The following is a 144179-nucleotide window of genomic DNA, read 5'->3' on the forward strand; positions in this document are numbered from 1 at the left end:
CAGGCTTGTCGTAGCACCGCTTCTTTCACTGTGTAGTCCAGAAATCTCACAATGATGGAGCGCGGAGGTGCGGTGTTGTCTGGTTTTAGCCCCAAAGATCTGTGCGCTCTTTCAATGTGTACGTTAATTTCAGGCGGTAGCTGCAAATCCAGCCATATCTCCTTTCTCACTACCTTCAGGGACTTGATAGATTCTCAGATTGTTGCGGCGCATTCGGTTCTGCAGGTCGTCACATAGGTCCGTGAGGGCCGCCTCGCGTCTCACCAGGTGCCGGAGCACCCGCTCATGCCGCTGACTCGTGTCTTCCTCTGCGCCGACTCTGGTCTTCATCTCCTCCGCCCTCTGTTCGAGTTTCTCCATCCGTTGTTTTAGGTCTGTTACCAAAATTTCCAGTCTAGACAGCGAGGCTTTGGCGTCGGTAAACGACTCCTGATTTACTTTCCTTGATTCTGTCAGTTCTCGAAGTATCTCCGCCATGTTCATTGTTCCTTTTTCTCCGCTAGCTTTTTTACCTTTTGCCTCTTCTTGGGATTTTTGCTGCTTCCCTGCGTTTCTTGTATCTCTAGAGATGGGCACGACCAGATCTGGTCGTGCTCATGTCTTCCCCTAGGACTAAACTTCACCCATTAATCGTCCGAATATTATTATCGTCTTGCAAACAGCCAAGCCACACCGAATTTTGAGGGAGCTAACACTCCTTGCGACTTTCTCAGAACATGGCGTCACCGGAAGTCCCATGTATACTTTTATGATGTCAAGTTTTATTGTGGAAGGAGTAAAGGAAAATATTAAGCCTATTTGAGTATATTTTGGGCATGTTCGATTAGTGTATAGCTAATTTGCATATTCAAATTCATTTTCAAAGAAACTTGTTACACGAAAAATATTACTTTTCATGGGTACTTTCATTGTGTAAAGTTTCATTTTGATAGGAGTAAAGGAAAAAAATAGCCCCATTGTGGTGTATTGTTGCCTGGCCTTATTGGCACACATCTCGGATTGTTGAGAATTTAACATATTTCCTCAACTAGGATTTCTTAGGACTTTTAGTATGTTGTTCTGGAAACCTCATAGAAATTATCTATGCTGAAAAAAAATATTTTAGAATTAGTCTGTCGTAAAACGCTACTTTGCCTGGACTGTTATGTTAACACAGCTGAAAACGGTTTAGCTGGTGAGAGAACCTATAAAAACTGGCCTCCCTTTGAGCTAGTTGAGTATCTTGAGCATCACATTTGTGGGTTCGATTATACTCTCAAAATGGCCAGAAAAAGAGAACTTTCATGTGAAACTCGCCAGTCTATTCTTGTTCTTAGGTATGAAGGCTATTCCAATGCGAGAAATTGCGAAGAAACTGAAAATATCCTACAATGGTGTATACATACTCCCTTCAGAGAACAGCACAAACAGGCTCTAACCAGAGTAGAAAGAGAAGTGGGAGGCCCCGGGGCAAAACTCAGCAAGAAGAAGTATATTAGAGTCTCTAGTTTGAGAAATAGAAGACTCACAGGTCCTTAACTGGCAGCCTCTTTAAATGGTACCCGCAAAACGCCAGTGTCAACATCTACAGTTAAGAGACGACTCCGGGAATCTGACCTTTTGTGCAGAGTGGCAAAGAAAAAGCCATATCTGAGACTGGCCAATAAAAAGAAAAGATTGATAAGGGCAAAAGGTAAAAAGGATTTTAAATAAGGAAGGCTATCCCTCCATAACTATCGCTATCAATTTTGCAACGCCATACCATACCCTGTGGACAGCGCTTGATTGGAGCCATTTTCCTCCTTCAACAGGACAATGACCCAAAGCACACCTCCAAATTATGCAAGAACTATTTAGGGAAGAAGCAGGCAGCTGGTATGCTGTCTGTAATGGAGTGGCCAGCGCAGCCACCAGATCTCAACCCCATTGAGCTGTTGTGGGAGCAGCGTGACCGTATGGTACGCAAGAAGTGCCCATCAAGCCAATCCAACTTCTGGGAGTTGCTTCAGGAAGCGTGGGGTGAAATTTCCACAGATTACCTCAATAAATGACCAGCTAGAATACCAAAGGTCTGCAATGCTGTAATTGCTGCAAAATTAATATTTCAAATAGAAATCATTATTTCTAACCTTGTCAATGTCTTGACAATATTTTCTATTCATTTTGCAACTCATTTGATGAATAAAAGTGTGAGTTTTCATGGAAAACACGAAATTGTCTTGGTGACCCCAAACTTTTGAATAGGTAGTTTATATAAAGTCACTAAAGCTCTGCCATAATATACAGTTCCCTCTGAATAGCGTGTTCGTTTATCCCAAATAACAGAAGAGCCGGACTGGTCTAATTCAAGTATTTATTAAGAACCAATGAAACGTTGAACAATATAGATATGGGCACTTATGCACAGTCTCCTCTCAATCAGTAGCACAGGGTGGTCAATAGACACATCGAACAGAAGGCGTTTGTAATATTTATAACAGTCGGTATTGTTTCGCCGAGTGGACACAAAGGCTTTTAAACGGAGCCTGCAGAACATTCTTAAACCAGTTCAAGAGTTTTTCACTCCAGCCTGGAGTCCTCTCCCAGCGGGGGAGGTGTCCCCAGTGTCCTTCAGGGACCCCCACTGTGTTCCGGGTTGCTCCCTGAGAGTTGAATCCTGACATTCCATTGGCTGAGAGCCAACAGAGCCCGGGCAGGCACCTCTCAGGTAAATAAAAGTAACTGAGCTCCCCAAATATCTGCCTTTTCCCTGCACTGCTGACTTCTCCAAGTCTTTCCAGATGATTTAGTTGCTTAAGGGGGCAACAATTACACAGACGTTTGTTTTATTTCATCTTTCTTTTGTTTTTATCTTATCTTATCTTAAGCCTGGTTCGGCTGCGGTGGTGCAGGGCCCCGTTCGGCTGCGGTGGTGCCGGTGGCTGCGGTGCGCGGTTCGGCGGCGGTGGGGCCTGTGGCTGCGGCGGTTCCGGTGGATGCCGGGCCGGGTGCGGTCGGTCCAGGGGGTGCCGGGTCAGCGGCGGCGGTTCCGGCAGTCGCCGGGCCCTCTGCGGCAGTTCCAGCGGCTGCCGGTCTGGGGGCTGGGGTTCCCGCTTCTGCGACGGGCGCAGAGGTTTCTGCTGCTGCGCCTATTTCTGAGGCCGGTCTTGGGGGGACTGAGTCCTTGGTGAGGGTGCAGAGGAGAAGTGAGAAACAGGAAGTAATAGGAAAGGTGTTTGTTGCCAACGTGGAGCAGGAGATGCAGTGTGGTCCTGCACAGCAGGCAGAACCGATACAGGCTGAAATAGACAGCAGTCAGGTTAGTGAGATGGACGTGGAGGAAGATTATGAATCTGATGTTTCTGTAGCTAACAGCATCTCACTAAGCACGGATTTATATTCATTCAAAGAGGTCATGAGTTTCTAGATGAATCCTTTGGCAGAGCAGTGGAGGTAGCTGAGTACTTCCCGGACATACAAAAGTTTATCCAGACAGTGAGTACCCTCCAGAAAGTGGTAGGGACGGATGTCCTGAATGAGAAAAGAAGGTATATGCTCAGGAAGCATGTGACTGTGGCAAGGAAAGGTCTCCCATGTAAGATACGATCCAAGAGAAGGAAAAGTTGTAAATAAAATTGACCATGACCATTCAACACTGGGTGTTTTCTTTCTGCTGTGTATACCTGTTTGTATTTTTAGGTAGAAGTACTCACAAAAGGTTTTTAGTATCAGAACTTTTTAAAGGAAAAAAGCTGGATGTCCACTTTTTACAGGAGACTCACAGTGATTGCCTGAATGAGACAGACTGGGGAGTATGGTGGAGGGGGCAGCACGTACTCAGCCATGGCTCTAACCTGAGCGCTGGAGTCGCTGTTTCATTTTCTCCCTCATTAAACATTACAATTCTATCCAGCACAGAGATCGTGGCAGGCAGGTATAAGTGTATAAGAGTGGAAATACGCAGTATTATTTGTTATTTAATCAACGTATATGCACAAAACCAAGGTCCTGAACGGGTTACTCTTTTTAAATTATTAAAAAACAAGTTGGGTAGTGTTGGTCAAGGGGAATGTATAATAATGAGGGGGGGGGGGGATTGGAACCGCTGCACAGACGTCACTATAGACCGAACAGGACAGGAGCTCCATCCTCAGTCCCCTTTTCTGCGCCAGACAGTCAAAGAGGCAGATCTAGTGGACGCGTGGAGGAGGGAACATCCTTCAACCAGGCAGTATACCTGGATAAAAATAACAGACGGCAGGGTCAGTGGTGCCCGGCTTGACAGATTTTACACATCCGCTCCTTTTATCACCCGTGTGACAAACTTTCAAATCCAAAGGGTTGGTTTCACAGACCATCATTTAGTTTTAGTAGAGCTGCTTTTATCTCCTGCTAGAAAGCCTGGATCCTTCTGGCATTTTAATGTTAAGCTTTTAAATGATTTAAATTTCTGTGGGAATTTCAAACTGTTCTGAGCCAACTGGAGATCCAAGAAAGAGTCGTTTCCCTCCCTGAGTCAGTGGTGGGAGGTTGGCAAGGGTCAAATCAGGGTGTTCTGCCAGCAGTACACTGCCTACTCTACAGGAAACATTAAAAGAGCAATGGAGCAGCTAGAGGCAGATATAAAGGAGCTGGAGAGTGTAGCTACCAACACGGAGAAAGTTATTATTAGTTAAAAGACAACAACTGAACTCCTTTCTCCAGGAGAAGGCCAAAGGAGCTCTGGTTCGAGCTCTTTTCCAGAAATTAAAAGACATAGCATCTACCACTTTCTTTTTTAACCTAGAGATCTCAGGGGAAGCAGATGGTGTGACTCTGGCTGCCGGATGGGAATCTTACATTTCTGGAATATTATGGGACAGGACCTGCTGGATGTATTGAAGGAGTCGTTCGGGAAGGACTTTTGATTTGTGTACAACGTATAATATTAATATTGTCATTATTTCCATTGACTAGGAAAAAGCATTTGATCGTGTCGATCCTTCATTCCTGTTTGCCACACTGCAGGCTTTTGGTGTCGGGGAGCACTTTCTGTCCTGGGTGAAATTATTATAAAATTATACCTGTTGTGTTGTGAAGGTGGGGGGAGGGCTGAGCAGACCTGTACCAGTCAAAAGAGGGATCAGGCAAGGATGCCCCATGTCAGGCCAACTCTACAGTGTGGCCATCGAACCTCTCCTGTGTCGGCTCAGGACTCGGCTGAAAGGCCTGCGTCTGCCTGAGCTGGCTTAGCTTATGCTGACGACGTAAACGTCCTTGTCCAAGATCAGGGGGACATCAAAGATTTAGAGAGCAGTCTGGCATTATATGAGAAGGCTACGACAGCCAAAGTGAACTGGGAAAAGAGTGAGGCCTCTGTGATTGGTCAGTGGGATGCAGGGGGAGTATCCAGTCTCCCTGGGAACCTGACATGGGGAATAAGAGGGTTAAAAGTCCTCAGATTGCATCTAGTTAAGGAATAGAGAGGCAGAACTGGGAGGGAGTGCTGGGGAAGGTGCAGGCAAAGTTGTCTAAGTGGAAATGGTTGCTACCCCAGCTGTCCTACAGGGGAAGAACTCTGATTGTCAATAACCTGGTTGCAGCATCCCTGTGGCACAGACTCCATGTGCTTACTACTCTACCGGGCTGCTGGTAGACTTCTTTTGGTCAGGTCATCACTGGGTGCGTTTTGTACCTCCCTATAGCAGAGGGGGGCCATGGACTAACGGACATCATCTCCAGGACTGCTGCTTTTAGACTGCAGGCAGCCCAGAGGCTGCTGTACGGCTCCCCACTGTGCTGGTCGGCTGTGGCACACCTGCTGCTCTGGAGAGCCCGGGGCCTCGGGTATGACAACAGCTGTTCCTGTTGAACTCTCCTCATCACAAACTGACTGGACTCACTTTTTATTATACCTCCGTGATAGATGCCTGGAGGACTCTCAGCTTCACTAGGCCTCCCGACCCCACGCCTGGGATGTGGCTCTTTGAGGAGCCACTGTTCGACAATGGGTTCCTGGCACTAGACAAAAAGCAGAATTACTGTCACAGGAAATCTCTTGGGACACACCTAATCCCCTGCATTTATCTACGGTTTCCATGACGTGACATCCGCTTTCGCCAGCGACAATAACCTAAGGGGAGCGGCGTAAACGGACCGTGTGGGGGGATATGGAGAACAAAGCGGAGAGCCGCGCGGAGCGACGTGTGATCTAATTAGCATATGAATCGGAGTCAAGCCGCCGGCAAGAGCCTCTCTCGATTGACCATTAGAGGAAACCACAGACCCTAAAAAAAAAAAAATCACTGCGATTGGCTGGTAGAAGTGTCGCCAGGGGCGTTTCTAGGATTGAAAGAAAGGGGGGGCTTAGACCCTAAAGATGCTGAATGTTTGCGCGCTCCAATTTTTTTTGGGCTCATTTGGGGCTGCGGATATCCATTGTTTCAGACAGTTCATAGATTGATTTCACTCAGAAAGAGTGTGATTTTTCTCTGTATCTTTGCTTGCATTCATTCAGTATAAGATAACAGAAGAGACAGAATTTCAGGGTCATTGTGACATTTGACAACACAAATATGAACTTTTCTCAAATAGAGAGAAATAATTTTCCTGCTTGTAAAGGAAAGACGGATATATAAGTTTTCATATCCGCGTCACTCCCAAATCCTCATTCTTAAAGGGACCACACTAGGGGTGTCACGATACCAAAAATTCAGTAGTCGGTGCCAATACCATTAAAATAACACGATTCTCAATGCCAATTTCGATACCACGGTAAAAAAAAAGTGCATTCTTTGGATGTTGTTAATGTCATATACGGTAGTTCAATGAGGTTGCGCATAAACTGAGGGTTATACGGTAGTTGAGACGCATGTGAGTGACGCTTTGTTGTGAGACACGTTATGCGTTAAATGATAATGCCACGGTTATCTGCCTCACGCCGGGTTTACACCGGACGCTGAAGCGACGCCAAAGCGACGCGTCAGCGCAGCGCCTAGCCTTAAATAACAGCTGGCTCCCATCCACTCCCATGTTAAACCTTTGTGCGGGTTCCAAGCGCCGCTTCAGCTTCCGGTGTAAACAACCAAACACCGGCGCACTAGTGATTAACGCGGTGCGGCGGCGTTGCTTTCGTGTCCGGTGTAAACCCGGCGTCAAACGCAAAGTACTCCCATACACGACTCTTTGTGCCTTTTTAATAAACAAGTCGAGGTGGGGCGAACGCTGCAGCCGCAGTTGCCGTCTTGGTTTTCTGAATGTAAACGTCGACTGGCGCAGCACCGATGCTAATGCTAAGTTGCTAACAGCTGGCATCGAAGCTCACGGTGCTTCAAAAAATGGGCATCATCTGTGTTTTGTTATATTAAGGCCGATTTATACTCGGCTTTTTACGGACGGACGCACGCGAGCGACGCGACACGCCCCTCGCGTACTTGCGGGGGGCGTGTTGCGGCTTGCGCGCGCCAGCCAATTTTTCTGACTATACGACAAAGCGACGCGAGCCTCACGCGGCCCGCAAGGCTTGTGATTGGTCTGCTTATACATCCCGTCCGGAGTCGCATTTCCGGTTTCAAACCCGGAAACTGCGGAAGCCACGGAAGATTTAGAAGAACGAATATGGACCAAATAGAAGAGCACTTGGCAGAAAAGATCCGAAACCATGTCCACTAGTATAACCCGTCACTAACCGGCGGATTTTTTCCGCCAGAAAAAGGCTCTGAGGAGCCGCTGTGGCGATGTCAATAAACGTGTGCCACACACAAAGAAGAGCCGACTTCAACAACAAAAATTACTCCGCCTAGTAGTCTGGCGGTGAATTGCGTTGCAACACGCGCAACTCTGGGGGAACTATAAACCAAAACGAGTCCGTAGAAGCTGCGTGCGTGCGTGCGTGCGTAAAAAACGACTATAAATCGGCCTTTAGTATCGACAGGTATCGTAAGTATCGGTTCTCGTGACATCCCTACACCACACACAATGGATGGAGAATGGATCTGCCAGTGTCAACTTCTGAGTTGTTTATTTGTTGTATTATGAGCAGAAGGGAATAAGATACACATTCACTTTACAGTTACACTTACAGTTTAGTGCAGTGTTATTGTTTGCCGTGATAATTAAATACCAGTGTGATAATAAATGACAATTTAAAACCAAACAAACCGTCATGTTGGACTGTATTTAATAGAGGTTTTCTTTAAAAAATATGATCTGCCACACAAAAGCTGTCAGTCATGGCTGTCTCCAAGGGGACCGTGCCCCACCCTGTTGAAAGGAACTAGTCCATCAGGTGACGAGAGCGAGTGACGTGAGGTTTTCACAGTAAATCTTCACAAATGTCCTTTTCATCTTAAAGCAGCGGTTAAAACAGCTTTTAAGTTGCACCTTCATATGGGATGAGTATGTGACTGAGGCCCAGTTTATTCTTTCTGGTGTTAAGTAAATGTACATACATGATTCTCGCTGTTCTGTGTTTGAATCCTCATAGTTGAATGCACCCTTTTGTAAGTCGCTTTGGATAAAAGTGTTGAGTGTTTTAATGGAATACTGAGAAAGTTTAATAACAACAATAAGACAATTGAAGTTCAAATTATGAAGAAATTTCAGCTCTATATTGTGTCTTCTATATATTTAAAATAATAATCAAACTGAGCAGAGATGTATGTTGAAGCCAAACAGGCGGCTGCTGTGTTTTGTCACTGTGCAGTCCATGGGGGATTAAATATTACACTGAAAAAATAAATCAGTAAATCCATGAATGTTTCGTAGCAATTTTGAAAGTAGTGGTGAAAACGAAGCAGTTATAATTCATGGAAAACAGCTTAGTTTGCCATTGACATGTGAATATGGTGCTATATTTGCCAGTATTTTGGGAGGACAGATATTTTTATGGAAAGCCGGTAGAAGTTTGGAGCTTACAGGGCACAGACACATCATACCCAGCATCATTTCTTCCTGTTGAGCGGATTTCTGGTAGATGTGTGGTTATCACATCCTCTGTGCATTTAACCAGCACAATTGAAAGAGTGACTTATCATGCCACTCTGTACAGTGGTTGAGATTTAGGATTGTGTTTTGGATAACAATAAAATTTTGAAATGAAGTGCATTGTTTCATTTCTTTTGACAGCATTGACCTTTGTTCATGGTATACGATGTAAAATAAAATAATTATAGCACACTTACTTACTTAAGAACGATTTACAATTTTATATTGATTTTAAGCCTGGTGTACTCAGCCAGATAGTGTAGTTGGGGCCTCTTAGAAAAAGGTGTTATTTGCTCTGAGGGAAACTCTCCTGACTTGCATTTGTGAAGCTCAGAGCATTGTCATTTGCATCTGAAAGCCTCCCCTAGGCGTGTAGGTGCAGGGGGGTCACCTCCCAACATTCTCAGGCTCGAAAACTGCAGGAAACTTGTAAACCTGCTTCAATTCCTGAGAGTTTCCTTTGCTGCCGGCAGATTCCTGTGAAAAAGCCGTAAACTGAAAAATGCGCCAATAATTTCCTGCGACACATAATGACACAAACTCTTCTTTTCATGCAGTGTGGCCGACTCAGTCCTAACATCAATATCAACATCAGCAACGGTAAAGAACAAGTTGACGAGGGAGGTATATTGAAGCTGGGCCACCTGACACGGAAGCCACCTGACACGGAAGTCTCTTGCAGCCAGCCAATTCGGATCGAAGAGGACTACAGCCCTGACGTTGTCACCCAGCGAGCGGAGTACAGAGACCTGATGACTGAACTTTATAATCCCGGTCTGCAGCCTGCTCTGCTCTTCCCCGCCCAGCTCCGGCTGACGCTGCCCAGCAGAGCCAGAAAGTGGATCAGCTTTGCGGACGAGGCGCGCGAGTACGTCAGGTCTCTCCCCAAATCCTCGAAAACTTCGTGATGGGACTGTTTAACAACTAACCCAGTAGAGGAAAGGTGGCTCCAATTTGGGTCCTGCCTTTCTTCATGGTTAGTTACAAGCTGGACGGCGCGACTTGTTTATATATATGGTGAATATGATCAGTCCAGTGGTTCATACGTGAGTATTTTAACGCTGTTCCTTTTGCTTCCACAGACTATTACTAATATTACAAGCAAATCTCACGGTGTTTGGTCACTGCATAAATAATGTATCTAAAACAGAATTTACTTATTCTCTCTGTTTTCATATGAGGGCCGGTCCTGATATTAATGTTATTAATATAGAGTTTAGCTCTGCATTACGACCCTTGACAATGCACTTTTCCACCTGTGAGCGTTTGTTTATATTGACATACACACACTTTAACGTGTGGTCAGATACACATCATGTTCACACACACACACAAAAGGCCAACATCTGAGGGAGGTGAGGCAGATAATGAGCAGACAAGGCCAAAACCCTCCCTCACACACACACAGCTGACAGATTAGACTTAGAGGAGGTTTTATGCCTTTTCTCACAGTGTTCCATGAATCACTTCATTACATTAATTTCTAAGACGTCCTCTCTCCTGTGCATGGTACGTTCCATCAGTACACACACAATGAGATCATCAGTCTTAGAATGCTTTGAGGCCGGAACGCTATGACCTCTGGTAACCGCGACTTGGCGTGCACGCCAGTGTCGGCGCTATGGGGGGGCATTCGCGGGCCACGCCCCCCCGACAGCCTTACTGTGCCCCCCCCAAGTCATGCCCTGTGTTGTATTAATTAATTATTTTTATTATAGTAAAAGTCAGACGTTTTCCTTTATAAATAGGCTATTATTAAACAAAATCAAACAAAAATAATCTTAAAAGAAGTGTGTGTGTGTGTGATTGTTGATTGGTGTGTTTGAATTTATTATTACAATTGCGTCACGGTTGAGTTGACGGCTGTAGTCAGAGCGGAAGTTAGAGCGATAAGCATAAGCAACGAGGGTCAGGGACGTTAAAACACAAAATGGACATAAGAATTGGAATGTTCTTTTGTTGATTTTCTTTTATTTTTAATCAACTCTGTTAATTTTATTTTGTCCTTCTGCATGTTTATGTAATATGTATGTGTTGAATCAGCTTTGGCAATAGTGTTAAAAAACATTCATGCTAATAAAGCTTCTTTGAATTGAATTGAATTGAATTGAATTGAGAACTTGTGTGCGCGCACGTTTTGTTTTGAGATCGGGGCCGGCGTGTTTGTGTAGGCGCTATTAGAAACATGGCTGCATTGACTGTGATCATATATTTATTGATGCTTGATAGTTGTACTTTAACATTACCTACTTAATTATTCGTAGGCTTGTCACTTGTAGTTTCGGCGATGCTCTGATGCGCACGGTGCACAGTAGGCTACTCAGTGTGTGGTTGTGTGAGAGAGAGAGAGACTGTCTTACGTGCACTCATGTTTTGAGATTGGAGGTTAGAGTGTTTTGTGTGTTGGTTTGCGGAAAATTTGTTTTATGTCACTGTCAATTGAATGGGAATTTATGCCCCTCCGCTGTGAGCCTATGCCCCCCCATTAGATTGGTTCTGACGCCGACTCTGGTGCACGCCAAGATCATCATCATCAACACGCGACGCCAGGAGGAGGACCCAACGAGCCAGGAGGGAAGGACTGCCTTGTGAACCAGCCAACGAGGCACTGCCCCGCGTATATGCAGTAATTTCCGTCTAGTCTCGACCAATCAAAGAACCTCTGTCACGCCCAGTATATCAATACATTAGCTATGTGCGCACTTGTCTAAGTGCCTTTTTTCCTGTGCAGCCTACTGCGTAGAACTAGAGGCCCATGCATGATCATTTGCTAGACATCGCAGTTTCCTGACCTATGACCTCTGAATAAACTTGCTTAATTTTAACTTGAGAACGACGACTCCTGCCTTTGATTTCCACCCACAACATTTACGTTGGGAGACAATTTTAACTCTACGTTACCTGGAACTAGACGCTTTATGTTATCTGTATTCATATCTTAGAGCTCACATTTGTTTATTTTTTATTCTTTCTATTTTGTTTGTAAAGACCCCCTAGATTAGGTCTACACATCTTTCTTGGTGCTGACTCCCCTTATGTGTATGACACGGGAGCAATACTTAGATGTGTGTGAGACAGGAAGAGGTGTTGTTGAATGATGTTTGTTTTTTTTTCTAGCAGCTGTCTTGGTTGGGGAGGGTGGGTTAGGGTTAGATGTCACTGCCTGTAATTTTGTAATATTTTCTAATCCAGCAAAATGCACTGGTCACACCTTATCTCAAATTAATATTAATATTTTGCTTAGGTCACTGCGCTCATGTTTTAACTTTATTTATCAAGCGCTATGAACAGACATCCAGGTCTACTGAGTTGGAATGGTAAGGGTGTGAACCATCCTGTAAAAAGAAGAAAGGTCTTCTCACATTTGATACAACTTAAAGCAGAAATAGCTTTCACTCCTCTTTCCAAGCAAAAGCCCGGGGAGTTTCAATTCTCATCAGTCAAGATATTCCCTTTGTGCAACATGATGTGATCTCTGATAGGTTCGGTCGGTATGTGATCGTCTCAGGTAAACTATGATACACACTTGTAGTCAGTGGCACAGCCCAACCAGATGGAGCTGTTGTGCACAAAGCTAAATACTGCATATCTGAACTTTGTGGCAAAAATATATTTTATTTTACATGCAAATTAGCGTGAATGTGTGTGTGAATAAACTTGACTCACAAGCATTATAGTCTTGTTTTGAAGTAATTTGATTCGTGTGTGTTTCTGTCTGTGTGCTCGCTATGTCAAACGCTTTTCTCTCGCCGTACGTCTCTGCTCTGGGCTTTGTGAAACGCTTCCCTCTTGCCGTATGTCTCTGCTTTCGGCACAACGGGGCAAGCGTCAGACCTGTGCCATGGGAGCACCAATCAGCGTGAACGACACAGGCCACTGATAACATTGGAAGAGTGGGGATTATTCAGATGGGCCCTACGACTTCTCCCAGCCTATGCTCCCAGCAAGCTACTCGACTCCAGCGTCAGCGTCAGCCGGAAACAGGCTAACGCTCCGGTTCGGAGTCACCTGAGCTAACAGGCTACCTCGTCAGTGGACACCAACCGAGTCTGTGGAGAGGTTCACTCACATCGGATGAATTATAAGTTTTGAAGTTCTGCTTGTTCTCCTGGCAGAGAGGCTAAAGACGTGAGCTCCCGTTTCTGAGGTTTGTCAAGTTTAGTATTGTATTTATCTGTAAGTAGTGCTTTGCAGCTACCTGTACCTGGTTGTTAGCTTAGCTCGGCTAGCAGGCATGCTAGCAGCAGTAATAGTGATGCTAACAGGAACGTAGCCTACAGAGTTATTGACCCGACATGAAGCGACATGATCCGGGCCACCCAGCAGAGAGAAGCGTTAGTTTATGAGGATGAGTGTGTTTGGAGAATAAGCTCCCCCACGTAAGATATCTAATTGAATGTAAAGTTATTTCACTTGCCAATCCATTTGACTTGACTACGTTACACAGATTATTTGTCTGCAGAAACAGATTTACTGTGATCAACTGAAACGTGAGTATTTATAGTAGTACTTTTATGTTTCCTATAATTTTAATAGGTAAGGACGAGCCTGAAGGACACAGCTGTGCTGACCGTGTTCTGTCTCTTATGGCAAATGTGGCCGAATGCCACTAGGACCGCGGTACCTGCATGCGTCCTCCCCGCCAATAGGGGCGCTAGCACCCCTATTTAAGGTTGCAGCACATTCTCACTCTCTCTCTCTCCCCGGCCCTTTGCCTGTTTCCTGGACTTCGGTTGGCGAGCGGAGGTTAGCGTGGTTTTAGTGTGCACATCAGCTTGCTCACCTCATCCACTGCGGTAATTCCTACACCTCCGACGAACGGCACGGAATCGCTCCGCCGGGAGAGACGAGCACAGTAGCGCGCCAGCGGGGTAAGTGACGTTGTCTGCCGTCCTCGCGGTTCCTGTATTGTAACTGACACATACTTAATCTTACAGCTGTACAACTTAACTCGGTTAAACGCCGAGGATATCCCCCCTCCGGGCCACGGAGACGCACCCTTGGCTTGACACGGTGGGTGAGGCCCTTCCCCCTCATCGACGCCAGTAGCCACGTGCCTCATCTCCGACGAACCTGCTGTTCTGGTGAAACCTGGAATTTGGGACTCCTCTTCAGGATTTCGGTTTTAATATTGTGTTTTAATATTACCAATAAAGAACAGAATACAAGACAATATACTCCACCCCACACCTTCACGGTGTGCGGAGAGCAACACGTCCAGGGGAACGCCCGCATCTTATTATCATCCTTTAACCTTTGACTACTGTGTTTTAGATAGTTTTGTATGTGTTATTTTGTTTGTTTGTTTTGTTTGTTTATATCGTTTTTAAACCTTGACTTGTTTTAATCATTGTTTTGTTGTGGCCAGGTGCTGTGGCCCGAAGGCGGCGACCCAATTCCTGGTGGAGGGAGTTTCTTCACAACCCGTTTTGTTTGGTGTGCTGTGTCACGGGTGGTTTGTTTTTTTAATCCTTTTTCCCCTTTTGTTTGGTCTTCGTCGTCGCGGTGAGTCACAGCCCTGTCCAAAGACTATATATCTTTTTACTCAAGTGTTTAGTTTATTTTGTGTGTTTATTGTGTTTTGTTTATATGCTTTTTGTTTATTAAAGTAGTTTTATATTGATTTAAACACGTCTCTTGCCCAGTGATTTAACCGAACCTGTGCTGTTGCACGCACACCACATTTTAATAATATTCCTGAGGTGAGACTCCTCAGGTGGCGTTGTAGGCAACAAAATATTACCCATAGCCACCAGAATCGCTACACAAAGAAGAAAAATAAAACACTGGGTTCTTATCTAAAGTGTATCAAATCAGAAAGCAAACGATAAACATTGTTCTAATAAGTGTTCATTTGAATATATAATATATAATGAATATAGAAATTAACTCTATTATCCATGACACTTAGCAATTACTCTAAACAGTTGCAGGCCGTCTTTAGTTAAGGAGGAAAACACAAAGTGTTGTGCAGATGAAGCTGGTGCATGTCGTCCTCATGTTGATAATAATAAATTAATAAATTATGCAAGTTATTTGAGCTATGTGTCTGTCTAATCTTTTTACTTTGTTGCATCATTTTACTTTAATGCTGTATTATAGGCAACATCTTTGTTTCGGGCTGAGCGCTAAAGCATGTGAAATGTATTTGAAATAGGATTTCTGCTCCCTGCTGGCACTCAAAATGCAGCCCATAGTATATCTTACTGGTCTATATAGGCCTACTGCTTATAATAATCAGCTACCTCTATTTTTGCGACAATGACATGACGTCTAACAAAATTGCCCCGCCAGAAATTTCAGGCTAAAATCGCCACTGCTTGTAGTATTTCTAAACATTTATGCTCCTAATGTGGATGACGTAGGTTTTTTTGAACAACTGTTTTCATTGCTCCCAGATCTTGATACATATTCTCTTATCCTCTGAGGTGATTTTAACTGTTGGTTAGACCCGGTTTTGGACCGATCTTCTACTAAACCCAGAACAGCGAGTAGGTCAGCCCGTTCTATTCAAGATTTTCTCTCTAACTATGGTGCTTGTGATATATGGCGTTCTTTGCATCCATACAACAGTACATGTACTCAAGGATCGATTATTTCTTTATCGATAACGAACTTATTCCACTGGTTCATTCGTGCGCTTATCAAAGTATTGTCATCTCGGATCACGCACCTATTGTCCTGACCATGTCTTTCCCTGGCCTCCCTCAGAGGAACAGACAGTGGCGATTCAATTCAACTTTGCTCTCGGATGATAACTTCGTCAAATTCATGCAGGAGGAAATAGCCTTTTTTCTTACTACAAATATGTCTCTTCTTGTTTAATTGTGTGGGATGCTCTTAAGGCCTACTTTCGGGGGCAGATTATAGCCTACAAGTGAAGTGAAAATCTCACCAAGAACAATCAGACCTTGCTCACCAAATCAGAGAGATGACAAACAATATGCCCAGACTAAGTGTCCAGATTTGTATAAAAAACGGTTGGATCTTAAGACCAGATTCGATCTGCTCACCGCCTACTCAATTGAACATCACTTTTAAAGAGTGAAACCATGTTTTACATATATGGAGACAAATCTGACAAATTATTAGCCAATCAACTCAAAGGTCACAAAGCAAAACAAAATATTTTTAAGATCTGGTTACCAAATGGCCTTATAACTACAGATCGCCTACAGATTAATGAAGCATTCAGGGACTTTTACACCCAGCTTTATACCTCAGTTTGTCAGAGTGATTCTAATGCAATGTCTGACTTTCTAAGTGGTCTCAACATCCCTAGTCTTTCATCAGACATAACGAAAAGATTGGAAGAACCTTTATCCCAGACAGAAATAGCTTCAGCCATTTCTTTAATGCAGTCAGGCAAGTGCCCAGGTCCCGATAGCTTCCTGGCAGAATTTTTTAAGAAATTCTCTCTGCTGCTTTCCCCACTGTTATGCTCAGTCCTCTCTGAATCTTGCAGGCAAGGTACACTTCCTCCATCATTTATTGAGGCCTGTATTACCCTTACTGCAAAGACGGGTAAAGATCCGACTGAATGTGCCTCCTACAGGCCTATTTCCCTCCTTAACACGGATGCTAAAATTGTAGCCAAGGTCCTAGCCCATAGATTGGAGACTGCCCTCCCTACAATCATATCCAAAGACCAAACTGGCTTTGTTAAAGGCAGGCAATCCTATTTTAATATTAGACGACTGCTTGACATTATCTACTCTCCCTCTGAAGATATCCCAGAATGCGTTGTCACTCTCGATGCAGAGAAGGCATTCGACCGGGTTGAGTGGGGGTACTTATTTGCTGTGCTTGACAAATTTGGCTTTAGCCCAAAATGTACTTCATTGTTAAGTTACTTTATTCACACCCCACAGATAATCAAGTGGGAGATTTCAGAAGGCGTGGGGTCCTTTTCTTAATGCATTCCAGACTTTGTGAAAACCTGGCCATTAGGTGCAGCTTAACAACACTCTTTGCTTATGCTTATTTTTAGCGCAGGCTCTAGATGTGACAATGTGCTCATATTATTGTAGTGTATTGGCAGTGACTGGGAAGGGATGTTTTTTTATTTGATATATTCTTTCTTTTCTGTATAACGTTGCATTTTTTTTTTTTTTTCTGTTTTTCTTTTTCTGTTACCTTGTGTTTTTTTTTTCCTGAAGTTATATTGCCCAATTCATGTCTGTCTGGACACATTGGTGTTGATTGTTGTACTCATGTTTACCTCCTGTCTCTGTAATGTACATTCAGCATTGCACTTATATATATTGAAAATCCTTCAATAAACAGATTTTGATTTTAAAAAAAAATACAAGAGTACAGGTTTCCTATCCTGAATGTGAGTCTTGATGTGGGGGAGTGGAGAGAAGAGAGCGGCCGACTGCTAACCCTCAGGACTCAAGCACTGGGCACCTTCAACCCCTCTGGAGGGAAACAGCTGTACTGTAGCTGTGTGAAGGTCCTGAACCGCCGCTCTCTTGCAGGAGTTGAGTGGAGATGGACTGAGTTTTTTGGCTCAGACTCTTCCCCTAGTGGCAGCTGGCGGGTCCTGTGGAGAAACGGATGGCAGACATCCAATGGATGATTATACATGGAGCTCTGTCTACAAACAGATACAGAGTTCACCTGGACCGAGGGGGGGGGGGGGTGTCTTTTCTGCTCACTGCCAGAGACCCTAGAACACCTAGTAGTGTCCTCTCCCTGATAACCAACACTTTTAAACAACTGCAAGAGTGGGTGGGGGGTTTAGGAGAGGTGTTCTCTATGCCATGCTTTAAACCCCATGTCATTCTTAGCCGGGCTAAAGTGTTCATTGCCCCAGATAGATGAGAAACAGGACAACACTGGGAGATCTCCAAGATATTTATGCACTTTATGCCAGACAGCAATGGTGTATTTCACAAAGGGATTATCTGTGTTTTTTCTTAGTTTCTTAAGGGGAGCAGAGTATAAAAAACTATCCAGTGTCAAACCCTTTGAAGAAAACATTTCAATTTGTAACCAGGGCTGAGCATCCTCTTTAGAACACCAAAACATGGCAGCCCTCAATTGTGCAGACCAGTGGTACCACTGTAAATTTCATACGGCAAGTATAGAAGAGAGAGTCTAAGTCTTGGCATCCTGTTGTTCCAAATAAAGTCTGACAGCAGCTTTCTCACTTTAGAGAAAAAAGAAGGTGAAGGAGCTAATGGGATTTATTGAAAAATGTATAAGTATTTAGGCAATATATTCATTTTAATTATATGTATTCTTCCCCGTAGAGACAGAGGCAATGTTGTCCATCTTCTGACAGGTTAGCTAACATGGGCTCATAATTAGTTGCACTAAGGGTGTTTAATCTTAGGTGTTATTCTAATACCCAGATATTTAAAACCGTCTCTAGCATTTACAAATGGGTGAGATACCGTTGGATTCCTTCTCTCCTGTTCATTTAAGAACATAATAGAAGATTTATCTTTGTTCACCTTAAAACCAGAGAAGCTACCAAACTGGCTGATCAACTTTAAGAGGGATGGTATTGATTTAACAAGATCTGATAGAAATACAATGGTATCATCTGCATACAATGCTATATGATGTTCCAGATCTCCTGTCTTAATACCACAAATTGAAGGGTGTGATCTTATTGCTATTGCCAGTGGTTCGATGGCTATTACAAAAAGTAAAGGTGAAATTGGTGAGCCTTGTCTCGTGCCTCGAAAGAGTTTAAACGGTTGTGAAATCAAATTATTTGTAGATACTACTGCAGATGAATCAACAAACAGAATTTCAACCCATCTACGAAAGTAATCACCGAACCCAAAACGTCTAAGCACCTCCATGAGAAAGGGCCATTCGACTCTGTCAAATGCCTTCTCCGCGTCAAGTGACAGGATGGCAGTGTCAGGGGCCCCCTCCCATACATGAACTATGTTGAGAACTCTCCTCACATTGTGGAACCCCTGACGATTATTAACAAAGCCGTTTTGGTCTGTGTGTATCATGGGTGGTAGAGCGGTCTCAAGTCTCATAGCCAAGGCTTTAGCAATGATCTTTGCGTCAGAGTTCAAAAGTAAGATTGGTCTGTGGGAGCCACATTCTGTTGGCGGTTTACCTGGCTTCAGAATAGGCGTGATCAAGGCACTTCTTAGCGAAGGGGGAAGGTAACCCTGTTTAAGAGATTCTGCATACATATCTAACAAAGGGGCTATTCATTTTTCTTTAAATAATTTATAAATATCTATTGGGAGCCCATCGGGGCCTGATGCCTTACCGCCCTTCATGTTAAGAATGGCGTTAGAAACATCTTCTAAATTCAAATCTTTATCCAGCTCAAGTTTTTTATTTTCAGAGATACATGGAATTTCTAGCTTATCTAGGAAACTGTTCTGATTTCCTGAATTTATTGGATATTCAGATTGATACATGGTCTTATAGAACGAGACAAAAGTATTGTTAATTTCCTAAGGATCTGTAGTCATTACCCCCTGTTCATTCCTAGTGGCATTTATGGCTCTTTCTGAGTTAAGTTTTTTAATTTGCCAGGCTAGCACTTTCCCGGGTTTTTTACCCTGGGCTGAGGGGTAGAGTGGTTGTCCTCCAACCTGAAGGTCGGCAGTTCAATCCCCAGTCTGACCCATCTGCATGCTGAAGTGTCCTTGGGCAAGATGCTGAACCCTGAATGGCCCCTCATAGAATAACAAAGTGCTGTGAATAGATGCACTGTATGAATGTGTGTGTGAATGGGTGAAAGTAAAACTGTACTGTAAAGCGCTTTGAGTGGTCATCTAGACTAGAAAAGCGCTATATAAAAATAAAACCATTTACCATTTACTTTAATAATGGAGCAGACTGGTACAGAGAGTGGGAAGGGGAAGCCATCTTAAGTCATAACCCCACACTGAGTACAGGGGTGGGCTTCCTCACTCAAACATCATTGGAGGTTGAACATATACAAGGGAGGTGTCTTTTAGTCAAAGCTTGTTTCGACCATTTTCTATAGTTTTTATGTTTATTCAGGAATATGGTTATTCATGGAAAAAAGTAAGGATAAATTAAATGGTTACGGGTCAGTTGATTATTTATTTTTAGGAAGGGATTTTAATTGTACTAAAAAGGAGTTTTTAGACCAGGATCATACAGAGCCTCAGTCCAGTTTTATGTAGTATTTGTATTAGAAATATTGTACCGAAAAGTCTCCCTGGTTCACCTGGAGGTTCTCTGAGCCACATACACAAACAACAATATCATCAGCAAAGGCGGATAAAACCACATTTATATTACAACCGGGTAAAAACAAACCTTGAACACCTGAACGGACTTTGTGAAGGAGGGGTTCCAGGGACCCCTCCTTCACAAAGTGAACACTGCCTACTGTTGTTTCTTCTTATAGATCCCACTCACACATCCCCTCTACATTCCTCTATAAGGTTAAGTCTAGTGCTGAGGTGTTCGCTCTGTGTACATCTAACCTAGACCCTCTACCATCATTTAGACTAACCATACCTTTTCCTAATCATTCAACCTATTTGATTATACATAATAATTATTCACCAATGCTCTGATCAGACCCTCTTTATTGTCCACTTTGTATCTAAGGAAGTTGGTAAAAAAAATAGCTGTATGTTTTGGGGTCCTTCTTACTGGAATAATTACCTTTAAATAACCGCACCTTCAAAAATGTTTTGTTTTCTCATCTTAAACCAAATTGCTAATGTTTTCAGTAATAGTGTTATTTTTCAATGATTTATTTTATTTCCTTCATTCCTGAGTAACTCATCGATTTATCTATTTCTCTCTCTTATGTTTGTGTCTGGTATAAGGTGTTTTTTTGTCCTTACTTTGCTCTTGTTGTTTTTTTATATTACTGTCTGCTGTACCTTTCTGATTATATGTGTATGGGACCCTCTAAAAAACTAAATGATACATCTCAAGGAGCTTATCACATAACAATACATTTCTTTTTAACTCTGAGAATTCCACATTTCTTAAAATTCAGATGAATCCCCAGGGCAATGGTAAACTAAAACTAATAGAAGTGTCTGTAATGCTTTCCAGGATGGATAGCATAAGCCATATACAAGGCTTTCAAATGTGTCATATTTAGTTATAGGTTTGGGATTAATTTATATGCTCTACTTATCCTAGAGCCTCAAGGAATGTGAGTATTTATATTACTAAGGGGAGTAAATATATTCTTTAGGATGCAGCCAGGTCTCAGTGAGAGACAATAACGCAACGTTGTGATCTGACATTAATCATTTAGTAAGACTGACAGATGGCACTAAGCGCATGTTTAAGAGTCCACATTCAGTGTGTAAGTACACCAGGAGTAAAACCCTGGACACTGAGCCAAACATGGAGCCCCACCCTTATCAGCTGTAACCAGACTCAGAGGAAGTTTTACAACCAACATCGCCCAGTCATAAGCACAGGGGTGTCACATATCTGACAAGCAGACCTGGTGGTCAACAACATGTGGAGTGAAGAGATATAAAATTTATAAAATGTTTTGAAGCCTGCCTCCTCTCCTCAGATCTCTACAGTTTCACACCAAAGCAGACCACCTCTGAAGTCTGAAGTCTAACGAAACCTCAGGTAAGACAAAAGTAATATATAATTAATACGAATTCCTAATTAAATTAGAAATTAATTAATAATTAATTCCTTAGTAAATAAATTGATCATTGTTTATCATATATAAAAATCACTTTTCACAAATTTGTACGAATTTCATTGTTCTAATTGAAGTAATTGACTTTTTTTTGGGCTGTAGAAATAAAAATTGTGAGTTTGTTGCATGGAATGATGGCCGAATCAAGAGATCATGGTGAGTGTTGCTGTCTTATTCCTCCAAATGATTGTGTTCTCGACAGCAGATATACATTCTGTGGGTGCATTCCTATGGAATATCATTATATGGTAAACATGCTTCCAGATTTGAACATAGATGTGTCCGTCACTGCCACTGGGTATAAGGTTATTGCAAGTAGATTTTTCTAATAGCAGGTCCTTTACACCTAAATTTAAACAATCTGTTTCATTGAGATTTGGAGACATGTTCAAACTGTTTAACTAGACAGTATCTGCTGTTTTTAACATTTTTAATGTATTTAATGCGTACCACAGTGAAGTGTGCATTGCTCAAGTAAAAATACTACTTGTAACATATTTCTGATTGTTAATGTCTCTAATTGAAGCAATATCAAACCCCAACAAGACAATTCACCTCTAAATGTATTTGTAGTGGAGTCTTTCCTGGAGGAGTTCAGGGAGCAGCTCACTGCTGGTGTGACATCACCTGGAGCCACCACAGAGGCATGGATGTCACAGCAGCACAGGCCCATTCCTGAAGATGTGACACCAGAGGAACAGAGGGGGGTGCTGTTTCACACTGGGCAGGAAGAAACGTCACAGTCCAAGGATAGTGTCTTCCAGATACTCACACAGGAGGAACATGAGCTTTCAGCTGATTTAGGTAAGGTCTTACATATTTGAAACATCAGCATAGTGCTACTAAGATATAACAAAGAAAAAGTATTGTGACGGTGGATGAGAAGCCTGTTTGTCACTCCAAAAAGTTCAATGGCAGTATCTTTGCAAACATTGTACATTACTGCACGAAAATTGTATGAAAAATTTTAAACAACACACAAGTTTATGACTGAATGAAAGTTTCTCTACAATATCTTCATAACTCTAAATACAGCATGACTTTTTGTATGTTTATAAAAGGTTTAGCATCTCAAAACTCTTAAGGTTATAGGGGCCTTTACTATGGTTCAGGTATTGACAGGTAAAGACAGCCGAGCCACCTGGACAGTGAGTAAATACTTTACTCAAGTACTCTTGTTATCTACATTTGAACAATTTTGGGCTATACTTTCATTTTAGAGTAATAAGTCCTAAGTTATATCAAATTAAATAAACCAGAAATAAAACGTCATTAATTTGACAGGAAACCTAAGACTCTGTAAAGACACCACATGAGATGCAGATTAGATGTTCAGCAATGGTCTGATGTGTTCGTAACAAGAGACATACTGTCCTTTTCTTGACCATTAGAGCAAAGACACAACAGCTCAAACATCAAGCAATTAGAAGACAAATCAACACAAGTCAACATGAAAACCAATTGGGAGACCATTCAAAGGCAAAGACCACTGACCAGTCAACTGATGGACGAGATTGAGCAGCACTGGGAAAGAGAAAGAAACGAAATAAGATGCCTTAAGACAAAAACAGAACAACAACAGAAGGACATTGACAAACTGACGGCTGAAAAACGCAATCAGTACTTGGTGATAAAGGCACTGGGAGTAAAGGTGGTAAATGTTATCGAGAAACTTCAAAAGAAGAAAAATGAAGCCACTCAAGAAAAAATGCAGGTTCTGACATTGCAAGCCGAGATCTACCAAGAGAGGACAACTCTGGACAGAAGACATAATGAGATCATTAATGAGCAATGCAAGTTTGAAATGATCAAGTATGAGAGGTCAAAAATGGAGAGTAAGGAAGTCCAGGAGATAATGGACAGTCTGCTGAGTGCAATGAACAAAAACAAGAAAATAATTTTTACAGCAAAACAGGCAAAGAAACAAATTGAGAAAAAGTTAGAGGATGTAAAGGAAGAGTTAGAAAGAAACAAAAAGGTTACATCACAACAAAGATATCAAATTGAGCAAATCAAACATAGTTTGAGTATAAATATAAACAAGGTGAAGCAAAGTTGGATTGAGTTTCAAAGACATACTGAAATACAGAGAGTGACAGTTGCAGAGACAGGAAGGAGAGACGGAAAGCAGGAAGGAACAGACACTTTTGAAAGTGTGAAGGAAAAACTCAGCAGAATCCGACAAGAGATTGAGAAAGTTTGGGACGTGCTGGAAGACAGTCAACAACAACTGGATGTGACTGTGAGAGAGAAGCAGGAGGTACATACACAGAGCATTCAAATGGAAAACATGAAATCAAATTCTCAACAGCTAAGACAAGACACCGATACACACATGAAAGTAACACACTGCGAAACTGTGATTAAGACTGATATTCAGATGCAAAAACAAGACATAGAGAACAAGCTGAGACAGATTCAGAGGGAAAAACATGAAATAGAAAGAATCAACACTATATTCCAGGCAGAGAGGAAAAATATTGAGAGAGAGAGGCAGTCGGCTAAAGCAGAAATGGATGCACTGAATTGTATGAGGGAGAGTAACGAAAGGCAAAGACAGGAACTGGACGACAAGTTACAAAGGACAAAAAGAGAAATTAGAGAATTGGAAGTGATGAATTCTGAGATTGAAATGCAGAAAAAGGACCTGGTAAAAACGATAAGAATGAGCAGAAGAAAAAAACAGATACGTGAGATGAAGAAAAAAACTGAGCATGCAAGCCAAGACTTGGAGGACGGACAGAATGTGATGGTGGGACACAGGTCAGAGCAGGGGCTGGAGGTGAACATGGAGAACACACTTAATGAGAATATTCAACAGGTAGATGTCATGAAACATAAAGGAAATCAGGTTGAAGACATTGGAGACAACATGGAGATGAGCATAAAAAACAAAGAGAATGGCATGGAGGAAATTATTTTTGAAGTACAAGAAACAAAGAAGATGCTGTGTATGATGAGAGAATATCCAGAGAAAGGGAAAAAAATCTTTACAGAGGAAATCAAATGGAGGAATTTTCAAGAGAAAAAAAAGAGGAGGAAGATGGACCAATGGCTGGAGAAGATCATAAAAGAGAGGGATGAGTTAGAAATCATCAAGCTACAGATACAGCGACAAAGAGAAGAGGTTGAACGAAAACTTCAAGATACAATAACTACAATTCTGGCTGTGGGTGAGATGAAAGCTAATATAGAAAAAGCTTTGACAGAGATTTCCACCATTCAACTGGAAATGCTCAAAACCCAAAGACAGATGGAAAAGGACAAGGAAGATGTCCGAAAATGCATGGTAAGTGCCTTGTTCTTTGTAATCTTGCCTCAGATTGTTATATGGATTTTCCCAGCAGACATTTTGTCATAGAATAAACTGAGACATGCTGCTTTCTTTTGTACTTTACCAGTTACAAGGTTCAGTTATGTGATGTTTAAATGGACCTGAATTGACATTTTTATCAGTGACACCAGTGCTCTGCTATGTGTGTTTGATGTGAAAAAGGCCTACTTCATAGCTTACCATAAAACTCATCTAGTATTTACTCTGCTTTATTAGCAGATTGTGTAATGATAATAATAATAATCTTTATTTCTTGAGCACTTTTCCAAACATATGTCATTTGTGTCACAAAGTGCTTTACAAAGGCAGCAAGTTACTAACAGACAGGTCATAAAACATCAAGTTTAGAAGAAAGCAGGTAAATAGTGGGTTACTGTGTATAGGCAATTTGTCATTTTCATTTAAAATTGATGTAAAAGTTTTGTTTTCACTTCTAAGTTGTTTGCAAGGGTCTATAGAACAATTTTGGTCCGAGGGCCAGACATGGCGGTCAAAACATTGCCCTCTAGGGTGCGTTGTTGACTCCCAACCTACCACCAGCCTTAATAAAATATGGTAGCTGTTATAACTCTTGATCAGATTATCTGATCTGAACATAATAAGTATGTATTGATTCAGGATCAGGAGTAGCAACTGATATCTTTATAATATGACCGATATAACCCATATTTTGTCCAGTATCACTTCAAAAACAGACAGAAAATAGGCCTGGTGATGTAAAACAGGTGTTTCTTTTTAATAAAGCTTTTCAGTTACGTCCTGGAAATTACTCTGTTCCAGGTATTACACACACTTACACTTGCACAGACGTGTACACTTCAGCTTCTCTTTAATGCACTTGCACCGAGAGCTACTTGAACAAGTGCTTTTACAACTGCACTTCACATCTAGATTCAACATATCTTTGGCCAGGGGCAGTGTGGCCCAAATGGGAAGTAGCTTGCCGTCCTCTTCCTTCCATCCATGATCAGTAGGGTTCGGAATAGGAATCATGGACCTGAATTAAAAATGCAATTAATTAATTAATTAATAATGTATAAATTCATTAGAAATGTTAATACAATATATCTATACAATACACAAATACAGATACAGTACATACCGATGTGCTGTCGTCCAGATGCTTGCTTGGAAGACACTCATTTTGAGATGTTGATCCAAAGCATCACTCGTTGGGGGAATTCTCTCCACATACCTAGTCTTCTGTGAAAATAGCCTCATTCGGAGAAGATTAACATCAATCTCGTCATTGGAATACAGCCAACAGACACATTTTGCCGCCACTTCTTTCCTCCTTGGTGATGTTTGGAATGGAGTGTCAACGATGGTTGCAAATTCCTCCATGAGAAATGGCACTTTGTGCATCAACTTGCAGCAGGATCGCTTGCCCTTGAACTTAAAAGAAGATCTACTGTCTGATCCAGTGAAAGCATGGAAGAGAGCCAAGGCTTTGCATGTAGTCATGCCCAGGTTTGTGGTGATTGTGTTCAAGGATATCATTCTGGTTGTCTTTCCAGCTTTAAAGGAGATCCAGATTTCTGCAGCCGTATTCACAGTCTTGATGCAGTGTTTCCCCTAGGTTTACAGCTTTGGGGGGGGCGACGGTGGCGGCAGAGCGTCGCGGGGGGGGGGCGACGGTGGCGGCGAGACAGGGCCACAAAAACTTAAAGGAATCATGATGTTAATGTGTTTCTTTTAATGATTTTGAACTTTACATTGGATTTCTGACCGGCGCTGACAGGCTATTCTGTTATTCTGTGATGCTCAGACATCATGTGTTTGTCCAGTTTGTCCTTTCTGTAGGACTGGCAGGGAGACTCTTTAAATGGCCGGGTCTGGTTTCCTCTCACAACTGCCTGTTTATGCTGTCTACGTATTCGACAGAACATTCCTAAAACCAAAAAGAAAACTGAAATAATCCCCTATTCATTCTCTATGAACTGTAATTTATCTATCTATCTATCTATTTATTTATGCATGCATGTATACATGTATGTATGTAATGTATGTATTCACTGACTTCCATACGTAACCTGGATTGCCGGAATCCGTAAAAATGTTTGGATTCGGAACTTATGATTATCGCGTCTACACGAAGCCCTATCACGAAAACACGGAAACGCTGGAGCGGATTGGTTGAAATCACTGTAAAGACGTTATGGAGCATGCGCATAAAGTGAAAGAAGACTAAAGTCGAGATTAGTAGCAATCTTCCCATAACGACTTCTCTACCACCTGAAATCACTGTTACCACAGCAATCAAACAGGACTAGTTAGAATAGAGCACTTCGCCATGACCCTCGTTTGTGTTAAGTTACCGTTTTGAAACTTCCGTCTGTAATAAAAATATTTTCACGTCAGATTTGCCGGTTAAACAGTGATAGAAGGAAGTGACGCAGCGGGATTAATTATGGTTCAGGCTGAAGTTGCGAGGCGAGGTGCGTTCATGGTTAAATACAACAAGCGGAGAAAGCAGAATTGACCGAGAAATGCGCGTCCCGTGTTAACAGACAGGCGCCTGCGCGCTGGAGAATTGCGTCCGGTGTAATACTTAGGTACCAAGATCAGTCTTGTACAACCAGGGGGAGTATTTCCCCTCTGAAAGCCAAGCTGGGTCAGAACCGGTCATCCGGTGGTGACTGAACCGATGCTTGTCTGGGGCAGGGCGTGCAACACTCGGGCTCTTCTCTGAACTCGGACCCGGAGCAGGAGAGCTGCTCCTCGCAGGAGAGTGGCTGTTGCCATCATCCACCTGGGAGCGCGGATATTTTGAACTGCTTCTCAGGTGGTTCATGTGACATGTTTTCAGATGGATGCTCTCTGTCCGCTGGTGGGAGGCTGCTCACCTGTGTGTGCGCGCACGTGTCTGTGTGTGCGCGCATTTGGATGGAACTCCTCCGTGCGCGATACAGAGAGCAGAGGAGAACTCTAACCGCACGACCATGTCGAGACAGAAATGCAAGCTATATACCTGTCTTATAGGAAATGTAACCTTAAAATGATTTATGTAGAGATCTGGCGCTATATTAAAAAATAAAAAATAAAATAAATAATTAACTTGACCTTCCAGGGGGGGTGGGAGGTCCCGTTGGGGGGGCGCAGCGCTCCCCTAATAGAATGGTAGGGGAAACACTGTGATGTGATGGAAATTACTCAGAAAGATTACAATCACATCTGTTTCTCCAGTATGCACCAACCCAAGTGATGATTTTTGGAGGGCATGGAGAAGATGTACTAAGACACGAGTGTCAGCTTCCTCATGGTTGCATTGACCCATTGGTGGACCGTTGCCAACATGGTGGACTTGATCATCTGCAGTGATGTAGCCATCCTTGCCATCTGAGAACTGTCCATCTGTTAACAACTTATTTGAAAGGAATGAGAACAACTCCTTCTTGATGTCAACGTGTGCCAGAAATATATGCCAATCTCCTGGGATTTTGGCCAAACCAGATACTCGTTGTCGGGTGCCTGTCCCCTTGTGCCTCCTTTGATTGTTAGCTCACGGTACTGGTCCAAGATGATATCTACTCTTGTTGATCGTTTTAAGTCATGGTGAATTCTTGGGCAGAATACCTTGTCGAAATATGAGTCAAAGGTCTTCCCTTGGACAGTTGTACCAGGAAGAGAATGTATCAGCACACCACCATCAATGACAATGAAGTCATAAACACCTGGCGCAACTAACTCCTCATCGATAGAGATGTTGCTACTCTTACCAGCTTCCATGATGTATACCAACAAATCTGACTTGGTGCAAGAGTTAAGTGCTCCTTCAGATAACAATGCTGGTTGTTGTGGGGAAGATTTGTGAAAAAAGAACCCTTCCAAATCCCCCCCACGGCTGTCTAGCACAATAAAAGCTTTCCCATAAAGCTCAGTATGATGCTTGAAGTGCTGGATTCTCAGTTTATTTACGGTCTTCTCCTGTGTTTTCTTCTCATGGAACAACAATACATTGTTACGCTTGATTGGTGCTGTCAAAAGTGTCTCATTTGATTCAAGTACACTCTTCCTGAAGTTGGTGTACTGCTTTTCTCCCGTAGACTCAAGTTGGTGGACAGATACAGCAGCAGCTGCAGACTCACACACCTTGTTGTCCAATGTAACCAGGTCTTTACCAACCTCCTCAAAGGGATTTCCGTTGCTCAGCAGCATCTCCATCAGGTTTTTCACATGCCGTTGAAATCGAAGCTGAGATGCAGATCCTTCCTCGTGATGAGGACGTTCTTCGCAATATTCGTTTTCATCTACTGTGATAAACTGCTCAATAACACGGCTGATTTCTGGGCCAATCACAACCCAACGCGCCAACATCTCAGTGTTCTCTGTCAGACCAGTTATGCCAACCACTCCTTTCACCCTTTTGTTGGCCTGCTCGTGTGCTTGATCAATCAGTATGGATGAGAAACGCAGATTGCTTCGAGTTTTTGCCCAGTGTCTCTCTTTAAACTCTGCCTGGATGGTAACTGGGAGCCCTCCCATGTCTCTAAGAAAGACTGGAATCCACCTGACATAATTTTGGTGATCCAGATCAAAGAACAGAGGCACAAGCTTCTGCGGGGTAAGGACCATGAGCTCAAACTTCCCTTCCCGATGTGCCCGGATAAACATCAATATGATCTGTTGGTACTTGTGTACAAGCACCCAAAACTTGAATGTTGGGCTCTCTTTGGAAACTTCCATAATCCAGTCCTTAAAGGCCATCTTGGTTCCACTGTCCCAGTGTGCTCTCTTCAGAAGGCTGTCAAGAACTACAACAGTAACTTGATGGGCATATCTCAATCTCATTACATTGGAGGCTTTCAGAAGTGATATGCCAGCTGCTTCTGACTTCACCAGCCCAGCTTCCTTCAATGCTTCAGGCCACCCAGACCCATGCAGGAGATCTCCAATGGTGCTCCACAGAGCCATTTCAATGTGAAGCCCACCTAGCATCACCACAAACTTGTCGTCTCCAAATATTTCAGGGAAGGTCCACTGAATTTTCTTTGCGATGGTGTAGAGTCGCTGGTCCACAACCGACAGAGGGACTTGATGGGGGTTGAGGTGCTTTGTTGTCCTTTTCACAAGTCCCATCCCATGCCTAATCATTTCTGGGGTGGCTGCTTTCTCATGGAAAAGTGGAAGGAGGGCTTCAATGTTTTTTTCTGGTTGTCCAACAGTATCTGATTGAGCAGCATGAAATGAAGACCACATTGCTGGAGTGCCATTTTCTGTACCATAATCCACATATAGGGTATCATGAACCGCAGCCATCCATTCCTGTTCACGCTGGTACAACCAACCTGAGGTTGGGAGACTGGATTTTGGCCCACAGGAGGTACAAATGTATACGAGTGAGGCAGGATTGGTCCACTGCTACCTGCTTCTGTATGTGAGTTTATGCGTAGACATTCTTGGTCCAATCCAGGCTTCTGTGTTGTAGGAAACTGAAAAAGTGAAATCCCAGTTCCATGGAAGGATAAGGTAGCAGTACGTGATGAGGGATTATGATCCAGGTTATCCAGGGCTGCAACTGTGAATATGCACTGACGCAAATTTGAAGGACAAACTATATCTGCGCTGTTCCTTGTTCGATTTTCAATAGCCTTTGCAAAGCTAGCTTCAATGCTGAGGACCTTATTATATGACATGCTCAGATTATATTTGTGTAAGAGTTCGACCAACTTCTTGCTTCTTGTTTGCGAATGCAGTTTGAGGGCCAGGAACACTGCAAGTGGAGGCTCACAATTCAGTTTGAGGAAAGAGAAGTCATATTTAGCATGGCCATCTGACTCACAGAGAGTATCTCCCGAGAATCCTCCTGTTCGGGTGATGATTTGGGTCCTGAAAGGAGATGACGGAAGAAATACTTCATACGTTGTGGAACAGATGATTCTTCGCAGTCTTTGGGAAATTAACCATCAAACCTGAATGGAGTGTTGTGATTTGAAACGGCTTTTCTGAGAATGGATGCTGCCATTAGTAATGTATGTGTTTCCTCCTCTGGTGTTTGAGATGCAACTGATATGATCTTCCTAGCAGTCTTTGAACAAAAGATGAAAACTCGGTCAGGGGTACCTTTCACATCTGTCAAATCCAGAAAGTGTTTGAGGACTGTTTTCTTTAGGCGTGTCCAGTTCACAGTCTTCTGGATTCCATGTTGTTCCAATCGCTCCGTCATCATATTGGTCAGATCTTGTAATGCAAAGATGTTGCGACCTCAAGCAATTTCTTCCTGTATGAATTGGAGCAACTCATTTTCGGCTGTGACTTCAAAGTCTTCACTAGCTGTATCTCGTTTACAAATTGCATTGTAACGACGTTTGAACCCTGTGTAGCAATTGCGATGATACTTGGCCTCAATAGCGACAAGATCTCCCTCTGAAAGGAGTGCCACAATACGATCTTCCCCCAGCAACTGCCATGTCATGTATCTGATGGGATAGTTCTACCTTCTGGAAAGAATGGTCTGCTGCATTTGTTTCATCACCACAGAAGATCCTGCCAGTTCGGCAGGATCTTCTTGTGGCAGGAGGCAATCCTTCAGAATAACGTTTTTTTGCATTGTCAAGTGTTGTTGGCTGGTAAAGCTTACGACAGGTTTTGTGCGAGGAAGCACGATTTTGATGCATGGATTCTTCAACTGGGTGGGGAGCAGCACCAATTGCTCGGAACTGACATGCAAGGCTGATAAGTTCTGTGTATGCTCCCTCTCTACGACTGACAATTGGATTAGCAAGAGGGCAAACACGTTTTGCCATTGTTTGGTTTTGGCAAAGAATGCATAGCTGCTAATTCGTTGACCCAGCCATCTCATAATACCTGTTAACTTTTCTCTTTCTCCCTTTTAGGGTTGGTTCAGCAGTAGCAGTAAAGGAATGAATACTTACTTTCAATGTTCAGTGCAACTTATGCAGTCACTTGAAACAGTACCATGATAACTTATTCCGTAAAGAGCAAAGTGGTTCAGTGATGGAATTACTTTATTCTTCAGGCATTTATTCACTCATCCTACATGGTAAATGGTAAATGGTTTTGTATTTATATAGCGTTTTTCTAGTCTTTTATGACCACTCAAAGCGCTTTACAGTACAGTTTTACATTCACCTATTCACACACACATTCATACAGGCATTTATTCACTCATCCTACATGGTAAATGGTAAATGGTTTTGTATTTATATATCGTTTTTCTAGTCTTTTATGACCACTCAAAGCGCTTTACAGTACAGTTTTACATTCACCTATTCACACACACATTCATACAGTGCATCTATTAGCAGCACTTTGTTATTCTATGGGGGCCATTCGGGGTTCAGCATGTTAATGCGAAAGTTCGGCATTAACATGGGTCAGACTGGGGATCGAACTGCCGACCTTCAGGTTGGAGGACAACCACTCTACCCCTCAGCCACAGCCACCCAACGTGGACTGAATGGACTTTCCAAATGAGGAACACAGACGAATGAACTTTAATCTATCTAAGCAGTAGAATAGAGAAAATAATGAAGTGAGGAATAGAAGATAAATAACTAAAGGGCATGAATTGTAAGACTGTAAAATATTCTTGACATACATCAAATTACTGTATATGAAATGGAATAAATAATAAACACCTTCCCTTATTCAAAATACTCAGGACATTCTCCAAAGTTACTAAAGCTATTAAAATTATTTATTTAAAAAAAAAAAGGTATGAAAATTGGTAGCCACCTTATTGCCATATTTGAGCAACAGTTAATTTCCAACATAGTACTGACTTGCAATAGCAATAAAAAATAATATTACATAGCAAATGTAAGAAAATTAAGACCTTTTAAAAAATATATAATTTTCGATTTTGTCCATTTTAGAAAATGGGCCCAAAACTATTTTTAAAAAATCTGTTTTCTAGGCCCTCGGACCAAAATTGTTCTATAGACCCTTATGTTCAATTTAGAAAAGAAAAGAAAACTTTTGCATCAATTTGAAATGACTGAGTGCCTAGGCACTAGTGATGTGTCGTTCGTGAACGATTCGTTCATTTTGAACGAATCCTTACAAGGACTGGGGAGTAACGAGTCCTCTCAAAGAGCGATTCGTTCATTTTCTCGTGGCATTTTCTTAATTCATACAATTATCAACTCAGCCTATCGTGTTGCAGCTGGAGTCGTCTCAAACCGCTTCCATGAACATGTGATTTGAGTGACCTTTAGTGACCTCCTCAGTCACCACATGTCAACCCAGTAGAAAATCTGTAGAACAGAGACGCGCAGCTGACAAATCTGCAGGGACGATGTGATGTTGACATGGAGGAAAGGTTTTCTTTCGAGATCTTGATGAATCATTTCATGAATAGCTTAGGATGTTTGGGAGGCTGCTAATGGAGGAGCAGTGCTTAATATGGTGTCCCTAATTAAGTGCTTAAAGTATATTAGATTCTGCAGAAGAAGTTTTAGAAGTCCTCCTTAATAAACACTTGACTACAGTGGTAAGTCCTTGACAAAATGGACATGCTCTCATTTACTTAAATCTGGGGCTAGTGGCTTACATGGTTCTACCAGAAAAGCATTCATAGTGTTGCACAGAAATAGTTGTGGAAAAGTAAAATAAGAGAGCCAGAGACAAAAGTTCTAACTCCTGCTTACATTTCAAAGCTATTTAAACATCTAGCTTGGATTTTTATATTACAAGATTTACAATTTGACATATTTAACATTAATGTTAAATGTCTGTTGTGTTGTTTTTTTTTGTCATAAATCCACCAGATGGGAGTAAGAGTTAGAGAACAGCCAGATCTAACATTGCACCTAAACCCATTTAAATGTTTACATTAATGGTGTTTAGATTCCAATCCATAGCACTTTACATCTAGATTTACTGTCTTTCCCCTGCTGCCAACCACACAAACACACATAGTACTAGCGCTGGCAATAGATCAACTTGCATACTTTTGTTTTATGTTTAGTTACATTAAAACTCAACCTAAACCATAACAAAATAATTCTTTAATTGTGTTAAGGACAAGCTGAGTTCCTTGAAAACCTGTGTCAGTAGACGGATACTGACAGAATCTGCAATCAAAAATACGTTTTCAGCAAATTCCTCCAAACTCCAAGAACCCCATAAAGAAACTCAAAGAGATTATCTTCAAGATCAAACACTGGAAATCCCACAAATCCCACAAGAAATCCCACAAGCTGAAGAAAGCTTGACTACAGTGGTAAGTCCTTGACAAAATGGACATGCTCTCATTTACTTAAATCTGGGGCTAGTGGCTTACATGGTTCTACCAGAAAAGCATTCATAGTGTTGCACAGAAATAGTTGTGGAAAAGTAAAATAAGAGAGCCAGAGACAAAAGTTCTAACTCCTGCTTACATTTCAAAGCTATTTAAACATCTAGCTTGGATTTTTATATTACAAGATTTACAATTTGACATATTTAACATTAATGTTAAATGTCTGTTGTGTTGTTTTTTTTGTCATAAATCCACCAGATGGGAGTAAGAGTTAGAGAACAGCCAGATCTAACATTGCACCTAAACCCATTTAAATGTTTACATTAATGGTGTTTAGATTCCAATCCATAGCACTTTACATCTAGATTTACTGTCTTTCCCCTGCTGCCAACCACACAAACCCACATAGTACTAGCGCTGGCAATAGATCAACTTGCATACTTTTGTTTTATGTTTAGTTACATTAAAACTCAACCTAAACCATAACAAAATAATTCTTTAATTTTGTTAAGGACAAGCTGAGTTCCTTGAAAACCTGTGTCAGTAGACGGATACTGACAGAATCTGCAATCAAAAATACGTTTTCAGCAAATTCCTCCAAACTCCAAGAACCCCATAAAGAAACTCAAAGAGATTATCTTCAAGATCAAACACTGGAAATCCCACAAATCCCACAAGAAATCCCACAAGCTGAAGAAAGAGCTGCAGGGGAAGTTACACACGGAGCCATGTCTTTGCAACAGTGTCCTACATTAGAAGACCAGCATCAAAATGAAATAATTAAAGAACGGGAACAGTTATTTTCATTGGACAGTTTCATTCAGACTGAAAAACATGAAGAAACATTAACCGATAATGAGTTCTCAGGATTGTTAATAAATGGCAGACGAGTGGAAGAAATGGACAAGCAGATTTCCGAACTCAAGAAGAGAGAGGACAGAATCAAAGAACAAATACACTATGCTATGGGGGACATGGAGAAAAACAAGCAAGAGATTGAAAGGCTCATTATGGATATAAATGAACTGCAGAGCCAGACGCCAAAAACCGAATTGCCAGTGGTATTCAGGGAAAATGGACATATGGAGGATCCTCTGCAAGAAACAGAGAACAGATACCATCTGTGGTTAAACACCAATGTTTTCAAACATGAGATGATGACATATGAACTCCAAGAGCAAAAAGACGTGAATAGTTATGAAATGAGACAAGAAGCAACTGCTGAGTCTGACATAATGAGACTGGATATTGAGAAGGAAAAACGAAATCAGGACTCAAAAACAGATCCACTGACACATAGCGAGGGGTCGGATGGCGCTGAAATCTACACAGAAAGAGACAAACTGACAAAGATCAGAATGCGAAAAGACATGGAAGAAATTGAAAATGAAATCTTAGGACCCCGATCAGATATGGAAAAACCAGAGACGGACATAACACTGATCCTGGATAGTATGGATCTGAGGAACAGTGGAACTGAAGAACGTAAAAATTCAATTAGTCAACATGAGATGCTAAAACTAAAAAATCAAATAGAATGGGTTAATATGAAGAAAGCAAAACAGAAAGCTGAGGTACAAATGCATGAGATGAACTGTTTAAGCGATTCAATCAAAAGACAGACACAGGAGCTTGAAGACAGAGCACAAATAGCCAAAAGAGAAATACGAGAAATGGAGCTGCTGAAGTCAGAACTGGAAATAAAGAGAAAAGAATGTGAACAGATGCTAAGAAATAGCATGAGAAAAAAAGAACAGAGTACCAACATGTTGAATGAATTGCAAAAAGAAAAGGAATTACTGAGGAGGGAGACAAAAAAGAAAAGAAGAGAATTAGACCAAAGACTTGAGAAAACCATGAGAGAGAGAAATGAATTGGAAGTGCTAAGGATAAAACTGCAAAAACAAAGAGAAGAGCTTGCTGTGGAGAAGCAGGTGAGAAGCAAAAAGGAGAAAGCTGAAATGATACATCAAGCATCAGAGGCATTTGACCTCCAAACCATGAGACAAAAGATTCACTTTCTCTTGGAAATAATTGGAAGGGAAAAGGGAATTCTGGAAAATGTCAATATTTACTTAGGGAAACAAGGAGAAAGGCTCAAAGAATTGCAGGGTGAGAACAGAACCTTAAGAGATAACATGGTCAGAGTAAGATCTCTGATAAAGTTGGCCTTTGGAAAACTGTCTTTACAAGCGGAGGCAGAGATAAATCAAATTTTCAAAATGAGGGATGATGTGCAAAAACAAAAATATGACCTTGATATGGGACTAGAGAAAGTTAAAAGGGAACGAAGAGAGATGGAAGTGTTAAACACTGAGTTGGACTTCAAAAAAAGAGAAAATCAACAAATGATCCGAAAAGGCATTCGAAGAGATCAGGAAGTTAGACAACTGTGGACAGAGGTAAAAGAAGAAAAAGATATACTCAAGAGGGAGGAACGAAGTAGGAAGAAAGAGCTCGACCAGCAGTTGGAGAGGATTATCAGAGAGAGAGATGAATTAGAGATTATGAAGCTGCAAAGAGAAAAGAATGACAGCAAATGTTTGGCAGAGCAGCAGAAGGCATCAGCATCAACAAATGCTGCAAATCAAATTCAAAAACACTGGGAACTAATTAAGATATTTATGGAGAAGTGTAAACACATTAGGAAACACAGTGAAGGTTTGCATGAAGCAATACAAAATGAAAATCGACAAATCAAGAGCCAGGCAGAAATTCTTATCCGGGCAAGGGAAGAAGTGGAAATTACCGTAGCGGAAATGAAAAGACAAAAGGACAAGATAATGTTTCTATTAAAGAGCATTCAGCAAAAGCAAAGAAACTCGGAGGAATTGGAGATTAATTTCAATAAAGAAAGTAAAGCAACAGAAGAAGAAAAGGAGAAAAGTGCAGAGAAATCAGAAGAGAGAGCCTTGAAAGAAAGGAAGTTTCTTAAATCTCAAAGGTTAATCCTCAAAGTTCAACAACAGAAACAATACAAAACTCAGAGAAAAATGAAGAGACTGCTGAACAGCACTGACGGGGAAAAGGAATCAGAAATTCTAGAAACGAAAAGGAAAATGATGCAAATTCAAATAGATGAATCAAAGGAAAAAGAGGAGGAAGCCCAATGTGGTAAAAAACAAGAAAAAGAAGAAGGGGTGACAGATGAAATGAAAGAAGAAAAACCTTCAGATGAGCAGCAGAAAAAAATGTTGTTGCACATGAACAAACCACTTCAAATTGACATTAAGAAGGACAACATTTCAAAGAGAGGAAGACGATTATTTGTAAGACTTGATACTTCAGCAGGAAGAGAGAAATTACAAGGAAAAAATAAAGTGGAATTTGTGTTTAATGAATCAAACATTGCCAACCAGCAGAAAGACAAAGACCTACAACACATACCTTGTGGCCTTACAAACACAGATCTATCAGAACAAGACAAAAAAACCGGAGTGGTGACCAATGAGATACTGCAAATCAGGAACAATGACAAAACAAATACAGAAGATGGCGAAAATAATAAAGAATTAGAAAAGACACCAAAAATCACTGAATTGAAGAAACAGAGGGTACAAATCGACCTATTACAAGAGAATACATATTGTTTGAAAGATGAAAGGGATGTTTTGAGGATGGATCCCAACAATAAGAATCTTGAGGTTGAAGCTGCCATGAAAACCATCAGTCAAGAGAAAGAAGACTTTATTCAGATGAAGGGTGAAGTCGAAAAAGAGAGAGAACTGCTTTTGATTGAAAAGGAAAGAATGAATGGACAATGGTCTGACTTGAAAAAGAGAGAAAACAAGCAAATGGATATAATGAAATTCCTGAGAATAAGACTTCAAGAGCTCGATGCCTGGATGAGTCAAAACATGAACCACAAAATCATCAGATTGGAACAAAACAAGGAAGACATCCTGAAACTGGTCAGTATTCTAGAGGAAAAGCAAGAGGCTCTGGATGTACATAAAATCAATATGAAGAGTTGCACTGAGATGCTTGTGAGAGAAAGAGAAGGATTGAAGAGTCTGATGTCAGAAATTGTCATCCCAAGACAATTCATGGAAAATCAACAGAAGCCAGAGACTTTGTCGGAAAAGAAAGAGCTCTTGAAACTAAAAGCAGAACTGGATCAGAAGAGAGAAGATCTGGAAAGACTGTCTGAGAAGATGGACCAAGAAAAACTGGTCTTGAATCTGATCAGATCTGAAAACCAGAAGCAATGTGACCTATTACAACAAGATGCGCAAGATATAAAAGAGGAAAAAGAAAAATTGAAACTCACAAAGACTGAACTACAACAGAAGAGGGAACATGTCGACAGTCTGTTGGATGACATAAGCCGAGAGAAAAGCAACATTAAAGATCTGACCCTTCAGCTTCAGTCACAAAGAAACACATTTGAAAATGTCATTGACAAGGTCATGTTAAAACAACAAAAACAAGAGCTCCACGATGACACCATCAGGAAACTGAAACTACAACTGGAAAACAGAGAGAACAGTGTACTAACAGAAAGACAAGAACTGGAAGTTGGGAGGAAAAATATTGACAAGACAAAAGAAGAAGTTGAAACTACTATGATCAACATCAGTGGTGAGAGAGAACGCCTCAGTCAGCTAAAGACTGACATCATCAGAGAGAGAGAAATGTTTTTGAATGAAAAGTACAAACTGGAAAGAGAAAGGTCTGAGCTGAAAATAAGAGAACATGAAGTCATCAATAAAATGAAAGTGGTAGAAACTGTGAAAGTAAAACTCCAACAGCTAAATGAAAGAATTAGTGATGAAATCAAAGTGAAAATGCAAAGTTTGCAACAAAATAATGAAGATGTACTTATACTGTACACTGCACTGGGAGAAAGGTTCACTGAAATTGAAGGACTGAAAGAAGACAAGGCTTGTTACACTGAGCTGATGGGCAGAGACAAGGAGGGTCTGATAAAAGTACTGTCAGACATTGTCATCCAGAAAGAGGACTGTGAAAATCTATGGAAACAAAAGGTTAGGGCCGAACAACTACATCTTGACAAACAGAAGACAGAGTTGAAAGAGGAGAGAGAAGATCTGGAAACAATGAATGAGACAATGAACAATTATAAACTGGACATGGAGCTGATGAGGTCTGACATCCAGAAACAAACTGACCTATTACAAAAGAATAAACATTATTTCACAGATGAAAGGGAGAACTTGGAAATGACAAACACAGAGTTACAAAAGAAGATAAAACATGCAGACAACCTGTTTGATGACATTAACAGAGAGAAAAGCAACATTAAAGATCTGACTCTTCAGGTTCACACACAGAGAAAGAAGCTTCAGAATGTGACGAACATGATCGCCTTGAAGCAAAGAGAGCAAGGAGTAAAGGATGGTGACATCAGGAGACAAATTCAAGAACTACAAACCCAGAAGAACAGTGTTTTGGCAGAAAGAGAAGAACTGGATGTTTTGAGGATGGATCTCAAAAATAAGAATCTTGAGGTTGAAGCTGAAATGAAAACCATCAGTCAAGAGAAAGAAGACTTTATTCAGATGAAGGTTGAAGTAGAAAAAGAGAGCGAACTGCTTTTGATTGAAAAGGAAAGAATGGAAGGACAATGGTCTGACTTGAAAAAGAGAGAAAACAAGCAAATGGATAAAATGAAATCCATTGAATCCCTGAGAATAAGACTTCAAGAGCTCGATGCCAGGATGAGTCAAAACATGAACCACAAAATGATCAGTTTGGAACAAAACAAGGAAGACATCCTGAAACTGGTCAGTATTCTAGAGGAAAAGCAAGAGGCTCTGGATGTACATAAAATCAATATGAAGAGTTGCACTGAGATGCTCGTGAGAGAAAGAGAAGGATTGAAGAGTCTGATGTCAGAAATTGTCATCCTAAGACAATTCATGGAAAATCAACTGAAGCCAGAGACTTTGTCGGAAAAGAAAGAGCTCTTGAAACTAAAAGCAGAACTGGATCAGAAGAGAGAAGATCTGGAAAGACTGTCTGAGAAGATGGACCAAGAAAAACTGGTCTTGAATCTGATCAGATCTGAAAACCAGAAGCAATGTGACCTATTACAACAAGATGCGCAAGATATAAAAGAGGAAAAAGAAACATTGAAACTCACAAAGACTGAACTAAAACAGAAGAGGGAACATGTCGACAGTCTGTTGGATGACATAAGCCGAGAGAAAAGCAACATTAAAGATCTGACCCTTCAGCTTCAGTCACAAAGAAACACATTTGAAAATGTCATTGACAAGGTCATGTTAAAACAACAAGAACAAGAGCTCCACGATGACACCATCAGGAGACTGAAACTAGAACTGGAAAACAGAGAGAACAGTGTACTAACAGAAAGACAAGAACTGGAAGTTGGGAGGAAAAATATCGACAAGACAAAAGAAGAAGTTGAAGCTACTATGAACAACATCAGTGGTGAGAGAGAACGCCTCAGTCAGCTAAAGACTGACATCATCAGAGAGAGAGAAATGTTTTTGAATGAAAAGTACAAACTGGAAAGAGAAAGGTCTGAGCTGAAAATAAGAGAACATCAAGTCATCAATAAAATGAAAGTTGTAGAAACTGTGAAAGTAAAACTCCAACAGCTAAATGAAAGAATTAGTGATGAAATCAAAGTGAAAATGCAAAGTTTGCAACAAAATAATGAAGATGTACTTATACTGTACACTGCACTGGGAGAAAGGTTCACTGAAATTGAAGGACTGAAAGAAGACATGGCTTGTTACACTGAGCTGATGGGCAGAGACAAGGAGGGTCTGATAAAAGTACTGTCAGACATTGTCATCCAGAAAGAGGACTGTGAAAATCTATGGAAACAAAAGGTTAGGGCCGAACAACTACATCTTGACAAACAGAAGACAGAGTTGAAAGAGGAGAGAGAAGATCTGGAAACAATGAATGAGACAATGAACAATTATAAACTGGACATGGAGCTGATGAGGTCTGACATCCAGAAACAAACTGACCTATTACAAAAGAATAAACATTATTTCACAGATGAAAGGGAGAACTTGGAAATGACAAACACAGAGTTACAAAAGAAGATAAAACATGCAGACGACCTGTTTGATGACATTAACAGAGAGAAAAGCAACATTAAAGATCTGACTCTTCAGGTTCACACACAGAGAAAGAAGCTTCAGAATGTGACGAACATGATCGCCTTGAAGCAAAGAGAGCAAGGAGTAAAGGATGGTGACATCAGGAGACAAATTCAAGAACTACAAACCCAGAAGAACAGTGTTTTGGCAGAAAGAGAAGAACTGGATGTTTTGAGGATGGATCTCAAAAATAAGAATCTTGAGGTTGAAGCTGAAATGAAAACCATCAGTCAAGAGAAAGAAGACTTTATTCAGATGAAGGTTGAAGTAGAAAAAGAGAGCGAACTGCTTTTGATTGAAAAGGAAAGAATGGAAGGACAATGGTCTGACTTGAAAAAGAGAGAAAACAAGCAAATGGATAAAATGAAATCCATTGAATCCCTGAGAATAAGACTTCAAGAGCTCGACGCCAGGATGAGTCAAAACATGAACCACAAAATGATCAGTTTGGAACAAAACAAGGAAGACATCCTGAAACTGGTCAGTATTCTAGAGGAAAAGCAAGAGGCTCTGGATGTACATAAAATCAATATGAAGAGTTGCACTGAGATGCTCGTGAGAGAAAGAGAAGGATTGAAGAGTCTGATGTCAGAAATTGTCATCCTAAGACAATTCATGGAAAATCAACTGAAGCCAGAGACTTTGTCGGAAAAGAAAGAGCTCTTGAAACTAAAAGCAGAACTGGATCAGAAGAGAGAAGATCTGGAAAGACTGTCTGAGAAGATGGACCAAGAAAAACTGGTCTTGAATCTGATCAGATCTGAAAACCAGAAGCAATGTGACCTATTACAACAAGATGCGCAAGATATAAAAGAGGAAAAAGAAAAATTGAAACTCACAAAGACTGAACTAAAACAGAAGAGGGAACATGTCGACAGTCTGTTGGATGACATAAGCCGAGAGAAAAGCAACATTAAAGATCTGACCCTTCAGCTTCAGTCACAAAGAAACACATTTGAAAATGTCATTGACAAGGTCATGTTAAAACAACAAGAACAAGAGCTCCACGATGACACCATCAGGAGACTGAAACTAGAACTGGAAAACAGAGAGAACAGTGTACTAACAGAAAGACAAGAACTGGAAGTTGGGAGGAAAAATATCGACAAGACAAAAGAAAAAGTTGAAGCTACTATGAACAACATCAGTGGTGAGAGAGAACGCCTCAGTCAGCTAAAGACTGACATCATCAGAGAGAGAGAAATGTTTTTGAATGAAAAGTACAAACTGGAAAGAGAAAGGTCTGAGCTGAAAATAAGAGAACATCAAGTCATCAATAAAATGAAAGTTGTAGAAACTGTGAAAGTGAAACTCCAACAGCTAAATGAAAGAATTAGTGATGAAATCAAAGTGAAAATGCAAAGTTTGCAACAAAATAATGAAGATGTACTTATACTGTACACTGCACTGGGAGAAAGGTTCACTGAAATTGAAGGACTGAAAGAAGACATGGCTTGTTACACTGAGCTGATGGGCAGAGACAAGGAGGGTCTGATAAAAGTACTGTCAGACATTGTCATCCAGAAAGAGGACTGTGAAAATCTATGGAAACAAAAGGTTAGGGCCGAACAACTACATCTTGACAAACAGAAGACAGAGTTGAAAGAGGAGAGAGAAGATCTGGAAACAATGAATGAGACAATGAACAATTATAAACTGGACATGGAGCTGATGAGGTCTGACATCCAGAAACAAACTGACCTATTACAAAAGAATAAACATTATTTCACAGATGAAAGGGAGAACTTGGAAATGACAAACACAGAGTTACAAAAGAAGATAAAACATGCAGACAACCTGTTTGATGACATTAACAGAGAGAAAAGCAACATTAAAGATCTGACTCTTCAGGTTCACACACAGAGAAAGAAGCTTCAGAATGTGACGAACATGATCGCCTTGAAGCAAAGAGAGCAAGGAGTAAAGGATGGTGACATCAGGAGACAAATTCAAGAACTACAAACCCAGAAGAATAGTGTTTTGGCAGAAAGAGAAGAACTGGATGTTTTGAGGATGGATCTCAAAAATAAGAATCTTGAGGTTGAAGCTGAAATGAAAACCATCAGTCAAGAGAAAGAAGACTTTATTCAGATGAAGGTTGAAGTAGAAAAAGAGAGCAAACTGCTTTTGATTGAAAAGGAAAGAATGGTAGGACAATGGTCTGACTTGAAAAAGAGAGAAAACAAGCAAATGGATAAAATGAAATCCATTGAATTCCTGAGAATAAGACTTCAAGAGCTCGACGCCAGGATGAGTCAAAACATGAACCACAAAATGATCAGATTGGAACAAAACAAGGAAGACATCCTGAAACTGGTCAGTTTTCTAGAGGAAAAGCAAGAGGCTCTGGATGTACATAAAATCAATATGAAGAGTTGCACTGAGATGCTCGTGAGAGAAAGAGAAGGATTGAAGAGTCTGATGTCAGAAATTGTCATCCTAAGACAATTCATGGAAAATCAACTGAAGCCAGAGACTTTGTCGGAAAAGAAAGAGCTCTTGAAACTAAAAGCAGAACTGGATCAGAAGAGAGAAGATCTGGAAAGACTGTCTGAGAAGATGGACCAAGAAAAACTGGTCTTGAATCTGATCAGATCTGAAAACCAGAAGCAATGTGACCTATTACAACAAGATGCGCAAGATATAAAAGAGGAAAAAGAAACATTGAAACTCACAAAGACTGAACTAAAACAGAAGAGGGAACATGTCGACAGTCTGTTGGATGACATAAGCCGAGAGAAAAGCAACATTAAAGATCTGACCCTTCAGCTTCAGTCACAAAGAAACACATTTGAAAATGTCATTGACAAGGTCATGTTAAAACAACAAGAACAAGAGCTCCACGATGACACCATCAGGAGACTGAAACTAGAACTGGAAAACAGAGAGAACAGTGTACTAACAGAAAGACAAGAACTGGAAGTTGGGAGGAAAAATATCGACAAGACAAAAGAAGAAGTTGAAGCTACTATGAACAACATCAGTGGTGAGAGAGAACGCCTCAGTCAGCTAAAGACTGACATCATCAGAGAGAGAGAAATGTTTTTGAATGAAAAGTACAAACTGGAAAGAGGAAGGTCTGAGCTGAAAATAAGAGAACATCAAGTAATCAATAAAATGAAAGTTGTAGAAACTGTGAAAGTAAAACTCCAACAGCTAAATGAAAGAATTAGTGATGAAATCAAAGTGAAAATGCAAAGTTTGGAACAAAATAATGAAGATGTACTTATACTGTGCACTGCACTGGGAGAAAGGTTCACTGAAATTGAAGGACTGAAAGAAGACATGGCTTGTTACACTGAGCTGATGGGCAGAGACAAGGAGGGTCTGATAAAAGTACTGTCAGACATTGTCATCCAGAAAGAGGACTGTGAAAATCTATGGAAACAAAAGGTTAGGGCCGAACAACTACATCTTGACAAACAGAAGACAGAGTTGAAAGAGGAGAGAGAAGATCTGGAAACAATGAATGAGACAATGAACAATTATAAACTGGACATGGAGCTGATGAGGTCTGACATCCAGAAACAAACTGACCTATTACAAAAGAATAAACATTATTTCACAGATGAAAGGGAGAACTTGGAAATGACAAACACAGAGTTACAAAAGAAGATAAAACATGCAGACAACCTGTTTGATGACATTAACAGAGAGAAAAGCAACATTAAAGATCTGACTCTTCAGGTTCACACACAGAGAAAGAAGCTTCAGAATGTGACGAACATGATCGCCTTGAAGCAAAGAGAGCAAGGAGTAAAGGATGGTGACATCAGGAGACAAATTCAAGAACTACAAACCCAGAAGAACAGTGTTTTGGCAGAAAGATCAGAACTGGATGTTTTGAGGATGGATCTCAAAAATAAGAATCTTGAGGTTGAAGCTGAAATGAAAACCATCAGTCAAGAGAAAGAAGACTTTATTCAGATGAAGGTTGAAGTAGAAAAAGAGAGCGAACTGCTTTTGATTGAAAAGGAAAGAATGGAAGGACAATGGTCTGACTTGAAAAAGAGAGAAAACAAGCAAATGGATAAAATGAAATCCATTGAATCCCTGAGAATAAGACTTCAAGAGCTCGATGCCAGGATGAGTCAAAACATGAACCACAAAATGATCAGATTGGAACAAAACAAGGAAGACATCCTGAAACTGGTCAGTATTCTAGAGGAAAAGCAAGAGGCTCTGGATGTACATAAAATCAATATGAAGAGTTGCACTGAGATGCTCGTGAGAGAAAGAGAAGGATTGAAGAGTCTGATGTCAGAAATTGTCATCCTAAGACAATTCATGGAAAATCAACTGAAGCCAGAGACTTTGTCGGAAAAGAAAGAGCTCTTGAAACTAAAAGCAGAACTGGATCAGAAGAGAGAAGATCTGGAAAGACTGTCTGAGAAGATGGACCAAGAAAAACTGGTCTTGAATCTGATCAGATCTGAAAACCAGAAGCAATGTGACCTATTACAACAAGATGCGCAAGATATAAAAGAGGAAAAAGAAACATTGAAACTCACAAAGACTGAACTAAAACAGAAGAGGGAACATGTCGACAGTCTGTTGGATGACATAAGCCGAGAGAAAAGCAACATTAAAGATCTGACCCTTCAGCTTCAGTCACAAAGAAACACATTTGAAAATGTCATTGACAAGGTCATGTTAAAACAACAAGAACAAGAGCTCCACGATGACACCATCAGGAGACTGAAACTAGAACTGGAAAACAGAGAGAACAGTGTACTAACAGAAAGACAAGAACTGGAAGTTGGGAGGAAAAATATCGACAAGACAAAAGAAGAAGTTGAAGCTACTATGAACAACATCAGTGGTGAGAGAGAACGCCTCAGTCAGCTAAAGACTGACATCATCAGAGAGAGAGAAATGTTTTTGAATGAAAAGTACAAACTGGAAAGAGAAAGGTCTGAGCTGAAAATAAGAGAACATCAAGTCATCAATAAAATGAAAGTTGTAGAAACTGTGAAAGTAAAACTCCAACAGCTAAATGAAAGAATTAGTGATGAAATCAAAGTGAAAATGCAAAGTTTGGAACAAAATAATGAAGATGTACTTATACTGTGCACTGCACTGGGAGAAAGGTTCACTGAAATTGAAGGACTGAAAGAAGACATGGCTTGTTACACTGAGCTAATGGGCAGAGACAAGGAGGGTCTGATAAAAGTACTGTCAGACATTGTCATCCAGAAAGAGGACTGTGAAAATCTATGGAAACAAAAGGTTAGGGCCGAACAACTACATCTTGACAAACAGAAGACAGAGTTGAAAGAGGAGAGAGAAGATCTGGAAACAATGAATGAGACAATGAACAATTATAAACTGGACATGGAGCTGATGAGGTCTGACATCCAGAAACAAACTGACCTATTACAAAAGAATAAACATTATTTCACAGATGAAAGGGAGAACTTGGAAATGACAAACACAGAGTTACAAAAGAAGATAAAACATGCAGACAACCTGTTTGATGACATTAACAGAGAGAAAAGCAACATTAAAGATCTGACTCTTCAGGTTCACACACAGAGAAAGAAGCTTCAGAATGTGACGAACATGATCGCCTTGAAGCAAAGAGAGCAAGGAGTAAAGGATGGTGACATCAGGAGACAAATTCAAGAACTACAAACCCAGAAGAATAGTGTTTTGGCAGAAAGAGAAGAACTGGATGTTTTGAGGATGGATCTCAAAAATAAGAATCTTGAGGTTGAAGCTGAAATGAAAACCATCAGTCAAGAGAAAGAAGACTTTATTCAGATGAAGGTTGAAGTAGAAAAAGATAGCGAACTGCTTTTGATTGAAAAGGAAAGAATGGAAGGACAATGGTCTGACTTGAAAAAGAGAGAAAACAAGCAAATGGATAAAATGAAATCCATTGAATCCCTGAGAATAAGACTTCAAGAGCTCGATGCCAGGATGAGTCAAAACATGAACCACAAAATGATCAGATTGGAACAAAACAAGGAAGACATCCTGAAACTGGTCAGTATTCTAGAGGAAAAGCAAGAGGCTCTGGATGTACATAAAATCAATATGAAGAGTTGCACTGAGATGCTCGTGAGAGAAAGAGAAGGATTGAAGAGTCTGATGTCAGAAATTGTCATCCTAAGACAATTCATGGAAAATCAACTGAAGCCAGAGACTTTGTCGGAAAAGAAAGAGCTCTTGAAACTAAAAGCAGAACTGGATCAGAAGAGAGAAGATCTGGAAAGACTGTCTGAGAAGATGGACCAAGAAAAACTGGTCTTGAATCTGATCAGATCTGAAAACCAGAAGCAATGTGACCTATTACAACAAGATGCGCAAGATATAAAAGAGGAAAAAGAAACATTGAAACTCACAAAGACTGAACTAAAACAGAAGAGGGAACATGTCGACAGTCTGTTGGATGACATAAGCCGAGAGAAAAGCAACATTAAAGATCTGACCCTTCAGCTTCAGTCACAAAGAAACACATTTGAAAATGTCATTGACAAGGTCATGTTAAAACAACAAGAACAAGAGCTCCACGATGACACCATCAGGAGACTGAAACTAGAACTGGAAAACAGAGAGAACAGTGTACTAACAGAAAGACAAGAACTGGAAGTTGGGAGGAAAAATATCGACAAGACAAAAGAAGAAGTTGAAGCTACTATGAACAACATCAGTGGTGAGAGAGAACGCCTCAGTCAGCTAAAGACTGACATCATCAGAGAGAGAGAAATGTTTTTGAATGAAAAGTACAAACTGGAAAGAGAAAGGTCTGAGCTGAAAATAAGAGAACATCAAGTCATCAATAAAATGAAAGTTGTAGAAACTGTGAAAGTAAAACTCCAACAGCTAAATGAAAGAATTAGTGATGAAATCAAAGTGAAAATGCAAAGTTTGGAACAAAATAATGAAGATGTACTTATACTGTGCACTGCACTGGGAGAAAGGTTCACTGAAATTGAAGGACTGAAAGAAGACATGGCTTGTTACACTGAGCTAATGGGCAGAGACAAGGAGGGTCTGATAAAAGTACTGTCAGACATTGTCATCCAGAAAGAGGACTGTGAAAATCTATGGAAACAAAAGGTTAGGGCCGAACAACTACATCTTGACAAACAGAAGACAGAGTTGAAAGAGGAGAGAGAAGATCTGGAAACAATGAATGAGACAATGAACAATTATAAACTGGACATGGAGCTGATGAGGTCTGACATCCAGAAACAAACTGACCTATTACAAAAGAATAAACATTATTTCACAGATGAAAGGGAGAACTTGGAAATGACAAACACAGAGTTACAAAAGAAGATAAAACATGCAGACAACCTGTTTGATGACATTAACAGAGAGAAAAGCAACATTAAAGATCTGACTCTTCAGGTTCACACACAGAGAAAGAAGCTTCAGAATGTGACGAACATGATCGCCTTGAAGCAAAGAGAGCAAGGAGTAAAGGATGGTGACATCAGGAGACAAATTCAAGAACTACAAACCCAGAAGAATAGTGTTTTGGCAGAAAGAGAAGAACTGGATGTTTTGAGGATGGATCTCAAAAATAAGAATCTTGAGGTTAAAGCTGAAATGAAAACCATCAGTCAAGAGAAAGAAGACTTTATTCAGATGAAGGTTGAAGTACAAAAAGAGAGCAAACTGCTTTTGATTGAAAAGGAAAGAATGGTAGGACAATGGTCTGACTTGAAAAAGAGAGAAAACAAGCAAATGGATAAAATGAAATCCATTGAATCCCTGAGAATAAGACTTCAAGAGCTCGACGCCAGGATGAGTCAAAACATGAACCACAAAATGATCAGATTGGAACAAAACAAGGAAGACATCCTGAAACTGGTCAGTATTCTAGAGGAAAAGCAAGAGGCTCTGGATGTACATAAAATCAATATGAAGAGTTGCACTGAGATGCTCGTGAGAGAAAGAGAAGGATTGAAGAGTCTGATGTCAGAAATTGTCATCCTAAGACAATTCATGGAAAATCAACTGAAGCCAGAGACTTTGTCGGAAAAGAAAGAGCTCTTGAAACTAAAAGCAGAACTGGATCAGAAGAGAGAAGATCTGGAAAGACTGTCTGAGAAGATGGACCAAGAAAAACTGGTCTTGAATCTGATCAGATCTGAAAACCAGAAGCAATGTGACCTATTACAACAAGATGCGCAAGATATAAAAGAGGAAAAAGAAACATTGAAACTCACAAAGACTGAACTAAAACAGAAGAGGGAACATGTCGACAGTCTGTTGGATGACATAAGCCGAGAGAAAAGCAACATTAAAGATCTGACCCTTCAGCTTCAGTCACAAAGAAACACATTTGAAAATGTCATTGACAAGGTCATGTTAAAACAACAAGAACAAGAGCTCCACGATGACACCATCAGGAGACTGAAACTAGAACTGGAAAACAGAGAGAACAGTGTACTAACAGAAAGACAAGAACTGGAAGTTGGGAGGAAAAATATCGACAAGACAAAAGAAGAAGTTGAAGCTACTATGAACAACATCAGTGGTGAGAGAGAACGCCTCAGTCAGCTAAAGACTGACATCATCAGAGAGAGAGAAATGTTTTTGAATGAAAAGTACAAACTGGAAAGAGGAAGGTCTGAGCTGAAAATAAGAGAACATCAAGTAATCAATAAAATGAAAGTTGTAGAAACTGTGAAAGTAAAACTCCAACAGCTAAATGAAAGAATTAGTGATGAAATCAAAGTGAAAATGCAAAGTTTGGAACAAAATAATGAAGATGTACTTATACTGTGCACTGCACTGGGAGAAAGGTTCACTGAAATTGAAGGACTGAAAGAAGACATGGCTTGTTACACTGAGCTGATGGGCAGAGACAAGGAGGGTCTGATAAAAGTACTGTCAGACATTGTCATCCAGAAAGAGGACTGTGAAAATCTATGGAAACAAAAGGTTAGGGCCGAACAACTACATCTTGACAAACAGAAGACAGAGTTGAAAGAGGAGAGAGAAGATCTGGAAACAATGAATGAGACAATGAACAATTATAAACTGGACATGGAGCTGATGAGGTCTGACATCCAGAAACAAACTGACCTATTACAAAAGAATAAACATTATTTCACAGATGAAAGGGAGAACTTGGAAATGACAAACACAGAGTTACAAAAGAAGATAAAACATGCAGACAACCTGTTTGATGACATTAACAGAGAGAAAAGCAACATTAAAGATCTGACTCTTCAGGTTCACACACAGAGAAAGAAGCTTCAGAATGTGACGAACATGATCGCCTTGAAGCAAAGAGAGCAAGGAGTAAAGGATGGTGACATCAGGAGACAAATTCAAGAACTACAAACCCAGAAGAATAGTGTTTTGGCAGAAAGAGAAGAACTGGATGTTTTGAGGATGGATCTCAAAAATAAGAATCTTGAGGTTGAAGCTGAAATGAAAACCATCAGTCAAGAGAAAGAAGACTTTATTCAGATGAAGGTTGAAGTAGAAAAAGAGAGCGAACTGCTTTTGATTGAAAAGGAAAGAATGGAAGGACAATGGTCTGACTTGAAAAAGAGAGAAAACAAGCAAATGGATAAAATGAAATCCATTGAATCCCTGAGAATAAGACTTCAAGAGCTCGATGCCAGGATGAGTCAAAACATGAACCACAAAATGATCAGATTGGAACAAAACAAGGAAGACATCCTGAAACTGGTCAGTATTCTAGAGGAAAAGCAAGAGGCTCTGGATGTACATAAAATCAATATGAAGAGTTGCACTGAGATGCTCGTGAGAGAAAGAGAAGGATTGAAGAGTCTGATGTCAGAAATTGTCATCCTAAGACAATTCATGGAAAATCAACTGAAGCCAGAGACTTTGTCGGAAAAGAAAGAGCTCTTGAAACTAAAAGCAGAACTGGATCAGAAGAGAGAAGATCTGGAAAGACTGTCTGAGAAGATGGACCAAGAAAAACTGGTCTTGAATCTGATCAGATCTGAAAACCAGAAGCAATGTGACCTATTACAACAAGATGCGCAAGATATAAAAGAGGAAAAAGAAACATTGAAACTCACAAAGACTGAACTAAAACAGAAGAGGGAACATGTCGACAGTCTGTTGGATGACATAAGCCGAGAGAAAAGCAACATTAAAGATCTGACCCTTCAGCTTCAGTCACAAAGAAACACATTTGAAAATGTCATTGACAAGGTCATGTTAAAACAACAAGAACAAGAGCTCCACGATGACACCATCAGGAGACTGAAACTAGAACTGGAAAACAGAGAGAACAGTGTACTAACAGAAAGACAAGAACTGGAAGTTGGGAGGAAAAATATCGACAAGACAAAAGAAGAAGTTGAAGCTACTATGAACAACATCAGTGGTGAGAGAGAACGCCTCAGTCAGCTAAAGACTGACATCATCAGAGAGAGAGAAATGTTTTTGAATGAAAAGTACAAACTGGAAAGAGAAAGGTCTGAGCTGAAAATAAGAGAACATCAAGTCATCAATAAAATGAAAGTTGTAGAAACTGTGAAAGTAAAACTCCAACAGCTAAATGAAAGAATTAGTGATGAAATCAAAGTGAAAATGCAAAGTTTGGAACAAAATAATGAAGATGTACTTATACTGTGCACTGCACTGGGAGAAAGGTTCACTGAAATTGAAGGACTGAAAGAAGACATGGCTTGTTACACTCAGCTAATGGGCAGAGACAAGGAGGGTCTGATAAAAGTACTGTCAGACATTGTCATCCAGAAAGAGGACTGTGAAAATCTATGGAAACAAAAGGTTAGGGCCGAACAACTACATCTTGACAAACAGAAGACAGAGTTGAAAGAGGAGAGAGAAGATCTGGAAACAATGAATGAGACAATGAACAATTATAAACTGGACATGGAGCTGATGAGGTCTGACATCCAGAAACAAACTGACCTATTACAAAAGAATAAACATTATTTCACAGATGAAAGGGAGAACTTGGAAATGACAAACACAGAGTTACAAAAGAAGATAAAACATGCAGACAACCTGTTTGATGACATTAACAGAGAGAAAAGCAACATTAAAGATCTGACTCTTCAGGTTCACACACAGAGAAAGAAGCTTCAGAATGTGACGAACATGATCGCCTTGAAGCAAAGAGAGCAAGGAGTAAAGGATGGTGACATCAGGAGACAAATTCAAGAACTACAAACCCAGAAGAATAGTGTTTTGGCAGAAAGAGAAGAACTGGATGTTTTGAGGATGGATCTCAAAAATAAGAATCTTGAGGTTGAAGCTGAAATGAAAACCATCAGTCAAGAGAAAGAAGACTTTATTCAGATGAAGGTTGAAGTACAAAAAGAGAGCAAACTGCTTTTGATTGAAAAGGAAAGAATGGTAGGACAATGGTCTGACTTGAAAAAGAGAGAAAACAAGCAAATGGATAAAATGAAATCCATTGAATCCCTGAGAATAAGACTTCAAGAGCTCGACGCCAGGATGAGTCAAAACATGAACCACAAAATGATCAGATTGGAACAAAACAAGGAAGACATCCTGAAACTGGTCAGTATTCTAGAGGAAAAGCAAGAGGCTCTGGATGTACATAAAATCAATATGAAGAGTTGCACTGAGATGCTCGTGAGAGAAAGAGAAGGATTGAAGAGTCTGATGTCAGAAATTGTCATCCTAAGACAATTCATGGAAAATCAACTGAAGCCAGAGACTTTGTCGGAAAAGAAAGAGCTCTTGAAACTAAAAGCAGAACTGGATCAGAAGAGAGAAGATCTGGAAAGACTGTCTGAGAAGATGGACCAAGAAAAACTGGTCTTGAATCTGATCAGATCTGAAAACCAGAAGCAATGTGACCTATTACAACAAGATGCGCAAGATATAAAAGAGGAAAAAGAAAAATTGAAACTCACAAAGACTGAACTAAAACAGAAGAGGGAACATGTCGACAGTCTGTTGGATGACATAAGCCGAGAGAAAAGCAACATTAAAGATCTGACCCTTCAGCTTCAGTCACAAAGAAACACATTTGAAAATGTCATTGACAAGGTCATGTTAAAACAACAAGAACAAGAGCTCCACGATGACACCATCAGGAGACTGAAACTAGAACTGGAAAACAGAGAGAACAGTGTACTAACAGAAAGACAAGAACTGGAAGTTGGGAGGAAAAATATCGACAAGACAAAAGAAGAAGTTGAAGCTACTATGAACAACATCAGTGGTGAGAGAGAACGCCTCAGTCAGCTAAAGACTGACATCATCAGAGAGAGAGAAATGTTTTTGAATGAAAAGTACAAACTGGAAAGAGGAAGGTCTGAGCTGAAAATAAGAGAACATCAAGTAATCAATAAAATGAAAGTTGTAGAAACTGTGAAAGTAAAACTCCAACAGCTAAATGAAAGAATTAGTGATGAAATCAAAGTGAAAATGCAAAGTTTGGAACAAAATAATGAAGATGTACTTATACTGTGCACTGCACTGGGAGAAAGGTTCACTGAAATTGAAGGACTGAAAGAAGACATGGCTTGTTACACTGAGCTGATGGGCAGAGACAAGGAGGGTCTGATAAAAGTACTGTCAGACATTGTCATCCAGAAAGAGGACTGTGAAAATCTATGGAAACAAAAGGTTAGGGCCGAACAACTACATCTTGACAAACAGAAGACAGAGTTGAAAGAGGAGAGAGAAGATCTGGAAACAATGAATGAGACAATGAACAATTATAAACTGGACATGGAGCTGATGAGGTCTGACATCCAGAAACAAACTGACCTATTACAAAAGAATAAACATTATTTCACAGATGAAAGGGAGAACTTGGAAATGACAAACACAGAGTTACAAAAGAAGATAAAACATGCAGACAACCTGTTTGATGACATTAACAGAGAGAAAAGCAACATTAAAGATCTGACTCTTCAGGTTCACACACAGAGAAAGAAGCTTCAGAATGTGACGAACATGATCGCCTTGAAGCAAAGAGAGCAAGGAGTAAAGGATGGTGACATCAGGAGACAAATTCAAGAACTACAAACCCAGAAGAATAGTGTTTTGGCAGAAAGAGAAGAACTGGATGTTTTGAGGATGGATCTCAAAAATAAGAATCTTGAGGTTGAAGCTGAAATGAAAACCATCAGTCAAGAGAAAGAAGACTTTATTCAGATGAAGGTTGAAGTAGAAAAAGAGAGCAAACTGCTTTTGATTGAAAAGGAAAGAATGGTAGGACAATGGTCTGACTTGAAAAAGAGAGAAAACAAGCAAATGGATAAAATGAAATCCATTGAATTCCTGAGAATAAGACTTCAAGAGCTCGACGCCAGGATGAGTCAAAACATGAACCACAAAATGATCAGATTGGAACAAAACAAGGAAGACATCCTGAAACTGGTCAGTATTCTAGAGGAAAAGCAAGAGGCTCTGGATGTACATAAAATCAATATGAAGAGTTGCACTGAGATGCTCGTGAGAGAAAGAGAAGGATTGAAGAGTCTGATGTCAGAAATTGTCATCCTAAGACAATTCATGGAAAATCAACTGAAGCCAGAGACTTTGTCGGAAAAGAAAGAGCTCTTGAAACTAAAAGCAGAACTGGATCAGAAGAGAGAAGATCTGGAAAGACTGTCTGAGAAGATGGACCAAGAAAAACTGGTCTTGAATCTGATCAGATCTGAAAACCAGAAGCAATGTGACCTATTACAACAAGATGCGCAAGATATAAAAGAGGAAAAAGAAAAATTGAAACTCACAAAGACTGAACTACAACAGAAGAGGGAACATGTCGACAGTCTGTTGGATGACATAAGCCGAGAGAAAAGCAACATTAAAGATCTGACCCTTCAGCTTCAGTCACAAAGAAACACATTTGAAAATGTCATTGACAAGGTCATGTTAAAACAACAAGAACAAGAGCTCCACGATGACACCATCAGGAGACTGAAACTAGAACTGGAAAACAGAGAGAACAGTGTACTAACAGAAAGACAAGAACTGGAAGTTGGGAGGAAAAATATCGACAAGACAAAAGAAGAAGTTGAAGCTACTATGAACAACATCAGTGGTGAGAGAGAACGCCTCAGTCAGCTAAAGACTGACATCATCAGAGAGAGAGAAATGTTTTTGAATGAAAAGTACAAACTGGAAAGAGGAAGGTCTGAGCTGAAAATAAGAGAACATCAAGTAATCAATAAAATGAAAGTTGTAGAAACTGTGAAAGTAAAACTCCAACAGCTAAATGAAAGAATTAGTGATGAAATCAAAGTGAAAATGCAAAGTTTGGAACAAAATAATGAAGATGTACTTATACTGTGCACTGCACTGGGAGAAAGGTTCACTGAAATTGAAGGACTGAAAGAAGACATGGCTTGTTACACTGAGCTGATGGGCAGAGACAAGGAGGGTCTGATAAAAGTACTGTCAGACATTGTCATCCAGAAAGAGGACTGTGAAAATCTATGGAAACAAAAGGTTAGGGCCGAACAACTACATCTTGACAAACAGAAGACAGAGTTGAAAGAGGAGAGAGAAGATCTGGAAACAATGAATGAGACAATGAACAATTATAAACTGGACATGGAGCTGATGAGGTCTGACATCCAGAAACAAACCTACCTATTACAAAAGAATAAACATTATTTCACAGATGAAAGGGAGAACTTGGAAATGACAAACACAGAGTTACAAAAGAAGATAAAACATGCAGACAACCTGTTTGATGACATTAACAGAGAGAAAAGCAACATTAAAGATCTGACTCTTCAGGTTCACACACAGAGAAAGAAGCTTCAGAATGTGACGAACATGATCGCCTTGAAGCAAAGAGAGCAAGGAGTAAAGGATGGTGACATCAGGAGACAAATTCAAGAACTACAAACCCAGAAGAACAGTGTTTTGGCAGAAAGATCAGAACTGGATGTTTTGAGGATGGATCTCAAAAATAAGAATCTTGAGGTTGAAGCTGAAATGAAAACCATCAGTCAAGAGAAAGAAGACTTTATTCAGATGAAGGTTGAAGTAGAAAAAGAGAGCGAACTGCTTTTGATTGAAAAGGAAAGAATGGAAGGACAATGGTCTGACTTGAAAAAGAGAGAAAACAAGCAAATGGATAAAATGAAATCCATTGAATCCCTGAGAATAAGACTTCAAGAGCTCGATGCCAGGATGAGTCAAAACATGAACCACAAAATGATCAGATTGGAACAAAACAAGGAAGACATCCTGAAACTGGTCAGTATTCTAGAGGAAAAGCAAGAGGCTCTGGATGTACATAAAATCAATATGAAGAGATGCACTGAGATGCTCGTGAGAGAAAGAGAAGGATTGAAGAGTCTGATGTCAGAAATTGTCATCCTAAGACAATTCATGGAAAATCAACTGAAGCCAGAGACTTTGTCGGAAAAGAAAGAGCTCTTGAAACTAAAAGCAGAACTGGATCAGAAGAGAGAAGATCTGGAAAGACTGTCTGAGAAGATGGACCAAGAAAAACTGGTCTTGAATCTGATCAGATCTGAAAACCAGAAGCAATGTGACTTATTACAACAAGATGCGCAAGATATAAAAGACGAAAAAGAAAAATTGAAACTCACAAAGACTGAACTACAAGAGAAGAGGGAACATGTCGACAGTCTGTTGGATGACATAAGCCGAGAGAAAAGCAACATTAAAGATCTGACCCTTCAGCTTCAGTCACAAAGAAACACATTTGAAAATGTCATTGACAAGGTCATGTTAAAAGAACAAGAACAAGAGCTCCACGATGACACCATCAGGAGACTGAAACTAGAACTGGAAAACAGAGAGAACAGTGTACTAACAGAAAGACAAGAACTGGAAGTTGGGAGGAAAAATATCGACAAGACAAAAGAAGAAGTTGAAGCTACTATGAACAACATCAGTGGTATGAGAGAACGCCTCAGTCAGCTAAAGACTGACATCGTCAGAGAGAGAGAAATGTTTTTGAATGAAAAGTACAAACTGGAAAGAGAAAGGTCTGAGCTGAAAATAAGAGAACATAAGGTCATCAATAAAATGAAAGTTGTAGAAACTGTGAAAGTAAAACTCCAACAGCTAAATGAAAGAATTAGTGATGAAATCAAAGTGAAAATGCAAAGTTTGCAACAAAATAATGAAGATGTACTTATACTGTACACTGCACTGGGAGAAAGGTTCACTGAAATTGAAGGACTGAAAGAAGACATGGCTTGTTACACTGAGCTGATGGGCAGAGACAAGGAGGGTCTGATAAAAGTACTGTCAGACATTGTCATCCAGAAAGAGGACTGTGAAAATCTATGGAAACAAAAGGTTAGGGCCGAACAACTACATCTTGACAAACAGAAGACAGAGTTGAAAGAGGAGAGAGAAGATCTGGAAACAATGAATGAGACAATGAACAATTATAAACTGGACATGGAGCTGATGAGGTCTGACATCCAGAAACAAACTGACCTATTACAAAAGAATAAACATTATTTCACAGATGAAAGGGAGAACTTGGAAATGACAAACACAGAGTTACAAAAGAAGATAAAACATGCAGACAACCTGTTTGATGACATTAACAGAGAGAAAAGCAACATTAAAGATCTGACTCTTCAGGTTCACACACAGAGAAAGAAGCTTCAGAATGTGACGAACATGATCGCCTTGAAACAAAGAGAGCAAGTAGTAAAGGAAGGTGACATCAGGAGACAAATTCAAGAACTACAAACCCAGAAGAACAGTGTTTTGGCAGAAAGAGAAGAACTGGATGTTTTGAGGATGGATCTCAAAAATAAGAATCTTGAGGTTGAAGCTGAAATGAAAACCATCAGTCAAGAGAAAGAAGACTTTATTCAGATGAAGGTTGAAGTAGAAAAAGAGAGCGAACTGCTTTTGATTGAAAAGGAAAGAATGGAAGGACAATGGTCTGACTTGAAAAAGAGAGAAAACAAGCAAATGGATAAAATGAAATCCATTGAATCCCTGAGAATAAGACTTCAAGAGCTCGATGCCAGGATGAGTCAAAACATGAACCACAAAATGATCAGATTGGAACAAAACAAGGAAGACATCCTGAAACTGGTCAGTATTCTAGAGGAAAAGCAAGAGGCTCTGGATGTACATAAAATCAATATGAAGAGTTGCACTGAGATGCTCGTGAGAGAAAGAGAAGGATTGAAGAGTCTGATGTCAGAAATTGTCATCCTAAGACAATTCATGGAAAATCAACTGAAGCCAGAGACTTTGTCGGAAAAGAAAGAGCTCTTGAAACTAAAAGCAGAACTGGATCAGAAGAGAGAAGATCTGGAAAGACTGTCTGAGAAGATGGACCAAGAAAAACTGGTCTTGAATCTGATCAGATCTGAAAACCAGAAGCAATGTGACCTATTACAACAAGATGCGCAAGATATAAAAGAGGAAAAAGAAACATTGAAACTCACAAAGACTGAACTAAAACAGAAGAGGGAACATGTCGACAGTCTGTTGGATGACATAAGCCGAGAGAAAAGCAACATTAAAGATCTGACCCTTCAGCTTCAGTCACAAAGAAACACATTTGAAAATGTCATTGACAAGGTCATGTTAAAACAACAAGAACAAGAGCTCCACGATGACACCATCAGGAGACTGAAACTAGAACTGGAAAACAGAGAGAACAGTGTACTAACAGAAAGACAAGAACTGGAAGTTGGGAGGAAAAATATCGACAAGACAAAAGAAGAAGTTGAAGCTACTATGAACAACATCAGTGGTGAGAGAGAACGCCTCAGTCAGCTAAAGACTGACATCATCAGAGAGAGAGAAATGTTTTTGAATGAAAAGTACAAACTGGAAAGAGAAAGGTCTGAGCTGAAAATAAGAGAACATCAAGTCATCAATAAAATGAAAGTTGTAGAAACTGTGAAAGTAAAACTCCAACAGCTAAATGAAAGAATTAGTGATGAAATCAAAGTGAAAATGCAAAGTTTGCAACAAAATAATGAAGATGTACTTATACTGTACACTGCACTGGGAGAAAGGTTCACTGAAATTGAAGGACTGAAAGAAGACATGGCTTGTTACACTGAGCTAATGGGCAGAGACAAGGAGGGTCTGATAAAAGTACTGTCAGACATTGTCATCCAGAAAGAGGACTGTGAAAATCTATGGAAACAAAAGGTTAGGGCCGAACAACTACATCTTGACAAACAGAAGACAGAGTTGAAAGAGGAGAGAGAAGATCTGGAAACAATGAATGAGACAATTAACAATTATAAACTGGACATGGAGCTGATGAGGTCTGACATCCAGAAACAAACTGACCTATTACAAAAGAATAAACATTATTTCACAGATGAAAGGGAGAACTTGGAAATGACAAACACAGAGTTACAAAAGAAGATAAAACATGCAGACAACCTGTTTGATGACATTAACAGAGAGAAAAGCAACATTAAAGATCTGACTCTTCAGGTTCACACACAGAGAAAGAAGCTTCAGAATGTGACGAACATGATCGCCTTGAAGCAAAGAGAGCAAGGAGTAAAGGATGGTGACATCAGGAGACAAATTCCAGAACTACAAACCCAGAAGAACAGTGTTTTGGCAGAAAGAGAAGAACTGGATGTTTTGAAGATGGATCTCAAAAATAAGAATCTTGAGGTTGAAGCTGAAATGAAAACCATCAGTCAAGAGAAAGAAGACTTTATTCAGATGAAGGTTGAAGTAGAAAAAGAGAGCGAACTGCTTTTGATTGAAAAGGAAAGAATGGAAGGACAATGGTCTGACTTGAAAAAGAGAGAAAACAAGCAAATGGATAAAATGAAATCCATTGAATCCCTGAGAATAAGACTTCAAGAGCTCGATGCCAGGATGAGTCAAAACATGAACCACAAAATGATCAGATTGGAACAAAACAAGGAAGACATCCTGAAACTGGTCAGTATTCTAGAGGAAAAGCAAGAGGCTCTGGATGTACATAAAATCAATATGAAGAGTTGCACTGAGATGCTCGTGAGAGAAAGAGAAGGATTGAAGAGTCTGATGTCAGAAATTGTCATCCTAAGACAATTCATGGAAAATCAACTGAAGCCAGAGACTTTGTCGGAAAAGAAAGAGCTCTTGAAACTAAAAGCAGAACTGGATCAGAAGAGAGAAGATCTGGAAAGACTGTCTGAGAAGATGGACCAAGAAAAACTGGTCTTGAATCTGATCAGATCTGAAAACCAGAAGCAATGTGACCTATTACAACAAGATGCGCAAGATATAAAAGAGGAAAAAGAAAAATTGAAACTCACAAAGACTGAACTAAAACAGAAGAGGGAACATGTCGACAGTCTGTTGGATGACATAAGCCGAGAGAAAAGCAACATTAAAGATCTGACCCTTCAGCTTCAGTCACAAAGAAACACATTTGAAAATGTCATTGACAAGGTCATGTTAAAAGAACAAGAACAAGAGCTCCACGATGACACCATCAGGAGACTGAAACTAGAGCTGGAAAACAGAGAGAACAGTGTATTAACAGAAAGACAAGAACTGGAAGTTGGAAGGAAAAATATCGACAAGACAAAAGAAGAAGTTGAAGCTACTATGAACAACATCAGTGGTGAGAGAGAACGCCTCAGTCAGCTAAAGACTGACATCATCAGAGAGAGAGAAATGTTTTTGAATGAAAAGTACAAACTGGAAAGAGAAAGGTCTGAGCTGAAAATAAGAGAACATCAAGTCATCAATAAAATGAAAGTTGTAGAAACTGTGAAAGTAAAACTCCAACAGCTAAATGAAAGAATTAGTGATGAAATCAAAGTGAAAATGCAAAGTTTGCAACAAAATAATGAAGATGTACTTATACTGTACACTGCACTGGGAGAAAGGTTCACTGAAATTGAAGGACTGAAAGAAGACATGGCTTGTTACACTGAGCTGATGGGCAGAGACAAGGAGGGTCTGATAAAAGTACTGTCAGACATTGTCATCCAGAAAGAGGACTGTGAAAATCTATGGAAACAAAAGGTTAGGGCCGAACAACTACATCTTGACAAACAGAAGACAGAGTTGAAAGAGGAGAGAGAAGATCTGGAAACAATGAATGAGACAATGAACAATTATAAACTGGACATGGAGCTGATGAGGTCTGACATCCAGAAACAAACTGACCTATTACAAAAGAATAAACATTATTTCACAGATGAAAGGGAGAACTTGGAAATGACAAACACAGAGTTACAAAAGAAGATAAAACATGCAGACAACCTGTTTGATGACATTAACAGAGAGAAAAGCAACATTAAAGATCTGACTCTTCAGGTTCACACACAGAGAAAGAAGCTTCAGAATGTGACGAACATGATCGCCTTGAAGCAAAGAGAGCAAGGAGTAAAGGATGGTGACATCAGGAGACAAATTCAAGAACTACAAACCCAGAAGAACAGTGTTTTGGCAGAAAGAGAAGAACTGGATGTTTTGAGGATGGATCTCAAAAATAAGAATCTTGAGGTTGAAGCTGAAATGAAAACCATCAGTCAAGAGAAAGAAGACTTTATTCAGATGAAGGTTGAAGTAGAAAAAGAGAGCGAACTGCTTTTGATTGAAAAGGAAAGAATGGAAGGACAATGGTCTGACTTGAAAAAGAGAGAAAACAAGCAAATGGATAAAATGAAATCCATTGAATCCCTGAGAATAAGACTTCAAGAGCTCGACGCCAGGATGAGTCAAAACATGAACCACAAAATGATCAGATTGGAACAAAACAAGGAAGACATCCTGAAACTGGTCAGTATTCTAGAGGAAAAGCAAGAGGCTCTGGATGTACATAAAATCAATATGAAGAGTTGCACTGAGATGCTCGTGAGAGAAAGAGAAGGATTGAAGAGCCTGATGTCAGAAATTGTCATCCTAAGACAATTCATGGAAAATCAACTGAAGCCAGAGACTTTGTCGGAAAAGAAAGAGCTCTTGAAACTAAAAGCAGAACTGGATCAGAAGAGAGAAGATCTGGAAAGACTGTCTGAGAAGATGGACCAAGAAAAACTGGTCTTGAATCTGATCAGATCTGAAAACCAGAAGCAATGTGACCTATTACAACAAGATGCGCAAGATATAAAAGAGGAAAAAGAAAAATTGAAACTCACAAAGACTGAACTAAAACAGAAGAGGGAACATGTCGACAGTCTGTTGGATGACATAAGCCGAGAGAAAAGCAACATTAAAGATCTGACCCTTCAGCTTCAGTCACAAAGAAACACATTTGAAAATGTCATTGACAAGGTCATGTTAAAACAACAAGAACAAGAGCTCCACGATGACACCATCAGGAGACTGAAACTAGAACTGGAAAACAGAGAGAACAGTGTATTAACAGAAAGACAAGAACTGGAAGTTGGAAGGAAAAATATCGACAAGACAAAAGAAGAAGTTGAAGCTACTATGAACAACATCAGTGGTGAGAGAGAACGCCTCAGTCAGCTAAAGACTGACATCATCAGAGAGAGAGAAATGTTTTTGAATGAAAAGTACAAACTGGAAAGAGAAAGGTCTGAGCTGAAAATAAGAGAACATCAAGTCATCAATAAAATGAAAGTTGTAGAAACTGTGAAAGTAAAACTCCAACAGCTAAATGAAAGAATTAGTGATGAAATCAAAGTGAAAATGCAAAGTTTGCAACAAAATAATGAAGATGTACTTATACTGTACACTGCACTGGGAGAAAGGTTCACTGAAATTGAAGGACTGAAAGAAGACATGGCTTGTTACACTGAGCTGATGGGCAGAGACAAGGAGGGTCTGATAAAAGTACTGTCAGACATTGTCATCCAGAAAGAGGACTGTGAAAATCTATGGAAACAAAAGGTTAGGGCCGAACAACTACATCTTGACAAACAGAAGACAGAGTTGAAAGAGGAGAGAGAAGATCTGGAAACAATGAATGAGACAATGAACAATTATAAACTGGACATGGAGCTGATGAGGTCTGACATCCAGAAACAAACTGACCTATTACAAAAGAATAAACATTATTTCACAGATGAAAGGGAGAACTTGGAAATGACAAACACAGAGTTACAAAAGAAGATAAAACATGCAGACAACCTGTTTGATGACATTAACAGAGAGAAAAGCAACATTAAAGATCTGACTCTTCAGGTTCACACACAGAGAAAGAAGCTTCAGAATGTGACGAACATGATCGCCTTGAAGCAAAGAGAGCAAGGAGTAAAGGATGGTGACATCAGGAGACAAATTCAAGAACTACAAACCCAGAAGAACAGTGTTTTGGCAGAAAGAGAAGAACTGGATGTTTTGAGGATGGATCTCAAAAATAAGAATCTTGAGGTTGAAGCTGAAATGAAAACCATCAGTCAAGAGAAAGAAGACTTTATTCAGATGAAGGTTGAAGTAGAAAAAGAGAGCGAACTGCTTTTGATTGAAAAGGAAAGAATGGAAGGACAATGGTCTGACTTGAAAAAGAGAGAAAACAAGCAAATGGATAAAATGAAATCCATTGAATCCCTGAGAATAAGACTTCAAGAGCTCGACGCCAGGATGAGTCAAAACATGAACCACAAAATGATCAGATTGGAACAAAACAAGGAAGACATCCTGAAACTGGTCAGTATTCTAGAGGAAAAGCAAGAGGCTCTGGATGTACATAAAATCAATATGAAGAGTTGCACTGAGATGCTCGTCAGAGAAAGAGAAGGATTGAAGAGCCTGATGTCAGAAATTGTCATCCTAAGACAATTCATGGAAAATCAACTGAAGCCAGAGACTTTGTCGGAAAAGAAAGAGCTCTTGAAACTAAAAGCAGAACTGGATCAGAAGAGAGAAGATCTGGAAAGACTGTCTGAGAAGATGGACCAAGAAAAACTGGTCTTGAATCTGATCAGATCTGAAAACCAGAAGCAATGTGACCTATTACAACAAGATGCGCAAGATATAAAAGAGGAAAAAGAAAAATTGAAACTCACAAAGACTGAACTAAAACAGAAGAGGGAACATGTCGACAGTCTGTTGGATGACATAAGCCGAGAGAAAAGCAACATTAAAGATCTGACCCTTCAGCTTCAGTCACAAAGAAACACATTTGAAAATGTCATTGACAAGGTCATGTTAAAAGAACAAGAACAAGAGCTCCACGATGACACCATCAGGAGACTGAAACTAGAACTGGAAAACAGAGAGAACAGTGTACTAACAGAAAGACAAGAACTGGAAGTTGGGAGGAAAAATATCGACAAGACAAAAGATGAAGTTGAAGCTACTATGAACAACATCAGTGGTGAGAGAGAACGCCTCAGTCAGCTAAAGACTGACATCATCAGAGAGAGAGAAATGTTTTTGAATGAAAAGTACAAACTGGAAAGAGAAAGGCCTGAGCTGAAAATAAGAGAACATCAAGTCATCAATAAAATGAAAGTTGTAGAAACTGTGAAAGTAAAACTCCAACAGCTAAATGAAAGAATTAGTGATGAAATCAAAGTGAAAATGCAAAGTTTGGAACAAAATAATGAAGATGTACTTATACTGTGCACTGCACTGGGAGAAAGGTTCACTGAAATTGAAGGACTGAAAGAAGACATGGCTTGTTACACTGAGCTGATGGGCAGAGACAAGGAGGGTCTGATAAAAGTACTGTCAGACATTGTCATCCAGAAAGAGGACTGTGAAAATCTATGGAAACAAAAGGTTAGGGCCGAACAACTACATCTTGACAAACAGAAGACAGAGTTGAAAGAGGAGAGAGAAGATCTGGAAACAATGAATGAGACAATGAACAATTATAAACTGGACATGGAGCTGATGAGGTCTGACATCCAGAAACAAACTGACCTATTACAAAAGAATAAACATTATTTCACAGATGAAAGGGAGAACTTGGAAATGACAAACACAGAGTTACAAAAGAAGATAAAACATGCAGACAACCTGTTTGATGACATTAACAGAGAGAAAAGCAACATTAAAGATCTGACTCTTCAGGTTCACACACAGAGAAAGAAGCTTCAGAATGTGACGAACATGATCGCCTTGAAGCAAAGAGAGCAAGGAGTAAAGGATGGTGACATCAGGAGACAAATTCAAGAACTACAAACCCAGAAGAACAGTGTTTTGGCAGAAAGAGAAGAACTGGATGTTTTGAGGATGGATCTCAAAAATAAGAATCTTGAGGTTGAAGCTGAAATGAAAACCATCAGTCAAGAGAAAGAAGACTTTATTCAGATGAAGGTTGAAGTAGAAAAAGAGAGCGAACTGCTTTTGATTGAAAAGGAAAGAATGGAAGGACAATGGTCTGACTTGAAAAAGAGAGAAAACAAGCAAATGGATAAAATGAAATCCATTGAATCCCTGAGAATAAGACTTCAAGAGCTCGACGCCAGGATGAGTCAAAACATGAACCACAAAATGATCAGATTGGAACAAAACAAGGAAGACATCCTGAAACTGGTCAGTATTCTAGAGGAAAAGCAAGAGGCTCTGGATGTACATAAAATCAATATGAAGAGTTGCACTGAGATGCTCGTGAGAGAAAGAGAAGGATTGAAGAGTCTGATGTCAGAAATTGTCATCCTAAGACAATTCATGGAAAATCAACTGAAGCCAGAGACTTTGTCGGAAAAGAAAGAGCTCTTGAAACTAAAAGCAGAACTGGATCAGAAGAGAGAAGATCTGGAAAGACTGTCTGAGAAGATGGACCAAGAAAAACTGGTCTTGAATCTGATCAGATCTGAAAACCAGAAGCAATGTGACCTATTACAACAAGATGCGCAAGATATAAAAGAGGAAAAAGAAAAATTGAAACTCACAAAGACTGAACTAAAACAGAAGAGGGAACATGTCGACAGTCTGTTGGATGACATAAGCCGAGAGAAAAGCAACATTAAAGATCTGACCCTTCAGCTTCAGTCACAAAGAAACACATTTGAAAATGTCATTGACAAGGTCATGTTAAAACAACAAGAACAAGAGCTCCACGATGACACCATCAGGAGACTGAAACTAGAACTGGAAAACAGAGAGAACAGTGTACTAACAGAAAGACAAGAACTGGAAGTTGGGAGGAAAAATATCGACAAGACAAAAGAAGAAGTTGAAGCTACTATGAACAACATCAGTGGTGAGAGAGAACGCCTCAGTCAGCTAAAGACTGACATCATCAGAGAGAGAGAAATGTTTTTGAATGAAAAGTACAAACTGGAAAGAGAAAGGTCTGAGCTGAAAATAAGAGAACATCAAGTCATCAATAAAATGAAAGTTGTAGAAACTGTGAAAGTAAAACTCCAACAGCTAAATGAAAGAATTAGTGATGAAATCAAAGTGAAAATGCAAAGTTTGCAACAAAATAATGAAGATGTACTTATACTGTACACTGCACTGGGAGAAAGGTTCACTGAAATTGAAGGACTGAAAGAAGACATGGCTTGTTACACTGAGCTGATGGGCAGAGACAAGGAGGGTCTGATAAAAGTACTGTCAGACATTGTCATCCAGAAAGAGGACTGTGAAAATCTATGGAAACAAAAGGTTAGGGCCGAACAACTACATCTTGACAAACAGAAGACAGAGTTGAAAGAGGAGAGAGAAGATCTGGAAACAATGAATGAGACAATGAACAATTATAAACTGGACATGGAACTGATGAGGTCTGACATCCAGAAACAAACTGACCTATTACAAAAGAATAAACATTATTTCACAGATGAAAGGGAGAACTTGGAAATGACAAACACAGAGTTACAAAAGAAGATAAAACATGCAGACAACCTGTTTGATGACATTAACAGAGAGAAAAGCAACATTAAAGATCTGACTCTTCAGGTTCACACACAGAGAAAGAAGCTTCAGAATGTGACGAACATGATCGCCTTGAAGCAAAGAGAGCAAGGAGTAAAGGATGGTGACATCAGGAGACAAATTCAAGAACTACAAACCCAGAAGAACAGTGTTTTGGCAGAAAGAGAAGAACTGGATGTTTTGAGGATGGATCTCAAAAATAAGAATCTTGAGGTTGAAACTGAAATGAAAACCATCAGTCAAGAGAAAGAAGACTTTATTCAGATGAAGGTTGAAGTAGAAAAAGAGAGCGAGCTGCTTTTGATTGAAAAGGAAAGAATGGAAGGACAATGGTCTGACTTGAAAAAGAGAGAAAACAAGCAAATGGATAAAATGAAATCCATTGAATCCCTGAGAATAAGACTTCAAGAGCTCGATGCCAGGATGAGTCAAAAAATGAACCACAAAATGATCAGATTGGAACAAAACAAGGAAGACATCCTGAAACTGGTCAGTATTCTAGAGGAAAAGCAAGAGGCTCTGGATGTACATACAATCAATATGAAGAGTTGCACTGAGATGCTCGTGAGAGAAAGAGAAGGATTGAAGAGTCTGATGTCAGAAATTGTCATCCTAAGACAATTCATGGAAAATCGACTGAAGTCGGAAGAGAATGATCTCTTGAAACTAAAAGCAGAACTGGATCAGAAGAGAGAAGCTCTGGAAAGACTGTCTAAGAAGATGGACCAAGAAAAACTGGTTTTGAATCTAACAAGATCTGAACTCGATAAACATAATAATATAACATCTGGTTTTTATGGTTTGATACAAAGAGAGATAAAACATGTTGTGACAGTAACCTTTGACAAGGCGGTTCAAACTGAGGCCATACCAAAAGAATCACTGCAAGAGCATGATTTCAAGAAACAGGATTTGAATAAACATAGAGAGTTTGAATATGACTCTGACCTGCACCCAGATGTCATGATCAAGACTGAAGAATTTAAACATCAGTGGAAGTTCCCAGGTGATAGATCTGACCTTGAACGAGAAAGGAAACACTTGGCAACCAAGAGAAAATGTCTGCTCATGGTTACGGAAGAAATGGAAAATGAACAGAAACAGAAGCTTGCAACATTGTCCGAGTTTGAAACACAGCAAAATCATTGTACTGAGAAAATGTCAAAAAGTGATTGTTTGCAAAAGATCTGGAAGAGCACTACAATACAACGTAAGGAGATTGATAATATGAAATCCAGGGGTCATGAAATAAGAAATAATCTGGAGAAAAGACTAAAGGTGATCAATCAGTTTGTTAAAATAACATGTTCACAAAAAGATTGGGAGCTACAGGATAAGTCAAAACTGGGAGAAAGACTAAGTAAGAACAGAACATCTGAAAAGGACGGGGCGAGAGACAGCAAAATACTTAATGAAAAATATTCAGAGCTCAAACAACTTAAGTTTCGGATGCTGAGCAAAATTGAGAAACTCCACGTCAAAGAAACAGAGAATAGGACACAGAAGACTTGTGATAAAGCTAATCAAACATTACAGTTGGATATAACCATGGGAAATGAAGGTTCTAGCAAAACACATCAAGAGCCAATGGTGCAAACAGAAGCCTCTTCAGAAACATCCAGTGGACTCCTCAGTCAGCTCCGGCATTACTGCTGTCACTACTGCCCCTGTTGTGCCTGCTGTACGCAAGGGAGCACATAGGAGAGATGAGAGACAGGTTCATGTCTCTGCAGTTGTGAATTTGAATGTTTTAATGTTCTGGCAGGAATATAAAGTACTTTTCAACACGTTTTGCACTTACATACAAAGATAACACCTGGTGATTTTGAAACAGCTTGTGTTTTAGCTGATTGGGCCTGAATCACAGTGCCAGGCAAGAGTTCGGATGGGACAGTCTAGATACCTGAAAACTGAAAATGAATTATGTTTGGTTTCCAAATTCATATTAGCTTAAGTGAAATATTGTATGGCTTTTACACCATATTTCTTTGTATTTCTTTGTATGTTTGTCTTACATAGCAGAATAAGATTTAGAAGTGTTATAAGAATGCTTTGAAGTATAATGTATTAGATGTAAGAATACTAATAATAATCATTTTAAATACTTGAGAACTGCCTCTGTCAAGTAACATTTTATTCGTTGTTGTTGCTTGTTTGTATTTCTTGCTCTTCCTTTAAAGTAATTAATGTTTTGATGGATTTATTTATATGTTAAATCATTCATGTGGTAGTTAAAGCAAACCGCATTTGTAATAAAATTTTCCACATTATTACAACAATTTCTTGTCAGCATATTTATTTACTTATGTCTCAAGCTACTTGTCATTGCTACAAAACAATACTGATATTAGCCTTGGACTAAACTGTTGGTCTCTTTCCATACACTACCATTGTACTTGTTAAATTTTCTGCTCTTACTGTTTCCTGATAATCTTTTTTTTTTACAAAAACAAGGAATATGACCATTCAAGCCATAAGTTAAGATATGGTTAGAGATTATGTTCTAAATCATACATGTGTTTTTTACCTTTCAGTGTGTCTAGACAAGGCCCAGGAGGGGGGGGGGGTTAGCTGGGTGATCCACAACAAATAAGCTACATTCAGGTAGTAACTGTAGAATGACACTTCAAACTAGAATCTCACCTGTTTATTTTTTTTCATCTGCAACCATGTTTCAGATCCTATAGTTTCCTCCATTTCCATCGTTCCCTCCCAAAGTCTGCTCACATCCATCTGAAATGGCATTCCCTAATCACAACTTGCTTGTATGCTGCTTTGCAGCCAACAATGAAATAACAAATACATTACTGCATCTCACCATAACAGCTGCCTGGTCCACGTATCGTCTGTTCATTCTGTTTAAAAAATAACGGTGTTTTGGGTAATCTAATACGTTTAAAAAAAAAAAAAAAATTAAATGATAATTTCCTGAATTCTTCCATTTTCTGCACAAATTGTGGCGGCTGTGGCTCATGGCGGTTTGATCCGTGGCTCCTCCACTGCTCATGCTGATGAGTCCTTAGACAAGACACTGAAGGTTAAATTGCCTCAACTGAGTGAGAATGGAATGTGTTAAAGAAGGGAGTCTCATATAGAAGCACTGTCTGACTACCTATGTAGCTGTGGCACTACATGTCCTACCACCTACATTAGGTGAAGCTTGTCTTGGGTTTCAGCACTTTCAGTGGTCATCACGACTAGAAAAGGTGCCATAAATACAGTCCATGTACCATTGCTGTAATGTAAAGCCCTGTGACTGATTATTGAGACCATTAACAATTTACCAAAGTTGAGTCATGCACCAAGTTATAACTAACTGAGTGACAAATTATTAAAATGTGTGATTCTTCTCAGATAATTCGAGGTAACTGCAGATATTAACCCAAACAGATGATCTTGCACATTATTAGACTCCTATTAGGGCAGAGTGTAAAGAAGTTTCATCGGTTCCTAATATTTTAATTTCTGTTTCTTTGTATTGCTTTGGTGATGAAAGAATCATTGTAACAATAATATTTCCCTTCAGGAATAGAGAAACAGAACGGAAAGCATATCTGTGAAACAACTTGCTTTCTCCTCGTTTCTCTCCAATTAATAATCTCATGATCCCTCAGATTTGTCTGGTGTCTCTGTCTATAAAACGATTTACTTCTAACAACAAAAACGATTAGTCATATATTACTGCAGTATTAATTATCTAATAATGTCATAATTAATAAATCAGTCAGAGTGACCAAACCAGTAATTTTGCTTTACATCATGCTCAAATCTTCAGCTAAAATGTATGTTCTTATTTTGAAGTGGGATTTGTCATAAAGGACTCAATGTTTTTCGTATAATGGGTATTCTCACATCATTGAAGTTAAGGATCTGGGTACTTTGTCCACCACAACATAAAAGGGGGACAATTTACCATATCTAACAATGAGGGAATGATGTTTGAATTAAAATTAACCAGAGAGGAGGCATGCAAGTCATGAAATGTTCAGTCGTTCAGTTAGCTCCCTATATCTTTCTATATACAACACAGATACAAATAATAACAGAAGGATCAAAGTTTCAGTGATTTTCAAACAATATGACTATGATGACTGATAAGAAAGTTCTGAAATAATTCAGTATATGCAGCATTAAAACAGACTATTAGCAGGCAAATTAAACTTGTGGTTACAAACCTATTAATCAATGTTCAAATTTAGATGACAAAGGCAGAACTGAATAATTTATCTGTTCAAATGTCCAAATAGAACAAAGGAAATACTCATGTGGACTCTGCTGTAATCGTAAGTGCCTCTGTTAATACAATTATAACATTTAAATCAACAGAGAGAATAACATTTTGTACGTTTTACATGATATATTGGCTTTGTTTGATCTGAATATAGCAGATCCATGATAGGAGATCACAAATGCTTGAGTTTTCCTGCAAGGTAATGCTGGCACCCTGTGGCAAGTATGTGTCGTTTGTTTATGTTATTGATTCAAACCATTGCTTTTGAGTTTTACCCTTCTCTCTGACATGACCACCTTCTCTATGATTCGGTTTGACAACAGAAAATAAGCCTTTTTCAATGAAAGTTAATTTGTTATATCTACTGTCTTCATTCTGTTATGTGATGTTTTCACTTAAATATGATTTTTGTGTTTATTTTAATCTGGTAGTTCTTAAGAAGCAGTATTTACTGTTCATGTTAAATCACCAAATGGTTGTTTGGATGAGGAGCATTAGTGGCAATGAGGGTAGAGCGGGTCATCTTCTAACCAAAAAGTCAACGGTTGCATCCTCGTCTTCCCCATTTCCCCAAGAAAAGCACTATACAGATACAAACCATTTATGTTTCCATTCCTTTGTTATGGACATCTGAAAAGTCAAACAAAGGTTCTTAACATGAGTTAAGAACTTTTGTTCATAACTCTGAATGGTTATTCAAAATTAAATTAATATTTTTTTTGCTTTACATACTAAAAAGTAATGTAATTGATGCAGGTTTGAGGCTTATGGACGATTGGATGACATCACAGGAGCAATATGGAGGTATTTTATGTTCTTTTTCTGTTGTTTTTTTACTATGAAGAAGTGGTCGCAATTTACTTCAATTGTATTGGATTTGGCTGCAACGCCGTTCACCCCTGAAATTCCAAAAGTGTTTTGTGGTCAGACACTTCCGCCACCCCTCCATTGGTATAGTGGTGAGTAGATAATGAGTGGATTTACATTTTTCAGTAAAATATCCCTATAAAACTTCTCAGGCCTCCCTATGCACATTATATAGTTATAGAACATCCACAGCATGTACAGCATGTGCTTGTTGAACATCTGCATGTAATATTCACACTCGTGGCACACCTACAGTATGTTCTTTATTAACATTAGCCTAAATACTCTGTATGTACAGTAAGTCCTTATAAAACATTTGCAATATATTCTGTATTTAGAGATACAGATGCAGATAACAGAATGTCTATATGTAGAGGGTGAACTAAAGCATCTTTATACAGTGTGCACTCAGCATGCACTTATTGACTATCTGTATGTACAGTGTGTGCAATGGTGGAGAAAGCACTCAAACATTTAACCTAAGTAAAAGTAAATAAAGAGGAAAAATGCACTCAAGTAAATGTATTATTACACTAAAAGTACCACATTAATTTTTGTTTTTGTATAAAGGTAAGGAACTTGTTTTTACATATATTTAAAGTATTAAAAGTCAGAGTACTTGCTTATATCCTATCCCCCAAGGCAGTGTAATACATCATATGCAGTCTCTGCAGTGGCCTCTTCTGAATCCATTGGAGGTGTTAGAGAGTGGTGCTGCTGCAGGAGGCCAGGTCTCATATTACCTGCCCGCTCTGATATATTAATCAGTGGGCCAATTGTTTTAGAATTAGTTATTGATTTATTTGAAATCTATAATAAACATGTGTGCACAAGTGAACATGTACCTCAATGCATTGCAATAGTGTAGTGGAGTACAGTTACATGAAAAAAGTACAGTAATTAAGTAAATGTACTTTGTTACATCACACTACAGAGTGTGTTTCCACATGAGTCAGTATGTAGTGGCTATAAAGGCACTCTTGATAACATTGGTTTACTGTTGCTGCTCAAATTAGTGTAATAAATGACTGTGAAGACCAAAAACACTGCCTGTTGCATGTTGTACCTCTTTCCTGGAATAGAGGGCAGTTTGTTTTGTTTTGACAGTAGAATACGTCTACAGTGGCCTGTGTCGGTTGTGGGTGTCTGACAGAACCAACAAAAGGCTGCCTGCTTTCACAGGCTCCGCCAACAGCTGTCTGAGTGAGACTGCCCAGCAGAGCGCAGGCTGGGGCGGGGGAATGGGTCCGAGTCCGAAAGCAGTGAGTACAGCAGCCGATGCTGCTTTACTGTGGCTAACCAGATAATAAGGAGCGTAGGTCAAGCATTCGGTGGATTTATTTAGCTTCCTTTCTTTGGGATAGTGGAGAAGACAACGGGGGGCTATATGTCTTTGCAAGGCCCTTTTGAAGTCGTGCTCCCAACCCTATCTCTGCCCATGGAAGCGGAGCGGAGTCGGAATAAGGAGCTGTTGGAGGCCAGTCTGGCCGGGTTGTGTGAGCTGGAGCTGCTCAAACAGAGGCAAGAATGCCGAGTGCTCAGCGCTCTCTGCCTCGGGGACTCTCGTGTTCCTGTGGGTCCGCCGTGGGGAGCTCTACGGTCGGCCCGTTGCGCCCTGGACGCACCAGATGGCAACGCGTCGGATGAAAATGACCTCGGGATTCAGACTGTAAGTTTGTCTGTTGATAGGACATTGGTGTAGAAGTTCGTCAAACTCGACACCCCTCTTCGTAGTTTGCTGATATAAAGGACAGTCGACTCAGTTCGTGCGCAATGGAGTCTGTTTCCAAACGTTTACACAGGAGTGGCCCCGTGATGTGACCCTTGTAACACCCGCTGCTTGATTAGGCTTCAGAGTTTTTGTTTTAAGATGCGACTTGGCCCGTTATTTTTGCTGTAGGCATAGTGGGGGAAGTACTAGCAGTTACGAAACATACATTTACCACGGGATGAAACGATTTCCAGTCTTTGACTTAATTCCTAGAAAGTTCTTGTTGTTATTGCTGAAGTCTCCTTTCACCGATTATATTGAACCGTTTGGGAAATTCTTTCAAAATCAATATCAGTGGTTCTGGAATAACAGTTTTCTATTTGGGAAGGGTAAAGTTATCTATTAATAGGAGCTACAATACCTATGTTTTCCATCTGCTTTGTGTCACAAGCAGAAGATACTAAACATGGAACGCAGGCCTCAAGATATATATAGGGGTTAACATTTTCCGGAAACTAACAAATATTAAGCATGTAATACATTTTTTATGTAAAATTATTCACGGCCCACAGTCATCTGCAGTTTGAGACAGTCAAGCAAAATTACGGACTATTGACCTGGATTCATTTTAATTACAAAAATATAAACTTTATTTTTATGATGTTGTACTTATACTGTAGATATTAAAGGTGGGGTGAGCTCAAAGTAAGACTAAAAAGATACACCCCTGCCCTCACTTCACCCTGCTTTCAAAGGCTCCACCCCCCACATTCATGTGAGTGAAGTCAGCCACCACAAACATTTGCAAATGGAGCAACACAATACTGACTTAAGCTGCTATCAGACTGTCTAGATTCTCCGGGTGGACTGTATTGTCTGAACGGAAATGTCAGACAGAGAGTCTCCGCACATTCTCCGGCTGGCCCCCTAGTATAAAGTCCACAGGGAGCCAGGAGGAGCTGATGTGAGAACACAGCAACCCTTCGCAGGATTCAGGTGTTGGTGACATTTCTAACAAACACAAAAAAAAAGGAAAAAAGAAAAGAAAACCAACATCTCAGGATGAAAAAGCAGTGCCATACATGTAGAAGACAGCGTCTAAGAGAGAGTTTATTCATAAGGGCTGACTGTCGGTGCTGGGAACAAAAACATGTGATCTCTGGGGTAGAATTATTAAGTTACCTCCTGCCTCCTGCATGCTGCCCCATCCCCCACCTGTACAATCCAGAAAATTCTGTTTTGCTGTGAGTGGAGAATCTCTTAATGCATTTTTTTATGTGTGAAAGGCAACCTCCACAAAAAGTAACCAATTCCAATTTTGCAGACATCCTCCAAAACAGCTGTATTGGTTATTTGTTCACAGAACCAATTCGAACCAAATGTGAGCAATAGCAAATCTAAATGTCCTACCTGTCAAGCAGATACCGAGCAACCTTTTCTTCCCTTTTTATACTTTTCAACTCTCTGTGGTCTCCACTGTTATGATGCCTCTCAAATGTTCACATAGGTCATCGCCATTTTGTTATTTTTTATCTTCTTTGGGTTAGTTGTATTATTCAGCAATTAGCATTTAGAGCACTGTGAAACTGATTGTGGGTATGACGTCCTGTGAGATAGCAGTAGTAACAGCAAGGCATATCCAGCACCTACATGTTATATTTATATATTAAGGATTGCAAACTTTCTTCTTTCTTCTATCATTTGTTGATGACATCAATGTTAATCAATTGTTAATAGAGCGGTTAATTTTCAGGTGGTAACTATGTGGCTTTTATTTAACTTTTGTTTAACATAGTATCACACTGCATCTAAGGAAAGGTCAACAAACCTGTGTGTTCGTTTGTGTGTGTGTGTGTGTGTGTGTGTGTGTGTGTGTGTGTGTGTGTGTGTGTGTGTGTGTGTGTGTGTGTGTGTGTGTGACAGAGTAGGTGTATTTAATCCTCAGCAGGAGTTGCTGACAGCCATGTGACAGCTGACAGCAGCTGGAGACACAGCACAACCTTCCCTGTGGCCTCCTGTATGTTAAGGGACTAGTCAGGGGATACTTTGAATGGTTGACTCGAAACGAGGTGTGTGTCTGTGAGTGTCTGTAAGTGTCTGTGAGTGTGTTTGTGTGCTCTGCATTCTTGATTGTAGACTGATATGCAACAATTCAAATTTCATCCTTTCAAAGTCAAATCTACCGCAGAGTAAACTGAAGACTGTCTGTGTATGATCGAAATCCCAACACATAGCATATGGCACAATAAATGACACTTACAGTACATGTCATTTCATATCATCTCATACTGTAAGATAAAGAAGTCATATCACAGCAGACCCTTATACCATGTCTTGAAACTCTATATCAATAGCTATTGTGAGTGATAAGGTCATAAACGCATTCAGATAACTCAGAGTTCGATACTCACACATAAATAGTTTATCCAAACACTACACTTATGCAGACACTAAACATTCACACACATAAATGTGTTCAGGCTGCAACTGACAGTCCATTCATTTTCTCATCCTCATAATGTTGTTCACAAAGCAGGAAAAGAGTGAGAAGTCTTCCCTAGTAATTTTTAAGAGTTAAAGATTATCACAGTATGTTGATCTGAAAAAGAGAATTGGTTACAAATTAGAAATTTTAAAGGAATTCAGACATGTTGGTCATGAGTGAAGTTGCAGTAATGGTGAAGTGATAATGCAGGCACAGGCCTGTGAGTTTAGAGCAGCTGATAAAACATTATGTGGAAAGTAAGCAGACACTCTCCCTTCCTTAGCAGCTGCTTTTGAATCCTTGACCAAGGCATTCAGATATGGTGTGTGTGCGTTTGTACTTGAACATACTGTCATTCTCAACTGGTAGCTTTTGCTGCTGTTTGGCCAGCTTGTAACTCTTACTTTTTATCTTATAGCTTCAAAATATTGCTATGTTTAATGGGTGATACAAGAGGAATGTGGAGAAACACTCCCCTCAGAAAATATAGAAAAAATATCATTCACTGTGGGACAGAGCTTGAAGAACGCTGCTTGCCTGGCAAATGGGTCAGCACACACCATTGGGGTTAAGCATTTTTCAGATTTTAGCCTTAAATTGAGGGATATTGACTATGTAAAACATCTTCTTCAAATATATCCAAATCAAAGCACAGACTATCAGACAGCATTTAACAGGTTTTTTTTGTAGTTTTTCCTTACTCTTGCTGAGGGTTTAGGACAGAAGATGTCACACCATGTTAAAGCCCTATGAGACGAATTGTGATTTGTGAATATGGGCTATACAAATAAAATTTTATTGATTGATTGATTGAGCATCAGGGGTAAATCTAGTAACAAGAACAAACTAGAATTGCCTCAGTAGACTAAATTGTGCCTTTAAATTCAATAAAACTGAACAAAATTAAACAAATTTATAAAAATCTGTCACTAAATGTATGATCTTTTCATTAAGATCCATGAAATTATTCCCTGGGAATGAGAGAAAATGTCAACGCCTATCTCTCAATGTTAAAGGAAGTGAAAAAGAATGCCTTGACAGGTTATTCCCTAAATCACCAAGTTGAAGGGTAATCCATCCAGTAGTCTGTATAATCTTACTTACATACAAACTAACCAACTAATGGACAGGGAGGAAAACATAACACCCTTGGTGGACAACTCTATCCATTTTCCCTAATTCAACTAAAATACAGTGAAATTACAACGAGCCCCACTTTGTGTTCACAGTCTGGATTAAATTAACCGACAGCAAATTGCCATGATGTCTCTAAGACACTGAATGGGATTTCCTGTGGCAATCAATACAGGGATCAACTTATCTCTGTGGATATAGGAAGGAACAATCCCTTAAACGGCTCCATCTGGCGTTGATAAAATCAGCTGAAAGACACAGGCACTGAATAGATCATGGGCAGTGTTGTTCCTGATACCAGGGGCCTAGTCCTCCAGTTTGCTCCTCCACAACACACTGTCTGATTCATCAAATGCTTTTGACTGTATAAGGCACAACAATTTCCAACTGCACCAACCTCAGCTGCCCCCTGGGAGGTTTCATGTCATGGTTATTTTGTAAAAGGACCACAGACTTTTCTTTTCTGTCCTATACACTGTCCTTAGATGAGTCTCATCTGCTCTCATAATACCAGTGATTGATGTGGAACACAGTGCACACGTAGTTGGCCCAGTTGCCTACTGCCTTCACATCTAGTTGAGACAAAGCTTGCCTGGCTCTCTGGCAAGCATGGCAAAATGACATTGGAAGGCCTTTATCAATAATATAATGCAGGGGGATATTGTCATTAGGGTTGCAAAGGGGCGGAAAGTTTCCGGTAAATTTCTGGAAACTTTCTGGAAACTTTCTACGGGAGTTAAGCTCGGAAATTTTGGGAATTTTGAAAAAAAAAACAAACGTAAATTAAACACTGAGCAATAAAAACATCATTCAAAACTCTATTTTAAAGATGTATGGAATGCAGCACACGATGCACATTGAATTTCAACCCTCCGCTCTGCATTCTTCCATCACATGCACAGATAATTCCCAGCATCCTGCACACTACAGCAGGGCTATTGAGGTCGCTGTAGTGTGCAGGACTAGTCAGGTAAGATTCGATGATAATACTGGGGAAAATATATTAGCATGCTGATTGAGGATTGTTCATCTGTTTATCTAGCCTATTTCCATACATTTATCCATCAATTGAAAAATATTTTTACAGACGATTCCAATTGTTTGGCTCACTATTTATATCTCTGGCATTGCGTCAGTGTGTTTTTACAAACTTTTTTCTCATCTTATTCTACTGAACAATGCCACGTTTACTAACTCATGTGTGGAGACATTTCACCCCATCCAATGTAGAAGGAAAGGCTGTGTACATTTGCAAATACTGTGCAAAGACCTATGTTAAGAATGACACAAAGAGGCAGAGGCGTATAGTCAAGTGCCCAAAGTTTCCTCAGGGCTCAAATTAGCCTATGACAAAACAAAATGTTTATATTTATGTCTGTATATGACAAGGTAAATACAGTTAGTATAAATTATCCACAACATTTCCAGTTTATTCCTGTTAATTCCCGTATATTCCTGTTAATTCCCATGGAAAGTTTCCAACTTTGAATATTCCCGGAATTTTGCAACCCTAATTGTCATCTCTAAATATATATACCTCTGTGATCATTTAATTTCAACCATTAAGGTTTTTCACATGAAACTCATATATTATATTGATTGATTATATTTCAGTCAGACAGCTCACATTTACATTTTTTATCAAATCAAATCAGACTTTATTGTCATTTTACCAGACATACAACAGTTTTGTAGACAAAATAAAATGGCGTTTCCCTGGGACCACAAAATAAGATAAAAGACTAAAGGAGATCTCACATTGTCCCTGAGTCCCATCTATTGTTACTGCAAAAGATAAGATGAAGGCACAGTGATCAATTACTCTCTTGCATGTAAACAGCGTAAACTGTGTTTCTTCTTTTTATGTGCATGATGACAGACTGTTGGTTTTCTTTCTTTGTTTGTTTCTGTCTTTTAAAACATGTCTTACATTATTTATCCATGTTTCCAGTCCCCGTCTTTGTTATTAGGGCCGGAGCACCAACGGTGAGAGGCCCTATTGAATTTGTATGGATTATTCTGAGCGTAGTGAATGGGTTTTTTGAGGGCTTCAACATGCTCTAAAATCATTTAAAGTTTGCAGTAAATTAGAAAGTGGTGAAAATTTAAGACAAGAGTCGCCACCTAATCACATCTACACAGAAATCATGACTTAAAATTACAGCGCCCCCTGGTAGCAACAGAAAATGTCTTGTTTTTGGAACGTCTTACACTTGGAAGTATTCCTCCTCATCCACTTTGAGCAACCATGTCAAACTGCTTCAAATGGGTCTCAAGACATTGATAATGTAGGCATAAGATTACTGTGAATTTTCATCATGCGGATTATTAATTGCGTGGCATTAAAGTTCATCAACTCGCCGTTAAACACGAAATCACTGTAACTTCTGTGTTCATCTCCCTCAAACTACATTTGTGTAGCAACAGCCCCCCCTCTCAGACATTAAGATGGTTTTAAGGAATAGGCGTGGCAAAATAACTGACTAGCCCAGGCACTACGATTGGCCTAAGTCTACAAAAATCGATAGGGACATGTGTCTTTTCATGACAAAGAAATAAGTCTCTTCTATACATATGCTAGACCAAACAGGAAGCCTGCCATTCTAAATTTGGTGGCCATTTTGGCCATTTTCTACAATTTAACTCTGATGAACTTGTCGTAGGGCTCTCATCTGATCAACTTCAACTTCTGGGAATGTCACCTAAACAAGATGGAGATATAAACTGAATCGGTATATTTGATTTCATCACACGGTGTGACCGTGGCCTGGTGTCGAAGTTTGATTACACGCCATCAAAACACGAGCTTCTGTGTCTCAGACATATTTGGTCCAATCAAGTCCAAACTACAAATGTAAGACTCTTGACCTTATGACATCTACAAAGACACCATGACTTAAAATCACATTGCCACCGGCTGGCAACAGGAAGTGAAGCGTTTATCCTTGCCGCAGAGTGCAAAATGCATGCAACACGGAGACGTGCGCTTGTTCATTGATCGCTCTCTCTTCACCGAACGCAACAGGCTTGAAATTGCCTGTGCTCTGGCCCGTTAGTGCTACAATGTGGCCCTAGTTTTCCTTGTGTTGCTCTAACCCTTACTTAAATACTTTCTCTTTTTTCATCCTGATCTTTAAATTTTTTACCTATTTGTTACCATGGTGACAGCACTTGCTTTTAAACATTTCTTGGTACCCACGTACATAATGCAGCATACCTGCAAATCCATGGAATTACCTTCCATTGAAAAATAAATCCATAAACACACTGGTGCACACATTTTAGCTTTTTTATCTGAGTTCATGGTTTCTTAATGGTTTATGTGATCTTGTCTTCTGTCTGTGTAATTTTGTACTGTTTTGGATGGAAGCCTTCTCTTTTTGTTGCTGCAAAACAAATCTACCTACGGGTACAAATAAAGTAACCTTATGTCACAATATACATTTCTTATCCTAACAGGAGCCAGTGATGACTCTCAATTGTCTTATTTATCCTAACCAGTCTTTGCAAATAATCCCTATGCAACTGTGGATGATTACATTATAGTATACGGTAGACAACAAATCAAATGTGTGGCCAGTGTCAGAAATGTTTATGTTCTGTTCATTTTAGGCCAATGATTCATATTACTATAAGAGCATCAAGCCAGACTGACCAGAGTTACCCTATATTCAACAAAAATACACTTAGTATAGGGAGGATAGACAACTAATTAAATTCACAGTTCAAGACTTCAATGGTATTACAAAGTGTGCACATGTGTGCATGCATGAGTGTGCTCATTCATGGATAATTGCATGTCAGTCTATGCAAAGGCATAAGTATGTGTGCATGAATGTGCACTCAAGTAGAAAAGAAAGGCAGCCATTGAGTCAGTGTGGTCTCACATAAGTAGCCGTTTAACCCACACACAACCTTTTTTGGAAAGTACATGCCTTCCTCTTTTTGCATGCTCACAGACTCACACTGTAGAAAGCATGGCATGAAGTAAGGATGGTCCTATTTGTGGCTACTGTTTCTTCATGTGAATTATGAAAAATACTTTAAAAAATACAGCTTCGTTAGATTGATTTGATTCCCACAGCTTAAAGCTGTTTGTAATGAGAAGTGATTCAATTATTCTTAGATGTTAAAACACTCTGTTGGTTCACTCCTATGGGGCTCTTATGTTCTCTGATCTATTTCAATCACAGTTTTCAGCTCTGATGTTGGTAATATAACTGCTCTCCTAATCAACTGAATGTGTTTGGGTTAAATGCCTCAAAAGATACAGAAGACTGCCCCTTTGATGATCAATAAAATGACTGAACATAAACAAGACATCATATGTCCCTGTAGTGGAAACAGAATCATACAATATGGTGATTGTCAGAAAGATCTACATACAATGAGAAGAGTTAAGCTTTAACTTGACAAAGACATGTTACACAGAACTCAGAGGAAAATATGTTCAGGCCAAGTTCTGACCCTGAAAAATCCGGTAACCTTAGAATAGTTTGTTTCTGTTTGTTTCCTATACGACACTTTGATCAGTTTCAGTTCTGATAAATCACTTATGGTCATTTCTCATCCTCTTCTGCTGAATTGTTGTTGTTTACCCCAAGGTTCAATGTCAGGCCCTGCACGCTGCTTATGCTTTATCCTTATTTAAGAAAATACAATGTTCCTATCATTGCTATGCTGGAGGATGTGAAATTCTTCAATACTGAATGACCAATTTCTTTCTCGTACCTCTCAGCAGCTCCCACAAATTCCTGTGTTGCAGCCAGTTTTCTTGGTCCTTCGTCTTCAAATGCCAGACTGAAGTGTCCATATCTGAGAGTCAGTGTTGAGTCTTCTGACCTGTTCAGCATTCCACTTTCTCAGTCAATGACTTTCCAGATTTTCTAACTTTCGCCTTTTGAACCATATTTCTTAACAACATTTGGATCTCCTTAATTATTGATATGACCACGTCATTACTTTAATATTGTTTGTTAAGGCTTTTTACTTTTAATCCTATAATGTATTGTATCAAAGAAGTGTCTTCAACTGCCATGTGATTTCAATGAATTGCTGGCAGACAGAGACCTGAAAGACCTGCATCTTGAAAGATGCCAATAAAGACAATGTGTCTTTTTGACAGGCTGTGACAGACTTGGACTTAAAAGCACGTAATTTTCCTCTAAACAGGAAACACACCCTCAGCAAAAGTCTTGAAAAATAGTGGGATGCCATATTCTCTCTCATTACAGCTTCAACGCCTACATAACTGAGTTTGTTTCCATCCCTTAGCTTACATCCAGGTGCCTCAGGCCCAGTAGGGGCGGGCAGTGTGCGCGTTTGTGTGTGTGAGGGGGTGTTATTGTTCCAGTGTTTTGATAAAAAGTTCAAGGGGTCATATCTGTCTGTGAATGTGAAGGTTAATGCTCTCTGTGTCTCTGTAATTTCATGACTGTCCTTTTACAATGTCACTGTTTGGTCAGAAAAGGGATACTTGTTGATTCATAGTGCAGTGTTGGCTCAACACAACGTAGTTGAGGTGTGACCAAGCTCCCGAACATAAGGTAACTAGTTAACAAGTGGTTAAAGGGTTTGAATGGAAATTGAAATATTTGATATTGAGGAAAGACAAATGGATAATGAGTGAAGGATGAACTGGTGTCTTGGTTGAGTGAGACTCAGTTGGAAGGTTTTGTCTCAGCCATCATTTCACCAAAAGGTGTGAATTAATTGTAGTTCATTTTAGTGCACGCTTGATGAAAGTCACTAAGATTGTTTGATATAGGAGCAATATGTTTGAAAGACCAGCGACCAAGGATTTTGTCAGCCCTCCTGAATAATCTTCTAAAAAATGTCTGAAATCCAAAGGACTTGTGTAAGATTGTAAAGCTGATAGTTGGCGTAACAAGCATCAAAACAGGTCCACTGTAAAGATATATATTTCATCTGTAAAGATATATATTTAGATGTATATATTTTATTTTCCATTTTAAATTTTTGATATTCTATTTCATTGTTATTCTATTTTATTCTATTTTATACTATTTCTATTTTTATTTTATTTTTTGGGGTTGAAATTACTGAGTGAGCATTGCTTAAAGAGAGTGTGTGACCCAAGCATTTCATTGACAGTGACTACTTCATGTTATCTCTGTTCATTTGACAATAAAATCTTGAATCTTGAATCTTGAACTCAGTATTGAAAGCAGATTGTACTTGAGGCTGGATGTAGATGAGGGCTGCTTGTGAGTGTGTGAGAGAGGTTTCCCAGCTAGTGACTTAACTGAATCTTGTAGCTGAACAACAGCGGGACTGTTTTTGATTTTGTGCCTAAGTGTTTTAATTTCTGGAAAGAGAAACAAGACAGATAATTAATAATTAATAAATAGCTATGTTGTTGTGGTAGCAAGGAATGTGGCCTAGTTCAATGATGAACTGCGCTGAAACTGTATAATTGCATAGGAATGAAATCGGCCCCTTTATATGATCTCAACGACTGCAGTGTTGTCAGTTTGAATGATTATAAACTTCAGAAACCATTAGTGCCCCCAAAGAATCTGAAGTCTGAGGGCCAAGCAGAAGTGAACCATCCTTTTCCATGCAGCCACTGACTGCGGCGGACTGCGCATCAGGACTACCGGGACATTTCCCGGTAGCCTTGATCTGATAACTTGACCAGCAGTAATATAGCAAGCAGGAATGAGTTCATGGACCTTTCAAATCCACTTATACTTGAAGTCAAGCAACAAAAAAACAACACGTCATTGGGAAATGACCTGTTTCAACAGACTAATTTCACTTCACAATGACCCCACATCCGAGTGTCACCAAGATAATATCAGGACAATCTGATGTTGAATTTTAAAGTAAAAGCCCTTAGAAATATCATATTTTCACTGTTTTGGTTGTGGTAACAGAGAAGGAGATTCATATGGCACTTGACAAATATTTCATCATTGAAAAGATAGCAGAGGGTAGTGAGTTACTGCTGTTACTGTTTACTTGTCTGGTAACTGTAACATCAATAATACCGTTGGCCCACAAAGGTAGAGGTCTGGCACATTGCGTGAAAAGGGTGGCTTGGAAAGGATTCAAATTCCCAGACTGAATTATTGTTTCAGTCTGCCTTTTGGTCACTGAAACCTATGAAAGGAGCCATGTCTGTGTAATGTTAAATTTTTACGGTTGAGTTATGAAATCATCATAGAAGAATGAAATATCATTCCAGGATAGGATAAGAAATGTTACCGTATATAAATTTAAATTTTCAGGGTCCAGAAAAACTGTGAATGAGAGAAGGGACAGATGCAGCTTTTATTATAAGGCTGGACAGGATGAATTTGACTTGAGGAATAATGTGGATGGCATTCAATCTAGGAGAGAGTTTAACAGATTCAACTTCAGGTGTGTTGAATTTATCCGAGGGCAGAGATGCTTGAAAGGAAATTCAGGGAGTCCAGGGTAACTCCATGTCTTCTAACTTGATATTAGTGCTAGGGTCTCTGAAGATTTCTTCTTAGGAAAGAGGGACATTTACTTCCAAGAGGGCTTGTGTGAGGGTAAAAGTAAAGTGAGGTTATGAAATTGGAGTGATGATAAAAAAGTTTGTATTTCTTGGTTTGGGCCCAATACAGCCTAATATATTGGGACTGTTTCTGAAGCCAAAGATAAGATAACGAAAAATGATGGTGATTGTGTGGTCTTTGGTTGAGTATTGAGAGTGGACTGTTGGTTTTAGGTGTAGGAAGTATAGGAAAGTGCTTCTATACTTGGTTGGAACCTATTTGTGAAGCCATTTATGAGAGCAGTGGCAAGCAAGGCCTTTATTTTTATGCTATGATAGCCTCCACAGAAGGAGCATACCTGCAGGGGGCAGAAAGACTGCAGCCCAGGTGGTTGAAGTTTTTCCTTACTATCCTGCCTCCCAGGCGCAGCAGATGATGAATGATAACAGACTGGGTGGTGCATGAGAAAGAAGACTTTGGGTGCCCTTGTATGTTCCCTGGTTAAATTGCTGTTTCTGGCCAGCTGCCTAGGAAGCTAAAAGAACTTATTAGCTGTAAAAACCTGTCCCTCCAAAAAGCAAGGCCATTTCGTTTGATTGAAAGCTCACTGTTTAGCTCGGCTCTTTGTGGTGGAAAGAGAGGGTGAGGTCTGTTAGAGTTAAGTCCTTTGACCTTGAAGATGAAAGATGGCAGTGCTTGACTACACCAACATTCTTTGGAATTTCTTTGGGCTTTATATTGTTAATACAGGATGCCTCATGGCTGAAGGAGATGGGCTACATGAAGTAGGTGAATAAATAACTTAATTAGCCTGAGATTGTGCCCTGATGGTTGCTAGATAGGGCTCTTGTGCTGCTGAAAAAGTTGTAAGCTGTTGGAGAATGAGTAGAGAGAGGGGTGATAGAATGAAAGGATGTTGGTGCAAGGGAGTTATGCGAAGCCTGCACGACTGTCCAGTTTATGACAATGAGCTCTGTTGGTAAATGTGAAGATGGTCGAATCAAAGTGTAGGACGAGTGGCGCGGGGAGTAGATTACCTGGTGTATGCACCGGAAAGAGCCTGAAAACAAGAAAAGGATGGAGATGAGCCTCCAGGACAAATCTTGTTTGGAGAGCTGGAGCAGAGATGCTGCTGAGGCCTATGTATGTTAGCAACCAGGCACAAATGGCTAGCCTGTGAAGTTGTTTGTGATCTGTCTACTGAGGATGACTGAAGGATAGCCAGTTTCAAACCGCTTGTCGTAGAGATCATCGTCTATATTAGGCAAGTTGATTCGCAGTTTAGGATCCATGATCAGTTATTGTTGATTAAATGTGAGCATGAATGTACAAGTGAACATTGATCTCTCTGAAGAGTCTGAGGCAAGCATAGCATGATAGATTGACCCTGTATATGTAGGCTTGACAGGTGATTTGAGGTAGGGTTGAGTTGTGATCCTGCTCCTGAACCAATGGTAACTTAATTTGTCAAGAAGATCTAAATACAGGCACAGACAAACACATTACAAATTTTCAAAACTAATGTATGACTTACCTCCTTTCGAATGAAGTAACATTTACATATTATTGTGTCCATGTTCATCTTAATCATGCTTGAGTGAGAGTTTTCACACCGAAGAACAAACTCTTGACTTGCACTGTCTTTTTCTGTGTCTTTCAGAGACGTCTCCAGTGCACTCCATGGGGTTTAACGTTCTCTTTAGAACAACAGGTGGCGGAACTGAAGGTGAACTCACAGGTCAAGTCGACAAAACCTTATCTGGGGGATAACAGACTCAGTTCAGGTAAAAGCATCAACTCTGTCAAAAACAAAATTGCACTGCAAAGTACACGGAACATTAAGGTTAACACAGTATCAGTTCATTCTCAATCCCAGAAGGCTGTGATTTCAGTAATTAAGTGTACTGTGTGCCTTTGTGCAGAATACAGATTTTTACAGATGTGAATGTTTAACATTTAGCTCACAATCCTATAAATGAAGATTTGTATTAGTTCATGCAGGACACAGAGTCATGTGCTCAGCTGTCATAAGCTGTCAGCTACTGAGATTTGTGTTCACTCGTCAGTCACCCACCAATCACAGCCCTTTCCCTCAACAAAGAGGTCCATTTAAATACGACCTCCTCCTCTGTGATTCCTGCTCAGCTACGCTTCCACTCAGGTTCTGCTGCCGGCAACTTGCCTCCAACTTTTAGAGTCCAAACATGTTTGTGGTAAATGGTATTCATCTTGAACAAAATGTATCTTGCATGCTTACACCCACTGTTTTTTTTTTTGCATGCGTTCCCTTTTTTATCTTAGCATGCTGCATGGCTAATCCAGGGAACATCCAAAGAGCCATCTGCGCCAAGCATAACTGGATTCCCATTTGTGCAATAAATAATATCATCATGACAAAGTGTTTCTGACTGAAGTAGTGTAGTGTTGTGCTTTTACCTCCTCCAGGAGGTTTTCACATCTGTCTGCTCTGTGTTTACTTGTGCGTTTGTTTATTTTGTTGGTGGGGCCATTAAAGGACCCGAATCAAACATTCAGGCAATGGTGCAGAGTAAAGTTTATGTTCATCCTACCTGCTTTATCTTAAGTGTTTTTCATTAAATGAAACAATATTTGCTTTATTACTGTTCAAGTGCTTGGCCTTTATATAAGTTTGACTGATTTGACGAACTGGCGTAATTTATGTCAGCTATGTTTTGGCCCACGGGCTGTGAGGAGCATTGTGTCTTTAGCCCTGACCCCACTTTTTGCCTGTTTATTTACATTTTATTTATATTGAACAAACCCTTAAATATACATATACCAAGTGTGAAGCCAAGGAGATGAATGGTTTTCAAGATATGTGTTACACATACAGATATGTTTGTGGAATTAGTAGGTATGTAATTACAAGATAAAGTATCAAAAAGAAAATATATGATTATGTGATGATGGTAATATATATTATACATATGTTTGTGTAAATATATTTTAAAAATGTAAAGCTCCTGGTAGCTGTCATGCTCATACGTCCACAACATACTTTATAATATACAGAAAGGACTGTTGCATTAATTCCCATTCTTTGTCTTCCATTTGCAATGGTCAGGATACTGTAGTTGTAACACCAAAAATAATACTGATCATTTATGTTGTATTTTCTTTGTTTGTCAGGAGATGTCCTTGTAACGCAGAAAAATGGATCTCCTGAATCAAATTATCAACCTGTGATCCCAAGTTCCCTTTTAGTCCCTGAGGGTACAGAAGAGACGGAGATAGGAGAATCATGGCAATCAGACACAACGAGACAAGCCACGGTTACTGATGCCTTTGGGGTGATGAGGAATGATGATCCCAGTCAGGAAGATTATCAACAAGCTCAAAAAGTAGAGAATTACATATTTGGTCTTATCCAACGCAGAGTTTTACCCATGCGCCCCTCTAAGCCCCGCACCAGCCTCTCACATGATGCCCGAGTTGTCACTGTTGTGAGGCAGAGTAGTTTATGCCGTAAGGATGAACAAGATTCACTAAAGCAGGTGTCTGTTCAACAGATCTCAACTCTGTCCCAGTGTTCAGAGGGAACTGCCTCACAGGCTTGCCAAAATGTGGATCAGAAATGTCATCTAGGGACCAAGTTAAATGAAGAGGCCTCACCCTTATACCACAACCACCTCCTCCAAAGTGTCCCGCATCAACCAGGATTTTATCACAAGCCAAGGCAGGCCTCTATGGTTCACACATCCAGCTCAACCTTGCCAGACTATCTATCTTGCAGTGTGCAGCCAGCCAAACAAGACTCCAGCAATAGTGAAACCGATTCAACCCTGATTCATAACTACCAGCCAGCTCCAGCTGTGTCAAAGACTCACTATCCACCTTCTCCTGTTGGGCAGTTGGTCAATGCAGAGTATATTCCAGCCCAGCCCTGTCGAGCCTACACCAGAGCTTATGCCCAGTATCACTCCAATCCCCAGAAGGGCTCTGGGATAGCTAAACCTAACAGAAGCATGATTTCTCCAGAAAGAAACCATCATCATGAAGAGCAGCAGCCAACAGCTTCTCAGGTCCAGCCCTCCAGATGTCGGGGGGGCCCAAAGAAGTGCCGTTTGAATGAAGAGAGAAGTGGTGCCACTAAGAGGCTGGGGAAGAAGGCTTGTAGGTCTCAGTCAGAGAACAGCTTGCAAAGGGCTCCAGAGCGCAAGTACAATACGGTAGAGAGGGATGGTGGAGGAAGTGGGAGTGGTGGAAGGGGAAGCCGGAGTAGTCAATCCAGGAGCAAGAAACAACAGCAAGGAAGTGGTAGCTGTCGGCGCTGGCAGTCCAGTCTTGAGCTCAGCCAAGATGAAGCTGACCAGCTGCCCGTGCCGGCACCTGTGCCAAACCAAAGGGAGCTTTGTCCTAGGCGCACACGCAAATCTCGTTCTACACATACATCATATGTCTCTCCACACCGCAACCACAATCTCCTCCAACACTCCCACCATCATCAACCCATGGAGTACCAGTTAGAGAGGGATCAAGTGCCACTGTGTAAGCCAAGTGAGAACTACCTTCACCAAGATCAGGGTGAGTCTGAGTCAAGCATGAGCGAGGCTGACTCTCCAGACTCCAGCTCTCTATCCAGTGACTCAGATGAAAGTGGTGGTCTGGTTTGGCCCCAACAACTCCCCCCTCAACTTTCCCTCCCATCACCTCCGGCCCCACCTGGAGCCCCTCTGCAGCCCAAAGCTTTTGTCAAGATTAAGGCCTCACATGCCCTTAAGAAGAAGATCTTGCGCTTCCGCACTGGTTCGCTGAAAGTAATGACCACTGTATGAAGTGGAATAATGGCCAAAATAAAGTAATATGAGCTGTCGAGCGTTGGACTATGTAGCATGACTGAACACAAACTGTGAAAACAACAAACATTTTTAATTAGGTATGATATGAAAATCTATTTCTACATGGAAGTAGACTGACTGAATTGATAGGATGGCTTTAGATCACCCTCAACAAGCAATGAAAGAAATGGCTATCAACATATCAGTTATTTGTTTAAAAAATTGATGTAAAATTGTTTATGAAGTGTAATAGTTTGGATGGAAATTTGGATGACTCATGCTTCGTCAAAGGATAGCCTGATCTAATGAAATATCCAAGCACATCCGAATACACACCCAATGAACAATTACATCACTGTTTATTTAGACATTGTCTTGGAAGTCACAGTATTTCATGGTTTTAGCTTTTAGCCATACCCAGATAAATGTTCAATATACAAGCGTTTTTATGAGCTGTTGGTTCTCATGCAAGGCCATTTTTATATTTCAATGCAAATTTTGTTATTTTTGGTCTTGTTTTCCTTCTTGTGTGGATTGTATGTATGATCGATCTAATTCAGTTACATCAGACCTTTAACTTTAACCATTTAATAAGTAACTGCCTGATCATAAGCATAACCTCTACACTCCCCTTTAAGTGGGAATGTTATTAGGCAGAAAAAATAATTGATTTAAACAAAGCAGTTCATGATTTGGTTGGGAGGTGGACTAGGCCTTGTGAGAGTCATGAGAGAATAATGTACCGGTGGCGATGTTGAACTGTTGGGTACACCAGAGGATGTTCACCTAAAAAATGTCTTAAATAAAGTCTCCAGTCAGTAGTTCTGACTGGAGCCTTAACTGAGTTTCTCAGGCAAACTGTTCCAGAGGGTTTGGACCTTGACAGCAAAGCCCCGGTCAGCTTTGGTTTTAAACAAGGAATATCTAACATGACCTTATTAGAAGATCTCAGGCTATGGGCTGGTGAGTACTGATTTATAATTGTAACTTTACACACTGAGGCAAAAAAGGCATCAGCAATTGGTGGGTGGCAGACATTAACATTAGCTTTACACTCTCTAAGGAAGGCAATGGTTCGACCAGTCCATGTTTGCCGTAAAAAAGAAACATAAAATCACAAGCACCCCATGTAAGTTATGTTCATTTCTGAGTGTTTACTGCCGCTGATGGTTCCAGATGTTGGCTGGGGAGGTTGGTGGTTGTCATCAGCCATCAATAACAGTAACTTGAAAGTGAATCTTGAAAGTGAATCCAGGTCGTTACGAAACTACCCTGTGAAAATGGTCAGAGACAAGTAGTGAAAGTTATCCTCAGCTCTTATTGAATATGACTCTTATATCTACCTTTTTCTCTAATTCTGTCATTCTTTTTAAATGAATTTTGGTATTTAGGGAAGTTGCATTTACACGACAGGTGTTTTTTCCCATGTAGCGAGAAGCCTACTTATTTTACTAGACAGGTGAAAACTGCTGCATCTTTAAAGAGTATGTTTTCATTGCCATGAAGTCAGCCTTAATTTTAAAAGAAGGATCCTTTGTCTCCCACTTTCCCATGCAAGTTTAACTCCTATTTATCCATCATCTTTATCCACTCTCAACAAACATTTACATGTGCACATTGGAAATGTATTATTGAAATGCCACATATTTCTCCACATATTAGTACAGCTATGAAATATATTATTGATGGTTTTAAATATATCTGTCAGACATGGCCAAATATGAAACTGAAAATGAGTGGTGCTGGAGGAGGACAACGTTATTACAATACAAAGTGCCTCTGAATTTACGGCTGAGTTATTATTATTATTATTTTCATTTTTTATAGCAGCAGACAAGAAACAGTACAACAGTATCTTTGAATTATCGTGAGATAATGTTGGTGGGATTATGTCTCACTTATAGAGCAACTTATAGAGCATTGACATTATATATATATACCCTATTGAAGGGTGCTGTATGCTATCAATTTTTCAATTCTAATGTTTTAATATTAATAATAATTACATGGTTGCCTGCATAAGAATGAATTTAATGTTACAATGTCACTTTCAGTATTTGACAGTATTATCATTTAACATGCACTATCCAACTCACTTTGAGCTTCCTTTTAATTGAAATTTGTAATGCGGTATATACAATGTGTTTTAGAAAATAAAGAAATGTCAAAATATAAAATTTTTCTTTCTTAAATATTCTAGATAAAAAACAACAACCACTAGTTTCATCAGTTGAAGCTTGTTCACTGCCTCACTTTAGGTATATTCAGACCACACATCATGACACAGGCATAGAAAACTCACACAGCACACATTGAATAGAATAGTTGCTCTCAGACGCACTGAACTCTGGAGATCCTCCACGTTTTCTCTGGATGGACTGTACCAACTGCACTTTTTTGCTGGAAAAAGGAACTGTGCACTTGCATGGCCATTACACAAGACATGAGTTTAACAGAAATATTGTTTCAAAATAGAAATATTATAGATGCATTTACTTAAACAGAGTTATTAAAGACTATGGTGAGTTTTTGATTCTCCTGACATCATTACGGTAAGCGTGCTGCGTCATTTTGTCACTTCCTGTTACTTGCCGCTGGTGGTGGTCGCTCTCTGAGTGATTCTGTGTTCTGTTTAAAACTCACCCTCGTAGTTATAGCAGCGATGTCTTCTCTCTCTCCCTCTCGCTCCCACTGCTCTCTCTTGCTCTGAGTGTCTCAGCTTTACTTACTCCTCTGCCTTCCTTAACAGTAGTGGTACATGTAATAAATGCAGGGGGGTGGGTAGCGATGGAGGCGAGACTTATCGACTTAGAAGCTCGGTTCCGCAGCTTAGAACCCTCGTTAGCTGTAGTTAGCCAGTACGCGCTAGCCGCAGCGGAGCCACGTAGCTTAGCCAGTAGCTTAGCCACAAATAGTAGTCCCTGGACCTGCCCCATGCAGCCGGGTGCCCGGGGCGGCTGGGTGACGGTCCGGAGGGGGCATAGTGCTACCCTTAAAAAGCCTACGATTCAAATAGATTCTCTCCACTCAGCGACGTACCCGCTGACAACCAAACTCTGGTTATTGGCGACTCGGTTCTGAGAAACGTGAGATTAGCGTCAACAGCGACCATAATCAATTGTATCCCGGGGGCCAGAGCCGGCGACATCGAATCCAAACTGAAGCTGCTGGCTAAAACTAAACGTAAATACAGTAAAATCTTAATTCATGTCGGCAGCAAAGACTCCCAGCTTTGTATGTAGGAGGTCACTAAAGTTAATGTTAAGTCGGTGTGTGCTTTTGAAAAAACGATGTCGGACACAGTAATTTTCTCTGGCCCTCTCCCTAACACAACAGGTGATGACATGTTTAGTCGCATGTTGTCTTTTAACCGCTGGCTGTCGAGGTGGTGTCCTGTAAATGGTGTGGGCTTTGTAGATAATTGGCAAACTTTTTGGAGGAAACCTGGTCTTGTTAGGAGAGACGGCGTTCATCCCACTTGGGATGGAGCAGCTCTGTTATCTAGGAATATTACTCAGTCCATCACATGACAACCAAGAGTTGGGACCAGGAAGCAGAGCTGCAGTGCTAAACACTTCTCTGCGCTCCCTCTGGATCAGTCACACAACCACATAGAGATTGTGTCTGTCTACCGTCCGATTAAATTATTTAAATTAAACAATAACAGAGCGAGAACTCCACACAATAATCGTATTAAAATTAACACAACCTCTGAAACAACGCAGGAAACTAAGACTTTTAAACATTAGATCACTGTCCTCAAAGGCTATTTTAGTTAATAAACTAGTCTCAGATTACAACATAGATTTGTTGTCCTTTACTGAGACGTGGCTGCATCCTGATGAATATGTCAGTCTAAATTAATCTACTCCCCCCAGTCATATAAATTCACACGTTCCCAGGGAACTCGGACGAGGAGGTGAAATTGCTGCTATTTTTAACTCCAGTCTATCAATTCATCCTAAACCTAAACTCAGCTACAACTCATTTGAATGTCTTGTACTTAGTCTCCCACGCCAATCGAGGAAACACCAACAGCCAATCATATTTGCTATAGTTTACCGTGCTCCTGGGGCTTATACTGAATTTCTAACGGAATTCCCTGAGTTTTTATCAAACCTAGTCCTAAAGACGATAAAATTATTATTGTTGGTGACTTTAATATTAATGTTGTCAATAATAAAGGTAGCCTTAGCGTAGCATTTATTTCGATACTAGACTCAATTGGTTTCAGTCAGTGTGTACACCAACCTACTCATTGCTGTAACCACACACTTGACCTTGTATTATCATACGGTGTCGGAATTGAACATTTAACAGTACTTCCGCGCAATCCAATACTATCAGACCATAATTTAATAACCTTCGAGTTTTCATTATCTGAATATATGCCCCTAATAAAAAACTCATTTTCTAGATCTCTAACTGATAGTGCTGTAGCTAAATTTAAGGAAATAATTCGATTACATTTAAACCCGTATTATCCGTCGACATAAACAACAAATTCTTTAAAAACCCGAGCTCCATTGAGATTGACCACCTCGTCGATAGCAGACCCATTACATTTAACATTAGACTCAATAGCGCCCCTAAAAAAGAAATGTGTAAACATAGTAAATTAGCTCCTTGGTATAATTCCAAGACAAATGAGTTGAAAGAAATATCAAGAAGACTAGAAAGGAAGTGGCGCTCCAGCAACAATGTTGAAAATCTCCTAGACTGGAAGAGTAGCGTTAAAGCATATAAAAAGGCCCTCTACAAAGCAAGAGCTGCCTATTATTCCAGACTAATAGAAGAGAATAAAAACAACCCCAGGTTTCTCTTCAGCACTGTAGCCAGGCTGACAGAGTCACACCTCTTATTTCTCTTATTAAACTCAGATAAAACGGAGGTTATATTACTTGGCCCTAAACACCTTAGAGAGACATTATTTAATGATATAGCTGCGCTAGACGACATTGCCATTGCTTCCAATGAAACAGTCAGGAACTTGGGAGTGATCTTCGATCCTGATTTTTCCTTTAGTTGTCACTTAAAACAAATTTCTAGGACCGCCTTTTTCCACTTGCGTAATATCTCAAAAATCAGACATGTCCTTACGCAAAAAGATGCTGAAAAACTAGTCCACGCCTTTGTTACATCAAGACTGGACTATTGTAATTCATTATTATCAGGCTCCAGCAGTAAGTCGTTAAAGACTCTGCAGCTTGTCCAAAATGATGCAGCACGTGTCCTGACGAGAACCAAGAAAAGAGAGCACATTCCTCCAGTATTAGCATCACTACACTGGCTTCCTGCTAAATCTTTAATAGAATTTAAAATTCTCCTCCTCACCTTCAAGGCCCTTAATAATATGGTGCCTTTTTACCTTTAAGAGCTGTTAGTACCTTATCAACCCACTAGAGCACTCCGATCCCAGAATTCAGGTTTACTTGTCGTCCCTTAAGTCAGAGCCAGAGCTTCCAGCCATCAAGCCCCACTCCTGTGGAACAATCTCTCACTTTCAGTTCGGGAAGCAGACACGATCTGTCCGTTTAAGAGTAGGCTTAAAACCTTTTTTGATAAAGCTTATAGTTAGAGCTAATTAGTGCGGCAGAAAGTAACTCGTCCTATGTTCCAAAATAGGAAGCGTTTAGTTTAAAAAGGCATTGAGGTATTGATGTCTGATCTACTGAGTGGGCCACATGGTTTTCATCATACTACCATACAAACCAGTAGCCAGTCAGATTTACCTTGAGCCTCAGTGTACCCTCAAGTTCGGCGTGTATCATTGTATTATTGATTACATGGCAAAAACCCCTGATGACGCTAAGGCGCAAAGGGAATTTATGACACATGACACACGGAACTTCTCTTTCCAGCTTCTCCTTCCTCTTCTCCATCCTTATCACATCAAAGTAATTCTTATCTCATCAGGACAATTTACTAACTTGACCCCTTCCCTGGAGTTTCTGTGCCTTATCGCCCACAGATGCAGGGCCACAGCAGTGGCCGCACCATGGATTACGATTTATGGATCGCGGATCAGAGGTCGCAATGGTGGATCCAGTATGGCGGATTCTATATTGTGCGGGCTGAACGTAGTGGTAATGGAGGATCCTTTGTCGCGTTGGCATCGGATGGTGGTGGACCACGATCGAGGCGGCGGCTGATAGTGGATCCTAACTGGCAGCAGTGGACAATGACTGTGGATTATAGTGGATCCCATCTTGATGCTGGATCGTGATCTTGCTGGCTGCTGACCATAGACTATGAAGCAGCAGGACTGCTTGACATATAGTATTGAAGTTGTCCTTCAAAAAGTTTACCCTAATCGATGCTGCTAAAAACTTTAATCCCGATGATGTTTTCCTACACTTGACATCTATTGAACTTCTGTCCGTCCTGGGAGAGGGATCCCTCACATGTGGCTCTCTCTGAGGTTTCTATGTATTTTTACCTGTTAAAAGGGTTTTTATTAGTTTTTCCTTACTCTTGCTGAGGGTTAAGGACAGAGGATGTCACACCATGTTAAAGCCCTATGAGACGAATTGTGATTTGTGAATATGGGCTATACAAATAAAATTTGATTGATTGATATATATGGCACGTGACTCCTACAACAAGTGTGTGTGCTTTTACATATATCTTTGTGAGGACCAGTTTGAAAATGCATTTTGCCAAGGATTGTTGTCACTAAGATAGATGTACAAACGTGTGTGTGTGTGTGTATGAAGGCGAGCACAAGGGGATTTATATTAACTGGGTTTTTTTATGACATTAGGATTCAGCTATAGCTGCTTAAGTTCATTAAAGTGGAAAAGACAGGAAATAAGAGTTAGAGCGGCTCATATAAGCCACCAATGGTCCAAAGGGAAACAACAGACCCTCTCACTTCTGCTACATCTGAAGGTCTTTATCATCTAATCAATCTCAGTATTTGCGGCATCCTTTCCCACTGATGTCCTTCTCTTCCAATCCTTCATCCCTCCATCTGTTAGTGGTTAGAAGAAACACGCTCCCTTCAGGGTCAGGAACCTGGAGTATTTCCTGTATTGCCAGAGAGTCTGGGGAGGGGGTGGGGACAAGAAGGGAGGAGGAGGAACAGAGAGGCACTGAGCCTGAGGAGGAAACCCACACTGAGAAAGTGAAACAGAGAGACAGTGAGAGAGGGGGGGGGGGCGCTACATCTGGCTTTGATTAGCCAGACTCAGAGGGTGATGGTGAGAGAGGAGACAGAGGGGCTATTATTTTTGGAACTTTAAGAGATTCAGTGTGATTGACCTATTTTTTTCTCCTCTATCCTTGTATTACTGTTCCTTTTTCCTTCTACCCAGTTCATTCACATTTCAAATAAAACATATTTAAATCCAGTGTTGAATAGCAGCCTGAAATCAGAACTCCTGTCAACTGTCATTTCACCATGTCGGAATTACAGTGACTACCCTGTAAAAATACACCCTATTGTCTGTGCAGTACTTTAAAGGGAAACATTTAAATTCACTCATCATATACTCACCACGATGCCGATGGAGGGATGGGTGAAGTCAATGGCGACCTACACTTAAGGTTTAAAACACGGTGTAAACAACACCGTTTTGAGCAGAATATGAATGTGCAGACACTTCACACAACACGAGCAGCATGGAGGCATTTAATGTTTTTTCTGTTGTGTTATTACGTGTGAAGTGTACGTCGGTTTCTGCTGTAACAAAGTTTACCCCTTAAACTCTAGAAGTGTTGTGTGGACTCAAATACTCCACTCAATCGGCATAGTGGCGAATGGTTGATGATTGCTTTTACATTTTTAAGTGTACAACACCTTAAATATACCCCATCAACGCATTCTGGAGACCTCTGCTGGCTTTAGTAGTTTTTATAGGAACAATGGCGATAGGTGACATAGTCTAAAGAGGGACAAAGAACACATTGGTTTGAGGTTGTGGTTGACAAATGATCAAAAGACTTGAGGAGTGCATTCCTCAACAGGTCTGCTGAGGTCTTTTAGAGCTAATGAAGAGAAGGAATGATGCCCACTAAAAAATATGTAATTTCATGATATTTTTCTGAATTGATAAAATCACAAATTTAAGACGCTAGATGCTAGATTTTGTCAATTAAGAATGCCAGTGAGCCAGCACTAGTTACTCTACCTTCTTCTGCACACTGCAAATGGTAAGTCATCTGCATTTACGGTATATGGGCTTTTCTGCTCTTGATGACCACTCAATGCATTTCACGCTTTTTCCTTTGGCCCAATCTTTGGCAATTTGGGGTTCACAGTGCTCCCTTGCTGCTACCTCTTATGTTTGGATTTATATGATAAATTTATTTGCTAGGAATGAGTACATTTGAAGCCCAAAGATTGAAAATATATCGAATCTTGGTTCTTCTGGGGTATGTACCTCAACAGCCAAAATTATTTAGTATTAAAGACCACAACAGTTGAGTCTAATGTTTAGTCAAGAATCAAAGTATAAAGAACCAGGGAGGGTTGTAGAACCAGAGTCGACAAAGAGTGAATGTATAAATATGACAAAACATTTGTGTCGCTCAATAATAATAATAATAATAATTTCTCCAAATCCCTAGGCAATGTCAACCAACCTCTGTTTCTTCCCAGAGCCCCCTCCCCCCTAGGTTTATTTTCAGCTCTGATGAATGTGAGGGAGAGCAAGAGAAGTCCAAGAACACCAAAGCAGCTGCCCAGCATTTATGAAACATCGGCACATTTTAGACTGAAAGTAGGCCACACTATCCACAGTATTATTGCTTCATATAGTCAAATGTCAGACTGTACCAGTGTGTCAAGTCTATCTGAAGATTTATCATATCACATCCACACAGGCTCTCTGTATAGTGTTTGTAGGCAGTGTTTGTCATTTCTGCCAACTGTAGATATATATAGGTAGGTCCACAGAGAAACACAGAGAAAGAAATTTCAAGCAGAGTTCAGAATTCTGACCACATTTATCTTTTGAAACTTATTTTCCTTAAGGCTATAAAGTACTATCTGCATTTTGGTTCCTTTTTAAGAAAGAAAGAAAATTACTCAATTTTATGAAAGTCTTACAATGTTGGCCATAACACTTTCCTGCCCTGACAATGGCCAGTCCCTCTTTTTCTCCTGATGAATGGTTTCACCACAACAACAACTGGACTGGGTAAGCATGACATGTGAGTGCCTGTCATCAGCTATGTGGCTGGTTGTCCACGGGTCTAAATTCATTTATGGGCTTTGGACTGCACCGATTGTATGCCTGCTCAGCTGACTGATGAAGGGCTCTTTGACACATTCTAAATCTAAAATGGTCAACTAAGAAATGCTCTGAATAAGACATCTTTTTGTAGACTCTATATGTGCCAACTTTGATATTCAAAAAAGTGGCTGTCAGAGTTTTGCAACAGATCAACCACTATTCTTTTCAGAAAGTTCTTTGCTGAAATTTAGTTGCCACAAAAGTTTTTTATATTCCAAGTTAGGAAATGACTGTATGCTGAGCTGTGGTTAATGTGTATTGGGAACTTCATAACACGATTATATATAACATTATATTTTCTTTGCTACCACTGGGATTGGAGATCAACCAGTGAGATGTGTTGCTCTAGTTCCCTCTAGAGGTCAGAATCTGTAGACACAAGCTCACTGATGTAACTTGAAGGGCTGTCTTCTTCACAGTGGTGAAACCGGTCAATTTGAATTGAAATTGGACTATTGAAACCTATGTGATCCTCAATCTGCTAGCAAACTACAACTATAGCAACAGCAAAAACTGTGTCTTACATTTGATTGATTCCAGTGTGTGTGGTTTTCTCTGGTGTGAGATCGATGGGGCAAGACTTTTTTTCCACATTAGGTCAAACTTCTGTATAGCCCAAACAACCTATACATATTCTACTATTGTAAGTGTAGAGGCATTGACATAATACATATTTACATCTTTAAGAAAATTAACAATTGTATTGTGGCACTTCTGCATTGATATTTTGCATGTGGGCGCTGAAGGATTACTGGCTTCAGCCTTCACGTGGGACTGTAGTAGCATGTTTTATTCGGTAATGTTTCATGTTTCAATTCTCAATTATGAATGATGCAGGATACATGTCGTTTTTAAATTGTATTTTCAGGTTTTATCAACAGTTTTTCTTACAAGATTACGCAAGGAGCTGTTCACCCAAACACTGTGGCTATAAAAAACATTAACATTGATGAACTCAACAGTCGCACATCTATTATATTCTCAAATGTGGCTGAACCTACAGAATTATATGAAGGTGTTGATATAGGGCGGCTGTGGCTGAGGGGTAGAGTGGTCATCCTCCAACCTGAAGGTAGGCGGTTCGATCCCCAGTCTGACCCATCTGCATGCCGAAGTGTCCTTGGGCAAGATGCTGAACCCTGAATGGCCCCCCATAGAATAACTAAATGCTGCGAATAGATGCACTGTATAATTGTGTGTATGAATGGGTGAATGTGAAACTGTACTGTAAAGCGCTTTGAGTGGTCTTCATCATACTAGAAAAGCGCTATATAAAAACAAATCCATTTACCATATAGTGAGCGTTGTAAACATGAATATGGCCTCATTACTGTAACTGTTATGCAAATTATCCATACTACAGTGAGTGACATTACTATGACTTTCCTCTGACTATTACTAAAAAAAAACGATATTTCAAAGGGACTGTACACTTGTATGTAGGTCAATAGAACTGCTGCAGTGAATATTTTCAGCGATGGGGGTAAGATCTGTGATGTCCCAACATGGTCTTAATTCCATCAAAGAGGATTTTACTCCTTGACATATATACTTTTATTATTAGGCAATTTAATTAAATAATCTCATCTGTGAAAACCTCATACACATACTGGTCAATTCTTTGGACATGATGGAGGTGCCATCCATTCTGTGGGTCCACTAATGCCATGACAAAGTTATTCCATGCCACAGTTGTAGGTCCCATTGCTGAGGTAACAGCCATAACAGACATTTGCGGTCTGTGCCTTCATGCTTTAGTAAACTGGATAATTCATCACATGCTTGCTGTGGAATGAGACTGGTGTTGCAAAGGAATAAAATCACCCTCAGAAGTACTGGATTACTTGTCGACTACTTGTCGTTACAGTTTCTCATTACTTAAGTCCACAAGTCAGATACAGTAAGTGCAGCAGTTAACCACAGATAATTCTAAACTGGATATAGCAATACTGGATTCACCTGAATATTAGTTGTCTGAAATGGATCTTGCATCTTCACTTAACTCACCCTTCCCAATAGAATTATCATTTATTGGTATATTGCTCATGAACTGGTTATACATTTTAAATATACACAATTCAGGTAAACTGCAATGGTGTCAGTCCATACAGGTTGTACTGGTTCAACTCTTCTGACATGGTGGGGCAGCTTCAAGTGGGGTGGGGGAGGCAGGCGGAGTCAGCCGGGAAAGGGACAGTTGACTCTGGGACGGTCCAATAGAAGACTTCCTGCCAACTGAGCTGCAACAATGAACATTCAAAGAAACTGTCAGATGTTACAAAGGATACAGAGGATATTATTATCCATCATATCATATAATTCGCTGAATAGGTCAAGTTTTTATTTCAGTGATGACACAACATAAAAAATTTGACTTCAAACCATTAATTTAGCCTAAATGTCCTCTGATATCCTCCTCTGGAGCTGCATTTGCGCGTGAATCACAGAGGACATTTAGTCTAAAAACATTGTTTAAATGACACAGTTTCGAGTCGAATTTAAAAATCTCGGCATACTTGGATGTCACCACGGGAGCAGTTTGGAGGCATTTTATGTTTTCTTCAGTTGTATTTTTACATTTAAAGAATCGGCCACCATTGACCAATAGATTGAGTATTTGGGACTTGGCTGAAACTCTATTTACCCTGAAACTCCAGAAGTGTTTTATGGACTCAAACACTTCCCCCACCCCTCCATCAGCATAGTGGTGAGTAGGTAATGAGTCAAGTTATCTTAACTTAATTGTCTTTGTGCAGAGATAAAATAAACAGGTCAAATGTGTTTGAAAGGCAGGATCAAATAACGTACAAATGCAGTGTCCTCACCTTTCTTCCATCCCCATCTCCTCCTGCTGATCTCCATCCACAGAGGCCTCTGTGTGATCACCAGAGCTTTCATCCTCTTCATCCACATTGTGGCTCATTTGGCATTGACGGGGCCAGTGATGCGCAACACTCTCACTGAGCTCAGTGGGCTCCACAACAATAGAGGGGAGACGCTCCCTCCTATACAGAAAGTCATCAGGGTAAGAACTGGAATCTGAGTCTTCATTCTTGTCGGCTTCTGGAAAGATCTGGACCAGGGAGATATATGATTTGTATTCATTTTTCTTAAAAAAAAATTATTTCTGTTATTCCAAACTTTAATATTAACCCTCAGACCTTCCAAGTAACTGCTGAACCACCACTCTTGCATGCAAATGTTACTGACAGATTGAGTGATGGAGTTATCAACCTTCACAATGGCTTTCCCCATGGACTGTTGCTCTTTCAAAATAAATTGGGTCCTACTATCTCGGGACAGGCAGTGTTGCCAATCCAATGTTTTTGACAAATCCCTATTGGTACTTCCGTAGAAAATTCCCTAATTCCCCACACAAGGATCGACTTCCCCATCCACAGTGAGTTTACATGGACGATAACATTGTATATTTAGTATTAAGCATGTTTGAACAAAAACATGATGTACTATATGTACTAATATTTTTCAGAATTTAGAAAAATTCTATAGACATGCATACAGCAAGGTTATAAAATGTCTCAGTTATTGCAGTTTGCAAAACACAGCCTCTTGCCTGTTGTGTTGTCCAATAACCAACTAAACAACAGTTGGTTCAAACGCAAGAGTAGGCTAAACACAGTTGAACAAGTCATTAATTGGGATGGATGGATGGACGGATTGTTTTTCAGGACTATGCATAGCTGCATGTAAATGGGAATATTAAAGGAATAATAATTTTAATCTGGCAGGTCAACAGCTTAATAGGTATATTGTCTTTTTAAGAAAAAGTTCACAAAAATCATTCGATCACATGGTAGCTGATCATACAGACCTGAGTGACAGAGGGATCATTTCACTTGTAAACTTGCAGAAATCACTGCAATCGCTGGAATTACACATGTGTCTAGGAATTTTGTCAAACTATTTTATAAAATCAGAAATAGCAGAAGAGATCAGAAGCTGAAAATGTCTTGAATGTAGCGACTGCATGTCTTAAACTGTTAACGACGGGTCACTGGTTCACACATGTCTGATACAGAAGCAGAAAAACATGTCAATGAATAAAAGCTTAACTGTGGATTCAACTTAAACGTATTTTGAACGTTAAAATACTGTATATGTGACCACAGACAGTAGAGAGGCAATCAGAGAAAGAAAGGGGAGGGCAAGCAGAATGTAAATATGATGCGAGATCTTCATAAATATGTACATTTATTGTATTATATCACCAAGCAACATTTTTGGACTTTAGATTCAAGCTGTTATTAGTCAAACCAGTTTTTAGCTTCTTCTTCTACTTTGCACAGTCTAGTCATGATGTTTCATCCTAATCTACACACTAAAAGTGCTGGGTTATTTCCATAACCCAAATGCTGGGTTGAGGCTATAACCAAAATGGAGTTATTTGAACCCAGCATTTTTTAGGGGGTAGTTTTCAATGAAATCATCTTTCTTTTATAATGATTAAAAAGTGACAAATACAAAAGTAAAAGCGATTGTAACAATTGTGTGTATTATCATTTGTTTAGCAAGCAACTCAAACACGAACAAGAAAGTGAAGGACTATTGGATAGATATAACACCATTAAAACTAATCAAAAATGTTGATCTGAAAACAAGTGATGCAATTTAATCAAGGGAAACTAAGGCAGTCAAGTATGTCAGTTGTACCTGGTAGGCTCTGCTGCCTCTTCGCTCCACTGAACTGTCCTCCATCTGAGATTCTACTTTACTGAGAATGGTGCTCATACTGCAAAAAAAAACCACATTGTTTAATTAAGGTCAATTTTGCCTGAGCATTTACAATATTAAAGGTCTGCATTTACTCAACACAGCAACACAATGCCTTCCTTGTCCCAAGTCTACAATGCAATGACCTTGACATCAACCTCACTGATTTCCAATCACATTAAGGAGGGTTTTAGTCTATTTAGACATATGGAACTGTGGTATTTTTCCGCCTGTTCTGGGTGTGTACAGAATGGTAGCCACAGAAATTGCACACTGCCATGTTGTCAGAACACAAACAGCATTGACAGGGGCTTTGCTTTGGTTTGACTCAATGACAACCTCAGCGTATTTGTGTCAAATAAGGTATACGATTTCCAACAGCTTAACTCACACCTTCCAAGACATCTGGCTAACATTTGGGGGGTTTTTGTTATGAGAGTTTTAAATTGCTACTCATTGCCCTATATTCATTGTATTTCATTTTATTGCATTCACATTGTTAAAAATTTTTAAAAAATTGGAGAGAAGAGAAAAATGTTAGGGTTATTACATAATGTAATGTGAGTTAAAACATATTCATTCAGATAGACTAAAACATACACAAATATCACCTGTTAAACTGATCACCAGTTAAACTGGAACATTTTAAAAACGACTGTTTCATGTGGGAAAAAAAGTTCTATTTGGCAATAACTACAACATTAAAGAAAATAAACATCCAAATAGATCCAAGACATGTGGTCAGAAAAAAATATTTTATCCTATAGTATATAGATAAGCTAAACAAGCAAATGTGGTCCAAACATTTTATTTAATTTAACTTATCTTCACAACACGTTTAGATGGAGGAGTGCATTATCATACGTTTCTCCAAGACAAAAATACTTGGGCTGTATATAATCAGACTTCAGGGCTGAGGAGGGAGCTGGCAAAGTTTTTTTCCTCTGAGTTAATCTGCAGGTGAGCACTTAATGAAATAACAGGCTTGAACAACAACTGACTTGTCAGCTGCAAAGATGGGGGAAGGGTGAGAAAAGGTGGAAAACAAAAAAGACAGCCTTACATATAGGGTGATAATTATTAAGGAATTAAGGACATAGTTGAATAGTTGTATAACGGAGTGATTATACTGTAAGAGGACATTGACATTGCAAACATTTATGTTTTTGTAACCAAGGCATGAGTTCATATGTGTATAAAGACACTGACATCTAAGCACAGAGTATTTAAAATCTAGAGGGACAGAATATGTGAGTAAATGTTGTCTTTATGCTGGCTAGTCTCTAATCACAATGCTTTATTTATGAATTTATAGAGGCCTGAATAGAGACAGTGATGCTAATATCTAGAGATGATTTATGATTTCTTTCCAGGCATTACATTTCCATTTCATGGTCCCAATAAATGTAGTCTCAGGTATGATCTTGTTGAATCTATGGTACCCTTTGATTTAAGAATATAACACAAACACCATTTCTCACAGCTATGGTAGCATGGGCAGGTAGATACATCATGTTCTAAGTATTTAGAATGTTTTTGTTATGTATCTTACCTGTGTGAAGCAGGGATACAGCTCATCTTTACAGGTATTCAAAGGATTAAAAGACCTTTTGGTTGAAATCAAGAAAGTATTTCCAATGTCTTCTTTTACCGCTGACGACCTATTCCTATTGAAAGTTGGTCACTCTGATTTGTCAGTCACTTTTTTTGACTTTTTCCTGACAGTCACACTTTCAAGCTGTCTTCCCTTAACCCCGCCCCTCCTCCCTCTTATCATCCTCTTCCTTAATTTCCTCCAATGGCTTGCACACTGACGCACATAAACCAGCTTACAAGCTGACAGGCTTTAGTGTCACGTTTGATTACAAGTAAAGCCTGATGTAATATGTGAGTGCGCAGCAATACTGGGCCTCACATTGTTCTCCTGCTGATGGGCTGCACTCATTCATCACATGTTGGACATTTACTTTATGATTAATGCAAGAGGCTTTTCCATTAAAACTATCGTGGAAAGGGTATTAACAAATTTCTTTAAGTTAGCATGTCTTAATTTCCTTATTTACCTGTTCAAGAATATGAGGTAAACACACTGGAGTTAAGTATTGTAGTGTTCCTATAATATTACCTCAGATAAATTCATCCAGCTATCATTTGAAGTTCCCCTGCTGCAGCTCGTCAAGTCAATTTTGAACCAGTAGGAGGTGCTAACGTATGTGGGGCTGGAGTATTCTCCATGTACATGAAATTTGCCTGACCTGGTTTGATAGATGATCAATTTCCCAGTGTTCTATAAGTGTCATCTGTCCCTTTGTTTTTTAATAATTATCACATATATCTTTGAGGATTAATGGGGAATGAGGATTGTCTACTGTACTGCAGTGGTTGACATCAACTTGTCAATGCTCATCTACAGGCCTGTAATTTTTAAAGGTTTTAGAGAAGCTGTGGCATTGGTCAAATGTGACATAATCGGTCCTTAGGGATGTTTGATACACAAGCAACCTCAAGAGAAATAGCCACCCATCTTTTTGCTATGCTATTCAACCAAATTTGTTGCTTTTCTCAAGATATCATATTCAAGAAAAACCGGCCAGCATGACCATGACCTTTGGCCAAATCAAATCAGTTAAAATTCTTTGATTCAAGTGAATGTTTGTGCCAAATGCGAGAAGATTCCCTTAAGGAGCCTTGACCTTTGACCACCAAAACGAATCACTTCATCATTGAGTCCAAGTGAATGTTTGTATCAAATGTGACGAAACTCAAGGCACACTTGAGATATCGCTTTCAATAGAATGGGACTGACAGACGGGCGACAACCCCAAAACATAATGCCTCAGGCCACTAGCTATTGCCAGCACGGAGGCTTAAAATCATAATCACTTTAATGTGGTTGTGAGTCCATTCAGTCTGAAGCAAAAAGCAATTCAAACAACTATATTACAAGTTTAAGGTGGTCCTATATGTGCCGGCTGTGGTGTATTTCTAAAAAGAGAAGAGGAAGGACGCCATTCAATCATAAAGTCTGAACAGAAGTTGAGCAAAGAGAGAGAGAGTGAGTGGAAAAGAGCACAGACACAGATCTACAGACACTACAGCAGGAGACAAATGATGGATTGAAAGGGTGGATGAAAAGATAAACAGTTGACGTACAAAACCACTCAGTTTGGCGAGAGGATATTATCTCTGCTGCTGAAAAAAGATTGAGTGGGGGGGGCACATTAAATAAGGATACGTTGGGTGACAAAGGGGAGAGGTGGTGAGACAATAGAGATACAAAATAAGTAAGAGATCCAAAAATCTTTGTATCATGGACAAAATAAAACACAATAAAGCACAATTCAAAACATGACATGAGTGAAAAGTAAAAGCTCCAATTCAGGTAAGTGGTTCATATTTGTCACAGGGGAAAGAAAAAACGGAAGAAAGGCAATCAAGGGCAGGTAAAAAAAAAAGAGGAATTGTTTTAGAGCATGTACACATTTCTCTATTAGGTTTAACTGTTGTAATAGAAAAAAGGGTAGTACTTTGAATAGAGGGAGTGGGTAGAGACAGAGAGTGAGACGCAAACACCAAAAAAGGTCTTGAGTCAGAGCTGGAGAAAACTGCAGGCTGACATATGTTGCACAACCATGGAGAGCCACAGGAAGAGAAGAACAAGGGCAGAGACGGACAGACAGAAAAAGAGAGGAGGGATCTGACTTACAAAGACAAAACGGAGAGAGGAAAAACGTGAGAGGAACATAACCTGTTGAAAGAGGATGTTTGCATAGAAACAACACAATCTTGAACAGTGATCAAGCTGAGCAGGTAAAGAGAAAAACGATAGGTGGGGTAAGGGGAAGGGTTAGGTTGTGATACAGAAAGACATCCCAAAAAGCGACTGTGTGTTTGGCAGAGGTGAAGCAAGAGAGAGAGTGGACTGTTACTGTATTCTCAAGAAACCAAATAGAAAAACTGTAAAGGAAGAGGAAAAATATGTTCCACCTTAAATTCATGCAAATTCAACAACTCATGGACATCAGAGTTTCACTGCTTTTTTAAACCAGCACGCACCTCACCCATTGGGAATCATGTCGAACAGCCCTGGCCTTGGTGCACCTGACCGGAAGGGGGGCTCTGGACCTGTTGGCCTCCAGACCCTGTTGGACCTACTAGTGGGGGTCTATCAGGAGTTCCACTCCTCACCCTTTGCAAGGGAGAAGTATGTATCTCGTTTTCTGCAATGGGGTGAGTGTTTTCTCTTATTTGTATGTGTGTGTGTGTGTGTGTGTGTATTTACCTTTATCATTTTATTTAATTATTATTATCATTGTAACAATAATAAATATTAACCTGCAGATCTCACTTGTACTCAATCTGTTATTAACCTTACAAGTATACTTTGTTTGGCCCCTAATTGAGAACAATCAACTCATGAGTCATGCACCCTGACAGATTGTTTTGTTACAAAGGGACATTCCCAACCCAACCCCAAATGAATTCACTCATTATTTATTTTTCATTAACTCTGCCAAAGGTCCACTGTTGGAAACATTTGAAACACCTACAACTATTCTGTTTTGTTATTCAGGAACTGTGACTGGTTTCGCAAAGATAAATTAGACTACATAGTCATCTGTAGTGTTAGGCTAGTCCTGGTTTTGGTTTTGGATTAGTTTATTGTTAGTTATACAATTTGTCTAAAGTAAGACAGTGTTAAAATGTTAGATATAGCGTCCCCAGGCTAACTACGAGTCATGTTTCTGGTAACAGACCAATGGCTGACCAGTGGTACTGTCAATTTAGTCCGAGGAAACTGGTCTTGGTGATGGGCAGGGGGGGACTGGGAAAATAATTCAATTTAGAAATGTATTTCCTTTCCAGGCCACCGTTTTCAAAGCACCAGACCTCTAATTATTGGCTAATCCTATTTGTTGATGTAAATAGTCCGTCTTTATATAGAGCTTTTCTAGTCTTGATGAACACTCAAAGGGCTTTACCGTACAATGTTGCCATTCATTGAGGGGAAGACTGGGACAGAACCGCCGACCTTCTGGTTGGAGGACAACCGCTCTACCCCTCTGCCACAACAGTTTACAGACTAGTAAGCAAGTAGCCGGCATAGTAACTCACCGCACTCTGCTATCTTTTCAGTGATTTCATTTGTCAAGTGCCATAACAATCTCTTTCTCTGTTGCGACCAAATCAGTGAGAATGTGATATTTCCAAGGGCTTTTACTTTAAAATTCTACACCAGATAGTCCTGATATTGTCTGGGTGACAAGCTGAGGTGGTGACATTGTAAAGTGAAATGAATCTGTGAAACAGATAGTTCCTCAATGACAGTTGAAGTTTTTCTTCATTATAAAGAGTGAAGCCTTGACCGCAGTCCTGTACTGCTGTATAGTGTAACTAAACTGGTCCCTTCCTGGTGACTATGCGACTTATTCTGCAGTATTTAGCTGCATCTGATGGGAGAGCTTTTCTCTTCTTGCTTCTCTCCTTCTTTACTCCACCTTCCTTTTCTCCAGACCACGACCTTCCGTTTCGCCAGCCACTTGTTATAATGCTTTCAGAAGCAGGTGCACAGCTGCTACAACGATTATAGATAGCGGAGCTGTAACATCCATAGGCTGCTATGTGCATCGCAGAGAGATCTAACGTCTGACGTAATTTTGTCAGTTGCGTTGGTTGCCAGATAAGTGGATTATAAAGGTCTGACAACTCATTCCTGTTTTCTACATTATTGCTGGTCAAGTTATCAATTCAAGGCCGAAAAGACCAGGCCACAGGGAAATGTCCCTGCAGTCCTGATGTGCACTACGCCACTGGTGATGAGAAAGAATAAGTGATAAAGACCTTCAGAGCATTGTGTTACAGATAAACTTTGATGTTTATCTGAAGCCTGACTGTCAGTGTGACATTAGATCTACTAGCTACTGAAGGCTGTACATTTTGAACAGCCCATTATCTTAAGAACAAGGCTATATACCCACACTAATGCACTTCGAAAGAGCAACAGCGATGGTAAAAAGTAAGAGCATGGATTTATTTTCTTAGCATGAGAATGATGTCGAACTTTAAATTACAGGAAGTGTTAGCAACACTTTGCATTCAGTGATGATTTAATGAGATTCAACAAGGTAGGAAACAGTGACTGTATCATTGTTTCCAAAAGTCTCAGTTTCTGTCCATTAATTTTAGCATTTTAGCAACTAAAACCAAGCCAACAGCGTTTCCAAAAGTTCACTGTTTATATTCAGTGCCAAGTGTTCTGCGTCATTGCAGGAAGTGGTTTGTCCTTTTACAATCTGATGAGCCCATCAGCAGAACATAATTTGTTTGTGGCTTTCAAAACCTTTACAAAAGTTACTCTGGTTTCCGAGCTGACACAGCTCTAGCTAATGTTTGGGATTAAATAACTTCATAGATAATGATCTGGGTCATGGTTAAAATATTGACTATTGTTGAAGTGCAAGATATTAACAGTAGCCTGATGTTTCCTTGATCCGTCCATCTTCCCTGACCTCCTCCTCTATACTTTGTTCATGAGGTGAGTAAAGTATTGAAGGAAATACAAAGGCATATCAGAATGGAAAATATGAGGCCATTTGGCAATATCAACATTTTCCCAAGAGATCTAATCAAACTCTAAAGATGAAAATTGGGAAAGAAAGGGGAGCTCTATCAGAGAGGGGAGAGGAGAGGGGGGAGAGAGAACAGAAACATTTGTTTGAAAATCATGTTTCTGCTTTGTTTGACGGGTTTTAATAATGAGAATAATAAGTGTGATAATTATAGATCTAAATATGTTTTAAATTATGGCAGCACCAGTTAATATAATGATAATAACAAACATGATGATGATAAATAATAATTATATTAATAAGAATTTTAACAATAATAGTTATTGTCATCTGGATCCCTCAGCTCTGGAGTCAGAGATACCTGCAGATTATGAGAGGGAGAGAGGAAAGAAACACAAAATTAGTGACGTGTAGTAAAATAAGGGGAGGAAGAGACAGAGAGAGAAAGAGAGAGAAAGTGTTGAGTGCAGGATGAGAGCTCCCCCAGCAGTCTAGGCCCATAACTAAGGGATGGTTCAAGACTCACCTGATCCAGCCCGAACTATAAGCTTTGTCAAAAAGGAACATTCTAAGTCTAACCTTAAAGGGATAGTCCACTGATAAAGGAAAATTCACTTTTCCACGGGCGGCTGTGGCTGAGGGGTAGAGTGGTCGTCCTCCAACCTCAAGGTCGGCGGTTCGATCCCTAGTCTGAACCATCTGCATGCCGAAGTGTCCTTGGGCAAGATGCTGAACCCTCAATAGCCCCCCATAGAATAACAAAGTGCTGCAAGTAGATGCACTGTATGAATGTGTGAGTGAATGGGTGAATGTGAAACTGTACTGTAAAGCGCTTTGAGTGGTCTTCATCAGACTAGAAAAGCGCTATATAAATACAAATTCATTTACCATTTACTTATTATCTTCTCACCGCTATGCCGATGGAGGAGTGGGTGAAGTGTTTGGGTCCACACAACACTTCTGGAGTCTCAGCGGTAAACTTTGTTGCAGCAGAATTCGATACAATTGAAGTCAATGGCGACTTGTACTTCAGAGGAAATAAAACAACAGAAATAACATAACATGCCTCCTTACTGCTCCTGTGGTGTCATCGGTGTTTGCAAGCCCTGACATTCATATTCGACTCGAAACAGTGTCATTTACAGGTCTTCAACAGGGGGTCAAATCTTTGGTTGATAAGGCAATTTTTTAAATTTTTTATAATTTTTTTTTTTTTTTTTTCACGAATTTAAATGTCTTTCAGTACACATTAACATGCATCCAATATATTGTGAGGCTGATTTGACCCTCTGCCTGACAACCTCCATCCATCCAAGATTAGATAAATTGTGTGCTATCCATCAGGGTCTGACATCTCACTAATGTGGGAGTATGTGTGCCATCCACAGATAGCTTGAGGATTCACTGTCTCTTCTACATGTTAAAAATAAAAACATGAATCTGTGAATTACTTGAAAAGCTCAGTGTTGTATGCAAGATGTACAGTGGGTACGGAAAGTATTCAGACCCCTTTAAACATTTCACTCTTTGTTTCATTGCAGCAATTTGCAAAAATCTAAAAAGTTAATTTTATTTCTCATTAATGTACACTCAGCACCCCATCTTGAAAGAAAAAAAAACAGAAAAGTAGAAATTTTTGCAAATTTATTAAAAAAGAAAAACTGAAATATCACATGTTCATAAGTATTCAGACCCTTTGCTGTGACACTCATATTTAACTCACATGCTGTCCATTTCTTCTGATCCTCCTTGAGATGGTTCTACTCCTTCATTGGAGTCCAGCTGGGTTTAATTAAACTGATTGGACTTGATTAGGAAAGGCACACTATATAAGACCTTACAGCTCACAGTGCATGTCAGAGCAAATGAGAATCATGAGGTCGAAGGAACTGCCCAAGGAGCTCAGAGACAAAATTGTGGCAAGGCACAGATCTGGCCAAGGTTACAAAATAGTTTCTGCAGCACTCAAGGTTCCTAAGAGCACAGTGGCCTCCATAATCCTTAAATGGAAGAAGTTTGGGACGACCAGAACTCTTCCTAGACCTGGCCGTCCAGCCAAACTGAGCAATTGTGGGAGAAGAGCCTTGGTGAGAGAGGTAAAGAAGAACCCAAAGATCACTGTGGCTGAGCTCCAGAGATGCAGTAGGGAGATGGGAGAAAGTTCCACAAAGTCAACTATCACTGCAGCCCTCCACCGCAGAGTGGCCCGACGGAAGCCTCTCCTCAGTGCAAGACATATGAAAGCCCACATAGAGTTTGCCAAAAAACACATGAAGGACTCCCAGACTATGAGAAATAAGATTCTCTGGTCTGATGAGACCAAGATTTAACTTGTTGGCGTTAATTCTAAGCGGTATGTGTGGAGAAAACCAGGCACTGCTCATCACCTGCCCAATACAATCCCAACAGTGAAACATGGTGGTGGCAGCATCATGCTATGGGGGTGTTTTTCAGCTGCAGGGACAGGACGACTGGTTGCAATGGAAGGAAAGATGAATGCGGCCAAGTTAAGAGATATCCTGGAAGAAAACCTCTTCCAGAGTGCTCTGGACCTCAGACTGGGCCGAAGGTTCACCTTCCAACAAGGCAATAACCCTAAGCAGACAGCTAAAATAACAAAGGAGTGGCTTCGGAACAACTCTGTGACCATTCTTGACTGGCCCAGCCAGAGCCCTGACCTAAACCCAATTGAGCATCTCTGGAGAGACCTGAAAATGGCTGTCCACCAACGTTCACCATCCAACCTGACGGAACTGGAGAGGATCTGCAAGGAAGAATGGCAGAGGATCCCCAAATCCAGGTGTGAAAAACTTGTTGCATCGTACCCAAGAAGACTCATGGCAGTGGCATGGCCACCCTGTACCTTGCACATGTTTAAATTAAAAACATGAATATATGAACCCATGTAATAATTGAATAGCTTAGTATTGAATGCACAATATCAGGGTAGTTATATTTATAAATTGCACTAGGCCCAGTTTAATATAAAACACAATTTTATACAATATATATAGTGGGGGGTCCCTCCTCCATCTCTCCACCTGTTTGGGGGTCCTTGGCCTGAAAAACGTTGAAGACCCCTGATTTACACTGTATTTTAAGACTAAATGTTTGTTCATATATTCCTACGAGGTGCGTTTACGGACCCTCGGGCACACCTTTGTGTTGCTACGTCTGCTAGATTAGCAATTTAAAGTGGACATTTAGGCTTAAAACCCAATGTAAACAACCTTGTTTCATGTCAAATCTGAATCTGAATGTCGGTGCTTGGAGGACACCAAACGTAAAAGAACAACAGAAGAAAAACATAAAAAATGCCTCCATACTGCTCCTCTGGTTTCATCCAAGTGTCCGTAAACCCCCACATTCAAAGTTCTTGTGATTCTCACAAGTTTTTTTAAGTTTGAAGAAGTGGTTGCTATTTACTTAAATTATATTAGATTTGGCTACAATGCTGTTTACCCCTAGCCTGGGTGCCAGACGAATTAAGCCCCGCCCACAACATTCAAGGTCGGGAAGTTCGGTCTGGTGTCGCTCCGTTGGGGAGAAACTATGCCCGAAGAGAAGCTGTTCGGACCAATCAAATTGTCAGGGCGGACTTTATACGATGATGGACAGATGATCAACAGTAGCGTAATCAACCACGTCACCAAAGAGCGCTTTGGTTGAATTTGTTTACAACAAACATGCCTGCCGCTGGAGAGCTGAGTGTAAATGCTGCCATTGAGTCTGTTTGAGAAGACATCGATAACACATTCAAAGAGGAACAGAGAAACGCGATCAAGGCATGGCGATGCAACTCGGCGTGCACGACGAGGTGGACATTATTTTTTCATCGATAAAACTATTGCATGTTCGCTATGTGGCAGGAGGTTGCCCTGAACGTGGTTGCCCTGAACGCAGCACAGCGAGGATGTTAGCAGCTAGAGGAAGCAGCCCGGAGCTAGCCTCCGCTGCTCGGCTTCATGTCCGCACACGGACCGTCAGTCCACGGGGAAGGGAACCCGGACAGACCCGGGTCTGGGTGAGGGGTTCCGGTAGTGAGGGCGTGACAACAACCGGACTGAGAGGTCGAGAACCGTCAAATCCAGCTAGCTCTCAGCGGCTAGCTGCTCTCTCAGCGGGGCTTAGGAGTACAGCAGCGCTTATTTACAAGTGTAACCATTGAACGGATTCCGTTTAACTGCCACAAGAGTTTTTCATCTTGTAATAAAGATCTCAATGAGGAAACACGCTGTGTTTTTTTTACTGTGGTATCGAAATTGGCATCGAGAATCGTGTTATTTTACTGGTATTGGCACCGACTACTGAATTTTTGGTATCGTGACACCCCTACTTACAAATGGTAAGAGAAAGTCTTGACTGTCTGACTTAGTAAATAACTCACAATGTCGCTTAACATATGTCACATACTACGTTGCTCTGATTGGTTGTAGGTCTATCCAATTGAGCGAAGAGGCTTTTTTTTTCCTGGTTCGCTTGAAACACGCCCCATAATCACAGCCCAATGGAGCGGTATCAGACTCATATTCTGACTAGAATTATGAGTTAACAACGTCAGGTTAGTTTACCCCTGAAACCCCAAAAACTGGCGATAGTTTTAAATCCAGGAGAAACCTAGAGATTGATATTCATCCCTTAATTTCCCTTTGTTTGCATCACTGACATTTTCTTTTTCATCTGTCTGAGCCAATAGCACTTATATAAATTACAGCCTGTCCAAAAAACTGCATTCAGACTTCTCAAACCACTGTTCATATATGTTTCTCACTGTTGTCCAATTTGTCTGTCTTTAATTGCAGTATCTTCATTCTATAATTTAGTTTTAGAAAGGAAAAAAGATGATAGAGATACACTTTTTTTCATTTTTTTATTCTAATTTTCATTCTTATTTTTAAAATGAATTAAATTATACAAATATCATAGCCCAATCAGCAGCAGCGTCAAGCCCTGTTCAATAAAGTACAGGCCTTTATTTCAGTCTTTATTTGTTGAAAATCGCAACAAGACTGAAAGAGCCCCAATGATGATTATGTTCTAACCCCAAAATTATTTCTACAATTTTTTAATACACTAGTGCGGTGCCTGTTCTAAAATGCCTGTTTGGAATGGGCATTAGTGTTAATTAATCCCAAGAAGGATTATTTAAACATAACAGACCACCAATATGCTGTAACCGGGCTTTATATACAGTGAATGATGCACATTACAGTAAATAGTGTCCATCCTGCCAAGATTATCTGCATTTAAAATTAAACTGAATTTTTTACATTACTGTTCAAGTGTGCGGTTTTAAAAAAAAATTTAAAGATTAATTTAACAGTTGTTTTTTCCTGCACTGCATGTTGGCTATTTCAGCGGTCTGTTAAGCAAATAACACAATCTTCAGACCCAAGTTCACAACTTTTCAAAAACAAACGTTTGTTTTGCTGCACCAAAGCAAACATTGTGATTTTACTTTAAAAACAAATTCCTAAAGAAGAAGTGATTCTATGAATGTTACGTCCATGATGAAGATAAGCACCCATAGCACCGGGTGTCTGTGTCAGTATTGTAAAATAAGAATAATCAACTCATCATAATGATGTGGCGGCAATTTTGACTGCCAATTTGAAAGCGCTTTACATTACAGTTTTACATTCACCTATTGAGACACACATTCCTACGTGTAGCACTCTCCATAAGAAGGAGCAATTTGGGGAAGACTGGGATTGAACCGCTAACCGTCTGTTTAGAGGACCCTGACCCTTGAGCAACAGCCCTCCTGTGCACATTAAAGTAATTGTACCAGTTCATTGTACCGAGATTATCTGCACAGCCGTCCTGTGGCTCAAAAAACATGTTTTACTCATTCTGCAGTCTAAAGGCCATCTGCGTCACCCCACTGACTGCTTCAGAGTGTTGGTCACCTGTTTATTCAAAGTTTATTAATATTGAACTTGTCACATGTCCAAATCCCAACAAATGTGACACTGCATTTGCTTGGGTCTTTAAGAATATACATGCTGCTAGATAATAAGATCGTGTGTGTGGTTTGTGGAATATGATTATGTTTTATGCGTTCTAAAACACTCTTGAAGAGTCAGCAGCGCCATTCTCTATTAGGTATTAAAACTCTCTATGAAGCTGTATAGAAGAGCAGTTATTATATCATCCTGTAGGTAGAAAAATACAGTTTAACTGCCCTCACCTGAGACTTATCTGTAAAAATGTTAGTGATCTGTATGACGTTAAAATGTTATTCACTCTGTTTCAATGCAAAATGCAGCATCAGAAATGTATAAGGCTGTGACGCAGCACAGATGACAAGGCTAGGCCCACCCAGAGATACCAGTTGGCTGATGTTCCAGGAAATTGCTCTCTTTGCCAATTTTAAAACAACACACGGCACGGTGCCTATGACTTTCAGTGAGTGTGGAGGAGGGGAATGAAAATAAAAACATATGACTGGAAAACTTGACTGAATTCATAAATGATAGCTGCTTTTAGCAGAGCAGAGTGACTGCAATTCAGACAGTTGCTGTGCTGAGAAGGAACTCCCTTAATGGCAAACAGTCTTCTGTTCAGCTGAAGGATACAGGGAGCAGCAAACTGACGACATGTTTCAAAGAGGCTGGTCTGATTTGACCACATCTGAAAAAGGAAGAGCGAGGAGGCACAGTTTAGTTTCACAGTTCCAAAAGGTCAGCTTAAAATCCCTTTATGAGAGTCTGTAAGGATCGGGTGAGCGGTGGTAGGAATAACCTTCACCCGGTGTTCGCATTTGCTTTGGATCGGCTGTGGTTCAGTAAGAAGAATGGGCCATCTACCTATCAGTTCACATGTTAAAGTGTTTTTGAGCAAGACACTGAATGCCAAATAACCCTGATTATATGAGTCATATGGAAGCTTTATATGAATGTGTGAATGTGACTTGATTTGTTTTTCAAAGTGCTATATAAATATAGTCTATTTACAGTTTTTTTACAGTTTACAGTTGACCCACTACAAATGTAACATCTGCCACTTTTTGCATCTTCTTTCTCATACCCCTCATACCAAAAATGTAACAGTGACTCCCTGTCAGCCTGGCTACAGTGCTGAAGAGAAACCTGGGGTTGTTTTTATTTTCTTCTATTGGTGTGGAGTAGTAGGCAGCTCTTGCTTTGTGGAGGGCCGTCTTATATGCTTTAACACAATGCTTCCAGGCTAGGAGATATTCAACACAGTTGTTCGTTCACCACTCCTTACTGATTTTCTTGACACTTGCTTTAATTCATGTGTATTGGAATTATACCAGGAAACTAATTTACAATGTTTTACACACTGACTTTTTAAAGGCGCTATGGAGTCTAATGTTAATCGTAATGAGTTTACAGAGCTATCAACAATATGGTCCGTTTCAGTGGAGCTAGGGTTTTAAAATAGTTTGTTGGTTATAACTACGGATAATAAGGGTTTAAATGTAACTGGAATTATTTCCTTAGTTTTAGCTACAGCACTATCAGGTAGACATCTAGAAATGGAGTTTTTCATTAATGGCATGTAGTCTGATAATGAGAAATCAAAGGTTATTAAAAAATTGTCTGATAGAATCAGATTATGTTGAAGTAATATTCATATTTTGACACCGTATGATAATACAAGGTCAATGTGTGGCTACAACGAGTCAAAATCTCTCTCTCTTGCCTCCATTACAGCTGAGCCTCTGGTGAGGCAGGTGAAGAAGACTCGCATCAAAAGAGAAGACTTTCACATCCTGAGAGTGGTTGGTCGTGGTACATTCAGTGAGGTGAGCATGTGTGGAGCAGGAATTCAACATTTTTTAACATGCACGATAAGTTTAGATGATATTTGAACAGTAGACTAAAAATAATGCTTTATATTTTGAAGTACAAGAAACCCTACAGTGTACTCCATCCCTCTCTCACAGTAAAACACCTTTGAATGATATTCCATTTTGGGTACGTTTGGTAAAGTGGGAATACTAGGTGGGAATACTATAGATTATATCTTGGGCTTGGTGTAACCCTGATTGTAATATGACATGGCTCAATTGTGACACCTGACGTCACGTCAACCCAAACACCACAGGGCATTTTTTGAAGTTCCTTACCAGATTAAGTAACTGGAAAAGGAGAAGCGCTGGATTCTTGGAAGTTCGGTAAATTTGGTTTATTCTGTTTTTCATGCAAACTTTTATCATGTGGTTGTAAGATTTCAAGCACATTGTTTTGTAGTGTTGTGTTGCAGATTTAGGTAACTTATGTAGCAATCTCCTTTCAAGCAGATTTCCTTTGCAAACTTTGTGACTTTATATTGTAAAATACCGAATATAATAAATTACAAATTGGGATTTTACTGTGAAAATTAATACTCTAACAATATATTTTAAACTAAAAATAATTGACAAAATACAAGTCTATTTATACAGCTCTTTCCAATTGAAATATCTTCATGATTTGTTTTTAACATTACTTAAAACACCCTGCAAAATTGTATGAATAGACCCGTTTAATCACCATTCAATTCATTCTCAATCATCATAAATATTTGTCAGTGTATTTAATTTCCATCTGACTATAGACTTAACTATATACAGGGTATTTCCTGCATATTAGGCTTTTAACTACTGTTAATAACAGGATTCTTCAACTATAGCTAATTTTGTGCACCTGTAATGCTAACTCTAAAACTGACATTAATATGCTTGTATAGCATGATATTTATTTTAAGTTGTGACAAAATGTCATTTCCACAACAGTCATTTCTCTCACTTTGTTTATTGTGATGGAAAAAAAATATTGTGATGGAAATGGCAATGCTAGTGTTATATATGCATTTCAGTTGACTTATTTAACCCAAAATCTTCTATATTTAATTTTTTCAGCTAATTAATTGTATGTTTTTTAAGTAAAAAAAATTGCCAGCACTGTTGGTCAACGACAGATTAGAATTTCTCCACCATCTCTTGTTCTTTGAGATGGAACGAAAGACCACAATAGAGAGGTCATAAGCATAAAAAGAAAGGATTAAATCACAACTACTTAATTATGAGAAGCTATGAGAAACTTCTCAACAAAATGCAGGAAGTTAAAAAGAGTAGCGGCAGTAGACAGTTGTATGGCTGAAACAACACCACCACACAGATGAGACAAAGATCAAGTGATTTAAGAACTCTGCTTTTTCATTCTACATTTTTTCACAGATAAAAAAGTAATATCAAAAAATGTGCAAAGATAAGTTTCAGCAAGTGATCACCAAAGTTGTGTCTGATAAGCTATCAAAGAAATACCACTTGGTTAGCTTTGCATAAACGGAGCCGGTTCTCCTAACCTGATAAAAGAAAATGGGACAATGGCCAAACAAAAAATGCCCTTGGAGGTGGAGGAAAAAATAATATTTCTTGCAAGTGACAACAACAGTGGGATAACAACAGGAAAGAAGAAGACAATTAGATAGAACATAAAATAATGTAAAAGCACCTCCTGGTTGTCTCGATGAGGACACTACACCAGTAATGTAGGATGGAGCATCCTGAAGCAACCAGATTTTTAATCCAACAATCAGAGACACATCCCTCTGTAAAATACATGCCAATCTTTTTCTTTCCCCAGACCCACATTATCATTGTTATTTAAAGGGGATTTGATGGATGTAAAACATCATCTGTAGCATATGCGAATTGAATATTCATGATGCCCCTCTATATTGTCTCTGCAAGACCAGGAGGGATGTCTTGGCGAATTCTTAGCTACTATTGTTCAGAGCCCCATCTTTTCAGACGCTTCGGTCTCCAAACAGAAAGGAGAATTCTGTTGAAGTTTATCTGCAAAACTTGCTGTTGTTTTGGTTCTCCTCGCTCGTCTAGTTTCTGCTGAGGAAAGCCCACATACTGAAAATATCTATCTTCTATTATCTTTCTGAGAGAAAAGGCTTTAGACTGTTTCTTTATTCTTTTCCCTTTTTCAGGCAGGTCAAATCTTTGCAACTTGTCTGTAGGTTTCAGCACAAAAAGAGCAGCGAATAAGCAATTTTATTCAATTCAATTTAATTGGAATTGATGAAACAAGTCTTAACTAGGGCTACGTTGTAGCACTGGCGGGCCCGAGCACCCGCACGTTGAGGCCTGTTGCGGTCGGGGGAGAGAGCGAACGATGACCAAGCGCACCTCTCCGCGTTGGATGCGTTTTCCTCTCTGTGGCAAGGATAAACGCTTCACTTCCTGTAGCCACCAGGGGGCGCTGTGATTTCAAGTCATAATTTCTGTGTAGATGTCATAAAGCTTGTTGTGATGACACTTATCTGAATTTGAAGTTGATCTGATGAAAGGCCTGGGACAAGTACGTCAAAGTAAAAATGTGGAATATGGCCAAAATGGCCACTAAATATAAAATGGCGGGCTTCCTGTTGCGTTTTTTTTATAATGCCCCTTTGGACTTTTTTGTTTGTCTGGTCATGATACACGTGGGCCACGATTTTTGTGTTGATCGGTCAAAGGGAAACCTAGGGGCTGCTTTCCAGGGGCGCTGTTGAGCCATTTTGCCACGCCCATTTCAAATTACTCCAGTATAGTAAAATATCTGTGGGTCTTGAATTTCCTGCAAAGTTTCATAACTTTTGGAGCATGTCTAGACCCTGAAAAACTCCCCCAAAGGGAAATAATAAAAATCCTTACAGGTTCAATAGGCCCTCTCACCATTCGGTGATCGGGCCCTAATGAGGAAGTTGTATTTCAAAAGTTATGTTATTTCGTTTCACGAATAATAAAAGTGAATATTGTTCATCAATGCTGTTGTTACATTTGGTCCAACACATGCTGTCTTTTCCACCGAACAATGTAATCCTGTCAGGACACATATTTTTAAGTAAAATAAATAAATAACAAATTCACACTAATAATATATTGTTCAGTTTTATATTTACAATTAAGTTATAGAATTGTAAAAGTCATGATTATGCCAAAAAATAAATATATTTTTATGACTTTAGTAAAAAAAAATTATGAAAATAAGTTTATACATTTGGGAACATCTTTGCGAGAAATTTCATTAGAATTTTTGATAACACATGTTATGTTAATCATTTTGTTTAAAAACATATTTTGTGGTGTGATGGAAATTAAGATTTTTTTAATGAATGTTCTACTAAAATGATGACAATTATATTTTTTCTAAATAATTTCAGTGCAGGCACTATTAGGAAGTGGTTCAATACAGAGTGGAGAAACAAAACATGGCTGTGGCGGCGGCTGAGGGGGTAGAGCGGTCATCCTCTGACCATGTTGGCTAATCGATCCCAGTCTTCCAGTCGATCCCAGTCTTCCAGTCCTTGGACAAGACACTGAACCCCAAATTTAGACCATTTGATACATTGTGATTGATTTTCTAAATGTTTCCAGACCCAAAACAGACCGGGTTAGAGAGATTGGCTATGATGTTTTGTTCTATGTGAGCCTTTTGGATAGTAAATTGCATGGAACAGTCCCAGGAGAACCAGCCTCTACAGTGATTGTAGAGGTAAATTATGATGTCCCCCCATTGTTTTAATCTACATTCGACTTCCATTTGTCTTAACACAGTTGGGATGGTATCCATGCCAAGGTGATAAGTTTCACCGACCTGTCAGTTAAGCGTCTTCCACTGGTTACTATGCATTTTCATGACAAAATCAATGATGAGCTTTTTACTATGAATTGCAATACAGTACAATGCCAGTACTGTAAATAAAATTACAAAAACTAGCTGGCAACTGTACTGCCAGAGAGTATGTTACCACCACTGCACTGAATTTAACAATTTCAAATGAGTCACTGTCACCGAGCTTTAGGACTGAATGAATCTACTGTCTTTGGTAATGTTAACTTGTAATGTTAACTCATTCTGTGCTTGATGTGGATATTCTGTGTTGCCACTGTTGCAGGTTGCTGTAGCAAGGATGCAAAGCACACAACAAGTGTACGCTGTGAAGATTATGAATAAGTGGGACATACTGAGGCGAGGAGAGGTACACACACAAATCTGCACTCAAATACACAGGACTTCAAACATCGGCAGTTCTCTCAATGCATATGTAGCACTGATAAGGACGACAAAGTAAGGGAAGTAATGGGAATACATGCTGTTTGATTTAAGATGTATCTGTTCCTATTTGTGTCTTATATCCTGTTTTTTGTGTCTTATACAGACAGCATGTTACCAGGAGGAGAGGGAGGTTTTACTGAGGGGTGACAGACGCTGGATCACAGAATTGCACTATGCCTTTCAGGATGACAACTATCTGGTATGTATGAACACGACCATTCAGAAATGTCAAGTTAACATATTGTATGCAATACTCGTTTGTGTAGTAGTGCATACTGTTTTTAACTTATATCCAACAGCCATTTCCCTTACTCATCCAACCTCTCTCAGTACCTGGTAATGGATTATTACGTAGGAGGGGACCTGCTGTCTCTGCTCAGTAAATTTGGAGACAGGATCCCTGAGGACATGGCTCAGTTCTACCTGGCAGAGATGGTCATGGCAATTGAATCTGTCCACATACTGGGTTATGCGCACAGGTAGATAATTCTCCCTCACTTATATTACTTTGATTTACACATTGTTTTCGATCTGATGCAGTGCACATAAATCATAAATTAACTGCTACATTTCTTCTAACATGGTTCAAATAATTTTTCTGAGTAAGAAGCTCATTGTTTATCACACCATAAATATCTCCTCAGGAGTTTAACATGTGGGGGATAAAAAACATTGTAAACATGCTCGATGTGTTATTTAATTAAACCAGTTGCCATTTTACTCTGTTCATTACAAAGAGACATCAAACCTGACAACATCCTGCTGACAGCTGATGGACACATTAGACTTGGGGACTTTGGCTCCTGTCTCAGGCTCTTAGATGATGGGATGGTGAGAGTTATTATTTACATAAAAGTTTCATTTTCAAAGATACTGACTGCTAGCAAATAATTGTTTCATTTCAGCAATAGTTAATCGCAATCACTTTGGAAATATGGGTCATGACCACTTTTGTCTTTGTTGTTTTCATCGCAGGTTCACTCTTCCCTAGCAGTCGGGACCCCTGACTATTTGTCCCCAGAGATTTTAAGAGCTGTAGAGGGAAGTGGGGGTTATGGTTCTGAATGTGATTGGTGGGCCTTGGGTATTTGTGCCTTTGAAATGCTGCTGGGGACCACACCCTTCTACGCAGAGTCCACATCTGAAACATATGCCAAGATTATTCACTTCAAGGTACACAAACACATGAACACACATCTATCTATCTATCTGTCTGTCATCTATCTGTCCGTACGTCTATCTGTCAGTCTATCTAGAATCGAACTTTGTAATTGTATGTTTATAATTGTAAGTTCTGGTTAAGAGGATGGTTGGTCCAAATACTATTGATAGTAAGAAAACAATCACCAGTAGGGTGAAGGGGACCTTCTTATTCAGGAACAATAGACAAGAGTCTGAAGAGGAATTACTATATAGGCTAATGTAAAATAATTTATTCACAACCCAAAATAGCAACCACTTACCACAGAAATTAACTTATTTAACCGAGAAAGGATGGACTACTAGATGGAGCCTCGAACCAGGAGTAGGGTTTTGGGGGGAATATTTATAGTTTAATTGTATATAAATAATAACAATAGTTGTTTTGTATAATGTCATTTTTTTCTAAAAAAACTCCAGGAGTATTTTGTGTTCCCTCCTTCTGGCCCGGAGATTTCAGATAAGGCTCATTCATTCATCACTGGGCTCATCTGTGAGAGGGAAATCCGTCTGGGGAGGAAAGGCTCCAGTGACTTCAGGAGCCATCCATTCTTCTGTGGAATAGACTGGCGTTCCCTGAATCAACTCTCTGCACCATTCCTGCCTGATGTATCTAATGCTACAGACACCTCCAACTTTGACATTCTAGATGACTCTCTTAGCGAAATGGTATATTTTTAGCGAATGTTACTCTCCATGTCATGCATATCTGTGAAGGTCATGGTATCTTCAGGAGTTCTGCATTTATACAAATTAGATAAGATTCAACTTTATTGTCTTTGCACAGAGTACAAGTACTGTGACAACGAAATGCAGTTTAGTATCTAACCAGAAGTGCAAAAAAGCTGTATAAGGGCAGAGTATGTGCATATGTAAAGTGTAGTTTGTCCTTACTATTGTTGAGGGTTAAGGACAGAAGATGTCGCACCTTGTAAAGCCCTATGAGACAAATTGTGATTTGTGAATATGGGCTATACCAATAAAATTGGATTGATTGATCGATACATAGACAGCTGGGTTTGTCTGTGTTTCTTGAAAAACATTTTTAGAATGATCGACTGCATGTTTAGCACAACAATACAATTTTAGAAACCTCTTTGAGAGTCCAGTTGCCTGCGTAGCATTCCTATATACAATTGGTATGTAAATTGGTATCTGTTATGTTCTGCAGGAGACGCCCTCTGATGTAATGGAAAGAGCACCAAAGGGAGTGCACTTGGCTTTTGTCGGATATTCTTACACAGCTACCAGGTGAACTGAATATATGACAAATATTTTATATGCAGGGTGTTGTTTTATTGTTCTCTCTTTAATAGTCAGACGGGTGCCATCGACCGCAGTCACAACATCGTGATGCAGATTGACCACACAAGGCTCAAGGAGCGTGAGAGACTGTACACACAAGAGAAAGTGGTGAGACATAATTACCTTAGAGACTGTATAAACTGTTATCTTGGACTATTTATTTCAGTTCCTATGTATTGCATTTCGACAAGACATTAATTCATGTAATGATAACAAATAATGTTTAGCTTGTTTCCTTGTGATTTTGTAACTAATCTACCTCTGGTTCAAATTCAGAGCCAGCTGTTGCATCTCACAGATGCTCTGCCAGACAACCTGCCTGCATTGCTGAAGCTCTCACTCACTCCAGAGCAAAGTCGTACTGTGTCCCCCCAAACCACCACTGAGGAGGAGGAGGGGGATACTGACAAAATATCAGATCTTGACGAAGACTTGCAGCGGTATCATCTTACACTTATTTCATCTTAAACCAATGTATCTTGGTACCAGTCTGAATTTGAGCAAGAGTGCCAATCAGGATTATTGGCACATAGAGTGGTAATTTTAGTGCTTACTTTTCTGCCCTATTGGTAGAGAGGAGCCTCTCTTTTTTTCATTTCAAAGGGGTGTTATCAGCATTCACAGAACAGGCCTTGCGTGATTTAAACAGCCCCTACCTGTTTGCAATAGGCTTATATCTTAGTGCTAGATGTATGAAGCGGAGCAACCTGAAATCAAGAGAAAAGATTAATACACTGAGTGTAACCCTCTGCTACTTAAATACTCTCAAGAATAAGAGAGAGATGGAGTAAACAACATATGATCCTCACGGACTCAAGGCAATTGCACAATAATGGTGGATTGCCGACAGTGGAGTCCCAAACACTAATTTCGGTGAGGCAGCTTCATCTTGGTGCTTTTATGGGTGGCGAGCCAAGCCTCTTAGGCTCAGTCACATGACTTTTTTGACATAGGGTCTTGAGGATAGGTAGAAGATGGCATCATTCTATGTAAAGAAGGTGGTGCCGGTCTGATTCAAGTCTAAATAGATCTCAGTTTATTTGAAGAACCTCTGAAAACATGTTGTAGAACACTAAGTACCTATTATCTGACCTGAAAAGGTAATCTTTGCAAACCTCCGGGGCTCCTGACTGCCAAGGCTTTATCACTACTGAAGACTAACCTTGACTTAACTATAAAAGGTTCAAATTAAATAAAACAATTATTTAGAAGGAAACCAAGACTAAAGCAATATGGTCTTATTTCCTGGATGCAGTAATATAGAGATACAGACTATAATGCACTGCAGTGGGCTGGAACTGAAGTTTTTATGACATTGCATGGATCTGTTATTCACTTTTACAAAACTTTCCTCTAAATTAGAGGTATAGATAAAAAAACTCACAGTCTTTACTTGTTCATCCACCAGCAGGTTACAGGAAGCACAGAGGATGCACTGTGAGTTGGAGAAAGAAATGCAGAGATTGAAATGGGAGATGCCAGACTGGAAAGTCTCCAAGGAAACAGGCAAGGGAACAATTTTAATTCAGTTCAATCATATTCAATTCAATTCAATTTGTATCGCCCAAAATCACAACATACATTTTCTTAAGGCAATTTACATATTACAGTCAAGGCCTGACAAATTATAGAAAACTTCCCAAAATGAGCAGACATTGGTGACTGTGGAGGGAACAAAAAGTCAATGCTTCTCCCAAAGACTCAATGTAGCCGACCACCAGCCTCGGCCGTTTGTGGTGAGCAGAGAAAAATAGGGAGGAGAGAAGAGGTATGTCGAAAAAAGAGAATGTGGAATGAAACCAATGACACTTTCAGATCTGATAATGTTTTCAATGAGAGCACGATAGTTAATAGTAGTAACAATATTCATGAAGAGATAACATCGTCATCATCTTCATCATCAGTGTATTCATCCCACTACTGCCTTGGTTGCTCTTCCCTCTTGCACTCTACTGTATTGTACCACGGAATCATATATATATATAAATAACTTTCAAATATTGATTTACTTAGATAAGCAATGAAATCCACAGGATAATATAAAGGAAGTGGTGGCTTTAAATGAAACCCAGTTTGTAAAAACAATCCTCTAAAAAAAAACTTGTCTTCATAATGTCAAGTATTTCGGTAATATTACCTAATGACACAGACATCCATTTAAACCCAAGTACTACTTTACTGTCCAGCGTCTTTTAAGAACAACATAAATGGGAGGCAGAATGAGTTCCAGACAATCTGAGCCACTTTGAATAAACACAGTCCAGCACAGTGCCTGCAGCACCTGTTTATATTGGATGTCTCAGTCAAGACTGGGTGGTAAACACTCTCTGTATGAATAGCCTTGGTATGCAGCAACTTGGATGGATGTTCCCATTAATCAACAGTGTCATGTGCTTTATAAAGAGGCAGTTGTGAAGATTTCCCTTCTGCTGGATTATGGGGGACTAAGGCAAAAGCATGTGGACAAAAAGCATGTACTGTACTTCACTCCATGTCTAATGGCAAAAAAAACACTCAGAGGCTTGCTTTATTTCAGTCACTGCTGTCTCCTTCCCTCCTCTTCTCCCTCTCTCACACTCACTGTAATCCCTCTCATCACCACAAGTATTCTTGCTCCTGTTCCTTTTCTTTGTCTTACTATGAATCTGGTAAACCAGCAGTGCATCCCAAGAATATATGACTGCAACAGCACTGCTGCACAACATGGGTTCTGACGTTCCTCTCTCTTGTCCAATCACAGAGCTGAGTATCTGTCCAGCATATTTTGCTCTGCCGGCCCACTGTATGGACATACCAGGGGATGTAAGCCTATATGTAATCCACTTCCTTTCTCTTGCCTGACCAAAAACTGTTTTAATTTAGCATGAAACTTGGTGTGACAGTCTAATTCTTTTAAACCTTTGCATAAGTAACAAAGACCAGGTTTGATGTCGGGCAAACAGAGAGTTTATATATGAAATGTGTACAGCAGGCAAATATTTTTTCCATGTTTCTACATACAGTAGCGGCTGTCTGCTCACTAGTCTGCCTTGTATGTGTTACAGAGGAGGAGAGTGCCCCCAGACTGCCAGTACCCGCTGGTGATTCCTCTCCACCGTCACCTGCTCCTGTTCCACAGGGTACAAACAAAACTGAAATATTGATTTTTAGTGAAAAGATACAGATTCTATACCGTTTATATTTACAATTTTTTTATTTGACCATGTTTATGCAAAAAATTTCCAAGAATTAACATTTTAAATTGTAGTCATCATGGTAGAAAAGCCTTTGAAATTGTGTTCACATTAACATCTCTGTTATTACCATCATTACTACGATATATTAATATTGGTCATCCTATGGACATACGTTCTGCAGTCTCTGGTGACGCCTTTAAAAAAGCAGTTGAAGACTCATCTTTTAAAACTTGCCTTTGTGTCACCTTGTTAAGTTTAGTGCTTGTGATTTAGTTTTGTTTTTATTTAACATCTCTTTGAAATGTACTTTGTGACTGTTCTGTGGAAGGTGCTATATTAAAAAAAAATGTTTTAATACTTATTTACTTGATAATAATTGTATTATTGCAATTCTAGCGTTACCATATTCATATGTTTGCACTCATTAAATCAAATGACCGAAATCAACCTGTTGTATAATTTTATTTATTTTGAATCAAATATAAAGACACAAAGGTGTTATTGTCTGTTTTGTTTTAATTGTGTTTTTTTGTTTTGCCCTCCAGGTTCACCTGCCACATGTGACAAGTGAGTCATACCTGCTAGTTTGTGCCAAATGGGGGGAGGTCGAGGCCTGGGAGAGACACTGTTACACTGAGGTCTCCTGAGTGCACAATGAGGTGTCACATACTGACTTCTCCCATTCCAACGGCACAAAGTACTAAGCACCTTCTCTATGCTCATTCCCTGCTCCACTCTTACCCAACTTCAAGTAGACCAGAAGGAAAATGAAGGACTAAAAGCTTCTAACAAGATCCCCCGAGCATGTATTTAGAGTACAAGCCTTCACGACCGATTTTTCCAAGTGACGTTATATGAGGGACATTGCTAGGAGCTTATGAGAAAGAAATGACATGGACTTTTTCTGAAGTACCTTGCCAGTCTGTCCAGACTGAAAATCACGTTTGAGATACACTTGGTTCCCAGCACATAGAGAAAAATCTGGACGTTACTACTGCCAAAAAAAAGATGTTTCTAAAGTAAAAATGTTACTGTTCTTCAACCATTTTGATTCGATACCCAACCACAGTAACTGAGGCACAAACATATTTTCTGAATAAGAGGGCTACAAAACGATTGTCGGTGCATCTCGATGCATGAAAGGTTTTATTTTCATACATGATTCATTTTTTTATCACTGTGTGACTACTAAAGGTGTGCATCTTCACTAGTCTCATGATTTGTGCTTAAAGAGTATTTTATACTGTTACTGTTGTTTAATGTGCACTTAAAGGTTTTTAATTGAAAAATCAGTAACAACAGTAAGTCTATAGCAGTGGTCAGGGCTCTCCACATTCATTTAGTTTAGACATGTGTGGTGCACCTTTAGTTTGACTGTAATAGGATGCTTAAATTAGGTGACCTGTCTTATACAGCTCAAACCATTGCTTGGATTAAAAGTCTGTATTAGGTTTTTCTGATTTGTATATCTTTGGGATGCATGGTATTCGATTTTTGCAGTTATCCGATGCCTATATCATAATAAATTTTGTCAGATTGCCAATGCCGGTACAGATATATTAACTTTTGCCAGCAAATGGCAGAGAACATGAATTCTCTGCTGTAGCAGGATTAACATATTATTTATACCATTTTGTGTCATAATGGCCTGATGCATGCTGGGCAAAATTAGAAGAAACCTAAACTTAGGTTACAAAAAAAACATGCCATTTATTTGTATGTAAGATTTTTAAACAAAACTGGAGAGATACTTTAACAGACTAGGATGATGCTCTCCATGAGGCAATCCTTACAATACCCACTGCCAGGGCAAATTTGACCTTTTTGTCAAGTTGCAAAAAAAGTCAGTTAACATAAACTCTGTCCACAGGGATGATGTGAAAGTAAGTGCATCGTACAAATGTACAGCAATTAAAGTCAACTGAAAGAACATCAATAGACATAGTGTATTATTTTTCACACTGCTGAATACATTAACCTAAATTCAAATTTAATATATGCTTTACACACTTAAAACTTAACTAAACTCCATAATGTATTAACTGAAATAGGCCAAAAATAGGGTCCCATTATGGGGTTATACAATCCTTAAAACTGTGAACTGCAAACTAGACTTGACCTGTGCTGCAAAAAGAGCTACAAAGAACTTTGTAATAGCCAGTTGAAATGCAAAAAAAGACACTGTTCACATTTGTGCTTGGTGCACTGAGGTACTTGCATGCTACACGGGCAACAGCAAGAAAAGCGGGCTTTTGTCCTCCTTGCAAGACTGAAGGCGAGCAACAATTGTAAATACAAACTTTGCTCTCCATTTCTGACACTTTAATACCCCTATTTTGAAAAATACATTTCTGGGCTTTAACTATCAGTAAATACTTGAAGAAGGTCATGTACCGTCAAAGTATGAAAACAGTCTACAGACTTTTTCATTTAGACCGTTCCAGGAAATTTGTCTTTGAAACAGCCTATTTCAAGATTCCTTATTTTATTACCTTACAATGGATTAGTCCCACCCCCACAAACTATTCTCTAACCACACCCAGTCGGTTCCACGTCCACCCTCCAACGTGCATTTCAGCAAGAATGTGTCTGTGTGCTCGGCTCATTTCACCAGGACTGTTTCCTCAACCTACAACAGTACAACAAACATATTGTTTGAATGTGAATTGTTTCAGGTTGAGATGTTTTGCCCACCTTCCGGTCTTTGTTTTAGGGGTGTCGTCCAGGTGGGAGGAGGGTATAGATAATTTTTTGGGATAATAAAAACTTATAATTGCAACCTGTCAATTTTGTGAATATATATATTATTTCATATTTTAGTGGGACAAATAATAAGATTTCTGATTCTCAGTAAAATGGACAAAACATTGTCTTTCACCACATTTTCAAAGTATATCTGTTGAATATCTCACAAACAAAAAATGTTGCACACTTCATGTATCTATTTCCAAGAAAAATCACTTGTTTTCTTGACTGAATCAATTAATTAGTTTTATAAATGAGGCCCCTGGTTACAGAAACCTGGTAGGATGGTCCTAGCCCCAGTAAAAATGTGTATGTCCTGGAGAGCAGAACTCCCACACACTGGGTCAGTTTTCATAGAGGAATTTGCTCTGGGCTCAGGAACATCAACAGCGTCTGTACAACAGAGGAAATGGATTTAGACAATTTGCATCGCAAGGTAAAATGCTTGTTTTAGTCCCTCTTCGAGCTCAACATTGCTCGCCAATTGGCAAGGACCCTTTGTGGTCACACGGCCAGTGGGTGATATTGACTATAAGGGTTGTGATTGCATTCTGAAAAAGTTGGGGCAACACAGGTTCACCAACTAAATATCCTCAAAACATTATTAAAAGCAGCATACCCTAAAACTATGAACAAACAATGCAGAATATATTTACCTGTTAATTGGTATTAAGGTTATTTTTAAATAATCATGTCAGATTTTCTTGTGATAAAGAACATATCATTCCAACCAATCTGTTCAGGCTGTTTATATGTGTTAACTTCCTGTTTTATTTTGTTGTCACAGTTCTTGTGTTAAGTGTCTTGTTTTACTTCCTGTAGGTTCCCCACACACCTGTACCTTGTTTGAAATCAAGCTTGCCCTATTAATACCCTGTGTTCCCACTCTCCCTCTGCCAGATTGTCATCGTCTCTTTTGTGCGTTGAGTGTTTGCTTGACTGTTTTTTGACTGCCTGGATTACGGGATTGGATTTTGTGCTTTTTCCCTAAATGGACTTGGTTGCTTTCTCTGACTGCCTAACCTTTGGCTTGAAGTAAAGTTTTATTTTGAACTTTATTTTTGTCTCCGGTGCTTCCTTCTGCAACTGAGTCCCAGCTTTGTACAGAGCCGTCACAGGGTCGTACAGTACACATTGGCATAGATTCCCATAAACTCTTTGGAGGAATCCTGGTCTTGTTAGAAGAGACGGCGTTCAGTCCACTTGGGATGGGGCAGCTCTCTTATCTAGGACTACTATTGCTCAGTCTATAAAATGACAACCCAGAGTTGGGACCAGGAAGCAGAGCTTTAGTGCTACACATTTCTCTGCGCTCCCTCTGGATCAGTCGCACGAGAACAAACACATAGATATTGTGTCTGTCCCCCGTCCCATTAAATTATGTAAATCCAGCAACAACCGAGGGAGAATTCTACATAAATCAAATACAAATTAACACAACCTCTGCAACAACTCAAGAAACAAAGACTTTTAAATGTGGACTTTTAAACAGAAGATCATTATCATCAAAGGCTTTTTTAGTTAATGAACTAGTCAGATCACAACATTGATTTATTGTCTCGCACTGAGACCTGGCTGCATCTCGATTTATATGTCAGCCTAAGGGAATCTACTCCTCCCAGTCATATAAATACACCGGTTCCCCGAGACTTAAGCCGAGGCAGGTGGAGTTGCTGCTATTTTTAACTCAAGTCTATCAATTAATCCTTATTTGAAAGTCTTGTTTCTTAGTCTTCCACACCAATCATATTTCCTGTAGTTTACCGTGCTCTTGGGTCTTTTTCAGAATTTTTAATGGTATTCCCGGAGTTTTTATCGATAAAATTAAAAACCAATCAAATTATTATTGTTGGTGACTTTAATATTCATGTTGACAATAATGATGATAGCCTTAGCGTAGCATTTATTTCAGTTCTAGACTCAATTGGGTACAGTAAGTTTGTACACAAACCTACTCATTGTTGTAACCACACACTTGACCTTGTATTATAATACGGTGTCAAAATTGAACATCTAAAAGTACTTCCACGTAATCCGATTCTATCATACCATAATTTAATAACCTTTTCATTATCAGAACGCTGACACTAATGAAAAACTCCTTTTCTAGATGTCTACTTACGGAAGCATATTGCATTCACTTGAAAAAAAAAAAATCTGGTTTTTCTGAGATTATCTCGGAAATGCCTGCCATGTCACAATAATTTCACTGCTCAGATGATGCTTTTATTGGTGCATGTGACAATAAACTTTGATTTGATTTTTGATTTTATATTTATGAATCTCATTGGATGAAGCACAGGATAGAGGGACTATCAGAGTAATACCCATAACAGAGGCCTCAACTCCCCAGTTTGCTTATAGCTTCTCATCCATGTCTAGTACTGTGTTGACACTGACATACTCTCCTCACGGTTCCGGTCCAAAGTGAACTACTGTCGCCCTTATTATATCGGAGAATCTACCGTGAGCCTTGAGAGTCTGAGAATGGAACTTCTTTCAGATGTTACAAAGAGGAATAACAGGGAGGTGGTGAGGATGAAAATGGAAAAGACTCTTCATTCATACACTCTTTGAAGTAAATGAAGCATCTGATTTATGACATTTGCTTGCATTGCAAGTATATTGATTTAAATAAATTGATAGTGCAGTGGAAGCTTAGTTAAAACAATTTCGGGGGTCTGAATTATGCATTGTTCACATTTTTGTCCATGTTTGCATGTTTTTTATTGTTTTTATTGCATGTGTCCCATCACCCAAACTAAACTTGGTCATGTTTTTATGCCTCCACTGTTGAAAGTATTTGCTCCAAGTGCTGAGGCTGTAATCTAAATCAGAGGTCTTCAACAGGGGGTCCGCGACCCCTAGGGGGTCCGTGCAGGTACTGCAGGGGGGTCGCAAAATCTTTGGTTGATTAGACAATTTTTTTAATTTTTAATAATTTATTTATTTTTGAACCAATTTTTTTCCCACAAATTTAAATATCTTCAAATACACATTAACATGCATCCAACATATTGTGAGGCTGATTTGACCCTCTGCCTGACAACCTCCATCCGTCCGAGGTTAGATAAGTTGTGTGCTACCCATCAGGGTCACATGTCACTAATGTGGGAGTATGTGCGCCATCCACAGATAGCTTGAGGATTCACTGTCTCTTCTACATGTATGTTTAAAATAAAAAACTTGCATCTGTGAATAACCTTAATAGCTCAGTGTTGTATGCAAGATATATGTTTATAAATGGCAGTGACGTTTAATGTGAACCTTTGAACCAGTTATGACCGGCATGTGAAGCTCCTGGTGGTTGGAGGCAGCCTACAAGAGAGAAAGAAGATGAAATACGTGGTCTTGGCTGCGAAGTGCACAAGGCGCTGCCCAGTAGAAGTTGGCACAAGAGGATTTATGGGTAATTCAACGTCACATCCACTCAAAGGCTGAGGGGCAAAGAGCAACACAAATTTATCAGGGAGCTCTCTGATGAAGCTGAGAAGGTGAGCTATTGGTTTTTGCTGAGAAAGCGGAATGAGACAGGGGCACCATACAAGCACCACTGTGTTATACCGTCACCAAACTGCAGTGGTTCTTGGGACTGTGTTACAGGCTTTCTCTGCTGCTGTGGTTTCTAAGGGAGCTGGTGGTGATGGTCTGAGTTTTAACTCCACCCCAATAGAATTATGCTTGAATTCAAAAACATAAACATTCATCTCTATGAACCAGGTTTAGCTACAAACAACTTTCCGTCTGCAGTCCGATACAAACACACATGGTATTAATACAAATACAAATCAAACAATGAATAATAACCACAATATATATACATCCAAGGCATACACCCAACCCAATCCAAAGAATCAACCAAATGTATATTTTTAATTCTGTATATTACATTTATATTTTCCACTAGTCTTTAAACTCAACTGTTACAGCAGGTGTCATTGCTTGTCGCAATATATATTGCTGTTGCATGTGACAAACCGTCAAGTCTTGGAATCCTTCACATTGAGTCTATTTTTCTTTATTTTGGGGAAATAGGATTGTGTTTGAAAGTTATTAGTGCTAGAACAAAGTATTGGTATAAGAGGGGCAAGGGTGTGGCATACCGGTTAAACATGGACTTCTGTGTGTTCATGTTTAGACTAGTCATTTACTTAAAGACAAAAAGAAACAAATGAAAATTCTTTGGCAATGACAATAACGGATGAGGTGGTTGTCTGTTGTCTTACTGGGAAATAAAAATATATAATATTTTACTTGTCAGTTTTATCATAAGCTGTCTTGAAAAGATGCCCTTCCTTCATAAATACACAACCTCTGTGATTTATCTATAGCCTACGTTAGTCGATATGTCTTAAACTGCAGTCATCGGAATTTAGTCACAAGTCATTGAAGGAAATTCTTTGTCATTTACAATTTGGAGCTACCTTTTTACCATTTCATTTTCATGCCGCAGCACTCTGGCTGTTGTTTTGCATACAGTTAGAGCGCAGGTCTGAATAGCAACAACACACAGTACAGTCAGCAGTCTCTGGCAAAGGCTAACACTATTTTGCTTTAACACTTTAATAATTTTTCTGTGTTTACAGGAATTTGTGATCAAACATTTACACTTTATACAAATGAATACAATGGCTATAAGAATTATTGTAAATCATATCCTCCCTCAGTAAAACAACAAATAAGTTCTTCACACTTGTTGTACAAGCTTATCAATAATCATCTTCAATGGAATTCAGCATATTAGTCAATTAATGCAGTTATGATAAAGGACTATGGTGTGTTTAAACTGTTGTATAGTTTGTATTACATTATCCTCCTTATGTTCTTGGAGTGACCTCTACCGATATTTGCATGATGGGCTTTAGTCCCGGGCCATATTTGTATTTGCCATGCAGATCCAGTGAAATAAGATGAAGATGCCTGCAGTTCATTCCTCTCTAGTATAACTGACTGTGCAAACATTTGGAAAAGGATAAGCAGTTTACTTTCACAATTTGTCATTCTCAATGAGCAGGATTTCTCATCATTAAAGTAATACATTAATAAGTCATATGTGTGAGCCTCGAGAAGATTTAATAGTTTTGGCCTTTTTAATTCCCTCATTCATTCTCTACAAGCTTTTCCATTCAAAGTGGCAGGAGGCGAGTGCATGCTGTCGATCCCAGCCTGCGCTGTGTGAGTGGTTGGGAACTACACAGGATCGAAAGTGCAATGTGCAATTATGTCAACATCACAGTCAATGATGTCAGTATGTGAATGGCCTTTGTATGTATTTCTAGAAGCTCTTTAGTCCCACGATTGCAACAGACAGAACAGAGGAGAAAGAGAAAGGTCTGATTTACCTAGCAGTTAAAGCTGTGGCTCCTCTGTGTTTGCTCCTGTTACTCAGACCGTGCCCTTTGTTTGGGGCCAGGGCTTGGTCTGGGGCCAAACTTTGCATGTCAAGGACCACTTGAATGTGAAGCTCCCCGGATTCTCACTACCTGACATGCAAAACCAGTGGGGGGCCAGTTAAAATGGCACATGCGCATAGTCAACACAGGTGTACTCCAGTCAAAACACTGACTGCCTCTAACCTCCCACAATACACAGTTCTAGGAGTTCATCACTGATGACAGATCAAGTAGATAGGACTGAAGAAGAAGAGAAGGACAGAAAGAATCTTTATGATGCCGAGGTCTTTCCTTGTTAAAAAGAAACGTGGAACATGTGGAGCATGGCAATGGAAAGAGCCAGAACAGCATGGGTGGAAAGAAGACAGAATGGAAGGTAAGAATTTCAAGAACTTTTAGTCTATTTTAAGCTGTCAAAGGAAAGCAGTAACATACGTGGTGGGTCAACCCTGTTAGTGTGTATTATTTATTTAACCTGATATTTACTAAATGTACTAATGAACAAATGTTTTATTCCGTTGCAGTGAGTCAAAACATTAATGAGCAGATAGCCTGCAATTCTGGCCCCCAACATCCTTCCACTTTGCCTCAGTCAGTAGCCACTTTAGGGATAGCAACAAGAATGATCCTGCCAGTGCCTTTGGCAGGATCAGGAGGGTCAGGGGCTGACGCCAGGCTGGACTGGTCCACACTAATGCTTCCGGGCCCTTTCTTCCATCACAGTATACTGCCACCCGGCAGCAGTGCAAAGGTAAGGTCACACTTTTTTTTTCAAGTATTATCAATATTACCCTTAAATATTGTCATGTTTTCCCTTGAAAAGCTTACAGAACAGAGCAAATAAAGGACATAGGATTCAAATAGGTTTTAGGTCTCATGCACACTTGGTACTTAAGATCTGACATTTGAGACTTGCGATTTTACTATAGAATGTAAAATAAAAATGTTCTCCAATGATACTGCTGAGGAGAAATTGATCGACCCAATTAACGTTCATGTTTAAATATGAGGAACTGATGGAATTCCTCCCTTTTTTTTAAATGACATGGAGGGGAGCCAACTCATTTTAAAACAATCTTAGATCCTACAATTGTTCCTTACATTAGAAAAAGTGCTGTTGTCATTCTTGTCTTCAAGAAAATTGAATGAATGACTTTACACACATCAGAGGTGATAAAATCATTTGAAAATTTTGTTTTCTTTGTTGCCTTTGATATATTATAATTCTAGATTAGTGTTGGCTTGTAGACAGAACACAGATAATGCTGTTAACAGCATTATATATTACATATTATTACAGGTACTCGATATCTGATTTTAAAATATATGCCTGTGAGCAGCAGCTGTGAAAACTGCAAGGAGTTGGAGGGTGTAACAGCTCAAAATCATTCTAGACAAATTCAGAATCAGAGAGATTTGGCATGGAGATGTATGATAAATGGGAGAGAGATGATGCAATTAACTTTATGAAGGAGGCACAGAATCTCTGCTTTGTTTTATGTTTTGGCAGCACAGAAGGATTTGAGCAACTTCACACGTGTGTTGTAGTTTGTTTGTTTTTTGAAAAGTAAATTAAGTCATAAATGAATTAACCTGGAGGCAATTGTGATGATGCAGTCAGTATAACTTTAGTTGATTCAAATAGGAAAAAAGATTAATAATAATGGAAACACAATTTTATTTAATCAAACACTGTTAACAAGTTGACATGTTAAATGTGAGGCAGCACATTTTATTTACGAAATACCATATTAGACTCAGATTATATATATTAGAGAAACTTATTAATTTTAGTGATATTTACTTGTAGGCAAGTTCAATGCACTACAAGTCAAATTACCTTTATTCAAAATGCAGTGTTTCATTCCACCCTACCTTCTGTCAGAGCAGGCTACACAGCTGATCAGATTTAGAATTTTGGTTGTCAGCTCATTTGTATTAAAGTTCAGAAATACCTGCTGAGTGAAATTAGTGTGCCTTAACCTCCTGAAGCCAGTGTTCTCATCATCATAAAGAGGATTACTAACATCTGCAATTGGTCTTCTCATTTTGCCAGTGCACAATAATGTAGCTTGGTAGGATGGCTCTGGTTCCATCTAGTATTCATTAAGTTTTTATCTCTCTCTATCAGCCCCATCCTCGTCCTTCCCAAAGCTCAGGCGACTTTGTGTGCTCATTGTGCCACAAGATATTCCCTCTCCAGCGCATGTTAACCCGCCACCTCAAGTGCCACAGCTTGGTGAAGAAACATCCTTGTCGATTCTGTGGCAAAGGATTCAACGATACCTTTGACCTCAAAAGGCATATGAGAACACACACAGGTCAGTAATCAGCATTATACACACACATACACACATACAGAAATTCAGAGGATATTATATTGACTTATATCAACATCCTGTTTTACAGCTTAAAATGTAATGGTTTATGTTATGGGGACCTGCTTTTTTTCACCATAAAGATGGCCCCTATAATATGACTGTAAATAGATTTAGACACAGGTGAATTTGGAACTACAGTGAAAAATCTTTGAGAAATTTGTCACCGAACTGCAAAACCACTCTGAAGTGCATCCCTACAAATATGCCAAGAGAAAAAATGCTTTTGTTATCCACTGCTGCAGGTATTCGTCCCTACAAGTGTGAGTTGTGTGAGAAAGCCTTCACTCAGCGCTGCTCTCTGGAGTCCCATATGAGGAAGATTCACAGCGTTCATCAACAGTATGCCTATCGCCAGAGACGCTCCAAGATTTTTGTATGTGAGGATTGTGGTTACACCTCAAGCCGCCCTGATGAGTATTTCCTTCATGTGAGACAATGCCACCCTGGTAGTCCCGCCCTACGCAGGTACTACCGCCGCCAGTCCCATGACAACAGCAGCTTTGCATCAACAGACTGTAAACTCAGTCCCTATTTGCTGTACTCAACCCCTGCATACTACATGTAGGGTTCATTATGCTTATGATTTTAAATTTGATTGTACTGAAGCTGAACCACAAGCCATCAATAATACCTGTTTTTTAGTTGAAAGTTTTCAAGACGTGTCCATGACTATAATAAAAAGAAAGGATAAAAAAGTATTGTTAATGTTTTTATTCCATCATAACATAAAACATATTTTTCAATGTTATATGTATTTTAATAAAAAAATGCAATTATGCAGACTTAAAATGATACCAAATGTCAGCAATTTAAAAAACCCTGTCCCCTGTTTGACCAATATCCTCCACCTGCAGAACTGGAGGGCCCCTGCGCCCCCTCCGTTTTAGGCGTACACATCCGCAAACCCCCCGCTTTTTAGACTTTTGCATTCGCAAGTCCCACAACCACCAATTTAGACCGATGCATTTGCAAGTTCCAGACCTAAACCATAGGTGAAAATGGCTGAAATGAATAAAATAAATAACTATTTTTAAAACCACATAGAACCAGTTGCAGCTTTTCAATATGGGTGGCTGGGGAGCCGCCCCCTCCAACATCCTGAGTCAAAGAAGTCTATATAAACATGTTAAACATAATTTAATTTGATAATAATAGTTTACTTGTACAATGGACCTTGTTGACAGTAAGCACCTGCGAGCATATCAAGTTATATTTGGTTAATTTCTGGCTAAATACATGTACTTCCAGGTGTGGGGCGTCGGCCAAACAAGAGTTTATGTGGGTTCTTAAAGTTTTGGCTACCACAGGACCTGTGTAGTGTAGTAAATGGTTTAGCATAAAGCTTAAAAATCTGTATATATATATATCGGGGGAAAGGTTCACCACCTCTCTCCTAGGAATAGCACAGAAACACTATCCTAAACCTTAGAATCCGAACCAGCAGAAGCACCAGATTTATATTTATGGAGTGGTCAAAAAGTTTAGGGTGACAATTGAATGCCAAATGGGTTCACCACATATATCCAGAATAAACGGGGACGGGAGGCTGATGATTCCAGAAACATGATCCTTTGCACAGGATCAATTTCTACGACCAGGCAATCAGGTTTCTTGACTCGTAGTAAAACATCCAACTACCCTCAGCATATCTGTTTACATGCTTGTTTGCATTTGTTTTCTCTTTCCTCACTCACTCTTTGAAAATCTGCAATAACTTATACTTACAGATTCCATACAGTTTAAAATTGTCATTACATTTGAATCCTCAAATGCCACACTGCACTTTTATTAATGTATTGTATTTGACTTTGTTTTATATTTTTATCTCTACTTTTGTTTGAATTTTATTATTGCACTGCTGAGCTGACCTATTTCTTTTTGACTAAAACCTTTCATTTTGATGTTGACCCTGTGTTTACTTGCACATGACAAATAGAACTGAACTGTTCTCTGTGTTGTTTCCGCTCACTCATCCTGTTAAACTTACCTGCTTCAAGTTCTAGCTGCCAACCGCTAAGTTTGCCCAGCCTGAATCCTGCATGTCCAACGCCTACCTAGGGATGGGTATCGTTTGGGTTTTCTCCGATACCGGCTCCTAACTGATACCGGTGCCTAAACGGTGCCTGAACCAATACTTTAAACATTTTTTTTAGAGATTTAAGAAAGGCTTTTTTTATTGGCAAATATATGAACTGTTTTAAGTAGATTATAAATATAAATAAATACAAAACACTTCTTAACTTAAAACTATGAATAATATATGAACTGTTAACAAAAGTTTACACTATACTTAAATAAATAAAAATAAATAAAAAACACACGCTCTGACTCATGACTCTGACTTTGGTGCCTGAGCCAATTAATACAGAAATAAATAAGTTAATAACAACAGAAATATCTAAATAAATGTCTTCCACATTTATTTATTTCCTTCCCTAATTTCTGTGTGCTTATGCTAATGAGAAAGGCGGGCCTAACCGCAGTCTCATGCAGGATTGGTCACAGGAGTGTAATGATCCAGCCCTTCTACTTCTGCCTTTTAATGCTGACTGGTGTCCAGTAGCTGTTTGCATTGTTGAGCCGGTTCACACTTTTAGTTCAGGTTATTTTTTATTGGTATGATTAAGGTGTCAGTAATCCTGACTGTGAGCGTCACGTCTCGTGTTCTACTGAGCACAAGGAGAGAGCAGAGAGGAGGAGGAAACAGAATCTCCAGCTCGGTACAAACCAGGTGCAGCTTCTGCTCTGCCCATGAAGCAGCTGATCTCTGAGCAGATGTGACCAGAGAAACTCGGTGTTTCCACTGTTCTCCTCCTCTCTGCTCTCTCCTTGTGCTCAGTAGAACACGAGACGTGACGCTCACAGTCAGGATTACTGACACCTTAATCATCCCAATAAAAAATAACCAGAACTAACCCTCTGAACTTGAACTAGTGTGAACCGGCTCAACACTGCAAACAGCTACTGGACACCAGTCAGCATTGAAAGGCAGAAGTAGAAGGGCTCGATCATTACACTTCTGTGACCAATCCTTTCTCATTAGCATAAGCACACAGAAATGAGGGAATGAAATAAATAAATACATTTGGAAGACATTTATTTAGACATTTCTGTTGTTATTAACATATTTATTTATTTATGTATTAATTTATGTATTTCCTTTTTTATTTATTTCTGTATTTATTTATACATTTATTCATTTATACTTAAGTCATGTATGGTCCTCCATAGTCGCAGGCAGGCTTCGGCCCGCCTTTGTCCCCCCCAAAATGCAGACGCTTTTGTAAAACCTTTCTCGGCATGGTCTTCGTTCATCCCACCCCCAGCCTTTCAAAGCCGACACAGAGCCGGTCGCAGCGCACAGACACAGAGGAAATGCGCTAGCGCTGGAGAGATGTCTCGCGAGGAGATCCTCCCACACCTGCACGTAAGCCCTGACGCACGCTCGGGCAGCGCAGAGACAAGAGTTAAGGCCAATTTATGCTTGAGCGTATTTTGTAAAACGGACAGATAAGACCGCCCTATCCGTCGTGAAACGCCCTCTCCGAGTGCTTCGGACAGCTTTTCGTACAGGTCTGATTTTTCTAACTTCTCCGTGTTGTGTCGAAGAGCCCGCGGACATCTCTTTTTTTTTTTTTAACTTCTTTTTATTTCCTTTTGTCACATACAGTCATACAGTTCGCGGACATCTCTTGGCTGTGATTGGTCCGCGAACGACATCATTTCCGTATGTCGTCATTTCCGTACGATGTCATTTCTGTTCGACGTCATTTCCGGACCTGTAACTTCCTGATTCACAATAAATACATACACAACTACGATTCTACGATTAATGTGACGTTTGTGTTAAGCCAGGGGAGTTGACCGGCTGACGGTGGCTCGTTCGAGCACTGACGACATGTGTGCACGGTCACAGACGGTTAGAACGAGCTTTCAAAACGGCGCTAGCAGGCTAGGCTAGCGGGCTAGGCTAGCCACCATGCTAACTGCGGTGGTAACAGTGCATAACCCCGCCGTCACGACTTTAATTCCACTTCTATCATGACACTGTTTCTATAATACCGCCAGGTTAGAAGCAAACACTGGGTAGTAGTTAGTTTCGGGAGTCCCTGCTGACTGTGTGTGGAAGCTGGGCTTGAAGCTAGCTGGGAGGGGAGCTAGCTAGCTACATGTAGCCTCAAGCAGATTCAAGCTGTGGAATCAGCAACACAGTTCGGAAACAAGACCGGGGAACCGCTGCGCTAAGAAACGATAACATCAGCATCTTGACCCGCTGGGTGTCACTTTATTTAGTTCTGTTAGTTGCCATGGTTCAGTGTGTGGGACGCAAGCTAACAGATGTAAACAGAGACACGTGGACTTCTTCTTCCCAAATGGGGTAGGCTTCTCTGAGCTCGTCTTCCGTTGCGCCACCTATGGGTTTGGCGATGAATTTTTTCCAACGTAGAGTGTCGGAGAAGTAAAAATCAAAAAGACTCTTTGCCCCCCGCTGAGACCTCTCCGAGAAAAAAACGGACACGTAGTAGTATATAAGAGCCTTTAGTTCAGTGGTTCTTAACCTTATTGGAGGTACTGAACCCTGCAAGCTTCATCAGTGCATTCACCGAACCCTTCGTAATTGGACAAATAAAATATTATTTCTTTGAAACATAGGTATATATTTTGTTAGTGCACAAAATTAACCATGCATCAGGTGCACACAAAATCACTGTGTTCAAAGAACAAAACCAACAAACAGGAATTTCACACAAAAACATAACTAATATAATAAATAATATTTATTGCAACTAGCAACTTTTGCTGTTGCCTTACAGATACAGCGTCAGAAATGCCCGGCTTCACCTTGGCAAGTGCGACTCTTATATCATTTTCACAACAAAGTCTGTTCCTTTTCTTAATTTTCATGTCTACCATCCCCGAAAAGCATCGCTCGCAAAAATAAGTTGTAACAAACGGTGTGAGTATCTCAAGGGTCACCAAAACGTTGAGAGCGTTGTTGTTCTGAAGAGTTGCTGTTGAAGCTGGCTCTGCTGAATGACGTACAATCACAACAGCCACAAGTCGACTACTGAGCGCACCAAGTTCCCTGCAGCACAGATATCAAAGCTAAGCAATGTGGCGTGATCAGCTGCAGCCAATGACAGCCAAGCGGAGGGGGACTTCACGAATAATACGAGTGGGCTGAATTTCTTTTGTGTAACTAATTTTTACTAAGCAACAAAATATTTGTAATCTGACACAGCGAAGAAAAATTGTGTGTTGCCAAATTGTCTGCAGCCAATTTTTTGACGGCCAAAAAAAAAGGCCAGATATTGCCAGTGTGAACCGGGCTATACTGTGTGTGTCTTGACCCCTGCCGAACCCCCGAGAGTGCCTCACCGAACCCCTGGGGTTCGATCGAACCCAGGTTAAGAACCACTGCTTTAGTTGGTCCACCGGCAGCCCGCCCGATTCATGCAGGGGCCCGACGGGAGGCGCCCCTTCCCGTGAAGGAAGGAGTGGAAGTGTGAGGAGGCGGGAGGAACGAAGACCTCAGTCTCAGGCACCAAAATGAAGCACCGAAATCTGCGTTGCATTGCGGTCCGGGTAGGTACCGGTTGTATAGGAACAGGTGCCATATTGGAACCGGTTCTCGGTACCCAACCCTACGCCTACCTGATCATTCGTTGTCCTGCTGATCAAATAACACAGATGCTGCTCTGCCTGTGCTCCACTACCAGACTTCAGCTGGTAACACAGGCTCCTAAATGGTGGAA

General features: G+C 39.8%; 6 protein-coding genes across 6 annotated transcripts; all 6 read left to right on the top strand.

Annotated features, from left to right (window-relative positions):
- The first annotated feature begins 22318 nt into the window (after positions 1 to 22318).
- On the top strand, positions 22319 to 91581 carry LOC133018908 (dapper homolog 3-like). The gene is made up of 3 exons (XM_061085233.1): positions 22319 to 22375; positions 86484 to 86607; positions 87974 to 91581. The coding sequence occupies exon 3, from the start codon at positions 88138 to 88140 to the stop codon at positions 89617 to 89619; it is 1482 nt and encodes a 493-aa protein (XP_060941216.1). The 5' UTR covers positions 22319 to 22375; positions 86484 to 86607; positions 87974 to 88137; the 3' UTR covers positions 89620 to 91581.
- LOC133019032 (myosin heavy chain, non-muscle-like) lies at positions 43464 to 48259 on the top strand. The gene is made up of 2 exons (XM_061085365.1): positions 43464 to 47871; positions 48246 to 48259. Exons 1-2 carry the CDS (start codon positions 43464 to 43466, stop codon positions 48257 to 48259), a joined length of 4422 nt encoding a protein of 1473 aa, XP_060941348.1.
- Positions 48612 to 51996, top strand: LOC133019033 (uncharacterized). Its single transcript, XM_061085366.1, has 2 exons — positions 48612 to 51898; positions 51984 to 51996. Exons 1-2 carry the CDS (start codon positions 48612 to 48614, stop codon positions 51994 to 51996), a joined length of 3300 nt encoding a protein of 1099 aa, XP_060941349.1.
- On the top strand, positions 51873 to 69086 carry LOC133018907 (uncharacterized). Its single transcript, XM_061085232.1, has one exon. The coding sequence runs from the start codon at positions 52023 to 52025 to the stop codon at positions 68607 to 68609; it is 16587 nt and encodes a 5528-aa protein (XP_060941215.1). The 5' UTR covers positions 51873 to 52022; the 3' UTR covers positions 68610 to 69086.
- Positions 91582 to 122062: 30481 nt separating the features above from the next.
- Positions 122063 to 128551, top strand: LOC133019659 (myotonin-protein kinase). The gene is made up of 13 exons (XM_061086215.1): positions 122063 to 122146; positions 122327 to 122422; positions 122554 to 122702; positions 122961 to 123054; positions 123199 to 123396; positions 123844 to 124092; positions 124595 to 124674; positions 124740 to 124836; positions 125005 to 125168; positions 126137 to 126234; positions 127469 to 127530; positions 127773 to 127847; positions 128450 to 128551. The coding sequence occupies exons 1-13, from the start codon at positions 122078 to 122080 to the stop codon at positions 128549 to 128551; spliced, it is 1533 nt and encodes a 510-aa protein (XP_060942198.1). The 5' UTR covers positions 122063 to 122077.
- A 7731-nt stretch (positions 128552 to 136282) lies between these two features.
- On the top strand, positions 136283 to 139033 carry zgc:171929 (uncharacterized protein LOC100124596 homolog). The gene is made up of 4 exons (XM_061086578.1): positions 136283 to 136418; positions 136567 to 136793; positions 138174 to 138363; positions 138666 to 139033. Exons 1-4 carry the CDS (start codon positions 136316 to 136318, stop codon positions 138986 to 138988), a joined length of 843 nt encoding a protein of 280 aa, XP_060942561.1. The 5' UTR covers positions 136283 to 136315; the 3' UTR covers positions 138989 to 139033.
- The last annotated feature ends 5146 nt before the right edge of the window (positions 139034 to 144179 follow it).

Source organism: Limanda limanda, chromosome 14, assembly GCF_963576545.1.
Source record: "Limanda limanda chromosome 14, fLimLim1.1, whole genome shotgun sequence".
Lineage (NCBI taxonomy): Eukaryota > Metazoa > Chordata > Actinopteri > Pleuronectiformes > Pleuronectidae > Limanda > Limanda limanda.

What these genes read in the sequence shown, in the direction of transcription:
- LOC133019033 (XM_061085366.1), top strand. Translation starts at nt 48,612, where the DNA reads ATGATCGCCTTGAAGCAAAGAGAGCAAGGAGTAAAGGATGGTGACATC.
- LOC133019659 (XM_061086215.1), top strand. Translation starts at nt 122,078, where the DNA reads ATGCAAAGCACACAACAAGTGTACGCTGTGAAGATTATGAATAAGTGG. An exon ending in ACATACTGAGGCGAGGAGAG is followed by an intron (nt 122,147 to 122,326) that starts GTACACACACAA and finishes TGTCTTATACAG; the next exon opens with ACAGCATGTTACCAGGAGGA. An exon ending in GGCTCTTAGATGATGGGATG is followed by an intron (nt 123,055 to 123,198) that starts GTGAGAGTTATT and finishes TTTTCATCGCAG; the next exon opens with GTTCACTCTTCCCTAGCAGT.
- LOC133018907 (XM_061085232.1), top strand. Translation starts at nt 52,023, where the DNA reads ATGAATGAGACAATGAACAATTATAAACTGGACATGGAGCTGATGAGG.
- LOC133018908 (XM_061085233.1), top strand. Translation starts at nt 88,138, where the DNA reads ATGAGGAATGATGATCCCAGTCAGGAAGATTATCAACAAGCTCAAAAA.
- LOC133019032 (XM_061085365.1), top strand. Translation starts at nt 43,464, where the DNA reads ATGAGTCAAAACATGAACCACAAAATGATCAGATTGGAACAAAACAAG.
- zgc:171929 (XM_061086578.1), top strand. Translation starts at nt 136,316, where the DNA reads ATGATGCCGAGGTCTTTCCTTGTTAAAAAGAAACGTGGAACATGTGGA. An exon ending in GAAAGAAGACAGAATGGAAG is followed by an intron (nt 136,419 to 136,566) that starts GTAAGAATTTCA and finishes ATTCCGTTGCAG; the next exon opens with TGAGTCAAAACATTAATGAG. An exon ending in GCATATGAGAACACACACAG is followed by an intron (nt 138,364 to 138,665) that starts GTCAGTAATCAG and finishes CCACTGCTGCAG; the next exon opens with GTATTCGTCCCTACAAGTGT.